Source organism: Dipodomys spectabilis, unplaced genomic scaffold (genome assembly GCF_019054845.1).
Source record: "Dipodomys spectabilis isolate Male_0828 unplaced genomic scaffold, ASM1905484v1 ptg000422l, whole genome shotgun sequence".
Lineage (NCBI taxonomy): Eukaryota > Metazoa > Chordata > Mammalia > Rodentia > Heteromyidae > Dipodomys > Dipodomys spectabilis.
The window spans coordinates 8,190,282-8,324,144 of record NW_024871099.1 but is presented as its reverse complement, the minus strand read 5'-3'; the positions used below and the strand labels follow the sequence as shown (position 1 = coordinate 8,324,144).

The 133,863-nt window shown below is 48.4% G+C and overlaps 6 protein-coding genes across 6 annotated transcripts; 3 read left to right on the top strand and 3 right to left on the bottom strand.

Moving 5' to 3' along the window:
- Positions 1 to 48,922: 48,922 nt before the first annotated feature.
- LOC122097548 (poliovirus receptor homolog) lies at positions 48,923 to 78,235 on the bottom strand. The gene is made up of 9 exons (XM_042668118.1): positions 78,056 to 78,235; positions 59,462 to 59,716; positions 57,136 to 57,489; positions 55,125 to 55,433; positions 54,626 to 54,743; positions 52,588 to 52,736; positions 50,977 to 51,090; positions 50,796 to 50,827; positions 48,923 to 49,642 (listed from the first exon to the last, which is right to left on the bottom strand). Exons 2-9 carry the CDS (start codon positions 59,664 to 59,666, stop codon positions 49,538 to 49,540), a joined length of 1,386 nt encoding a protein of 461 aa, XP_042524052.1. The 5' UTR covers positions 59,667 to 59,716; positions 78,056 to 78,235; the 3' UTR covers positions 48,923 to 49,537.
- Positions 78,236 to 85,477: 7,242 nt separating this feature from the next.
- Znf45 (zinc finger protein 45) lies at positions 85,478 to 91,051 on the top strand. The gene is made up of 4 exons (XM_042667795.1): positions 85,478 to 85,492; positions 86,099 to 86,225; positions 86,362 to 86,460; positions 89,226 to 91,051. Exons 1-4 carry the CDS (start codon positions 85,478 to 85,480, stop codon positions 91,049 to 91,051), a joined length of 2,067 nt encoding a protein of 688 aa, XP_042523729.1.
- LOC122097589 (60S ribosomal protein L36a-like) lies at positions 86,867 to 87,244 on the bottom strand. The gene has a single exon (XM_042668177.1). It carries the CDS (start codon positions 87,225 to 87,227, stop codon positions 86,910 to 86,912), a length of 318 nt encoding a protein of 105 aa, XP_042524111.1. The 5' UTR covers positions 87,228 to 87,244; the 3' UTR covers positions 86,867 to 86,909.
- A 7,720-nt stretch (positions 91,052 to 98,771) lies between the features above and the next one.
- On the bottom strand, positions 98,772 to 99,419 carry LOC122097588 (SH3 domain-binding glutamic acid-rich-like protein). Its single transcript, XM_042668176.1, has one exon. It carries the CDS (start codon positions 99,334 to 99,336, stop codon positions 98,992 to 98,994), a length of 345 nt encoding a protein of 114 aa, XP_042524110.1. The 5' UTR covers positions 99,337 to 99,419; the 3' UTR covers positions 98,772 to 98,991.
- A 12,414-nt stretch (positions 99,420 to 111,833) lies between these two features.
- Positions 111,834 to 116,305, top strand: Lypd5 (LY6/PLAUR domain containing 5). The gene is made up of 5 exons (XM_042667794.1): positions 111,834 to 111,891; positions 113,496 to 113,624; positions 114,459 to 114,635; positions 114,888 to 115,034; positions 115,159 to 116,305. Exons 1-5 carry the CDS (start codon positions 111,834 to 111,836, stop codon positions 115,407 to 115,409), a joined length of 762 nt encoding a protein of 253 aa, XP_042523728.1. The 3' UTR covers positions 115,410 to 116,305.
- A 4,585-nt stretch (positions 116,306 to 120,890) lies between these two features.
- Kcnn4 (potassium calcium-activated channel subfamily N member 4) lies at positions 120,891 to 131,649 on the top strand. The gene is made up of 9 exons (XM_042668132.1): positions 120,891 to 121,179; positions 123,951 to 124,046; positions 126,076 to 126,482; positions 127,767 to 127,902; positions 128,535 to 128,645; positions 128,979 to 129,097; positions 129,183 to 129,252; positions 130,786 to 130,954; positions 131,240 to 131,649. The coding sequence occupies exons 1-8, from the start codon at positions 121,021 to 121,023 to the stop codon at positions 130,948 to 130,950; spliced, it is 1,263 nt and encodes a 420-aa protein (XP_042524066.1). The 5' UTR covers positions 120,891 to 121,020; the 3' UTR covers positions 130,951 to 130,954; positions 131,240 to 131,649.
- The last annotated feature ends 2,214 nt before the right edge of the window (positions 131,650 to 133,863 follow it).

Genomic DNA, 133,863 nt, shown 5'->3' with positions numbered 1-133,863 from the left:
AGAGAAAAATAGCAAAAAAATACGATTTTAAAAGAGACTAAAATACAATGATGAAAAGGAGGGAAAAAATGAGAAAAATACCATTTGAAGAGATATGATTATGAAAACAAGAAAAACCCAAGATAAAACAATTGTAAAAAAGAGAAAAATAGCATTATGCAAGAGAAAAATCCCCGACAAATATGATTTTGAGAGAGACAAATACGATTAGGAAAAAGAAAAAAAATGAGAAAAATACAAGTTTATATGAGAGAGAAATAAGACTTTAAGCAAAGGAAAAATAAGATTTTCAGAGAAAAATACAACTTTGAGAGTGAAAGGTACAATTATGAGAAAGAGATAATACCAGAAAAATATCTATTTAAAAGAGAAAAATACAAGTATAAAAAGAGAAAAATACCAGAAAAACAATTTGTATCAAAAAAGACAAAAATACGATTGAGAGGTTACGATAATGTAAAAGAGAAAAATACCCAGAAAACTATGATGTTATAATAGAGAGAAAAAAAGAACGATTTGCAGACAGAATACTACCATTATGGAAAAGAGAAAAAAAACGATTTGAAAAGAGAGAAAAATACAGTGGTAAGAAAAAAAATACAACGATGCAAAAGAGAAACATACCGGAACATTTTGATTGTAATCAGAGACAGACATGTCTAGAACCCAGCCCCAGTGACATTTGAAACCCGAGGAGGCCCCGCCCCGCCCCGCCCCGCCCCAAAGCCAACTGTATTTAAGGAGAGTCCCAGAAGGTGCAGGCACCGGCTTCCTTCTGGCAGTCGGTGCACACACAGGGCTTGGCCTGAGGCCATCTGACTGGAAATGGAGAAATACACTTCTGATTACCAGAAAAAATATGGTTGTGACAAAGAGAAAATTTCGAGATACATACCATGTTACCAAAGAGACCAATATGATTGTGACAAAGAGAAAAACTCCAGACACATACCATGTAACTAAAGAGAACAATACGATGGAGACCAAGAGAAAAAGTCGAGACAAACACCATGTTACCAAAGAGACCAATAGGATGGAGACCAAGAGAAAAAGTCGAGACAAATACCATGTTACCAAAGAGACCAAAACTCTGGAGTCCAAGAGAAAAAGTCGAGACAAATACCATGTTACCAAAGAGATCAATACGATGGAGACCAAGAGAAAAAGTCGAGACACACACCATGTTACAAAAGCTGCCATCCGCACCTGGAGCTGCCTTCATCCGAGCCTCCTGCGCTAGCCGCTTCCTAGGAAGGAAGCAAATGTTCTGCACCTGCAGCATGAGGGCCTAGGCCCGGGCTGGGCCCAGACACGCCGGTGCTGCATCCTGTTTTCTCTACTGTACATCTGAACGCAGGACGCACTGCTGCCTTTCTCTCTGCTAACTTGCTTGCCTGGCAAGACCACAAGTGATTGTGGTTTTGTGCTTGACACAGCCGTCCTTGTGGCAGAAGGAGGTCCTGGTGGCAGCTGGGTCTGTGCTGGGCCCCTGGCCGCTTAGATGAGCTCCTCTGTAATAAAGCTTCATTTTCATCTTTGAGCATTCTCTGGTGGTCTCTATTCTGTACTGTGTAACACGGTGGGTGTGCATGGTTGCACAGTACCCAGAAATCAAGGGTCCTGAGGGCAGAGCCCGAGCACCCTCCCTTTTCCCCTGCTGGCTGGTGCACCACCTAAGGCTGCTGCACAGGGACATCACCAAAGTCCAAGGCCTCAAGAAACGCCTGGAAGCTGGTGCCTGGCCACCCAGCCACTCAGGAGGCTGAGATGTCAGGATTCTGGTTGCAATCCAGCAGGGAATGGACTCAGTGAGACTCATCTCCACTGAACTGTCCAAAGCCACAAGTGGAGCTGTGCCTCAAGTGGTAGAGTGCCAACCCTGAGTGCGAAAGCTCAGGACCAGAGTCTAGGGCCTGAAATTCTGTCTCTTTCTCCCTCTGTCTCTCTCCCTCCCTACCTTTACTTTGGTCAGGGGACTTGAACTCTGGGCCTGGGTTCTGTCCCTCAGCTCTTCAGCTAGCAAGCAAACACTCTCCCATTGAGCCAAAGCATTACTTCCAGTTTTCGGGTGGTTTTTGGAGATAAGAGTCTCATAGACTTAGAACACAGAAAAATTCGATGATGAAAGAGAAAAACAGCAAAAAATACAATTTTCAGAGACAAATACACAATTATGAAAACAAGGAAAAAATGAGAAAAATACAATTTGAAGAGGTATGATGATTATGCAAACGAGACAAACACCTGAAAAAACAATTGTAAAAGAAAGAAAAATAGCAGTATGAAAGAGAAAAATCCCCGACAAATATGATTTTGAGAGAGACAAATACGATTATCAAAGAGAAAAATACAAGTTTATATGAGAGAGAAATAAGACTGTCAAAAAAGGGAAAAATAAGATTTTCAGAGAAAAAAAGATTTTCAGAGAAAAATACAACTTTGAGAGTGAAAGGTACAATATGAGAAAGAGATAATACCAGAAAAATATCTATTTAAAAGAGAAAAATACAAGTATAAAAAGAGAAAAATACCAGAATAAACAATTTTTTTTTATCAAAAAAGACAAAAATACGATTGTGAGAGGAAAAAGTACGATAATGTAAAAGAGAAAAATACCAGAAAACTATGATTGTTATTAATAGGGAGAAAAATGAAACGATTTGCAGAGAGAATACTACCATTATGGAAAAGAGCAAAAAACAACGATTTGAAAAAGAAAGACAAATACAGTGGTACGAGAAAAATAAGAGATGATGCAAAAGGGAAACATACCGGAACATTTTGATTGTAATAGAGAGGAGGAAAATATCGATCTTAAGAGAGAAAAAAAAAACGACTTTGAGAGAGAAAAATACATGTATGGAAAAGAATACAAGCAGAAAAATATGATTTTAGAAGGGAGAAAAATATAACTATGGAAAAGAAAAAAGCACGACTTGAAAACCAGAAAAAATATCAGAAATATACCATTTTACAAGAGAGAAATACCATTAAGAAAAAGAGAAATGCTAGAAAAATATCACTTGAAAAGATATATGATGTTGACAGAAAATACAACTATGAACAACAGAAAAGTACCAGAAAAATATGATTTATAACACAGAAGAAAATTCAATGATGAAAGAGAAAAATAGCAAAAAAAATACGATTTTAAAAGAGACTAAAATACAATGATGAAAAGGAGGGAAAAAATGAGAAAAAATACCATTTGAAGAGATATGATTATGAAAACAAGAAAAACCAAGATAAAACAATTGTAAAAAAAGAGAAAAATAGCATTATGCAAGAGAAAAATCCCCGACAAATATGATTTTGAGAGAGACAAATACGATTAGGAAAAAGAAAAAATGAGAAAAATACAAGTTTATATGAGAGAGAAATAAGACTTAAGAAAAGGAAAAATAAGATTTTCAGAGAAAAAAAAGATTTTCAGAGAAAAATACAACTTTGAGAGTGAAAGGTACAATTATGAGAAAGAGATAATACCAGAAAAAATATCTATTTAAAAGAGAAAAAATACAAGTATAAAAAGAGAAAAATACCAGAATAACAATTTTTTTTATCAAAAAAGACAAAAATACGATTGTGAGAGGAAAAGTACGATAATGTAAAGAGAAAAATACCAGAAAACTATGATTGTTATTAATAGGGAGAAAAATGAAACGATTTGCAGAGAGAATACTACCATTATGGAAAAGAGCAAAAAACAACGATTTGAAAAGAAAGACAAATACAGTGGTACGAGAAAAATAAGATGATGCAAAAGGGAAACATACCGGAACATTTTGATTGTAATAGAGAGGAGGAAAATACGATCTTAAGAGAGAAAAAAAAACGATTTTGAGAGAGAAAAATACATTTATGGAAAGAAAACAAGCAGAAAAATATGATTTTAGAAGGGAGAAAAAATATAACTATGGAAAAGAAAAAAGCACGACTTGAAAACCAGAAAAATATCAGAAATATACCATTTTTACAAGAGACAAGTACCATTAAGAAAAAGAGAAATGCTAGAAAAATATCACTTGAAAAGATATATGATGTTGACAGAAAATACAACTATGAACAACAGAAAAGTACCAGAAAAATATGATTTTATAACACAGAAAATTCAATGATGAAAGAGAAAAATAGCAAAAAAATACGATATTAAAAGAGAGACTAAAATACAATGATGAAAACGAGAAAAAATGAGAAAAATACCATTTGAAGAGATATGATTTATGAAAACAAGAAAAACCCAAGAAAAAAACAATTGTAAAAAAGAGAAAATAGCATTATGCAAGAGAAAAATCCCCGACAAATATGATTTTGAGAGAGACAAATACGATTAGGAAAAAGAAAAAAATGAGAAAAATACAAGTTTATATGAGAGAGAAATAAGACTTTAAGAAAAGGAAAAATAAGATTTTCAGAGAAAAATACAACTTTGAGAGTGAAAGGTACAATTATGAGAAAGAGATAATACCAGAAAAATATCTATTTAAAAGAGAAAAATACAAGTATAAAAAGAGAAAAATACCAGAAAAAACAATTTGTATCAAAAAAGACAAAAATACGATTGAGAGGTTACGATAATGTAAAAGAGAAAAATACCAGAAAACTATGATTGTTATTAATAGAGAGAAAAAAAGAACGATTTGCAGACAGAATACTACCATTATGGAAAAGAGAAAAAAAAACGATTTGAAAAGAGAGAAAAATACAGTGGTAAGAAAAAAATACAACGATGCAAAAGAGAAACATACCGGAACATTTTGATTGTAATAGAGACAGACTTGTCTAGAACCCAGCCCCAGTGACATTTGGAAACCCGAGGAGGCCCCGCCCCGCCCCGCCCCGCCCCAAAGCCAACTGTATTTAAGGAGAGTCCCAGAAGGTGCAGGCACCGGCTTCCCTTCTGGCAGTCGGTGCACACACAGGGCTTGGCCTGAGGCCATCTGACTGGAAATGGAGAAATACCCTTCTGATTACCAGAAAAATATGGTTGTGACAAAGAGAAAATTTCGAGATACATACCATGTTACCAAAGAGACCAATATGATTGTGACAAAGAGAAAAACTCCAGACACATACCATGTAACTAAAGAGAACAATACGATGGAGACCAAGAGAAAAAGTCGAGACAAACACCATGTTACCAAAGAGGACCAATAGGATGGAGACCAAGAGAAAAAGTCGAGACAAATACCATGTTACCAAAGAGACCAATACTCTGGAGTCCAAGAGAAAAAGTCGAGACAAATACCATGTTACCAAAGAGATCAATACGATGGAGACCAAGAGAAAAAGTCGAGACACACACCATGTTACAAAAGCTGCCATCCGCACCTGGAGCTGCCTTCATCCGAGCCTCCTGCGCTAGCCGCTTCCTAGGAAGGAAGCAAATGTTCTGCACCTGCAGCATGAGGGCCTAGGCCCGGGCTGGGCCCAGACACGCCGGTGCTGCATCCTGTTTTCTCTACTGGACATCTGAACGCAGGACGCACTGCTGCCTTTCTCTCTGCTAACTTGCTTGCCTGGCAAGACCACAAGTGATTGTGGTTTTGTGCTTGACACAGCCGCCTTGTGGCAGAAGGAGGTCCTGGTGGCAGCTGGGTCTGTGCTGGGCCCCTGGCCGCTTAGATGAGCTCCTCTGTAATAAAGCTTCATTTTCATCTTTGAGCATTCTCTGGTGGTCTCTATTCTGTACTGTGTAACACGGTGGGTGTGCATGGTTGCACAGTACCCAGAAATCAAGGGTCCTGAGTGCACAGCCCGAGCACCCTCCCTTTTCCCCCTGCTGGCTGGTGCACCACCTAAGGCTGCTGCACAGGGGACATGCAGCCAAAGTCCAAGGCCTCAAGAAAACGCCTGGAAGCTGGTGCCTGGCCACCCAGCCACTCAGGAGGCTGAGATGTCAGGATTCTGGTTGCAATCCAGCAGGGAATGGACTCCAGTGAGACTCTTATCTCCACTGAACTGTCCAAAGCCACAAGTGGAGCTGTGCCTCAAGTTGGTAGAGTGCCAACCCTGAGTGCGAAAGCTCAGGACCAGAGTCTAGGGCCTGAAATTCTGTCTCTTTCTCCCTCTGTCTCTCTCCCTCCTCTACCCTTTACTTTGGTCAGGGGACTTGAACTCTGGGCCTGGGTTCTGTCCCTCAGCTCTTCAGCTAGCAGCAAACACTCTCCCATTGAGCCAAAGCATTACTTCCAGTTTTCGGGTGGTTTTGGAGATAAGAGTCTCATAGACTTAGAACACAGAAAAATTCGATGATGAAAGAGAAAAACAGCAAAAAATACAATTTTCAGAGACAAATACACAATTATGAAAACAAGGAAAAAATGAGAAAAATACAATTTGAAGAGATATGATGATTATGCAACGAGACAAACACCTGAAAAAAACAATTGTAAAAGAAAGAAAAATAGCAGTATGAAAGAGAAAAAATCCCCGACAAATATGATTTTGAGAGAGACAAATACGATTATCAAAGAGAAAAATACAAGTTTATATGAGAGAAGAAATAAGACTGTCAAAAAAGGGAAAATAAGAGATTTTCAGAGAAAAAAAGATTTTCAGAGAAAAAATACAACTTTGAGAGTGAAAGGTACAATTATGAGAAAGAGATAATACCAGAAAAATATCTATTTAAAAGAGAAAAATACAAGTATAAAAAGAGAAAAATACCAGAATAACAATTTTTTTTTATCAAAAAAGACAAAAATACGATTGTGAGAGGAAAAAGTACGATAATGTAAAAGAGAAAAATACCAGAAAACTATGATTGTTATTAATAGGGAGAAAAATGAAAACGATTTGCAGAGAGAATACTACCATTATGGAAAAGAGCAAAAAACAACGATTTGAAAAGAAAGACAAATACAGTGGTACGAGAAAAATAAGATGATGCAAAAGGGAAACATACCGGAACATTTTGATTGTAATAGAGAGGAGGAAAATACGATCTTAAGAGAGAAAAAAAAACGACTTTGAGAGAGAAAAATACATTTATGGAAAAGAAAACAAGCAGAAAAATATGATTTTAGAAGGGAGAAAAAATAACTATGGAAAAGAAAAAAGCACGACTTGAAAACCAGAAAAATATCAGAAATACACCATTTTACAAGAGAGAAATACCATTAAGAAAAAGAGAAATGCTAGAAAAATATCACTTGAAAAGATATATGATGTTGACAGAAAATACAACTATGAACAACAGAAAAGTACCAGAAAAATATGATTTTATAACACAGAAAAATTCAATGATGAAAGAGAAAAATAGCAAAAAAATACGATTTTAAAAGAGACTAAAATACAATGATGAAAAGGAGGGAAAAAATGAGAAAAATACCATTTGAAGAGATATGATTATGAAAACAAGAAAAACCCAAGATAAAACAATTGTAAAAAAGAGAAAAATAGCATTATGCAAGAGAAAAATCCCCGACAAATATGATTTTGAGAGAGAGACAAATACGATTAGGAAAAAGAAAAAATGAGAAAATACAAGTTTATATGAGAGAGAAATAAGACTTTAAGAAAAGGAAAAATAAGATTTTCAGAGAAAAAAAAGATTTTCAGAGAAAAATACAACTTTGAGAGTGAAAGGTACAATTATGAGAAAGAGATAATACCAGAAAAATATCTATTTAAAAGAGAAAAATACAAGTATAAAAAGAGAAAAATACCAGAATAACAATTTTTTTTATCAAAAAAGACAAAAATACGATTGTGAGAGGAAAAAGTACGATAATGTAAAAGAGAAAAATACCAGAAAACTATGATTGTTATTAATAGGGAGAAAAATGAAACGATTTGCAGAGAGAATACTACCATTATGGAAAAGAGCAAAAAACAACGATTTGAAAAGAAAGACAAATACAGTGGTACGAGAAAAATAAGATGATGCAAAAGGGAAACATACCGGAACATTTTGATTGTAATAGAGAGGAGGAAAATACGATCTTAAGAGAGAAAAAAAACGATTTTGAGAGAGAAAAATTCATTTATGGAAAAGAAAACAAGCAGAAAAATATGATTTTAGAAGGGAGAAAAATATAACTATGGAAAAGAAAAAAGCACGACTTGAAAACCAGAAAAATATCAGAAATATACCATTTTACAAGAGACAAGTACCATTAAGAAAAAGAGAAATGCTAGAAAAATATCACTTGAAAAGATATATGATGTTGACAGAAAATACAACTATGAACAACAGAAAAGTACCAGAAAAATATGATTTTATAACACAGAAAATTCAATGATGAAAGAGAAAAATAGCAAAAAAATACGATATTAAAAGAGACTAAAATACAATGATGAAAACGAGAAAAAATGAGAAAAATACCATTTGAAGAGATATGATTATGAAAACAAGAAAAACCCAAGAAAAAACAATTGTAAAAAAGAGAAAAATAGCATTATGCAAGAGAAAAATCCCCGACAAATATGATTTTGAGAGAGACAAATACGATTAGGAAAAAGAAAAAATGAGAAAAATACAAGTTTATATGAGAGAGAAATAAGACTTTAAGAAAAGGAAAAATAAGATTTTCAGAGAAAAATACAACTTTGAGAGTGAAAGGTACAATTATGAGAAAGAGATAATACCAGAAAAATATCTATTTAAAAGAGAAAAATACAAGTATAAAAAGAGAAAAATACCAGAAAAACAATTTGTATCAAAAAAGACAAAAATACGATTGAGAGGTTACGATAATGTAAAAGAGAAAAATACCAGAAACCTATGATTGTTATTAATAGAGAGAAAAAAAGAACGATTTGCAGACAGAATACTACCATTATGGAAAAGAGAAAAAAAACGATTTGAAAAGAGAGAAAAATACAGTGGTAAGAAAAAAATACAACGATGCAAAAGAGAAACATACCGGAACATTTTGATTGTAATAGAGACAGACATGTCTAGAACCCAGCCCCAGTGACATTTGGAAACCCGAGGAGGCCCCGCCCCGCCCCGCCCCGCCCCAAAGCCAACTGTATTTAAGGAGAGTCCCAGAAGGTGCAGGCACCGGCTTCCTTCTGGCAGTCGGTGCACACACAGGGCTTGGCCTGAGGCCATCTGACTGGAAATGGAGAAATACACTTCTGATTACCAGAAAAATATGGTTGTGACAAAGAGAAAATTTCGAGATACATACCATGTTACCAAAGAGACCAATATGATTGTGACAAAGAGAAAAACTCCAGACACATACCATGTAACTAAAGAGAACAATACGATGGAGACCAAGAGAAAAAGTCGAGACAAACACCATGTTACCAAAGAGACCAATAGGATGGAGACCAAGAGAAAAAGTCGAGACAAATACCATGTTACCAAAGAGACCAATACTCTGGAGTCCAAGAGAAAAAGTCGAGACAAATACCATGTTACCAAAGAGATCAATACGATGGAGACCAAGAGAAAAAGTCGAGACACACACCATGTTACAAAAGCTGCCATCCGCACCTGGAGCTGCCTTCATCCGAGCCTCCTGCGCTAGCCGCTTCCTAGGAAGGAAGCAAATGTTCTGCACCTGCAGCATGAGGGCCTAGGCCCGGGCTGGGCCCAGACACGCCGGTGCTGCATCCTGTTTTCTCTACTGGACATCTGAACGCAGGACGCACTGCTGCCTTTCTCTCTGCTAACTTGCTTGCCTGGCAAGACCACAAGTGATTGTGGTTTTGTGCTTGACACAGCCGCCTTGTGGCAGAAGGAGGTCCTGGTGGCAGCTGGGTCTGTGCTGGGCCCCTGGCCGCTTAGATGAGCTCCTCTGTAATAAAGCTTCATTTTCATCTTTGAGCATTCTCTGGTGGTCTCTATTCTGTACTGTGTAACACGGTGGGTGTGCATGGTTGCACAGTACCCAGAAATCAAGGGTCCTGAGTGCACAGCCCGAGCACCCTCCCTTTTCCCCTGCTGGCTGGTGCACCACCTAAGGCTGCTGCACAGGGACATCACCAAGTCCAAGGCCTCAAGAAACGCCTGGAAGCTGGTGCCTGGCCACCCAGCCACTCAGGAGGCTGAGATGTCAGGATTCTGGTTGCAATCCAGCAGGGAATGGACTCCAGTGAGACTCTTATCTCCACTGAACTGTCCAAAGCCACAAGTGGAGCTGTGCCTCAAGTGGTAGAGTGCCAACCCTGAGTGCGAAAGCTCAGGACCAGAGTCTAGGGCCTGAAATTCTGTCTCTTTCTCCCTCTGTCTCTCTCCCTCCCTACCTTTACTTTGGTCAGGGGACTTGAACTCTGGGCCTGGGTTCTGTCCCTCAGCTCTTCAGCTAGCAGCAAACACTCTCCCATTGAGCCAAAGCATTACTTCCAGTTTTCGGGTGGTTTTGGAGATAAGAGTCTCATAGACTTAGAACACAGAAAAATTCGATGATGAAAGAGAAAAACAGCAAAAAATACAATTTTCAGAGACAAATACACAATTATGAAAACAAGGAAAAAATGAGAAAAATACAATTTGAAGAGATATGATGATTATGCAAACGAGACAAACACCTGAAAAAACAATTGTAAAAGAAAGAAAAATAGCAGTATGAAAGAGAAAAATCCCCGACAAATATGATTTTGAGAGAGACAAATACGATTATCAAAGAGAAAAATACAAGTTTATATGAGAGAGAAATAAGACTGTCAAAAAAGGAAAAATAAGATTTTCAGAGAAAAAAAGATTTTCAGAGAAAAATACAACTTTGAGAGTGAAAGGTACAATTATGAGAAAGAGATAATACCAGAAAAATATCTATTTAAAAGAGAAAAATACAAGTATAAAAAGAGAAAAATACCAGAATAACAATTTTTTTTTATCAAAAAAGACAAAAATACGATTGTGAGAGGAAAAAGTACGATAATGTAAAAGAGAAAAATACCAGAAAACTATGATTGTTATTAATAGGGAGAAAAATGAAACGATTTGCAGAGAGAATACTACCATTATGGAAAAGAGCAAAAAACAACGATTTGAAAAGAAAGACAAATACAGTGGTACGAGAAAAATAAGATGATGCAAAAGGGAAACATACCGGAACATTTTGATTGTAATAGAGAGGAGGAAAATACGATCTTAAGAGAGAAAAAAAAAACGATTTTGAGAGAGAAAAATACATTTATGGAAAAGAAAACAAGCAGAAAAATATGATTTTAGAAGGGAGAAAAATATAACTATGGAAAAGAAAAAAGCACGACTTGAAAACCAGAAAAATATCAGAAATATACCATTTTACAAGAGAGAAATACCATTAAGAAAAAGAGAAATGCTAGAAAAATATCACTTGAAAAGATATATGATGTTGACAGAAAATACAACTATGAACAACAGAAAAGTACCAGAAAAATATGATTTTATAACACAGAAAAATTCAATGATGAAAGAGAAAAATAGCAAAAAAATACGATTTTAAAAGAGACTAAAATAAATGATGAAAAGGAGGGAAAAAATGAGAAAAATACCATTTGAAGAGATATGATTATGAAAACAAGAAAAACCCAAGATAAAACAATTGTAAAAAAGAGAAAAATAGCATTATGCAAGAGAAAAATCCCCGACAAATATGATTTTGAGAGAGACAAATACGATTAGGAAAAAGAAAAAATGAGAAAAATACAAGTTTATATGAGAGAGAAATAAGACTTTAAGAAAAGGAAAAATAAGATTTTCAGAGAAAAAAAAGATTTTCAGAGAAAAATACAACTTTGAGAGTGAAAGGTACAATTATGAGAAAGAGATAATACCAGAAAAATATCTATTTAAAAGAGAAAAATACAAGTATAAAAAGAGAAAAATACCAGAATAACAATTTTTTTTATCAAAAAAGACAAAAATACGATTGTGAGAGGAAAAAGTACGATAATGTAAAAGAGAAAAATACCAGAAAACTATGATTGTTATTAATAGGGAGAAAAATGAAACGATTTGCAGAGAGAATACTACCATTATGGAAAAGAGCAAAAAACAACGATTTGAAAAGAAAGACAAATACAGTGGTACGAGAAAAATAAGATGATGCAAAAGGGAAACATACTGGAACATTTTGATTGTAATAGAGAGGAGGAAAATACGATCTTAAGAGAGAAAAAAAACGATTTTGAGAGAGAAAAATACATTTATGGAAAAGAAAACAAGCAGAAAAATATGATTTTAGAAGGGAGAAAAATATAACTATGGAAAAGAAAAAAGCACGACTTGAAAACCAGAAAAATATCAGAAATATACCATTTTACAAGAGAGAAGTACCATTAAGAAAAAGAGAAATGCTAGAAAAATATCACTTGAAAAGATATATGATGTTGACAGAAAATACAACTATGAACAACAGAAAAGTACCAGAAAAATATGATTTTATAACACAGAAAATTCAATGATGAAAGAGAAAAATAGCAAAAAAATACGATATTAAAAGAGACTAAAATACAATGATGAAAACGAGAAAAAATGAGAAAAATACCATTTGAAGAGATATGATTATGAAAACAAGAAAAACCCAAGAAAAAACAATTGTAAAAAAGAGAAAAATAGCATTATGCAAGAGAAAAATCCCCGACAAATATGATTTTGAGAGAGACAAATACGATTAGGAAAAAGAAAAAATGAGAAAAATACAAGTTTATATGAGAGAGAAATAAGACTTTAAGAAAAGGAAAAATAAGATTTTCAGAGAAAAATACAACTTTGAGAGTGAAAGGTACAATTATGAGAAAGAGATAATACCAGAAAAATATCTATTTAAAAGAGAAAAATACAAGTATAAAAAGAGAAAAATACCAGAAAAACAATTTGTATCAAAAAAGACAAAAATACGATTGAGAGGTTACGATAATGTAAAAGAGAAAAATACCAGAAACCTATGATTGTTATTAATAGAGAGAAAAAAAGAACGATTTGCAGACAGAATACTACCATTATGGAAAAGAGAAAAAAAACGATTTGAAAAGAGAGAAAAATACAGTGGTAAGAAAAAAATACAACGATGCAAAAGAGAAACATACCGGAACATTTTGATTGTAATAGAGACAGACATGTCTAGAACCCAGCCCCAGTGACATTTGGAAACCCGAGGAGGCCCCGCCCCACCCCGCCCCGCCCCGCCCCAAAGCCAACTGTATTTAAGGAGAGTCCCAGAAGGTGCAGGCACCGGCTTCCTTCTGGCAGTCGGTGCACACACAGGGCTTGGCCTGAGGCCATCTGACTGGAAATGGAGAAATACACTTCTGATTACCAGAAAAATATGGTTGTGACAAAGAGAAAAATTCGAGATACATACCATGTTACCAAAGAGACCAATATGATTGTGACAAAGAGAAAAACTCCAGACACATACCATGTAACTAAAGAGAACAATACGATGGAGACCAAGAGAAAAAGTCGAGACAAACACCATGTTACCAAAGAGACCAATAGGATGGAGACCAAGAGAAAAAGTCGAGACAAATACCATGTTACCAAAGAGACCAATACTCTGGAGTCCAAGAGAAAAAGTCGAGACAAATACCATGTTACCAAAGAGATCAATACGATGGAGACCAAGAGAAAAAGTCGAGACACACACCATGTTACAAAAGCTGCCATCCGCACCTGGAGCTGCCTTCATCCGAGCCTCCTGCGCTAGCCGCTTCCTAGGAAGGAAGCAAATGTTCTGCACCTGCAGCATGAGGGCCTAGGCCCGGGCTGGGCCCAGACACGCCGGTGCTGCATCCTGTTTTCTCTACTGGACATCTGAACGCAGGACGCACTGCTGCCTTTCTCTCTGCTAACTTGCTTGCCTGGCAAGACCACAAGTGATTGTGGTTTTGTGCTTGACACAGCCGCCTTGTGGCAGAAGGAGGTCCTGGTGGCAGCTGGGTCTGTGCTGGGCCCCTGGCCGCTTAGATGAGCTCCTCTGTAATAAAGCTTCATTTTCATCTTTGAGCATTCTCTGGTGGTCTCTATTCTGTACTGTGTAACACGGTGGGTGTGCATGGTTGCACAGTACCCAGAAATCAAGGGTCCTGAGTGCACAGCCCGAGCACCCTCCCTTTTCCCCTGCTGGCTGGTGCACCACCTAAGGCTGCTGCACAGGGACATCACCAAGTCCAAGGCCTCAAGAAACGCCTGGAAGCTGGTGCCTGGCCACCCAGCCACTCAGGAGGCTGAGATGTCAGGATTCTGGTTGCAATCCAGCAGGGAATGGACTCCAGTGAGACTCTTATCTCCACTGAACTGTCCAAAGCCACAAGTGGAGCTGTGCCTCAAGTGGTAGAGTGCCAACCCTGAGTGCGAAAGCTCAGGACCAGAGTCTAGGGCCTGAAATTCTGTCTCTTTCTCCCTCTGTCTCTCTCCCTCCCTACCTTTACTTTGGTCAGGGGACTTGAACTCTGGGCCTGGGTTCTGTCCCTCAGCTCTTCAGCTAGCAGCAAACACTCTCCCATTGAGCCAAAGCATTACTTCCAGTTTTCGGGTGGTTTTGGAGATAAGAGTCTCATAGACTTAGAACACAGAAAAATTCGATGATGAAAGAGAAAAACAGCAAAAAATACAATTTTCAGAGACAAATACACAATTATGAAAACAAGGAAAAAATGAGAAAAATACAATTTGAAGAGATATGATGATTATGCAAACGAGACAAACACCTGAAAAAACAATTGTAAAAGAAAGAAAAATAGCAGTATGAAAGAGAAAAATCCCCGACAAATATGATTTTGAGAGAGACAAATACGATTATCAAAGAGAAAAATACAAGTTTATATGAGAGAGAAATAAGACTGTCAAAAAAGGAAAAATAAGATTTTCAGAGAAAAAAAGATTTTCAGAGAAAAATACAACTTTGAGAGTGAAAGGTACAATTATGAGAAAGAGATAATACCAGAAAAATATCTATTTAAAAGAGAAAAATACAAGTATAAAAAGAGAAAAATACCAGAATAACAATTTTTTTTATCAAAAAAGACAAAAATACGATTGTGAGAGGAAAAAGTACGATAATGTAAAAGAGAAAAATACCAGAAAACTATGATTGTTATTAATAGGGAGAAAAATGAAACGATTTGCAGAGAGAATACTACCATTATGGAAAAGAGCAAAAAACAACGATTTGAAAAGAAAGACAAATACAGTGGTACGAGAAAAATAAGATGATGCAAAAGGGAAACATACCGGAACATTTTGATTGTAATAGAGAGGAGGAAAATACGATCTTAAGAGAGAAAAAAAACGATTTTGAGAGAGAAAAATACATTTATGGAAAAGAAAACAAGCAGAAAAATATGATTTTAGAAGGGAGAAAAATATAACTATGGAAAAGAAAAAAGCACGACTTGAAAACCAGAAAAATATCAGAAATATACCATTTTACAAGAGACAAGTACCATTAAGAAAAAGAGAAATGCTAGAAAAATATCACTTGAAAAGATATATGATGTTGACAGAAAATACAACTATGAACAACAGAAAAGTACCAGAAAAATATGATTTTATAACACAGAAAATTCAATGATGAAAGAGAAAAATAGCAAAAAAATACGATATTAAAAGAGACTAAAATACAATGATGAAAACGAGAAAAAATGAGAAAAATACCATTTGAAGAGATATGATTATGAAAATAAGAAAAACCCAAGAAAAAACAATTGTAAAAAAGAGAAAAATAGCATTATGCAAGAGAAAAATCCCCGACAAATATGATTTTGAGAGAGACAAATACGATTAGGAAAAAGAAAAAATGAGAAAAATACAAGTTTATATGAGAGAGAAATAAGACTTTAAGAAAAGGAAAAATAAGATTTTCAGAGAAAAATACAACTTTGAGAGTGAAAGGTACAATTATGAGAAAGAGATAATACCAGAAAAATATCTATTTAAAAGAGAAAAATACAAGTATAAAAAGAGAAAAATACCAGAAAAACAATTTGTATCAAAAAAGACAAAAATACGATTGAGAGGTTACGATAATGTAAAAGAGAAAAATACCAGAAACCTATGATTGTTATTAATAGAGAGAAAAAAAGAACGATTTGCAGACAGAATACTACCATTATGGAAAAGAGAAAAAAAAACGATTTGAAAAGAGAGAAAAATACAGTGGTAAGAAAAAAATACAACGATGCAAAAGAGAAACATACCGGAACATTTTGATTGTAATAGAGACAGACATGTCTAGAACCCAGCCCCAGTGACATTTGGAAACCCGAGGAGGCCCCGCCCCGCCCCGCCCCGCCCCAAAGCCAACTGTATTTAAGGAGAGTCCCAGAAGGTGCAGGCACCGGCTTCCTTCTGGCAGTCGGTGCACACACAGGGCTTGGCCTGAGGCCATCTGACTGGAAATGGAGAAATACACTTCTGATTACCAGAAAAATATGGTTGTGACAAAGAGAAAATTTCGAGATACATACCATGTTACCAAAGAGACCAATATGATTGTGACAAAGAGAAAAACTCCAGACACATACCATGTAACTAAAGAGAACAATACGATGGAGACCAAGAGAAAAAGTCGAGACAAACACCATGTTACCAAAGAGACCAATAGGATGGAGACCAAGAGAAAAAGTCGAGACAAATACCATGTTACCAAAGAGACCAATACTCTGGAGTCCAAGAGAAAAAGTCGAGACAAATACCATGTTACCAAAGAGATCAATACGATGGAGACCAAGAGAAAAAGTCGAGACACACACCATGTTACAAAAGCTGCCATCCGCACCTGGAGCTGCCTTCATCCGAGCCTCCTGCGCTAGCCGCTTCCTAGGAAGGAAGCAAATGTTCTGCACCTGCAGCATGAGGGCCTAGGCCCGGGCTGGGCCCAGACACGCCGGTGCTGCATCCTGTTTTCTCTACTGGACATCTGAACGCAGGACGCACTGCTGCCTTTCTCTCTGCTAACTTGCTTGCCTGGCAAGACCACAAGTGATTGTGGTTTTGTGCTTGACACAGCCGCCTTGTGGCAGAAGGAGGTCCTGGTGGCAGCTGGGTCTGTGCTGGGCCCCTGGCCGCTTAGATGAGCTCCTCTGTAATAAAGCTTCATTTTCATCTTTGAGCATTCTCTGGTGGTCTCTATTCTGTACTGTGTAACACGGTGGGTGTGCATGGTTGCACAGTACCCAGAAATCAAGGGTCCTGAGTGCACAGCCCGAGCACCCTCCCTTTTCCCCTGCTGGCTGGTGCACCACCTAAGGCTGCTGCACAGGGACATCACCAAGTCCAAGGCCTCAAGAAACGCCTGGAAGCTGGTGCCTGGCCACCCAGCCACTCAGGAGGCTGAGATGTCAGGATTCTGGTTGCAATCCAGCAGGGAATGGACTCCAGTGAGACTCTTATCTCCACTGAACTGTCCAAAGCCACAAGTGGAGCTGTGCCTCAAGTGGTAGAGTGCCAACCCTGAGTGCGAAAGCTCAGGACCAGAGTCTAGGGCCTGAAATTCTGTCTCTTTCTCCCTCTGTCTCTCTCCCTCCCTACCTTTACTTTGGTCAGGGGACTTGAACTCTGGGCCTGGGTTCTGTCCCTCAGCTCTTCAGCTAGCAGCAAACACTCTCCCATTGAGCCAAAGCATTACTTCCAGTTTTCGGGTGGTTTTGGAGATAAGAGTCTCATAGACTTAGAACACAGAAAAATTCGATGATGAAAGAGAAAAACAGCAAAAAATACAATTTTCAGAGACAAATACACAATTATGAAAACAAGGAAAAAATGAGAAAAATACAATTTGAAGAGATATGATGATTATGCAAACGAGACAAACACCTGAAAAAACAATTGTAAAAGAAAGAAAAATAGCAGTATGAAAGAGAAAAATCCCCGACAAATATGATTTTGAGAGAGACAAATACGATTATCAAAGAGAAAAATACAAGTTTATATGAGAGAGAAATAAGACTGTCAAAAAAGGAAAAATAAGATTTTCAGAGAAAAAAAGATTTTCAGAGAAAAATACAACTTTGAGAGTGAAAGGTACAATTATGAGAAAGAGATAATACCAGAAAAATATCTATTTAAAAGAGAAAAATACAAGTATAAAAAGAGAAAAATACCAGAATAACAATTTTTTTTTATCAAAAAAGACAAAAATACGATTGTGAGAGGAAAAAGTACGATAATGTAAAAGAGAAAAATACCAGAAAACTATGATTGTTATTAATAGGGAGAAAAATGAAACGATTTGCAGAGAGAATACTACCATTATGGAAAAGAGCAAAAAACAACGATTTGAAAAGAAAGACAAATACAGTGGTACGAGAAAAATAAGATGATGCAAAAGGGAAACATACTGGAACATTTTGATTGTAATAGAGAGGAGGAAAATACGATCTTAAGAGAGAAAAAAAAAACGATTTTGAGAGAGAAAAATACATTTATGGAAAAGAAAACAAGCAGAAAAATATGATTTTAGAAGGGAGAAAAATATAACTATGGAAAAGAAAAAAGCACGACTTGAAAACCAGAAAAATATCAGAAATATACCATTTTACAAGAGAGAAATACCATTAAGAAAAAGAGAAATGCTAGAAAAATATCACTTGAAAAGATATATGATGTTGACAGAAAATACAACTATGAACAACAGAAAAGTACCAGAAAAATATGATTTTATAACACAGAAAAATTCAATGATGAAAGAGAAAAATAGCAAAAAAATACGATTTTAAAAGAGACTAAAATAAATGATGAAAAGGAGGGAAAAAATGAGAAAAATACCATTTGAAGAGATATGATTATGAAAACAAGAAAAACCCAAGATAAAACAATTGTAAAAAAGAGAAAAATAGCATTATGCAAGAGAAAAATCCCCGACAAATATGATTTTGAGAGAGACAAATACGATTAGGAAAAAGAAAAAATGAGAAAAATACAAGTTTATATGAGAGTGAAATAAGACTTTAAGAAAAGGAAAAATAAGATTTTCAGAGAAAAAAAAGATTTTCAGAGAAAAATACAACTTTGAGAGTGAAAGGTACAATTATGAGAAAGAGATAATACCAGAAAAATATCTATTTAAAAGAGAAAAATACAAGTATAAAAAGAGAAAAATACCAGAATAACAATTTTTTTTATCAAAAAAGACAAAAATACGATTGTGAGAGGAAAAAGTACGATAATGTAAAAGAGAAAAATACCAGAAAACTATGATTGTTATTAATAGGGAGAAAAATGAAACGATTTGCAGAGAGAATACTACCATTATGGAAAAGAGCAAAAAACAACGATTTGAAAAGAAAGACAAATACAGTGGTACGAGAAAAATAAGATGATGCAAAAGGGAAACATACTGGAACATTTTGATTGTAATAGAGAGGAGGAAAATACGATCTTAAGAGAGAAAAAAAACGATTTTGAGAGAGAAAAATACATTTATGGAAAAGAAAACAAGCAGAAAAATATGATTTTAGAAGGGAGAAAAATATAACTATGGAAAAGAAAAAAGCACGACTTGAAAACCAGAAAAATATCAGAAATATACCATTTTACAAGAGAGAAGTACCATTAAGAAAAAGAGAAATGCTAGAAAAATATCACTTGAAAAGATATATGATGTTGACAGAAAATACAACTATGAACAACAGAAAAGTACCAGAAAAATATGATTTTATAACACAGAAAATTCAATGATGAAAGAGAAAAATAGCAAAAAAATACGATATTAAAAGAGACTAAAATACAATGATGAAAACGAGAAAAAATGAGAAAAATACCATTTGAAGAGATATGATTATGAAAACAAGAAAAACCCAAGAAAAAACAATTGTAAAAAAGAGAAAAATAGCATTATGCAAGAGAAAAATCCCCGACAAATATGATTTTGAGAGAGACAAATACGATTAGGAAAAAGAAAAAATGAGAAAAATACAAGTTTATATGAGAGAGAAATAAGACTTTAAGAAAAGGAAAAATAAGATTTTCAGAGAAAAATACAACTTTGAGAGTGAAAGGTACAATTATGAGAAAGAGATAATACCAGAAAAATATCTATTTAAAAGAGAAAAATACAAGTATAAAAAGAGAAAAATACCAGAAAAACAATTTGTATCAAAAAAGACAAAAATACGATTGAGAGGTTACGATAATGTAAAAGAGAAAAATACCAGAAACCTATGATTGTTATTAATAGAGAGAAAAAAAGAACGATTTGCAGACAGAATACTACCATTATGGAAAAGAGAAAAAAAACGATTTGAAAAGAGAGAAAAATACAGTGGTAAGAAAAAAATACAACGATGCAAAAGAGAAACATACCGGAACATTTTGATTGTAATAGAGACAGACATGTCTAGAACCCAGCCCCAGTGACATTTGGAAACCCGAGGAGGCCCCGCCCCACCCCGCCCCGCCCCGCCCCAAAGCCAACTGTATTTAAGGAGAGTCCCAGAAGGTGCAGGCACCGGCTTCCTTCTGGCAGTCGGTGCACACACAGGGCTTGGCCTGAGGCCATCTGACTGGAAATGGAGAAATACACTTCTGATTACCAGAAAAATATGGTTGTGACAAAGAGAAAAATTCGAGATACATACCATGTTACCAAAGAGACCAATATGATTGTGACAAAGAGAAAAACTCCAGACACATACCATGTAACTAAAGAGAACAATACGATGGAGACCAAGAGAAAAAGTCGAGACAAACACCATGTTACCAAAGAGACCAATAGGATGGAGACCAAGAGAAAAAGTCGAGACAAATACCATGTTACCAAAGAGACCAATACTCTGGAGTCCAAGAGAAAAAGTCGAGACAAATACCATGTTACCAAAGAGATCAATACGATGGAGACCAAGAGAAAAAGTCGAGACACACACCATGTTACAAAAGCTGCCATCCGCACCTGGAGCTGCCTTCATCCGAACCTCCTGCGCTAGCCGCTTCCTAGGAAGGAAGCAAATGTTCTGCACCTGCAGCATGAGGGCCTAGGCCCGGGCTGGGCCCAGACACGCCGGTGCTGCATCCTGTTTTCTCTACTGGACATCTGAACGCAGGACGCACTGCTGCCTTTCTCTCTGCTAACTTGCTTGCCTGGCAAGACCACAAGTGATTGTGGTTTTGTGCTTGACACAGCCGCCTTGTGGCAGAAGGAGGTCCTGGTGGCAGCTGGGTCTGTGCTGGGCCCCTGGCCGCTTAGATGAGCTCCTCTGTAATAAAGCTTCATTTTCATCTTTGAGCATTCTCTGGTGGTCTCTATTCTGTACTGTGTAACACGGTGGGTGTGCATGGTTGCACAGTACCCAGGAATCAAGGGTCCTGAGTGCACAGCCCGAGCACCCTCCCTTTTCCCCTGCTGGCTGGTGCACCACCTAAGGCTGCTGCACAGGGACATCACCAAGTCCAAGGCCTCAAGAAACGCCTGGAAGCTGGTGCCTGGCCACCCAGCCACTCAGGAGGCTGAGATGTCAGGATTCTGGTTGCAATCCAGCAGGGAATGGACTCCAGTGAGACTCTTATCTCCACTGAACTGTCCAAAGCCACAAGTGGAGCTGTGCCTCAAGTGGTAGAGTGCCAACCCTGAGTGCGAAAGCTCAGGACCAGAGTCTAGGGCCTGAAATTCTGTCTCTTTCTCCCTCTGTCTCTCTCCCTCCCTACCTTTACTTTGGTCAGGGGACTTGAACTCTGGGCCTGGGTTCTGTCCCTCAGCTCTTCAGCTAGCAGCAAACACTCTCCCATTGAGCCAAAGCATTACTTCCAGTTTTCGGGTGGTTTTGGAGATAAGAGTCTCATAGACTTAGAACACAGAAAAATTCGATGATGAAAGAGAAAAACAGCAAAAAATACAATTTTCAGAGACAAATACACAATTATGAAAACAAGGAAAAAATGAGAAAAATACAATTTGAAGAGATATGATGATTATGCAAACGAGACAAACACCTGAAAAAACAATTGTAAAAGAAAGAAAAATAGCAGTATGAAAGAGAAAAATCCCCGACAAATATGATTTTGAGAGAGACAAATACGATTATCAAAGAGAAAAATACAAGTTTATATGAGAGAGAAATAAGACTGTCAAAAAAGGAAAAATAAGATTTTCAGAGAAAAAAAGATTTTCAGAGAAAAATACAACTTTGAGAGTGAAAGGTACAATTATGAGAAAGAGATAATACCAGAAAAATATCTATTTAAAAGAGAAAAATACAAGTATAAAAAGAGAAAAATACCAGAATAACAATTTTTTTTTATCAAAAAAGACAAAAATACGATTGTGAGAGGAAAAAGTACGATAATGTAAAAGAGAAAAATACCAGAAAACTATGATTGTTATTAATAGGGAGAAAAATGAAACGATTTGCAGAGAGAATACTACCATTATGGAAAAGAGCAAAAAACAACGATTTGAAAAGAAAGACAAATACAGTGGTACGAGAAAAATAAGATGATGCAAAAGGGAAACATACCGGAACATTTTGATTGTAATAGAGAGGAGGAAAATACGATCTTAAGAGAGAAAAAAAAACGACTTTGAGAGAGAAAAATACATTTATGGAAAAGAAAACAAGCAGAAAAATATGATTTTAGAAGGGAGAAAAATATAACTATGGAAAAGAAAAAAGCACGACTTGAAAACCAGAAAAATATCAGAAATATACCATTTTACAAGAGAGAAATACCATTAAGAAAAAGAGAAATGCTAGAAAAATATCACTTGAAAAGATATATGATGTTGACAGAAAATACAACTATGAACAACAGAAAAGTACCAGAAAAATATGATTTTATAACACAGAAAAATTCAATGATGAAAGAGAAAAATAGCAAAAAAATACGATTTTAAAAGAGACTAAAATACAATGATGAAAAGGAGGGAAAAAATGAGAAAAATACCATTTGAAGAGATATGATTATGAAAACAAGAAAAACCCAAGATAAAACAATTGTAAAAAAGAGAAAAATAGCATTATGCAAGAGAAAAATCCCCGACAAATATGATTTTGAGAGAGACAAATACGATTAGGAAAAAGAAAAAATGAGAAAAATACAAGTTTATATGAGAGTGAAATAAGACTTTAAGAAAAGGAAAAATAAGATTTTCAGAGAAAAAAAAGATTTTCAGAGAAAAATACAACTTTGAGAGTGAAAGGTACAATTATGAGAAAGAGATAATACCAGAAAAATATCTATTTAAAAGAGAAAAATACAAGTATAAAAAGAGAAAAATACCAGAATAACAATTTTTTTTATCAAAAAAGACAAAAATACGATTGTGAGAGGAAAAAGTACGATAATGTAAAAGAGAAAAATACCAGAAAACTATGATTGTTATTAATAGGGAGAAAAATGAAACGATTTGCAGAGAGAATACTACCATTATGGAAAAGAGCAAAAAACAACGATTTGAAAAGAAAGACAAATACAGTGGTACGAGAAAAATAAGATGATGCAAAAGGGAAACATACCGGAACATTTTGATTGTAATAGAGAGGAGGAAAATACGATCTTAAGAGAGAAAAAAAACGATTTTGAGAGAGAAAAATACATTTATGGAAAAGAAAACAAGCAGAAAAATATGATTTTAGAAGGGAGAAAAATATAACTATGGAAAAGAAAAAAGCACGACTTGAAAACCAGAAAAATATCAGAAATATACCATTTTACAAGAGACAAGTACCATTAAGAAAAAGAGAAATGCTAGAAAAATATCACTTGAAAAGATATATGATGTTGACAGAAAATACAACTATGAACAACAGAAAAGTACCAGAAAAATATGATTTTATAACACAGAAAATTCAATGATGAAAGAGAAAAATAGCAAAAAAATACGATATTAAAAGAGACTAAAATACAATGATGAAAACGAGAAAAAATGAGAAAAATACCATTTGAAGAGATATGATTATGAAAACAAGAAAAACCCAAGAAAAAACAATTGTAAAAAAGAGAAAAATAGCATTATGCAAGAGAAAAATCCCCGACAAATATGATTTTGAGAGAGACAAATACGATTAGGAAAAAGAAAAAATGAGAAAAATACAAGTTTATATGAGAGAGAAATAAGACTTTAAGAAAAGGAAAAATAAGATTTTCAGAGAAAAATACAACTTTGAGAGTGAAAGGTACAATTATGAGAAAGAGATAATACCAGAAAAATATCTATTTAAAAGAGAAAAATACAAGTATAAAAAGAGAAAAATACCAGAAAAACAATTTGTATCAAAAAAGACAAAAATACGATTGAGAGGTTACGATAATGTAAAAGAGAAAAATACCAGAAAACTATGATTGTTATTAATAGAGAGAAAAAAAGAACGATTTGCAGACAGAATACTACCATTATGGAAAAGAGAAAAAAAACGATTTGAAAAGAGAGAAAAATACAGTGGTAAGAAAAAAATACAACGATGCAAAAGAGAAACATACCGGAACATTTTGATTGTAATAGAGACAGACATGTCTAGAACCCAGCCCCAGTGACATTTGGAAACCCGAGGAGGCCCCGCCCCGCCCCGCCCCGCCCCAAAGCCAACTGTATTTAAGGAGAGTCCCAGAAGGTGCAGGCACCGGCTTCCTTCTGGCAGTCGGTGCACACACAGGGCTTGGCCTGAGGCCATCTGACTGGAAATGGAGAAATACACTTCTGATTACCAGAAAAATATGGTTGTGACAAAGAGAAAATTTCGAGATACATACCATGTTACCAAAGAGACCAATATGATTGTGACAAAGAGAAAAACTCCAGACACATACCATGTAACTAAAGAGAACAATACGATGGAGACCAAGAGAAAAAGTCGAGACAAATACCATGTTACCAAAGAGACCAATAGGATGGAGACCAAGAGAAAAAGTCGAGACAAATACCATGTTACCAAAGAGACCAATACTCTGGAGTCCAAGAGAAAAAGTCGAGACAAATACCATGTTACCAAAGAGATCAATACGATGGAGACCAAGAGAAAAAGTCGAGACACACACCATGTTACAAAAGCTGCCATCCGCACCTGGAGCTGCCTTCATCCGAGCCTCCTGCGCTAGCCGCTTCCTAGGAAGGAAGCAAATGTTCTGCACCTGCAGCATGAGGGCCTAGGCCCGGGCTGGGCCCAGACACGCCGGTGCTGCATCCTGTTTTCTCTACTGGACATCTGAACGCAGGACGCACTGCTGCCTTTCTCTCTGCTAACTTGCTTGCCTGGCAAGACCACAAGTGATTGTGGTTTTGTGCTTGACACAGCCGCCTTGTGGCAGAAGGAGGTCCTGGTGGCAGCTGGGTCTGTGCTGGGCCCCTGGCCGCTTAGATGAGCTCCTCTGTAATAAAGCTTCATTTTCATCTTTGAGCATTCTCTGGTGGTCTCTATTCTGTACTGTGTAACACGGTGGGTGTGCATGGTTGCACAGTACCCAGAAATCAAGGGTCCTGAGGGCACAGCCCGAGCACCCTCCCTTTTCCCCTGCTGGCTGGTGCACCACCTAAGGCTGCTGCACAGGGACATCACCAAGTCCAAGGCCTCAAGAAACGCCTGGAAGCTGGTGCCTGGCCACCCAGCCACTCAGGAGGCTGAGATGTCAGGATTCTGGTTGCAATCCAGCAGGGAATGGACTCCAGTGAGACTCTTATCTCCACTGAACTGTCCAAAGCCACAAGTGGAGCTGTGCCTCAAGTGGTAGAGTGCCAACCCTGAGTGCAAAAGCTCAGGACCAGAGTCTAGGGCCTGAAATTCTGTCTCTTTCTCCCTCTGTCTCTCTCCCTCCCTACCTTTACTTTGGTCAGGGGACTTGAACTCTGGGCCTGGGTTCTGTCCCTCAGCTCTTCAGCTAGCAGCAAACACTCTCCCATTGAGCCAAAGCATTACTTCCAGTTTTCGGGTGGTTTTGGAGATGAGAGTCTCATAGACTTAGAACACAGAAAAATTCGATGATGAAAGAGAAAAACAGCAAAAAATACAATTTTCAGAGACAAATACACAATTATGAAAACAAGGAAAAAATGAGAAAAATACAATTTGAAGAGATATGATTATGCAAACGAGACAAACACCTGAAAAAACAATTGTAAAAGAAAGAAAAATAGCAGTATGAAAGAGAAAAATCCCCGACAAATATGATTTTGAGAGAGACAAATACGATTATCAAAGAGAAAAATACAAGTTTATATGAGAGAGAAATAAGACTGTCAAAAAAGGAAAAATAAGATTTTCAGAGAAAAAAAGATTTTCAGAGAAAAATACAACTTTGAGAGTGAAAGGTACAATTATGAGAAAGAGATAATACCAGAAAAATATCTATTTAAAAGAGAAAAATACAAGTATAAAAAGAGAAAAATACCAGAATAACAATTTTTTTATCAAAAAAGACAAAAATACGATTGTGAGAGGAAAAAGTACGATAATGTAAAAGAGAAAAATACCAGAAAACTATGATTGTTATTAATAGGGAGAAAAATAAAACGATTTGCAGAGAGAATACTACCATTATGAAAAAGAGAAAAAAACAACGATTTGAAAAGAAAGACAAATACAGTGGTACGAGAAAAATAAGATGATGCAAAAGGGAAACATACCGGAACATTTTGATTGTAATAGAGAGGTATAAAATACGATCTTAAGAGAGAAAAAAACGATTTTGAGAGAGAAAAATACATTTATGGAAAAGAAAACAAGGAGAAAAATATGATTTTAGAAGGGAGAAAAATATCACTATGGAAAAGAAAAAAGCACGACTTGAAAACCAGAAAAATATCAGAAATATACCATTTTACAAGAGAGAAATACCATTAAGAAAAAGAGAAATGCTAGAAAAATATCACTTGAAAAGATATATGATGTTGACAGAAAATACAACTATGAACAACAGAAAAGTACCAGAAAAATATGATTTTATAACACAGAAAATTCAATGATGAAAGAGAAAAATAGCAAAAAAATACGATTTTAAAAGAGACTAAAATACAATGATGAAAACGAGGAAAAAATGAGAAAAATACCATTTGAAGAGATATGATTATGAAAACAAGAAAAACCCAAGAAAAAACAATTGTAAAAAAGAGGAAAATAGCATTATGCAAGAGAAAAATCCCCGACAAATATGATTTTGAGAGAGACAAATACGATTATGAAAAAGAAAAAATGAGAAAAATACAAGTTTATATGAGAGAGAAATAAGACTTTAAGAAAAGGAAAAATAAGATTTTCAGAGAAAAATACAACTTTGAGAGTGAAAGGTACAATTCTGAGAAAGAGATAATACCAGAAAAATATCTATTTAAAAGAGAAAAATACAAGTATAAAAAGAGAAAAATACCAGAAAAACAATTTGTATCAAAAAAGACAAAAATACGATTGAGAGGTTACGATAATGTAAAAGAGAAAAATACCAGAAAACTATGATTGTTATTAATAGAGAGAAAAAAAGAACGATTTGCAGACAGAATACTACCATTATGGAAAAGAGAAAAAAAACGATTTGAAAAGAGAGAAAAATACAGTGGTAAGAAAAAAATACAACGATGCAAAAGAGAAACATACCGGAACATTTTGATTGTAATAGAGACAGACATGTCTAGAACCCAGCCCCAGTGACATTTGGAAACCCGAGGAGGCCCCGCCCCGCCCCGCCCCGCCCCGCCCCGCCCCAAAGCCAACTGTATTTAAGGAGAGTCCCAGAAGGTGCAGGCACCGGCTTCCTTCTGGCAGTCGGTGCACACACAAGGCTTGGCCTGAGGCCATCTGACTGGAAATGGAGAAATACACTTCTGATTACCAGAAAAATATGGTTGTGACAAAGAGAAAAATTCGAGATACATACCATGTTACCAAAGAGACCAATATGATTGTGACAAAGAGAAAAACTCCAGACACATACCATGTAACTAAAGAGAACAATACGATGGAGACCAAGAGAAAAAGTCGAGACAAATACCATGTTACCAAAGAGACCAATAGGATGGAGACCAAGAGAAAAAGTCGAGACAAATACCATGTTACCAAAGAGACCAATACTCTGGAGTCCAAGAGAAAAAGTCGAGACAAATACCATGTTACCAAAGAGATCAATACGATGGAGACCAAGAGAAAAAGTCGAGACACACACCATGTTACAAAAGCTGCCATCCGCACCTGGAGCTGCCTTCATCCGAGCCTCCTGCGCTAGCCGCTTCCTAGGAAGGAAGCAAATGTTCTGCACCTGCAGCATGAGGGCCTAGGCCCGGGCTGGGCCCAGACACGCCGGTGCTGCATCCTGTTTTCTCTACTGGACATCTGAACGCAGGACGCACTGCTGCCTTTCTCTCTGCTAACTTGCTTGCCTGGCAAGACCACAAGTGATTGTGGTTTTGTGCTTGACACAGCCGCCTTGTGGCAGAAGGAGGTCCTGGTGGCAGCTGGGTCTGTGCTGGGCCCCTGGCCGCTTAGATGAGCTCCTCTGTAATAAAGCTTCATTTTCATCTTTGAGCATTCTCTGGTGGTCTCTATACTGTACTCTGTAACACGGTGGGTGTGCATGGTTGCACAGTACCCAGAAATTAAGGGTCCTGAGGGCACAGCCGGAGCACCCTCCCTTTTCCCCTGCTGGCTGGTGCACCACCTAAGGCTGCTGCACAGGGACATCACCATGTCCAAGTCCTTGTGGGGGCAGGAGGCAAAACTACAGCCAGAAATCGTGAGCTGAAGGAAAGTTTGTTGTGAACTCTCCAACAGGAAGCACATGGGCCCCAGACTTCACTGCTCCGTTCAGTTTCGTCATTGGCCTCGGGGCCTGTCTTCCTGGGTCTGTCTTCCAGCCTGGGTCTTCTCTCAGGCCGCTTAGGGCCTCCCTTCAGGCAGGCCCTGGCCCGGACACTGCTCCACTCAGGGAGGCCCGTCTCTTCCCCAATGTCTATTGCTGCCTTTCTCTGCTCTCTCTTCTCACCAAAAGTCCATCCTCCCTCTCTCTGGGAGCCCATCCCGAAGCTGTACTTTGATCCAAGTCCATCGAGGCCTGGCATGCGTGGTGTTGACTTCAGCGCTGGGCCCGACTTCCTGTCCCACACTACTCCCGAAATTCTCACACCATCCTCAGATAGTGTACCCCATGGCGGAGCCCGGTGGTCTTCAGTGGTCTTGCTCATTGGTGATGCCTCATTCATACCTTCTGTCCCAGTGTAATAAACCAGAAGGGAAAACAATCCATCCTGGAGCACTTTCAAGGTGACCAAGGAGGGGGCCTGCAACCCTATCCTGGGTGACCTCGGAACTGGGAGCAGCTGCAACCTGCACGGGGGCAAGTTTTCCCTAATTACCATGGGCCTGTCTGAACTCCACGGGAAAAATACAAGATTGAGAGAGAAAAGTACGGTGATGAAAAATGGGAAACTAACAGAAAAATATGATTTTAAAGAGAGATAAATACGATTATGAAAAAGCATATGATTGTAAAAGAAATTTAAGATTTTGAGAGAGAAAAATACAATTATGAAAAAGAAAAGCACCAGAAATTACGATTTTAAAGGAGAGGAAAACACTGCGATGAAAAAGAGAAAAGTACCACAAAAATACAATTTTAAAAAGAGAGAAATACCACTATGAAAAAGAAAAATATACGAGAAAAATAGGGTTGTAACATGTTGAAAAATATAATTTTGAAGAGGAGAAAAATATGATCTTAAGAGAGAAAAATAAACGATTCTGAGAGAGAAATATACATGTATGGAAAAGAAAATGAGCAGAAAAATATGATTTTAGAAGAGAGAAAAACATAACTATGGAAAAGAGAAAAGCATGATTTGAAAAACAGAAAAATATCAGAAATATACAATTTTACAAGAGACAAATACTATTATGAAAAAGACAAATGCTAGAAAAATATCACTTTAAAAGAAATATGATGTTGACAGAAAATATAACTATGAAAAAGAGAAAAGTATCAGAAAAATATGATTTTAGAACACACAAAAAATTCGATGATGAAAGAGAAAAACAGCAAAAAATACGATTTTAAGAGACAAATATACAATTATGGAAACGAGGAAAAAATGAGAAGAATACAATTTGAAAAGATATGATTATGAAAATGAGAAAAATACCAGAAAAACCAACTGTAAGAGAGAGAAAAATAGCATTATGAAAGAGAAAAATACCCGACAAATATGATTTTGAGAGAGACCAATACGATTATGAAAGAGAAAAAAACGAGAAAAATACAAGTTTAAATGAGAGACAAATAAGAGTATAAAAAAAGAAAAAATAAGATTTTCAGAGAAAAATACAGCTTTGAGAGTGAAAGGTACAATTATGAGAAAGATAATACCAGAAAAATACGTTTTTAAAAGAGAAAACTGCAAGTATAAAAAGAGAAAAATAACCAAAAAACACTTTGTATCAAAAAAGACAAAAATACGATTGTAAGAGGGAAAAAAGTACGATAATGTAAAAGAGAAAAATACCAGAAAACTATAATTGTTATTAATAGAGAGAAAAAAAACGATTTGCTGAGAGAATACTACCATTATAGAAAAGAGAAAAAATAAAGCAACGATTTGAAAAGAGAGAAAAGTACAGTGGTAAGAGAAAAATACAATGATGCAAAAGAGAAACATACCAGAACATTTTGATTGGAATAGAGGAGAAAAATATGATCTTAAGAGAGAGAAAAACGATTTTGAGAAAGAAAAATACATTTATGGAAAAGAAAAGAAGCAGAAAAATATGATTTTAGAAGAGAGAAAAACCTAACTATGAAAAAGAAAAAAGAGTGATTATGAAAAAACAAAAATATCAGAAATATACAATTTTACAAGAGAGAAAAACCATTAAGAAAAAGACAAATGCTAGAAAAATATCGCTTTAAAAGAAATATGATGTTAACAGAAAATACAATTATGAAAAAGAGAAAATTACCAGAAAAATATGATTTTCGAACACAGAAAAATTTGATGATTAAAGAGAAAAATAGCAAAAAATACGATTTTAAGAGGCAAATATACAATTATGAAAACGAGGAAAAAATGAGAAAACTACAATTTGAAAAGATATGATTATGAAAATGAGAAAACACGAGAAAAAACAATTGTAAAAGAGAGAAAAATAGCATTATGAGAGAAAAATACCCGACAAATATGATTTTGAGAGAGACCAATATGATTACCAAAGAGAAAAAAAACGAGAAAAATACAAGTTTAAATGAGAGACAAATAAGAGTATGAAAAAAGGAAAAATAAGATTTTCAGAGAAAAATACAACTTTGAGAGTGAAAGGTACAATTATGAGAAAGAGATAATACCAGAAAAATACATATTTAAAAGAGAAAAATACAAGTATAAAAAGAGAAAAATACCAGAAAAACAATTTGTATCAAAAAAGACAAAAATGCAATTGTGAGAGGAAAAAGTACGATAATGTAAAAGAGAAAAATACCAGAAAACTATGATTGTTATTAATAGAGAGAAAAAAAGAACGATTTGCAGACAGAATACTACCATTATGGAAAAGAGAAAAAAAACAATTTGAAAAGAGAGAAAAATACAGTGGGAAGAAAAAAATACAACGATGCAAAAGAGAAACATACCGGAACATTTTGATTGTAATAGAGACAGACATGTCTAGAACCCAGCCCCAGTGACATTTGGAAACCCGAGGAGGCCCCGCCCCGCCCCGCCCCGCCCCGCCCCAAAGCCAACTCTATTGAAGGAGAGTCCCAGAAGGTGCAGGCACCGGCTTCCTTCTGGCAGTCGGTGCACACACAGGGCTTGGCCTGAGGCCATCTGACTGGAAATGGAGAAATACACTTCTGATTACCAGAAAAATATGGTTGTGACAAAGAGAAAAATTCGAGATACATACCATGTAACTAAAGAGAACAATACGATGGAGACCAAGAGAAAAAGTCGAGACAAATACCATGTTACCAAAGAGACCAATAGGATGGAGACCAAGAGAAAAAGTCGAGACAAATACCATGTTACCAAAGAGACCAATAGGATGGAGTCCAAGAGAGAAAGTTGAGACACATACCATGTTACAAAAGCCGCCATCCGCACCTGGAGCTGCCTTCATCCGAGCCTCCTGCGCTAGCCGCTTCCTAGGAAGGAAGCAAATGTTCTGCACCCGCAGCATGAGGACCTAGGCCCGGGTTGGGCCCAGACATGCCCATGCTGCATCCTGTTTTCTCTACTTTACATCTGAACGCAGGACGCACTGCTGCCTTTCTCTCTGCTAACTTGCTTGCCTGGCAAGACCACAAGTGATTGTGGTTTTGTGCTTGACACAGCCGCCTTGTGGCAGAAGGAGGTCCTGGTGGCAGCTGGGTCTGTGCTGGGCCCCTGGCCGCTTAGATGAGCTCCTCTGTAATAAAGCTTCATTTTCATCTTTGAGCAATCAATGGTGGTCTCTACTCTGTACTGGTTTACACAGTGGGTGTGCATGGTTGCACAGTACCCAGAAATCAAGGGTCCAGCGTTTGCAGCCCAAGCACCCTCCCTTTTCCCCTGCTGGCTGGTGCACCACCTAAGGCTGCTGCACAGGGACATCACCAAGTCCAAGGCCTCAAGAAAGACCTGGAAGCTGGTGCCTGGCCCCTCAGCCACTCAGGAGGCTGAGATGTGAGGATCCTGGTGTGAATCCTGCTGAGGATGTCTTCCAGTTATACTCTTATCTTCAATGAACTGTCCAAAGCCACACGTGGAAGTCTGTCTCAAGTTGTAGAGGGCTATCCCTGAATGCAAATGTTCAGGAACAGGATTCGGGGCCTGAATTTCTCTCTCTCTCTCTCTCTTTCTCTCTCTCTTTCTCTGTCTCCCTCTGTCTCTCTCTCTCTCTGTCTCCCTCTGTCTCTCTTGCTGTCTCTCTCTACCTACCTATCGTTATGTTGGTCATAGGGTTTGAACTCTGGGCCTGGGTTCTGTGCCTGAGCTTTTCAGCTCAAGGCCAGTGCTCTCCCACTGAGCTGCCGCGGACCAGGTTCTGTCGGGACGAAGGAGGACACCTAAGGGAGGAACCTGGAATAGGATGGGGAGATGGCAAACAGACAACTCACACACAAGAGGAGTGGATGCTGAGTGCGATTTAATGCAGAGGATAACAAACTTTTATAGCAAAAGTCTCCATGAGAAAGGGCAAAAGGTTCCACAATCTTGCTGCAGGGCTTCATTCTTGGGTGGTCACCAGCTGGTCACCTGATAGGCATTTGTCTCCGGCTTATCTCTAAGGAATACAATGAGTTTGGGTTTTGATGTTTGTCACCAATTAACCATTACCTATCTTTATAGAGGCCTTAACTTTCCCATAAGAGCTTTCCTGTTTCTTCTTTAATAGTAAACTTCAAGGAGACCTAGCAAATCTCTTAGTAAATAGCAGGAAATTCTTTCTCCTAAATAGTTATCTTAGTAATTGCCATTCATTCTTTTTGCTCTAACTGATCCCTTACAAACAATTTCTTCTGCTGAAGTGACTTAGTGAAACCCCCAATACTTTTATATTTACTTATAACTTGTCTACTAGCCTCCATAAGAGGGGTTTCAGGGTAGCACTTAACTCTGGTGAGTTAGACATATTTTTAAGACACTCATCAGATATTGGAGTCGTCAACACTCTTAAGAAAGAGCTTTGAATAAGGGAACGTTGACAATGAGCAAGTACAAAGAGCAGTAGAAACAGTAAAAGATTAATAGGCACTCTTATGAGGAAAAGAAAGGCAGAAACACATCTTTCCCCAGGGGTTTGCCAGCCTTTCCAGGAGTAGGCCTCTTAGAAGCCCTATTCTCGGAGGTAGACTTCGGTGAAGTCCCAAAACTTGGAGATAGGTTTCTGTAAAGCCCCATTCTCTGAGGTAGACTTCGGTGAAGTCCCAAAACTCAGAGATAGGTCTCTGAAGCCCCTTTCTTAGGTCTGATAGATGGTTTCCCATGCTAAGCAGACTCCACTGGAGTCGGCGTGGCACTGAGCCAAAGCTTTACTTCCAGTTTTCTGGTGGTTTTGGAGATAAGAGTCTCATGGACTTGCCTGCCCAGACTGGTATTTAACAGTGATCCTCAGAGCTCAGCCTCCTGCATAGCTAGCATTGCAGACCTGGGCCATCAGCGCCTGGCTATCCCCACCCTCTTTCTTTCTGTCACACAAGGGTGCTTGCACACACACACACACACACACACACATACACACAGAACCTTGAAGAAGAGCCCAGCCATATCCTTGTGGGGAGCAGGAAGGAAAACTAAAGCCAGAAATCGATGAGGTGAGGGAAAGTTTGTGGTGAGCTCTCAAACAGGAAGCACAGCTGCCCCAGACTTCACTGCTCTGTTCAGTTTCTTCAGAGGCCCTCCCGGCCTGTCCTCCTGGGTCTCTCCTCTGGCCTGGGTCTTCTCTCAGGCCAGTTGGGGCCTCTCTTCAGTCCTGCCCTGGCCAGGACACTGCTCAGATCCGGGAGGCAGGTCTCTGCTGGCATATCCTCAGCGGAAGCCCCTCCTCCCTCTATCTGGCAGCCACACCCAGGCTGAGGTTTGACTCCTGGCCCCCAGATGCCTGGCATGCTTGTGTTGGTGTCCGCACGGGGGCAAGTGGGGGGCTGTGGGGGGGAGGACTTCCTCTCATACCTCGGCACTGGGAGCAGCTGCAGCCTGCACGGGGCCAAGTTTTCCCTAATTACCACGGGCCTTTGTGAACTCCACGGGCCTCTGCGATCAGCGCAGGCCTCTCCACGGGCCTCTCCGACCTCCATGCGCCTCTCCCATCTCCGCAGGCCTCTTGGGTCTTCACAGGCCTTTCCACCTCTCCGCAGGCTTCTCCTCTCCGCCAGCCTCTCTCAGCCTCTCCGGGCCTCTCCTCGATCCACACACCTTGCTGTAGGCCTCTCGGCCCTGCGCGGACCTCTCCCCTGGATGGGGCTTCCCCGAGCCTCTCTTCCTGGGCCTCTCTTCCGGCCCGGGTCTCCTCTCAGGCTGGTCGGGGTTTACCCTCAGGCCGGGCCTCTGTTTCTTCTCTTCAGGAGAGTCGGGGCGCTGCTCCGCTCCGGGAGGCGAGTCTCTCCCCGCGAGTCTCCTCTCTCCTCCCTCTCTGTCCTCACCTGAAGCCCCTGCTCCCTGTATCCACCGCCAGCCCCGCCAGCCGCCCTTTGACGCCCCGGGCCTCCAGGGGCCTGGCGGGCATGGTGCTGACGTCACCAGGAGGGCGGGACTTCCTGCAGAGCTTCTCACACCATCCAGAGATAGTCCAGCCCTCGTCAGAGCCAGGTGGTCTCCAGTGGTCTTCCTCTTTTCTAGGCCCCCAGCACCAGCCCCCGAGGCATATTCACTGAGCATTTTCCACAGGCCAGGACCGTCCTAAAGAGCGTTGCCTGTGTTCCCATCCCTCCCGGGGATCCCCAGTGCACAACTAAAGAAACTGAGGCACAGGCTTGCTCCAAAGGCCGCCTCCACTCCGCTGGCTGCTCAGAGACACACACGGGATTTGAACTGTCCACTGTCTCCCTCTCAATCCCCCAGCCCGGCCCCAGAGCAGCCTCGTGGTCTCTGGGCCATGGTGCTGCGTATCCACTGTGGGGCGTCCAGCCCGCTCTGTGCCCACGTCTGTCGGGCTGCAAGGCCGAGGACAAGCACCCATCCGCTCTCCTTTCCTGCTCCACTCACCTGTACCAAGCCACCAACACCACGCAGGGGCCGGGATTGCGGCCCGGCACCGTCTCCGTCGTCAGCGTCTTCTCCGCGGTGCCCTCCAGACAGGCGCACAGCCAGGTCCTCACCTGCGTGGTGCAGCACCAGACCTGGGCGGAGCCGCTGCGGCTGCCCGTCCACCTGTCCGTGCTCTGTGAGCGCGTCTGCGCATGCGCGAGGGAAAGAATGCCCGTTTCCCCCATGATGCCATCACCCCCAGTTTATCTACACCCCACTTCCCAGGCCAAGGCCCACAAAGCCTCCAGCATCTGGGTGGCTCCTTTACCCCTCCCCCATTGTAACAATAATAAAAATAAGTGGGGGACAGCACCCCGGCCCTGAGCCAAGGTCCCCAGTACTGGCACCAAGACACAGAAATACCTAGGGGTGAAGTCTGGTCCGCCCTGCCAGGCTCTGTTCTTGGAGGACACACCCTATCATTCAGGACCCATAGATATGTCCATCAGGGCTGCTAGGAGCCTCATTCCCTTAGGATGGGCTTGTGGCTCTGACCCTCCCCACCCCGTGTGTCCCCACCCTCCAGACCCACCGGAAGTCTCCATTGTTGACTATGACCACAATTGGTATCTCGGGGGCCCTGATGACTCCCTGAGCTGCGACATCCATAGCAACCCAGTGCGCACTCACTTCAACTGGGCCTGGTGAGTCCTGTGTCCACAGCCTGCCCTGAGGAGGGAGGCTGGTGTCTGGACCCCTGGGTCTAAAGGAGGAAGCCTATGCCTGGATCCTTGTGTCTGAGGGAGGAGGCTGAGGCTTGGAACCCTGGGTCTGAGGGAAGAGGCTGAGGCTTGGAACCCTGGGTCTAAGCAAATAAGCATCAATGACTCAATCATTTATCACTTGTTTGAAGTGATGGCTAACAAAGTTCGGCATTTTTACAGATGTGAAGGTAGTGAGCAAGTGCTTGCTTGCATTACACCAATTCATCATAGTATTTTTTTTCATTGTTTTTGCAAGTCCCAGGGCTTGTACTCAGAGCCTGGGCACTAGCACTCTACCACTTGAGCCACAGCATCACATTGCCTTTTTCTGTTCATGTGGTACTGAGGAATCAGACTCATGCTAGGCTTGCACTCTACCATGAAGCCACATTCCCAACCCAATTTCTTCTTTGTTTTGGGTTTTTAAAAAACATGTGTGGTGGTGCACCTCTGTAATCCCAACCACTCAAGAGGGGAAAGTGGGAATGTCGGTGTTCAAAGCCAGTAGAGGCAAAAGTACCAGACTCACCTAAGAATTAACCACAGCCCCAAAGCCCGGAGAATAGGAAGAGGGTAAAGTTCAAGAGGCAGCCCCACCTTCCCCAGCAAGCACAAAGTCCCTAGTTGAAGCTGCAGGGCCACCAAAAAAAGCAACAACAAAAAAGTATGGTTGTCTTGACTTATCCTACCTCAAACTGCACAATTTAAAGCTCCCACAGAGCTGGCTATGCTTCCTGCATGGCTGTTTCTCCTCTGTGCCACCTGCCATTAGCCAGCACACCTAGTTAGGACAGAAAGAGCCAGCTGAGGTAGTTAGAGGCAGCAGGTGTCAGGTGTCCTGGGGGCGGGGCCAGCTCTGCCTGAAAGAGTCTGAGATGCCCTGGGCTCTTGCGCCCCCTGCTGGCTACAGAGCTAAATGAATTAGCTGGGTGCCCCCCTGTTGGCCACATTTGTGTGTGTGTGTGTGTGTGTGTGTGTGTGTGTGTGTGTGTGTGTGTGTGTGTGTGTGCCAGTCCTATGGCTTAAACTCAGGACCTGGACACTGTCCCTAAGCTTCTTTTGCTCAAGGCTAGCACTCTACAACTTGAGCCACAGTTTTATGTCCAGCTTTTTCTGTGTATGGGATACTGAGGAATCAAACCTAGGGCTTCACACATACGAGGCAAGCACTCATATTCCCAGCCACAAAGATTGCCGACTAAAGGCTGACTCTCCCCTTCTAGGACGTTGCATATTCATCTGTACACAAGGAGGACGTCCCTCTGAAAGACACACCAGCCAGCAACCATGACAGTAATGCCAGCCCCAACTCCCACCATGTGCCTTGATTGCACAGACAGAGGGCTGGCGGCCTCTCCATCTCTATAGCTCATGATCCATCCAGAGCCTCACGGGCCCAGCGACTCAGAAGACTGACATCCAAGGGAACCAAAAACAGCCCTCAAGACTCTATCTCCAGTTAATTAGCAAAACAAAGCCTTCCTGGAGGCATGGCACAAGTTGTATAGCACCAGCTGAGCCAACAGAAGACCTTGGGCAAAACCTTAAGATCCCTCCAGAGCCCACACTAGTCAGATATGCCCTGGGCCACTTCTGCCATTTGCAAGATAAACTTGAGAGCTCTGAAGACACCTAGGGCATTTCTGAGGGGACCAGGCTGGAGCCAACACTGCCTTTCCCAGAGGACTTGTTGGGACAGTGCTTAGTTTTCTCTGTCGAGTTCCTGACAAGTTGAGTGTGGTAGAACATACCTGTAATCCCAGCTACTGAGGAGTCACCAGTCCCAAGCTGGCCTGTGACCACCTCTCGGCCAGGAGCCTCCACCCCAGAGCAGCAGACAAAGTGAACTTTTGTTTATTTATTTGTTTGTTTGTTGTAGCAAACTTCTTTCTTTCTTTGGTGTTGGGGGGGCGGGGTGAAACTGGGCCTGGGTGCTGTCCCTTAGCTCTTTTGCTCAATGCTAGGGCTCTACTACTTTGAGCCACAGCACCACTTCCAGTTTTCTGGTGGTTCATTGGCGATGACTCTCATGGACTTTCATGCCTGGACTACATTTGAATCCCGATTCTCAGATCTCAGCCTCCTGGGTAACTAGGATTACAGGCCTTCAGTGAGCCATCAGTGCAAGGCTTAAAGTAAACTATTAAAAGATTATTTGTGGTCTTGGGGGCAGCAAGAGGCAAGTAGGGAAGAGAGGGGAGAATTGGCCAGATAGTAGAAGTGAGGGCCCAGAGCAGAAAAAGGAAAGTGGGGTTCCATGGTGTTGGCAGACTTAGAGAAGATGGCTGGTTTTCCTGAATGGTCCCTTTGTCTACCTCTAGCAATTTATTAAAGATAATTTATTTATTTATTTTATTTTGTGAGGGTTTACTTATTTCTTTGGTTTGTGCTGGTCCCGGGGCTTGAACTAGGAGCCTGTGGTCTGTCCTGAGCTTTTTTGCACAAGTCTGGTGCTCTACTGCTTGAGCCACAGCTCCACATCAGCTTTTGGGTGTTTCATTGGAGACAAGAGTCTCACAGAGTGGGTCTCCAGGCTGGCCTCATACTAAGATCCTCAGATTGGATCCTCCTGGTAGAAGCAATGACAGGAGTGTCACCATTGCATAATGGAAAAGGATTCCAACTGTGCTTATAAGACATACAGACAAATTGAATGAATGACTGAATGACAGACCGATTGGAAGAACTGGAAAATCCAGAGCAGCTTAACTTGAAAATAAATCACTGCATCACCTTCCCAAGGGGCAGACAAGAAATCACACAACTGCAGCAAGAAGGACTTTAGGGGAACCCCTCCAGACAGTGGGGTCACCACCATGTTCCCCATGCTCACTGCTCTTGCTTGTTTGGCTGGTGCTTTACTACCTGAACTATGGCTCCATGCATGCTAGAAAAGCACTCTACCATGAAGCCACATTCCCAGCCCAATTTCTTTTTTTTTCTCTTTTCTTTTTCTTTTTTAAGTGCGTGTGGTGGTGCACCTCTGTAATCCCAGCTAACCAAAAGAGGGGAATGGAAAGGTCTGTGTTCAAAGCCAGAAGAGGCAAAAGTGCCAGACCCTACCTAAGAAGTAACCACAGCCCAAAAGCCTGGAGAGCAGGAAAAGGGTAAAGTTCAAGAGGAAACCCCACCTTCCCCAGCAAGCACAGAGCCCCAGGTTCAACCACAGGGCCACCAAAAACAGCAACAACAAAAAAGCCTGGTCATCTTCATTGTCCTACCTCAAACCGCATAAGTTAAAGCTCCCACAGGTCTGGCTCTGCTTTCTGCATGACTGTTTCTTCCCTGTGTCACCTGCCATTAGCCAGGACACCTAGCTAGGACAGAGAGAGATGCTGAGGTAGTTGGAGGCAGCAAGTGCCAGGTGTCCTGGGGGCGGGGCCAGCTCTGCCTGAGGGAATCTGAGATGTCCTGGGTTCCAGCATCTCTTGCTGGCTACAGAGCTAAATGGACTCGTACGCGCCCCTGGTGGCTGTACAGGGAATGACACAGAAAGGTCCAATGAGGAGCAGGAGGGGGAAGAGACTGGAAGAGCAGGGAAGAAGCTAGAAGGATAGAGAAGAGGCTGAGAACAACAACTCCATGAAACCATAGGGTGTCAGATGAGCAGGATCCAGGTGATACACAAGAGCCACGCCCTGTGTCCCACAGAGCCTGAGGCTGTCTGTGTCTTCGCCACCCTACCTGGGGCCTCCAGTGGAGGCCTCCTCTTCCTTACCCATCTATCCTTGGGCCAGGCCCTTGGGGACCCTGCCTGGCTCGGCTCAGGTCCAGGACACCCAGGTCCGGATTGCCACAGTGAACGAGGCCATCAACACGACTTTCATCTACAACGCCACCAACGCAATGGGGACTGGCCAGGGAGAAGTGACCATTGTCCTCAGAGATGAGGGGCTGTTCCCAGGATGCCCTCTGATTCCTGCTTCACACAAGACATCTCATGATGGGACTAGTGTGGTCAGCTGTGCTCCCTGACCGTTCCCCCCCCTTAAAACCTGGGACACTGGTGCCATTGGTCAGCCACTGCCTGGGCACAGACCCAGGCTGAGAAATTGTAATTTGCTTCTTTCCCAGGTACAGGAGGGAAAAGGGGCTCAGAATATCTCTTCTAAATATACTATATAAGAATTTGTTATAATAGAAGCATGGCTAAAAATATTTTTTCAAAGCCTTTATTGAAAATGCACATTCAGCCTGATGCTGGTGGCTCACGCCTGTAATCCAAGCTACTCAGGAGGTTGAGATATGAGGATCAGGGTTCAAAGTCAGCCCAGGCAGGAAAGACTGTGAAACTCTTATCTCCAATAGACCACCAGAAAACCAGAAGTGGGCTGTGGTTCGAGTAGTAGAGTGTTAGCCTTGAGCTGAAGAGGTGAGGCACAGTGCCCAGGCCCAGAATTCAAGCCCCACGGGGCTGGGAAGGTGGCTCAGTGGTAGAGTGCTTGCCTTGCATACATGAGGCCCTGAGTTCGATTCCTCAGCACCACATAAGCAAAAAGAAAAAAATGGAAGTGGTGCTGTGGCTCAAGTGGTAGAGCGCTAGCCTTGAGCTGAAGAGCTGAGGGAGAGAGCCCAGGCCCAGAGTTCAGCTCCCACGACTGGACCCAAAAAAAAAAAAAAAGAATTCAAGTCCCACAACCAAAAAAAAAAAGAAAGGAAGGAAGGGAGGGAGGGAGGGAGGGAGGAAGGAAGGAAGGAAGGAAGGAAAGAAGGAAGGAAGAGGCATATTTAGGTCTGGCTAGATCCTAGTACACTCCAACCATGTCACCCAGGAACTTTTCTTCACATCTCTTATATCTGATTGGTGATTGGTTTCTTTTTTCCATTTTTCCTTTTTTTTTTTTTAACACTAAGGTTGAACTAAAGGACACCACCATTTGAGCCCTGCCCCTTCCAGCCCACTGTTGCTTTAGTTATTGTGTGTGGTAGAGTCTTTCATTTATGGCCACATTATCCTGGCCCATAATCCTCCTGTTTATACTTTCTGTGCCATTGGGATGGCAGGCACGTGCCACCAGGCACAGTTATTGCTGGAGACGGAGAGCTCACTAATTGTTGCCCAGGTTGGATTCAAATCTCAGTCCTCCCCATCTGTCTCCCAAGTAATTAGAATTAGAGGTATGAACCACTGCACCCATCTAGATCTGCTTTCTTTTCTATTTTGTGACAGTCCTGAGGATTGAACTCAGGGCCCGGGCACTTTCCCTGAGGTTTTTCACTCAAGGCTGAAACTCTACCACTAAAGTCACAACTCCACTTCCAGCTTTTGGGTGACTCATTGAAGCTAAGAGTCTCATTGAGTTTCCTGCCCAGGCTGGCTTCAAACCATGATCCTCAAATCTCAGCCTCCTGGGTAGCTGGGATGACAGGCATGAGCCTCCAGCTCCAGCTCATTCCACTTTCTTAGCACCCTCCCTGGGGACAAAGCACATCACTCACTCTCAATAGCTCTAATCAGAGTCCCAAGGCCAGCTCTCATTGGCTCCACTTAAAGCCCTGTGCACCTCTGAACCAATCACAGCAGCCAAGGAAAATAAGAGAGTTCCCAGCACCAAGTCCCATCCTAGGCGTCATTGGGTTTAGTGGACTCCACCAGAACACAGAGAATGAGGGAGGTGATGTTTTCTAAAGGAAATCTGGGGTGCTCATTCAAGGATGAAAGTGATACATGCCAGGCAGGTTTAAAAAAATGCCCAGCATTTCTTCACCTGCCTGTTTCCTTCCTCTCCAGAGAGACCCCCGGCCTCCAGGTCACACGGAGCAATCATTGTCAGTGTCGTGTTCAGGGTGCTCGTGGGGATCACGGTGGTCCGGGTGCTTCTGATCTTTGCGTATTGCACCCTTCACAGTGAGCTCCAGTGCTCTGCTTGCCTCCACTGCATTCCTGCAGTGTACAAGGTTTATCTGAGGAAAGAGGGTACTTGGGTGTACTAGGGGCCCACCCAGGCCTCCGGCCATTTCCCCAGATGACAAATTTTTATCCTGTTTCTCCAGGTCAGTGAAACTTGAACTCCTCTACCAACGGGGTAAGTGAGGAGGAGAAGAGAGGGGAGGGGAGGGCAGGGTGGGGTGATCCCCTTAATGGCTCCTGAGAATGACCTTAGGGGGAGCTCAGGCCTAGCCATCAGAACCTCTCATTTTCCCTGGCTGCTGTAATTGGCTCAGAGGTGGACAGTGATTTAAGTGGAGCCAATGAGAGACTGCTTTGATTACAGCTATTGACAGTGGACTACAAGCCAAGTGCTGAGACTGTGTCTAGGTGAAAGGAGCCCATGCCCTCCTGAGCTCAACTCCCATGACCACTGGCACAAGGAGAAAAAAAGCCAGCATGGGGTTGGGATCCATTAGTAATGTCTGCCCTGGATGCAGGATATCTGGCCTGAGTACCATATCTTGAGTGCTGGGATAGATTAGTGATGTCTGCCCCAGGTACAGGTGTGGGAGAATGGCCTGTGTAAACCACAGAGTCCCCATCCATTCTCCTAGAAGGTTTTTCTGCCATCAGATAGCACAAGTGAATGCCCAGAGCAGAACAAGGAAAGTGGGTTTCCATGGTGTCAGCAGACTTAGGGAACGTGGCTGGTTTTCCTGAATGATCCCATTGTCTTGTCTCTAGCAATTCATTAAAGATAATTTATTTGTTTATTTTACTTTCTGGGGGTTTCGTTATTTGTTTTGCTTTGTGCCAGTCTTGGGGCTTGAACTGGGGGGGGGGGTCTTTGTGCTGTCCTGAGCTTTTTTGCTCAAGGCTGCACTATACCATTTGAGCCCCAGCTCCACTTCATCTTTTGGGTGTGTCATTGGAGGTAAAAGTCTCATGGAGTGGGTCTCCCAGGCTGACCGCAGACTAAGATCCTCAGATCTCAGCCTCCTGCGTAGCTCAAATGACAGGAGTGTCACCATTGAATAATGGAAAAGGATTCAAAATGTGTTTGTGAGAAAGACAGGCAGACTGAATGACTGACTGACTGGCTGAATGGCTAGAGGAACTGGAAAATCCAGAGCATCTTAGCTTCAAAATAAATCATTGCATTGCCTTCCCAAGGGGCAGACAAGAAATTGCACAACTGCAGCAAGGATGACTTTGGGGGAGCCCCTCCCAGACAGTGGGGGTCACCCCCATGTTCCCCAGGGCCTCATGCTTACTGCTGTTGCTTGTTTGGCTGGTGCTTTCCTACCTGAGCCAGAGCTCTAAGCCAGCTTTTTTCTGGTTACTTTGGAGAAAAAGTCTCCGTGACTTCTCTGTCCAGCTGGCTCTTGATCCTCTAGATCGAAGCCTCCTGAGTATATGGGATTACAGGTGTGAGCAAACAGAGCCTGGCTCACGTGAGACTAAATCTGGAGTGATAACCAGGCTTGGGTGACTCATGCTTGTAATTCTAGCTACCCAGGAGGCTGAGATCTAAGAATCGGGGTTCAAATCCAGTCCAGGCACGAAGTCCATGAGAATCATCTCCAATGAACCACCAGAAAACTGGAAGTGGCGCTGTGCCTCAAAGTAGTAGAGCACTAGCTTTGAGCAAAAGAGCTCAGGGACAGTGCCCAGGCCCAGTTTCACAACGCCCCCCACCTACAACAAACAAACAAACAAACAAAAGTTACTTTGCTGCTCTGGGTGGAGGCTCCTGGCCCTAGAGGTGGTCCCAGGCCTCCTTAGGACTGGTGAGTCCTCAGTAGCTGGGATTACAGGTGTGTACTACCACACTCAGCTTGTTGTGAACTTGACATAGAAGACTGAGCACTGTCTGCATGAGTCCAGTGGCAGCTCCAGCCTGGTCCCTCAGAAATACCCTAGGCATCTTCAGGGCTCTCCAGTCTTTCTTGCAAATGGCAGAAGTGGCTGAGGGCATATCTGACTAGTGTGGGCTCTGGAGGGTTCTCAAGGTTGAGCCCAAGGTCTTCTGTTGGCTCAGCTGGTGCTATACAACTTGTGCCATGCCTCCAGGAAGGCTTTTTGCTTATTAACTGGAGATAGAGACTTGAGGGCTGGTTTTGAACCTTTGGTTCCCCTGGATGTCAGTCTTCTGAGTAGCTGGGCCTGTGAAGCTCTGGACGGGTCATGAGCTGTAGAGAAGGAGAGGCTGTCAGCCCTCTGGGCACTCAAGGCACATGGTGGGAGTCGGGGGCCAGCGACACTGTCATCATTGCTGGCTTGTGTGTCTTTCAGTTGCTGGCTTGTGTGTCTTTCAGAGGACGTCCTCTTTGCGTACAGTTGAATACACAACGTCCTAGAAGGGGAGAGTCAGCCTTTAGTCAGCAATCTTTGTGGCTGGGCATGTGGTAGAGTGCTTGCCTAGCATGAGTGAGGCCCTAGGTTTGATTCCTCAGTACCCCATAAACAGAATAAGCTGGAAGTGGCGCTGTGGTTCAAGTGGTAGAGTGCTAGCCTTGAGCAAAAGAATCTCAGGAACAGTGTCCAGGCCCGGAGTTCAGCCCTAGAACTGGCAAAATAAATTGGGGGGCCTTTTCTTTTCTTTATTTTTTTCTTTTTGGTTGTGTATAAGGCTGAAACTGAGGAACTGGGCGCTGTCCCTGAGCTCTTTTGCTCTAGGCACTCTACCATTTGAGAAACAACATCACTTCCAGTTTTCTGGGGGTTAATTGGAGATAAGAGTGTCATGGACTTTCCTGCCTGAGATGGTTTTGAACCATGATCCTCAGATCTCAGCCTCCTGATTAGCTGTGGTTACAGGCATGAGCCACTCATACACAACTGAAACATAGGCAGTTTCAAGTCCTATCCAGTGATATCATTATCTAACGCTTCATAAGCATTTATGTGCTTATAAGTATGGGTTGAATGAATGAGTTCAGAGATTCCGAATGTTTGTGGGATGGGTCACGGAAAATCACATGGCAGAAAATTCTTATGGGAGACCACAATAGGGACTCTGTGGTTTCTCCAGGCCCAGCTTCCCACACCTGTACCCAGTGCAGACATCACTAATACATCCTAGCAAGCAAGCTATGGTGCCAAGGCTAAATATCCCTGCACCCGAGGCAGACATCACTAATCGACCTCAACACACCCCTGCAGCTGGCTTTTTTTTCTCCTTGTGCTGGTGGTCATAGGCTTTGAACTCCGGAGGGCATGGGCTCCTCCCACAGACACAGTCTCAGCACTTGGCTTGTAGTCCACTGTCAATAGCTGTAATCAAAGCAATCTCTCATTGGCTCCACTTAAATCACTGTCCACCTCTGAGCCAATCACAGCAGCTAGGGAAAATGAGAGATCTGATGGGCTAGACATGAGCTCCCCCAAGGCCCTTCTCAAGAGCCATTAGGGGGTCACCTCGCCCTCCCCTCTCCTCTCTTCTCCTCTCCACTTACCAAGTTGGTAGAGGTATTCAACATTCTCCAACCTGGAGAAACAGGAGGAAAATTCGTAATATGGGTGGATGGGAGGGAGGCCTGGGTGGCACCTGGGGCCCCCCCAAGTACCCTCTCCTCTCAGATAAACCTTGTACACAGCAGGAATGCAGTGGTGGCAAGAGGAGTATTGGAGCTCACCATGAAGGTTGTGATACCAGAACAGAAGCCCCAGCACCACCGTGATTTCCCCCCGCCCAGCACAACATGACACAGACAATGGGTCCAGCTGACCTGGAGATTTGGGGTCTTTCTGGAGAGGAAGGAAATAGGCAGGTGAGGAAATGTTGTGCATTTTTTTAAACCTTTCTGGCATGTATCACTCTCATCCTTGAATGAGCACCCCAGATTTCCTTTAGAAAACATCATCTCCCTCATTCTCTGTGTTCTGGTGGACTCCACTGCACCCAATGACCTCTTGGATGGGACTTCCTGAAGGAGCTCAGGTCTGGCCAATCAGAATCTTTTATTTTCCTTGGCTGCTGTGATTGGTTCAGAGGTGCACAGGGCTTTAAGTGGAGCCAATCAGAGCCGGTCCTGGGAATTTGATTAGAGCTACAGCCAGTGAGTGGTGTGCTCTGTCCCTAGGGAGGTTGCTAAGAAAGTGGAATGGGTTGGGAGCAGGTGGTGGCTCAGGCCTATCATCCCAGCCTCTCAGGAAACTGAGATCTGAGGATCTTGGTTTGAAGTCAGCCTGGGCAGGAAACTCAATGAAACTCTTATCATCAATGAGTCACCCGATAGCTGGAAGTGGAGTTGTGGCTCAAGTGGTAGAGTGCCAGCCTTGAGAGAAAAACCTCAGGGGTAGTGCCTGGGCCCTGAGTTCATGTCCCAGGACTGTCAAAAAAAAAAAAAAAAACCAGAAAGGAAAGCAGATATAGATGGGTGCAGTGATTCATATCTCTAATTCTAATTACTTGGGAGGCAGATGGGGAGGACTGTGGTTCCATCAAAGTCCTATTCAGTATATTTAGAAGACCTTTTGTGAGTCCCACTCCCCCTACGGCGACCTGGAAAAGAAGCAAATTACAATTTCCTCAGCATGGGTTGATGGCGGGTCTGTGCCCAGGCAGCAGCTGACCAATGGCACCAGGAACCCAGGTTTTGAGGTGGGGGGGAGGGAGTCAGGGAGCAGAGCTTACTGCACTGGACCCATCATGAGGTGCCTTGTATGAAGCAGGAGTCAGAGGGCATCCTGGGGCAGCCCTTCACCTCTGAGGACAATGGTCACTTCTCCCTGGCCGGTCCCCATGGCGTTGGTGGTGTTGCAGATGAAAGTCATGTTGATGGCCTCATTCACTGCAGCGATCCAGACCTGGGTGCCCTGGACCTGAGCCGAGCCAGGCAGGGTCCCCAGGGTCCTGGCCCAGAGATACATGGGTAAGGAAGAGGAGGCCTCCACTGGAGGCCCCAGGTAGGGTGGCGAAGACACAAAGAGCCTCAGGCTGTGTGAGACACAGGGTGTGGCTCTTGTGTGTCATCCAGATCCTGCTCATCCCAAAACCCTGTGGGCTTCACCACATTGCTGCCCTTCACCACATTGCTGCCCTCCCAGCCTCTTCCCTGCCCTTCCAGCCTCTTCCCCCACCTGTTTCTCACTGGACCTGTCTGTGCCATTCCCTATACGGCCGCCAGGGGTGCATGGGAGTCTATTTAGCTCTGTAGCCAACAGGGGGCGCAGGAGCCCAGGTCATCTCACACTGCCACAGGCAGCGCTGGAGACCTGGCACCTGCTGCTTCCAACTACTTCAGCATCTCTCTCTGTCCTAGGTAGGTGTGCTGGCTAATGGCAGGTGGTGCAGGGAAGAAACAGCCATGCAGGAAGCAGAGCCAGACCTGTGGGAGCTTTAAATTGTGTGGTTTGATAGGAAAAGTCAAGAAGACCAGGCTTTTTTGTTGGTGGTGTTTTTGGTGGCCCTGGGTCTTGAACTCGGGGCCCTGTGCTTGCTGGGGAAGGTAGGGCTTCCTCTTGAACTTTACCCTCCTCCTATTCTCCAGGCTTTGGGGCTGTGGTTAATTCTTAGGTAGAGGCTGGCACTTTTGCCTCTTCTTTGAAGGCAGACCTTCCCACTTCCCCCTCTTGAGTAGCTGGGATTACAGAGGTGCACCACCACATGCATTAAAGAATAAAAAGGAAAGAAAAAATTAAATTGGGCTGGGAAAGTGGCTTCATGGTAGAGTGCATGCCTAGCATGCATGAGGCCCTGGCTCAGGTAGGAAAGCACCAGCCAAAGAAGCAAGAGCAGTGAGCATGAGGCCCTGGGGAGCATGGTGGTGACCCCCACTGTCTGGGAGGGGTTCCCCCAAAGTCTTCCTTACTGCAGTTGTGTGATTTCTTGTCTGTCCCTTGGGAAGGCATTTCAGGGATTTATTTTCTTTCTTTTTTTTTTTTTTTTTTTGTCAGTCGTGGGGCTTGAACTCCAGGCCTGGGCGCTGTCCCTCAGCCCTTCAGCTCAAGGCGAGCGCTCTACCACTTGAGCCACAGCACCACTTCCGGTTTTCTGGTGGTTTATTGGAGATAGGAGTCTCACGGTCTTTCCTGCCCGGGCTGGCTTTGAACCGCGATCCTCAGATCTCAGCCTCCTGAGTAGCGAGGATGACAGGCGTGAGCCACCAGCGCCCGGCTTCAGGGATTTATTTTCAAACTAAGATGCTCTGGATTTTTCAGTTCCTTCAGTCACTCAGTCATTCATTGAATCTGTGTGTTGTCTGTCTGTCTCACAAAAACACTTTGAATCCTTTTCTATTATTCGATGGTGATGCTCCTGTCATCCCAGCTATGCAGGAGGCTGAGATCTGAGGATCTTAGCCTGAGGCCAGCCTGGGAGACCCACTCCATGAGACTCTAATCTCCAATGAACCACCCAAAAGCTGAAGTGGAGCTGTGGCTCAAGCAGTAGAGCACCAGCCTTGAGAAAAAAAAGCTGAGGACAGCACATGGCCCCTAGTTCAAGCCTGAGGACTGACACAAACCAAACAAACCCACAAAGTAAACAAATAGATGATCTTTAATAAAGTGCTCGAGGTAGACAATAGGCCATTCAGGAAAACCAGCCGTCTTCTCTAAGTCCGCCGACACCGGGGACCCCACTTTCCTTGTTCTGCTCTGGGCCCTCACTTCTACTATCTGGCCAATTCTCCCCTCTCTTCCCCATTTGCCTCTCACTGCAGCCAAGACCACAAATAAGCTTTCAATAATTTAAGCCTCAGTGTTTGTCATCCTAGCTACCCAGGAGGCTGAGATCTGAGAATCATGGTTCAAATCCAGTCCAGGCATGAAAGTCCACGCGACTCTTTTCTCCAATGAACCATCAGAAAACCGGAAGTGGCGCTGTGCCTCAAAGTAGTAGAGCCCTAGCATTGGGCAAAAGAGCTCAGGGACAGCACCCAGGCCCAGTTTAACACTCCTCCTCCAGACCCACAACAAATAAATAAACAAACAAAAATTTACTTTGCTGTTCTGAGGTGGAGGCTCCTGGCCTAGAGGTGGTCCCAGGCCAGCTTGGGATGGTGCCTCCTCAGTAGATTACACGTGTGTGCTACCATACTCAGCTTGTCATTAACTCAACAGAGGAGATTGAGCACTTTCCTCACCAGTCCTCTGGGAAAAGCAGTGGAGACCTCAGCCTGGTCCCCTCAGACATGTCCTAGGTGTCTTCAATGCTCTCCAGTCTTTCTTGCAAATGGCAGAAGTGGCTGAGGGCATGTCTGACTAGTGTGGGCTCTGGAGGGATCTCAAGGTTGAGCCCAAGGTCTTCTGTTGGCTCAATTGGTGCTATGCAACTTGTGCCATGCCTCCATGCTTTTTTTGCTAATTAACTGGAGATGGAGACTTGAGGGCTGGTTTTGAACCTTTGGTTTCCCTGGTTGTCAGTCTTCTGAGTAGCTGTAGGCTGTGGATGGGTCATGCGCTGTAGAGAAGGAGAGGCCGCCAGCCCTCTGTCTGTGCATTCAATCCACATGGTGGGAGTCGGGGCTGGCGATGCAGCCACCATTGCTGGCTGGTGTGTCTTTCAGAGGGACGTCCTCCTTGCGTACAGTTGAATACACAACGTTCTAGAAGAGGAGAGTCAGCCTTTAGCAACAATCTTTGTGGCTGAGCATGTGGTAGAGTGCTTGCTTGCCTAGTGTGAGTGAAGCTCTGGATTGGATTCCTCAGGACCCCATAAACAGAAAAAGCTGGAATTGGTGCTGTGGCTGAAGTGGTAGAGGGCTTGCCTTGAGCAAAACAAGCTTAGGGACAGTGCCCAGTCTCTTTCTTTCTCTCTTTTTTTTCTTTCTCTCTCTCTTTTGTTCTTTCCTTCACTCTTTCTTTTTTAAAATTTCTTTCCCTTCCTTCCTTCCTTCCTTTCTTTCCTTTTCTTTTGTTCATTGTAAGGCTCAAACTGAGGGCCTGGGTGCTGTTCCTGAGCTCTTTTGCTCAAGGCTAGCACTCTACCACTTTGAGCCACAACATCACTTCAGTTTTCTGGTGGTTAATTGGAAATAAGAGTGTCATGGACTTTCCTGCCTGGATGGTTTTCAACCACGATACTCAGATCTCAGCCTCCTGATTAGCTGAGGTTACAGGCATGAGCCATTCTTGCCCAGCTGAAACCTAGGCAGTTTTAAGTCCTATCTGGTTGATATCCATCACCTTACACTTCCTATCCATTTATATGCTTTTATGAATAGGTTGAATGAATGAGTTCAGAAATTTCCAATGTTTGTGGGGTGAGTCACAGAACATCACAGGGCAGAAAAACCTTCTGGGAGAATGGGATGGGGACTCTGTGGTTTATCCAGGCCCATCTTCCCATGCCTGTACCCAGGGTAGACATCACTAATCCATCCCAGCACTCAAGCTATGATACCCAGGCCAAATATTCCCATACCCAAGGCAGACATCACTAATGGATCCCAACACCATGCTGGCTTTTTTTTCTCCCTCCTTGTGCTGGTGGTCATGGGATTGGAACTCAGGAGGACATGGGCTCCTCCCACAGACACAGTCTCAGCACTTGGCTTGTAGTCCACTGTCAATAGCTGTAATCAAAGCAATCTCTCATTGGCTCCACTTAAATCACTGTCCACCTCTGAGCCAATCACAGCAGTCAGGGAAAATGAGAGGTTCTGATCAGCTAGGCTTAAGCTCTTCCCAAAGCCCTTCTCAGGAGCCATTAGGGGGTCACCCTCCCCTCCCCTCTCCTTTCTTCTCCTCTCCACTTACCCCATTGGTAGAGATGTTCAACTGGTTCCGACCTGGAGAAACAGGATGAAAATTTGTCAACTTGGGAGATGGGCTGGAGGCCTGGGTGGGCACTGGGGACATCCCAAGTACCCTCTCCCCTCAGATAAACCTTGTACACAGCAGGAATGCAGTGGGAGGCAAGAATAGCATTGGAGCTCACCGTGAAAGTGACGACACAAGAAGATCAGAAGCACTATGACCACCACAATTATCCCGAGTACTCCCAACACGACACCAACTATGGCTCCAGGTGAGCTGGAGGCCGGGGGTCTCTCTGTAGAAGAAGGAAACAGGCAGGTGAGGAAATGTTGAGTTGATTTTTTTTTTACCTGCCTGGCATGCATCACTCTCATCCTTGAATGAGCACCCCAGATTTCCTTTAGAAAACATCGCCTCCCTCATTCTCTGTGTTCTGGTGGACTCCACTGCACCCAATGACACCTAGGATGGGATTGGGTTGGGAGAGCTCAGGCCTGGCCAATGAGAACCTCTCATTTTCCTTGGCTGCTGTGATTGGTTCAAAGGTGGACAGGGGTTTAAATGGAGCTACTCAGAGCCGGCCCTGAGACTTTGATTAGAGCTATTTCAAGTGAGTAGTGTGCTCTGTCCCCAGGGAGGTGGCTAAGAACATGAAATGGGCTAGGAGCTGGTGGCTCATTCCTGTGATCCCAGCCACTCACGAGGCTGAGATCTGAGGATTATGGTTTGAAGTCAGCCTGGGCAGGAAACTCAATGAGACTCTTATCTTCAATGAGTCACCCAAAAGCTGGAAGTGGAGTTGTGACTTTAGTGGTAGAGTTTCAGCCTTGAGTGAAAAACCTCAGGGAAAGTGCCCAGGCCCTGAGTTCAAGCCCCAGGACTGTCACAAAATAGAAAAGAAAGCAGATCTATATAGGTATAGTGGTTCATACCTATAATTCTAATTACTTGCCAGGGAGATGGGGAGGAAGCCAGCCTGGGAAACAATTAGTGAGATCTCCATCTCCAGCAATAAGTGGGCCTGGTGGCACGTGGCTGCCATCCCAACGGCAAAGCATAACAGGAAAGTGTAAACAGGAGGATTATGGGACAGGATAATGTGGCCATAAATGAGAGACTACTCCATACAATAAGTAAAGCAAAAATGGGCCGAAAGGGGCATGGCTCAAATAGCGTTGTGCTTTATTTCAACCTCAATGCCAAAAAAGAAAAGAAAAAATGAAAGAAAAAAAAAAAGAACTGAATGCCATGGTTGGAGTGTGCCTGGATATAATCAGACCTGAAGATGCATTTTCTTTTCTTTTCTTTTCTTTTTTGGTTGTGGAGCTTGAATTCTGGGCCTGGGCGCTGTCCCTCAGCTCTTCAGCTCAAGGCGAGCGCTCTACCACTTGAGTCACAGCCCCACTTCCAGTTTTCTGGAGGTTTATTGGAGATAAGATTCTAGGGGACTTTCCTTCCTGGGCTGGCTTTGAAAGAAAATCCTCAGATCTCAACCTTCTGAGTAGCTGGGATTACAGTCGTGAGCCAGCAGCATCTGGCTGAAAATGCATTTTCAATAGAGTCTTTGGAAAAGATTTTTAGCCATGCTTTAGTCAATTATAACAAAGTCCTATTCAGAGTATTTAGAGGAGCTTTCCTGAGTCCCTCTCCCCTTCTGCCTACCTGGGAAAGAAGCAAATTACAATTTCCTCAGCCTGGGTTGGTGGCGGGTCTGTGCTCAGGCAGCAGATGACCAATGGCACCAGGAACCCCAGGTTTTTAAGGGGTGGGCATCCTGGGAACAGCCCCTCACCTCTGAGGACAATGGTCACTTCTCCCTGGCCGGTCCCCATGGCGTTGGTGGCATTGCAGATGAAAGTTGTGTTGATGGCCTCGTCCACCACGGCGATCTGGAGCTGGGTGCCCTGGACCTGAGCAGAGCTGGGCAGGGTTCCCAAGGTCCTGGCCCAGAGATAGATGGGTAAGGAAGGGGCCTCTGCTGGAGGCTCCAGGTGGGGGAGCAAAGACACAGGCAGCCTCAGGCCCTGTGGGACACAGGGTGTGGCTCTTCTGTTATCACCCGGGTCCTGCGCATCTGAAAACCCTGTGCGGTTCACCACACTGCCACCCTCCCAGCCTCTTCCCTGCCCTCCAGCCTCTTCCCTGCCCTCCCAGCCTCTTCCCTGCCCTTCCAGCCTCTTCCTTGCCCTTTCAGCCTGTTCCCTTCCTGTTTTTTACTGGACCTGTCTGTGCTATTCTCTATACAGCCATCAGGTCCATTTAGCTCTATAGCCAGCAGGGGGCGCAGGAGCCCAGGTCATCTCACATCCCCTCAGGCAGAGCTGGCCCTGCCCCAGCAGACCAGGCACCTGCTGCCCCCAACTACCTCAGTAGGCTCTGTGTCCTAGCTAGGTGTGCTGGCTAATGGCAGGTGGATCAGGGAAGAAAGAGCCATGCAGGAAGCAGAGCCAGCCCTGTGGAAGCCCTCATTTGTGCAGTTTGCGGTTCGACAAGTCAAGAGAACCAGGCTCTTCTGTTGTTGGTGTTTTTGGTGTCCCTGGAACTTGAACTAGGGACATTGTGCTTGCTGCGGAAGTTAGGGCTTCCTCTTGAACTTTACCCTCCTCCTGCTCTCCAGGCCTTTTGGCTGTGGTTAATTCTTAGGTAGAGTCTGGCACTTTTGCCTCTTCTGGCTTTGAACACAGACTCTCCCCACTTCCCCCTCTTGAGTAGCTTGAATTACAGAGGTGCACCACCACACACATTTAAAAAAAGAAAAAAGAGGGCTGGGAAGGTGGCTCAGTGGTAGAGCGCTTGCCTTGCATGCATGAGGCCCTGGGTTCGATTCCTCAGCACCACATAAGCAAAAAGAAAAAAAGCCGGAAGTGGTGCTGTGGCTCAAGTGGTAGAGCGCTAGCCTTGAGCTGAAGAGCTCAGGGACAGCGCCCAGACCCAGAGTTCAAGATCTGCAACCAACAAAAAAATTTTAATTTAATTTAATTTAATTTAATTTAAAAAAAATACCAGGGGTGAATCTGTGTAAGGCAAACAAGCACTTGCTCACTGCCTTCACTCCCAGCTGTAAAGATGCCAAACGTTGATAGCAGTCACTTCTAATAGCTGATTAATGATTGTGTCATTGATGCTTATTTGTTTAGATCCAGGGATCCAGGCCCCAGCCTCCTCCTTTAGACCAGGATTCCAGGCCCCAGCCTCCTCCCTCAGACCCGGGGATCCAGGCCCCAGCCTCCTCCCTCAGACCCGGGGATCCAGGCCCAGCCTCCTCCCTCAGACCCGGGGATCCAGGCCCCAGCCTCCTCCCTCAGACCCGGGGATCCAGGCCCCAGCCTCCTCCCTCGGACCCGGGGGTCCAGGCCCCAGCCTCCTCCCTCGGACCCGGGGGTCCAGGCCCCAGCCTCCTCCCTCGGACCCGGGGGTCCAGGCCCCAGCCTCCTCCCTCGGACCCGGGGGTCCAGGCCCCAGCCTCCTCCCTCGGACCCGGGGGTCCAGGCCCCAGCCTCCTCCCTCGGACCCGGGGGTCCAGGCCCAGCCTCCTCCCTCGGACCCGGGGGTCCAGGCCCAGCCTCCTCCCTCGGACCCGGGGGTCCAGGCCCAGCCTCCTCCCTCGGACCCGGGGGTCCAGGCCCAGCCTCCTCCCTCGGACCCGGGGGTCCAGGCCCAGCCTCCTCCCTCGGACCCGGGGGTCCAGGCCCAGCCTCCTCCCTCGGACCCGGGGGTCCAGGCCCCAGCCTCCTCCCTCGGACCCGGGGGTCCAGGCCCAGCCTCCTCCCTCGGACCCGGGGATCCAGGCCCCCCTCCCTCCTCAGGGCAGGCTGGGGCCCGTGACTCACGTGGTCCAGTTGAAGTGAGTGTGCGCTGGACTGCTCTGGATGGCGCAGCGCAGCGTGACATCACGGCGACCGACATACCAATTGTGGTCATAGCCAACGATGGAGACCTCAGGGGGGTCTAGGGGGTGAGGACACACTGGGGTCAGAGCCACAGGCCCTGAGGGCACGAGGCTCCTCAGCTCCTGGGGTGGGTCCTGAATGACAGGACATGTCCTCTGCGAGCAGAGGCCTGTGCGTCCTCGGCCACAAGGCGCAGACCAGGCCTACTCTGTCCCTAAGTACCTCTGTGTCTTGGTGCCAGTACTGGGGGGGCCTTGAAACTCACTTTTTTTTGTTGTTGGTCTTATAAGGTGGGAGAAGGGGGAGGCAGGCGGACGCTGGAGGCCATGTAGGCCACAGCTTGGGGAAGTGGGGTGTGGGTAACCCCGGGGTGATAGCAGCCCACTGTGTGTTGGGGGGGAAAAAAATCTTTCCCTCGCGCATGCGCGGACGCACTCACAGAGCACGGACAGGTGGACGGGCAGCCGCAGCGGCTCCGCCCAGGTCTGGTGCTGCACCACGCAGGTGACGACCTGGCCGTGCGCCTGTCTGGAGGGCACCGCGGAGAAGACGCTGACGACGGAGACGGTGCCGGGCCGCGATCCCGGCCCCTGCGTGGTGTTGGCGACTCCGGGCAGGTGAGCGGCCCAGGAGAGGCGCGCAGGGGGGTGCCCGTCGGCGGCCTCGCAGTGCGCCACGGGCGCGGGCGCAGAGAGGGCGGTCGGGGGTTGCACAGCCTTCAGGGCGACGGCGCTGCTCTGCGGCCGGGCTGGAAGATTGAAAGGGAGACAGTGGACAGTTCAAATCCCATGTGTGTCTCTGGGCAGCCAGCGGAGTGGAGGCGGCCTTTGGAGCAAGCCTGTGCCTCAGTTTCCCTAGTTGTCCACTGGGGATCCCCGGGAGGGATGGGGACACAGGCAACGCTCTTTAGGACGGTCCTGGCCTGTAGGAAGTGCTCAGTGAATATGCCTCGTGGGCTGGTGCTGGGGGCCTAGAAAAGAGGAAGATCACTGCAGACCACCTGGCTGGGCCAGGGATGGTGTGAGAAAGGGAGGGGGCCGGGGAGACCACGCACGACGCACGCCAGGCCCTGGGGGCGGGGCGTCGAAGGGCCGCTTCCGGGGCGGGCCGCCGAATAGGGAGAGGAGGGGCTTCCGGTGAGGAGAAAGGCAGCCAGAGCCCCAATGGGAGCCGAGCAGTGCCCGGGCTCTCCTCCAGAGCGGAGCCAGAAGCCGCGGGCAGGTGGCTCAGGCCTGTCATCCTAGCAACTCAGGAGGCTGAGATCTGAGGATTGAGGTTCAAAGCCAGCCCAGACAGGAATGTCTGTGAGAGGCCCAGGAAAGTCCCAGCCGGCGGAGAGGCCCAGGCACGGCGGAGAAGCCTGAGGAAAGGCCTGTGGATAGTGGAGAGGCCGGCGGAGGGGCAAAACCCTTGGAGAAAGGCCTGTGACGAGCCAAGTGGCCTGTGGAGATCGGAGAGGCCTGCGGAGTGTTGGAGATCAGAGTGGCCCGTGGGAAGGAGGAAAAAAGAAAAAGAAAAACCTTGGAAGTTGCAGCTACTCTTAGTTCCAAGGTAACCCAGGATAGGGTTGCAGGACAACTCCTTTGTTACCTTTGAAGTGCCTCCAAGATGGATTTTTTTTTTCCCCTCGTGGGTTATTACAATGGGGCAGAAGCATCAGTAGTACATCCTGTGCAGTTCTAAACCATCCATCCTTAGTCATTAGTCATTGCCTCCCCCCCCCCCCCCCCACAGCTGCTTAAGAAAACAAACTTAATTGGTATGGAATTGGGAGGCAGCCTCCTCAACAGGGCATCAGCTGTCTGTCCCCTCCTTCCCTCCTTTCCTGCATGCTGGTTTTGAAGCTTGAACCCACGTCCTGAGTGCTGTCCCAGGGTTTTTTTTGTTCAAGGCTAGTACTCTACAACTTGAGCTCACAGCTCCGTTTCTGGCGATTTTTTTTTTCCTTTTGGCTAATTAGAGATAAGAATCTCATGATTTTTCTTCCCAGTCTAGCTTCTAGCCTTGATCTTCAGAGTCTCTTTGAGTAGCTAGGATTACAGGCATGAGCACCAGTACCCGGCTCTCCTTCTATCTTCACCTTTGAACTTTTCCTTTGTCACCAACCTTGAATGCAGGGGAGCAGCCACTGGCACCTGTAAGGTGTTATTAGGGCCAACCTAGGAGGAACCTGTGTTTAAAGTCCCATAACAGAGATGCCAGGGCCCTGCTATATCCAAGGAAGAAAGCAGAGGCCTAGAGGAAGAAAATCCACTGTCCTCCCCAGCCTCCAGGTTCTCCCCAGCCACCTGTCCAATTCCTGGTCTCCCCAAGACCTTGGCCCCCAGGATCTCTAATCTCTCCAACCGCCCTATGGCACCTGCTAAGTGGAAGGAGGTCCCCTGCTCAGGCCTGGCTCCTCTTGCTTGTGCCCCTCCCACCTCCCCTCACCCTGATTCCCTGTTGCTCACCCAGCACCCGCAGCCAGGTGGTCCCCTTGCTGCTGCCCGTTGGATAGGTCGCATAGTGGCATGTATAATTAGCTTCATCATCAATTTGCAACGCAGACAGTTCCAGAGAGGCATCTGGCAGCTTTGTGCCCTGCCCTACAGCCAAGAACTTCATCCTGCCGGGATCCTGGTAGTAGGGCCCCCTGGTGGGATGGAAGACGGCCAGGCTCCTCTCCTCACCCTGCTTCATCCATGTGATCTGGCTCATCTGGATGCTGACACCAGGAGGAGTCTTTAGCTGGCAGCTCAGGTTCACAGACTCATCCAAGAAGCCGTCCACTTGGGTAGGCACCTCTACGCCAACCATCAGGGTCCCTGTGGGGTGCGTGGAGGGGGGGAACCGAGTGGGCAACTGAGGCATAGAGTGGTTTGACCCAGGACTCCATCCCACACTCCTGTGACCCAGGCCACAGGCCCAGGACACTGGGGACAGTTAGACTACCTCCTCCAAACTGTGAGCCAAAATCATTTCCCCTCTGTAGCCAGGTGCTGGTGGTTCACACCTGTTGTCATCCTAGCTACTCAGGAGGCTGAGATCTGAGGATCCTGGTTTGAAGTCAGCCAGGGCAGAAAAAGTCCATGAGCCTCTTATCTCCAATAAACTACTCAGAAAAAACTGGAAGTGGGGCTGTGGCTCAAGTGATAGAAGCGCTAGCCTTGAGCAAAAGAACTCTGGGACAGCGCCCAGGCCAAGAGTTCAAGCCCCAGAACCAGCAATAAATAAATCTTTCTCCTCCCTTTCTCTCTTCTTCCCCTCTCCTCCCCACCTCAGGCTTCCTACACAAAAGTCATACTCCTCTCTCCCCACCCCAATATTCAATTTATTTTTTGATCTCAGTGGCTTGCATTACAAGCATGCACAGCCACACCCACCATCGGAATCTTTTTCTCCAGAGAAGTTGTTTCATATCAGGTGTCTGTCATGGGAACGGAACCCAGGGTGACACAGAGGGAGTGAAAATGACAGTGCCAGGTAGGATTTAGTTGTGCCTTAGGAAAGAAGAGGCATCCATTGGGCCCAGGAGACTTGGGGGTGGGGGGCAAGCTGCTGTGGGAGCTGGAAAAATGGGTGCATGGTCCCACCTGCAGCCCCCAAGTCCATTTAGCTGCATGCACAGGGCTATGAAGAAACTGAACAGGGCAGTGAAATCTGGGGCACCCTGTGTTTCCTGGTGGAAAGTTCAACACCACCACCCCCCCTTTCATTCAGCCTAGCGATTTCCAGCTTTTGTTCTCCTTCCTGATCCCCACAAGGAGCTGGCTGGAGTCTTCTTCCAGGTGGGGTGTGTGTGTCTGTGTGTGTGAGAGAGAGACAGAGACAGAGCCAGGCACCAGTGTGTCACGCCTGTAATCCTAGCTACTCAGGAGGCTGGGATCTGAGAATGGCTGTTCAAAACGAGCCCAGGCAGGAAAGTCCATTAGACTCTTATCTCCAAAAACTACCAGAAAACTGGAAGTGGCGCTGTGGCTCAAGTGGTAGAGGGCTAGCCTTAAGCTGAAGAGCTGACAGCACCCAGGCTGAGTTCAATCCCCAGGACAGAAAGAAAGGGAGGGGAGGCGGGAGATGGAGGGAGGGGGGGGGGTAGAAAGAGAGAGAGACTTAGTCCTGGGGCTTGAATTCAGGGCCTGGCCACAGCTCCACTTCTGGCTTTTTGACAGTTCACCGGAGGTAAGACTCTCACTGGAATCCATCTCCGGCTGGATTCGAACCAGGATCCTCAGATCTCAGCCTCCTGAGTGGCTGGGGTGCCAGGCTTCGGCTGTGGTCTTGGTGATCTCCCTGCGCAGTGGCCTTCGGCGATGCCCAGGGGATGGGCGGGGGGGGGGGCTCGTGTGCAACTATGCACACGCACCCCGAGTTCCCCGGCACCGCAGCTCCCCCAGCCCGGGCTCCTGAGGGGCTTTGCCCCACCCCGCGTTTACTAAAGGCCGCTGGAGCGAGCTGTCCCGAGTGTGTGCGGGGCGGGCACGGGGGTGAGTGAGGGAATGAATGAGCCAATGAATGAATGAATGGAAGCCCCCTAGGAGGGGTGGGAGTGGGGGGTCCTTGTGCAAGGGGAAGGAGGTGGCTGGAGGCCACCATCTCCCCGGCTCGGCAGGTGCCTGGCCCGGCGGCCCTGGGCACCGGGTGCGTCCCGGCCTGAGTCACCACCGACTTTCCGGGAATCCCGCCAGGGCCGCCAGGGACGGGGAAAGGGCGCGGGGTGGGGGTGGGGGGTGTCCGGGGAGGGAGCCGGGGGAGAGGGGACGCGGGACAGGACAGGGCAGGGCGCGGGGCGGCACTCACCGGCCGCGGGCAGCGCCAGCAGTGTGAGCAGCAGCAGCAGCAGCAGCGCCCGGCTGGGTCCGCAGTCCGCGGGAGCTCCCGCCGACGGGAGACGTTCCCCCAGCCGCCCATGGCCACCCCGGGAACCCCGCTCCGATCTCCTCCCGACATCCGATTTCTCCTCCTCGAAATAGTATTTTTCTCTCTCAGAATCGTATTTCTCCATTCCCGATTCAGATCGTCGCTGCAGTCCGCTGCTCGCCTAACGCCGGCCGGCTGATTCCAGGAGGGAGACACGGCCGCGGGGGCGGACGGCAGGGAGGGCGACGTCACGGGGCGTGGCGGAGGGCGGGGCGGGGGCGTGGCGGAGGGCGTGGCGTGGCGGGGCGGAGGGGCGGGGCGGAGGGCGGGGCGGGGCGGAGGGCGGGGCGGGGCGGAGGGCGGGGCGGAGGCCCCTCCTTGGCTGGTCCAGATGGGGTGATGGGGGGGAGCCCCGAGGGGGCCGGGGAGGAGGAGGAGGCGCCTTGAGAGGGAGGAGGAACAGGGAGGCGGCTGGGAAGGGCGGCCGCTCTGTGCAGCCCGTCCTGCCCAGAGGGGCAGAGGGGAAACTGAGGCCCGGCGGACCTCAAAGGAGACCCGAGCTGTCACCGAGGTTTTTCCACTAAAGGCTGTTGTTCTTCCACTGGAGCCACAGCTCCATATCTGGCTTTTTTTTTTTTCTATTGGAGATCAGAATCTCACAGACTTTCTTCCCCCGGCTGGCTTCGAACCGTGATCCTCAGATCTCAGCCACCTGAGTAGCTACGAGCCCCTCTCTCTGCCTCGCTGTCTGACCCTCCCCGTCCTCCTCCCCCGCCCCCCAGCTGGATGGATGCCCAGGATGAGGAACAACACTACCGCCTAGGGAAATTTGGGGGAGATTCTGAGAATTGGTGATTCTCATCCTAGGGGAGAGAAGGTGGATTTCAGCATGAAATCAGAGGTCAGTCTCAGAAACCTGGATTTTTCTAACATCTTCCTCCTACTGACTAATGTGAGAACTTGTGACCACAGCTCTGTTCTTCCTCTCCTCCTCCTCCTCCTTCCCCTGCCCCCCCAACCTGGGGTTGCCCAGGGCTGCCTCACCTCCCAGGGTTTTTGTGGAGCTATCTCCCTCCTGTGAGACACAAAAAAGTGGGAAGTGGTGCTGTGGCTCAAGTGGAACCAGCCTTGAGTGAAAAAAGGCCAAGGAGAGCCTAGGCCCTGAGTTCAAGCTCCAGCAACTGCCCCCACACACACACACACACAAAGAGAACAAATCATATTCTTCACAGATTTGTTTGCCATAACCAAGATATGGAATCAACCTAGATGCCCTGCAGTGAAGGAATGTATCAAATAAATGTGGTTTATATATACAGCGAATTCTACACATCCATCAGAAAGAATGACACTGTACCACTCATAGGGATGTGGAAAGACTTAGAAAAAAATTATATTAAGCTTAGTAAACCAGACCCAAAGAAATATAGGTTGCATGGTCTCCCTAGAATGTGCCTATAAAGCTACAAGTAAACATACTGGATGAATTATACAGGTCTCCTGGCATTCACACAGCGAGATCAAAGGAAGATAATCTTAGGATCGCAAAGGTGCAATAGCTCTGTGCATCTGATCATATAAGGTAATATTTATTGAAATGAAGTCCAGGAAGTGGAAAGGAGCTGTATGTGTCTGTGTGTTTTTCTTGGTTGCTGCTTTAGCTTTCGTTTCCTTTGGACTGGTTTGTGCATTTATCTGTCTTTGGGAGAGTGAGGGTGAGTCCTGAAATGGAGAGACAAAGGGTAAACAAATGCAGTCAGTGGTACTCACTGGACACTATATTGAAAGTGAACTATAGGGGCTGGAAAGGTGGCTCAGTGTTTGAGTGCTTGCCTGGCATACATGAGGTCCTGGGTTCGATTCCTCAGAACCATATAAACAGAAAAACCCACATGTGGCATTGTGGCTCAAGTGGTAGAGCATTAGCCTTAGCTGAAGACCTGAGGAACAGTGCCCAGGCCCAGAGTTCAAGCCCCATGACCTACCAAAAAAAAAAAAATGTACTCTTTTCTTTTTTCTTTTTTGCTGGTCATGGGGTTTGAACTCTGAGCCTGGGAACTGTCCCTCAGCTCTTCAGCTCAAGGCTAGCACTCTACCACTTGAGCCACAACACCACTTCCGGCTTTTTCTGCTTATGTGGACTTAAGAAATCAAACTCAGGCCTCAAGCATGCAAGACAAGCACTCTACCACTGAGCCACCTTCCCAGCCTCAAGAAATGTACTCTTTACCTGCCTTATGTAACTTATGATGTAACTTATGATAACTCCTCTGTATATCATCTATACCATAACAAATGCAGGGGCTGGGAAGGTGGTTCAGTGGTAGAGCGCTTGCTTTGCATGCTTGAGGCCCTGGGTTCGATTCCCCAGCACCACATAAGCAAAAAGAAAAAAGCCGGAAGAGGTGCTGTGGCTCAGGTGGTAGAGCGCTAGCCTTGAGCTGAAGAACTGAGGGACAGCACCCAAGCCCAGAGTTCAGGCCCAATACCGGACCCCCCCCAAAAAATAACAAATGCAATAAATGAAAAATAACATTCTTAGTGTATAGGAATGGATACATGTGGATACAAACACAATCAGATAATCAGACACAAAAATAAGTGGAAAATAATTTTTTAATGGGTTAAACCAGATACAGCGCAACTACAGAAGATAAGCCACAGAGCTGGGAAGGTGGCTCCGTGGTAGAGTGCTTGCATGAAGCCCTGGGTTCCATTCCTCAGTACCACATGCATAGAAAAAGCCAGTAGTGGTGCTGTGGCTCAAGTGGTAGAGTGCTAGTCTTGAGCAAAGGAGCTCAGGGACAGCACTCAGGCCCTGAGTTCAAGCCCCATGACCGACACCACCCCCCAATGTGTGTGTGTGTGTGTGTGTGTGTATTTAAAAAGGCCGTTTAGTGGGAAGAACTAATGTGAATGTAATGTATGTTGGGTTATCCCCTTGTGTATACCTGGAACACTGTTCTGAAGAATAAAGGGGAAAAATCTAGACACTACATATTTGAACTCAGCACCTATGCCATAAAATTAACTCTGGTTCAGAATCTTGGTGCCTTTCTGTAGTCCCAGCACTCAGAAGGCAAGGAGTGAGTACTAAGTAGTTTGAACCTCTCTCCCCCCCCCTCTCTCTCTCACTCTCTCTCTCTCACACACACACACACACACACACACACATACATATACACAAACACACAAGCAATTCAAGCCAGACTCTAGTGGCTGGGGGGGGGGGGGGGCGGGGGGAGGCTGGGAAGGGATGTGAAGGGTAAACAAAGGAGGAGGCTGCAATGCTTGATAAGAAATGTACTCATTATCTTGCCCATGTAATTGTAACCCCTCTGTACAGTATGTTCACAAAAAATAAAAAAAAAAGACACTAGTGGCTCATTCCTATAATCCTATCCACTCAAGAAGCTGAGATCTGAGGATCACAGTTCAAAGCCAGCTCAAGCAGGACAGTCCACAAGGCTCTTATTTTCAATGAACTACCAAAAGAGCTAGAGGTGGCTCTATGGCTCAAATGGTAGAGAGCTAGCCTTGAGCAAAATAGCTCAGGGACAGCACCTAGTCCTGAGTTTAAACCCAAGAACTGACCCACACAAAATCAAACTTAGCTCTTACAGGTACTCATGTAAAAGAATATTTATTAGTACTACCATCTTAGCACTTTTCCTTTTGGAAAGAACACACCTTGTGGCTGGGAAGGTGGCTCGGTGGTAGAGTGCTTGCCTTGCATTCATGAGGCCCTGGGTTCGATTCCTCAGCACCACATTAGCAGAAAAAAAAAGCCAAAAGTGGCACTGTGACTCAAGTGGTAGAGCACTAGCCTTGAGCTGAAGAGCTGAGGGACAGTGCCCAAGCCTAGAGTTCAGGCTCCACAACTGGCAAAAAAAAAAAAAGAAAGAAAGAACAAACCTTAAATCTCAGCTAATGAGTAAATCTGCTTTTCCCAATAAATTAAGAGAGGTGTTCACACGAGGAGCTTGATGTAGGGGAGAAGGACTGAAGATGGTTATTTTTATTACTTGGGCTTGAAAACAATATTTCAGCATGCCATTTTGCAGATTTCCATACGAGGGGATCTGAAATCTGTTCTGGACAGCACTTTTTGTTACAAGTGAGGATTTCCTAAAGATTAGGAAGATGGGTATGATGGAAAATGGAGGACAAGAAGAAAAGTAATCATTTCTAGAACCATTTTCATCAAAGGCTCGTGTTTGAGTAGGGATTTGAAGGGATTAAAAGTGTTTTTTATTTGATATGTATGTCTGGTTGTCTTCCTTTTAGTGGATGGATGTAGGCTATTTTGCTATAATGAATGATACGAGAAATTAAAACTGGTGGGCAAAGAAAAAGAGACACAAAGATTTCCATTTTAACCATTTAGATTATCCACAGAACTTGCATGCTTCTGAGTTTGCATGCTTCTGAGTTTGCCTTCCCCCCTCCCTGCCTCTCCTCCCCCCCCCCCCCCCCCCAGTCCTGGGGCTTTAACTCATCATCTGGGCACTGTCCCTGAGCTTCTTTTGCTCAAGGCTAGCACTCTACCACTTAAGCTACAACATCACTTCCAGCTCTTTCTGTGGTACTGAGGAATCAAACCCAGGGCTTCAGGCATGCTAGGCAAGCACTCTACCACTGAGCCACATTCCCGGCCCCTGCCATTGGGCTTACAAGGAGCACATTGCTTCTTAGTGTTTAGATATAGGAAATCAATTGTTCTATCACAATGAGTTTGGCAACTAGAATTTTCACCAGAGGGTGTTTTTTTTATTTGTTTTGTTTTTGTTTTTACCTCTTGGTTTCCATTTCTTGGAAACTAGGATGGAATCTTTTCTAGATTTTATTTTTATTGTAAAAGTGATGTAGAGGGGTTTCAGTTAGGTTACAGTCAGATAATGAGTACATTTCTTTTTGAACAGTGTCACCTCTTCCCTCATTTTTTCCCAGTATCTACCCCCCCCCCCGCCATCTCCCTCCCCCTGCAAGTTATATAGTTCGTTTTCAACATAGTATCTAGTGAATGCCACCACTGCACTGGTTCACCCTGTCCTAACATTTCTGTGCTACCCCTTTCACTCCTCCAAACAGACGAACTGATATAGAATACATACATAAAAGACAAAAAGTAGAGCTGTGATCTCCAGTTTGAGAACAGGAAGTCTTGTAAGGTGTGTGGTCCCATCAGTCTTAGCTTTTCTGTTAGTTGTTTTTCTCTGCTTTCTGTTTCTGTTTGCATTCTACATATACTCTTAAGCCCAAGTTACAAGTAGCTCAAGAAAATCAGTATTTGTGCTTGCTGACTACATCCTAAGAAAAGACGTGTGCTGAAATGGAATCTAGAATATCAGATACAGAAGACAAAATGCAGCAATTGCAAAAAAAAAAAAAAAAAAAGTCACAGATTTGAAGGGGAAAAAAAGCCCTTCAATAATGCTAAAGGGAAATCCAAGAACAAGCAGACAGTGCTAAGAAATTTTACCTTCATATAATTGGGGTGGATGAAGGCGAGGAATACCAGAATAAAGGAAAGCAACACTTATTCAACACAACTATTGCTGAAAATTTCCCCATTCTTAAAAGAGAAAACTTAAGCTAGGTGGTGGTGGCTCACACCTGTAATCCTAGCTATTCAGGAAGCTAAGATCTGAGGACCAGGGTTCAAAACCAGCCCAGGCAAGAAAGTCCTTGAGACTCCTATCTCCAATAAACCACCAGAAAACCAGAAGTGGCACTGTGGCTCAAGCGTTAGAGTGCTCACCTTGAGCTGAAGAGCACATGGACAGCACTCAAGCCCAGAGTTCAAGCGCCACAACCAACAAAAACAAAAAGAAAGAAAAAAGAAAAAAAAGAAAACCTTACCTATTTAACAGAAGCATACAGGACACCTGACAAGCAGGATCCCAGGAGGAAAACTTCTAGGCACATTATAGTAAAACTGATAGGTCTGAATAATAAAGAAACAATCCTGCACGCAGCAAAAACAAAGAAGGAGCTATACTACAATGGGAAAAAAAAAATCAGAATCACTGAAGATCTCTCCATACAAACACTGAATGCAAGGAAAGCCTGGGAAAGTACAATCCAAGCCCTGAGAACCAATAACTGCCAACCCAGACTGGTATACCCAGCGAAGCTAGCATTCACATTCAAAGGAGAAACTAAAAATTTTAATAGTAAAGAAAAACTAAATTAATTCATAAACAATAAACAGCACTACAAAGAATATTAAGAGGGAGAATACAACCTGAAGACAACAATCAAGATCAGGAATCCACATCAGACAGACATCACTAGAAGTCCAATTTAGTAAGCACAGGAGGAAAGGAAGAAAAACTTAGGAAAGCAGGAAAATGACAGGAAACGGAATGCAGCTCTCTATAATAACCATAAAGATTAATGGGCTCAATTTACCAATCAAAAGAAAAAGAATTGCAGGTTGGATCAGAAAATAAGATCCATCCAAGCCGGGCGCCGGTGGCTCACGCCTGTAATCCTAGCTACTCAGGAGGCTGAGATCTGAGGTTCAAAGCCAGCCCAGGCAGGAAAGTTCAATGAGACTCTTATCTCCAATAACCCCCCCCACGCCCCCCCCACCCCCACCCCCCACCCCTCCCACCCCCACCCCCACCCCCCCCCCACCCCCCCGCTAGAAAATCGGAAGTGGTGTTGTGGCTCAAGCGGTAGAGCGCTCCCCTTGAGCTGAAGAGCTCAGGGGCAGCGCCCAAGCCCAGAGTTCAAGCCCCACAACCGACAAAAAAGAAAAAAAAAGTACATCCATTTGTTGCCTTCAAGAGGCCCATCTCACAACCAAACATAAAAACAAACTCTGAGTGAAGGGATGGAGGAAGATCTACCATGCAAATGCTCTCAGCAAGAAGGCAGGAGTTGCCATCCTGATATCTGACAAAATAAACTTTTCATTAAAATCAATACAAAAAGATAAAGGACACTACATATTAATACAGGGAACTATCCAAGAAGCCGATATCACCATCATCAATTTATAGTCTCCAAACACTGGTGCACCCAAATATGTTAAACAAATACTCTCAGACTTACAGAATAAAATAGATCCAAACACAATAACACTAGGAGACTTTAATACTGCACTCTCATCAAAGGACAGGTCTACCAACCAGAGGATTGGCAAAGAAGCCTCTGAATTAAATCTCAAGCAGAATTAATTGACATCTACCGAATTTTCCACACTACTACAACCCAGTACACATTCTCCTCAACAGCCCATGGATCTTTCTCCAGAATAGATCATATCTTAGTTCATACAAGGAATTTAAGCAAATACAAGACAGTTGATATAATCCCCTATATTCTATCTGACCACAGTGGAATCAAGCTAGTTCTCAATAACAAAGCATACCATAGAAATTACTCAAATACATGGACATTGAACAGTACACTTCTGATCAACACCTGGGTCATAGAAGAAATTAAAAAGTTCCTACAATTCAATGAAAATGAATACACATCACAAAGAAACCAGGGGGACATGGCCAAAGCAGTCCTGAGGAGCAAATTTATTATTCTCGGCGCCCATATCAAAAAAGATAGAGACAGACCAAGTAAATAATCTCATGCTGCAACTAAAGCGGCTAGAAAAGCTTGACAAAATTGAACCTAAAGTTACTAGATGGAATGAGATAACCAAAATAAGAGCTGAAATCAATGAGATAGAGACTAAAAAACTATAAATAAAATTAGTAAAACAAAAAGTTGGGGTTTTTTTGGAAAAAAAATCAATAAAATTGATGGACCTCTGGCAAGATTAACTTAAAAAAGAAGAGAGGAAACCCAAATCAATAATATCAGGGATGCCACAGGGAAAATTACAACTAATATCCAAGACATCCAAACAATTATAAAGAACTATTTCCAGAATCTATACTCATTAAGGAAGGAAAACCTAGCAGAAATGGATGACTTTTTAGAGAGATACAAATCGCCCAAGCTGAAGAAACTGCCCAAGAAGAAATTAAACAATTAAATAAGCCAATATCTTACAATGAGATAGAGAAAGCAATCAGAAGTCTTCCAACAAAGAAAAGCCCAGGACCAGATGGATTCACTACAGACTTCTACAAAACCTTTAAAGAGGAACTCCTACTCCTACTCCTCAAACTCTTCCGAGGAATAGAAACAGAGGGAGCTATCCCAATCTCATTCTATGAGGCCAATATCACACTTATCCTCAAACCAGGCAAAACCCAACAACAAAAAAGAGAACTACAGACCAATCTCCTTGATGAACACAGATGCAAAGCTCCTCAATAAGATTTTAGCCAACAGAATCCAGAAACATGTCAAAAAAACATACATTACAATCAAGTAGGCTTCATCCCAGAGATGTAGAGATGGTTTAACTTACATAAATCAATAAATGTAATCCATCACATCAACAGATCCAAGGTCAAGAACCACATGATTAGCCAGGTGCCAGTGGCTCACGCCTGTAATCCTAGCTACTCAGGAGGCTGAGATCTGAGGATCACGGTTCAAAGCCAGCCCAGGCAGGAAAGTCTGTGAGACTCTTATCTCCAATAAACCACTAGAAAACTGGAAGTGGTGCTGTGGCTCAAGCGGTAGAGCACTCTCCTTGAGCTGAAGAGCACAGGAACAGCACTCAACCCCAGAGTTCAAGCTCCCAACAACAACAACAAAAAAGAACCACACCGTCATCTCCACTGACACAGAAAAAGCTTTTGATAAAATACAACATTCATTCATGTTTAAAGCTCTGGATAAAATAGGAATAGAAGGAACATTTTAAAACAATAAAAGCCATAAAAAGCAGACCAATAGCCAATATTGTATTTAATGGGGAAAAACCACAACCAATTCTGCTAAAATCAGGAACAAGGCAAGGATGCCCACTGTCTCCACTCCTCTTCAATATAGTTCTGGAAACCTTAGCCAGAGCCATAAGGTAAGAAAAAGATATCAAAGGATCTGTATAGGGAAGGAAGAAATTAAACTATCCCTTTTTGCAAATGACATGATATTATACCTCAGTGATCCCAAAAACTCTACCCCCAAACTCTCAGAACTTATAAACCACTTTGGCAAAGTAGCAGGATACAAAATTAACCCACAAAAATCAGTCGCCTTTCTGTAAATCAACAATGTGCAAGCAGAAAGGGAAATCAAGGAAACAACCCCATTCACAATTACCTCAAAAAAATTAAAATAGGAATCAGCCAAACCAAAGATGTAAAGAATCTATTTAATGTAAACTATAAAAACTTAAGGAAAGAAATAATAGAGGACACCAGGAAACAGAAAGACCTTCCATGCTCTTGGATAAAGCAGACTTAATAGAGTGAAAATGGCCAAACTGCCAAAATTGATATACAAATTCAATGCAATTCCCATTAATATCCCAATGACGTACTTTACTGAATTAGAGAAAACAGTCCAAAAGTTCATATGGAACAACAAAAGACCTAGAATAGCCAAAGCAATTCTAGATAAAAAAGGCAACATGGGAGGGATCTCGATCCCAGACTTCAAACTCTACTATAGAGCCATAATAACAAAGATAGCTTGGTAATGACACAAAAACAGACCCAAAAACCAGTGGAATAGAATGGAAGATCTAGAAATAAAACCACATGCCTACAGCCAGCTGATATTTGACACAGGAGCCAAAGACATACAGTGGAAGAAGCACAGCCTCTTCAACCGCTGGTGCTGGGAAAACTGGGCAGCCACATGCAGAAAACTAAAAGTGGACCCCAGCCTATCACCATGCACCAACATCAACTCAAAATGGATTAAAGACCTTAACATCAAAACTGAAATGCCAAAACTCCTGCAGGAAAGAGTAGAAGAGACACTTGAACTTATAGGCAGAGGAAAGAACTTCCTGAACAGAGTTCCAGGGACATAACAAATTGGAGAGAGATTGGACAAATGGGACTACCTTAAAATAAAAAGTTTCTACACAGCTAAAGACATAGCAACCAAATTATAAAGACATATTGGGAAAAAGTATTTACCAGCAATATAGCAGACAAGGGGTATATATATCCAGTATATACAGGGAACTCAAGAAACTAATCCCTCCCAAACCCCACAAACCAATTCCTAAATGGGCAAGGGAACTAAAGAGGGACTTCTCAGAAGAAGAGATAAAAGGCAAAGAAACACATGAGGAAATGTTCACCATCCCTGGTTGTGATGGAAATACAAATAAAGACAACCCTGAGATACCACCTTACCCCAGTCAGAATGTCCCACATCCTCAAGTCAGCCAACGACAAATGCTGGAGGGGATGTGGAGAAAGAGGAACCCTATTACACTGCTGGTGGGAATGTACACTTAAACAGCCACTTTGGAAAGCAGTCTGGAGGGTCCTCAGAAAGCTAAATATAGACCACCCCTACAACCAAGCCATACCACTCCTAGGCTTCTACCCTGAGCAACAGAAACCAGGATACAAGGACACATGCACCTCCATGTTCATCACAGCACTGTTCACAATAGCCAGGATATGGAAACAACCCAGATGCCCCACTACAGATGAATGGATCCAAAAACTGTGGTACTTATATATAATGGAATATTATGCAGGTATTAGAAAGGACAAAATAATGGCATTCTCAGGGAAATGGATGGAACTAGAAAACATTTTGAGTAAGGTAAGCCAAGAGCAAAGAGGCAGACAGCACATGGTCTCCCTGAGGTGTGGATGTTAAATACAATATGTAAGGAGATACGACAAAGTAAACAGGACTAGAGAAAAAATAAATTATTTAATTAAAAAATAAAAAAGATAATGCTAAGTGAAGTGAACCCCAAGATATGGACACAAGAGGTTTCTCTTCATTGTAGTGGTTTTTAATGTACTGTGTGATTTTGTTTCCTTTGTATGTTTTCCCCTTATGGTATATCCGCTGTTGTCACTGTACTTAATTTTGATACCCTGCATCTTGTATATACATTTGTCTAATTTGGAGAGGGAAAGGGGAATAACAGAACGCTGAAACATGGACACAGACACCCTTTGCAACAATGATACCCACAAGACAGTATAGTGGGAGAACCACAAGGGAAGGGGTAACAATGCTGAACAAGAAAAGTACTCATTGCCTTACTCATGTACATCTTTACAATAAAAAAAGAAAAAGAAAGCATAGGTGTGTGCTTTTCTGTAACCAGGGTAAAGCTATGAGGAGGCAAGTTTATTTAAGCAGTGCTTGGGAATTATACAAAGGATTGTCAGAAGGATGAAGTACTATAAGTTAAGGACAATAGCGGGGAAGTAGCCCATCTAATATTTCCATCATCGTAGTTCTAAATGTTTCAACTTAAAGCAGAACTCAAATCGTGTTCCTATGTGAGGCAATCACCAGAATTTTTTTGTAACTTGATACTTCAGTTGTCACTGATAGAGTTGATTGTATAGGTGTATATATATATATATATATATATATATATATATATATATATATATATATATATATATTAGTGTGTATAGGTACATGTGTATATGCATATATATGTATTTATATATATGCATGTATGTGTGTGTGCATGACATGTGTCCTTAAGAAATTTGGAACACAAGCTGGGCACCGGTGGCTCACGCCTATCATCCTAGCTACTCAGGAGGCTGAGATCTGAGGATCGTGGTTCAAAGCCAGCGCAGGCAGGAAAGTCCGTGAGACTCTTATCTCCAATAAACCACTAGAAAACCGGATGGTGCTGTGGCTCAAGTGGTAGAGCACTTGCCTTGAGCTGAAGAGCTGAGGGACAGCGCCCAGGCCCAGAGTTCAAGCCCCACGACCGACCAAAAGAAAGAAAGAAAGAAAGAAATTTGGCACCCACTGACCCACTTGTCCACGATTCGTGCAACTATCCAAGTGCCCAGCTGTGGATCTTTCATCCAAACCGGAAGTTTGTATGATATTGTGTGTGGCATATTCATTGATAAAAATGGATAAAACGTTTTTTGTACCAGTACTGGAGCTTGAACTCAGGGGATGAGGGCTGTCCCTTGGTTTTTGCTCAAGTCTGGTGCTCTACCATTTGAGTCACACTCCACATTGGGATTTTTTTTCCTGGTTAATTGGAGAGGTAAATCCCTGGATTTCTTTGCCTGAGCCAGCTTTGAACTCTGAGGCTCAGATCTCAGCCTCCAGAGCAACTGCAAGTGTGGGCCACCAGTTCTCCGCCCAACATTTCGTTGGTGGTAGTGGTGGTGGTGATGGTGATGGTCATGGGGCCTGAACTCTGGGCCTGGGTGCTGTCCCTCAGCTCTTCAACTCAAGGCTAGCACTCTACCACTTGAGCCACAGCATCACTTCCAGATTTTTCTGCTTATGTGGTTCTGAGGAATCCAACCAGGGCATCATGCATGCAAGGCAAGCACTCTACCACTGAGCCACCTTCCCAGCCCCCTCAACATTTCTTTTTATGGTCAGTTTGTGGGACTTGAACTCAGGGCCTGGGCGCTGTCCCTGAGCTCTTCAGCTCAAGGCAAGGGCCCTACCACTTGAGCCACAGCACCACTTCTGGCTTTCTGGTGGTTTATTGGAGATAAGAGTTTCATGGACTTTCCTGCCCAGGCTGGCTTTGAACCACGATCCTCAGATCTCAGCCCCCTGAGTAGCTAGAATGACAGGCTAGGATTACATTCTTATTCTTGTAGTTAAATACACTCCATCCCCCCCCCACCCCCCACACACACACACTCTGCTTGTTCCCTGGAGAGTTGAGAGATGTAGCTGGGGTCCTGGGGACCTCTCTGGGCTCCCTTTCAAGGCTATCGATCCTGACTTAAATGCTCTTAGCTAACACTGTCTGTCTCTCTCTGTGTGTCTCTCCTTAAGTACACCCAAACTCTGTCACTGTGTGACTGTCTTTCTGCCTGTCTGTTTGCTGCTTGTTAGCTTGCTTACTTACTTACTTGATAAAGCTTCATCAAGTTTCCTTACCATTCTAATTTGTTTTTTGCTATCTTGGCGACGTGGTGAGTTTTCATGTTCTCCCTCCCAAGTGTTTAAAGTGTTTAAAGGTTAATTTATCTCAAAATTGTTTTAAAGGTTTTCTGATTATTGTCTCTACAGGCCAAAATAAATAGATAAATAGATGGTAATTAAAAAAACAGAGCTTATGAGTAAAGTTAGTAAATTTGGTATGTAATTTAAGTTGACTGTGATTTAAATAAGGTCAAGATTAATACACTGATATAAGATTAGCATCTCATTATGTCCATCTCTAAAAGCACTTGTTTGTGCACTAAAATTGTTGGTCAAGTTTTTTTTTTTTGGTCAAGTTTTTAATATGTGTTTCCCATGTATGTAAGCCACTTTGGATACAGAGCTGATATTCAGGTAAGCAGTTGCTATTTTAAAACCCTTATCATGGGGACTGGGAAGGTGGCTCAGTGGTACAGTGCTTGCCTTGCATGCATGAGGCCCTGGGTTCCATTCCTCAGCACCACATAAGAAGAAAAAGCCGGAAGCAGTGCTGTGGCTCAAGTGGTAGAGTGCTCACCTTGAGCTGAAGAGCTGAGGGACAGCGCCCAGGCCCAGAGTTCAGGCCTCACACCCAACAACAACAGCAACAAAAAAAAAGCCAATCTTGACAATAAGGGACCATGGAGATGATATCACACCCTTTCAGAGCTGGAAGATCAAAAGAAAATACTTATAAGTAGCTTGTCTAATGTTCATACTTGTCTTTAACTGAATAGCAACTTATAGTGAGTCTTATACTCAGGACAGTTAGCCTAGGTGGCTTCCTAGTTCTCCCATACATACTCTATAACCCAGACATCTACCAAGTCCTCCCATGAGGACCTTAACCAGCCCCCTCTTTTGATTGCTTATTCTTTTTGTTGTTGTTGTCAGTCATGGGGCTTGAACTCTGGGCCTGGGCACTGTCCCTAAGCTCTTCAGCTCAAGGAAAATGCTCTACCTCTTGAGCCACAGCACCACTTCCAGTTTTCTGGTGTTTATTTAGAGATTAGAGACTCATGGACTTTCCTCCTCAGGTTGGCTTTGAACCTCAATCCTCAGATCTCAGCCTCCTGAATAGCTAGGATGACAGGCCAATACTGGGCTTGAAATCAGGGCCTAGGCACTGTCCCTGAGATTTTTTTTGCTCAAAGCTAGCTTGAGCCACAGCACCATTTCTGGCTTTTTCTGTGTGTGTGGTACTGAAGAATCAACCCCAGGGCTTCATGCATGCTAGGCAAGCACTCTACCACTAAGCCACATTCCCAGCCCTGACTGCTTATTCTTAACCAGTCTACCGAACACTCCCCTATCGGGTCATCAGATGTCAGAAGCAGAGAGGGACATTTTCCACCAACTCCAAGATCACTTAAAATGCAGGAGATAAAAACTAGCCAAACTAGCCAAGTCATTCAACTTTTAATTTTCTGCCCTGAACCTTTCCTTCGCCCATTTTGTGTGCCCTCTAATATTTTTTCTTATTGCTCATCCCCTGCCTTGTAAGATTTCTTTTAGATTTTATCCAAGGAACAGTTGCCACGCGCTGTCTTCTCCTGGCCAGACAACAGCTCTGCTAACAACTCCCCTGATGTCAACAACCCCTCCTGCTTCCTCTTTGCCAGGCTACCCTTACTTCCTCATCTGTTTCTGCCACTTCTTCAACACTTTTGGGCCCATCTCTGGAACTATGCCAACCAACAAGCTCCTTTGCCCTCCCACACTGTTCTCTACCAGCCTCAGGTTGGAGACTTAGTTTACCCATCAATCTCAGTCCTCCACTCACTCCTTCATCCTCCCTACTAACTAGGGATGGTCTCTACCCAACAGCCTCCAATGGCCAGGGCTGCCCATATTGAATTCACAAGTGTAACACGAAACTCATCAGCCTCCAGGGCCCTCACCTACGGCAGTTCCCAGCAACCTCTGTCTCTGCGGATCACAAAGAAAGTAGAGCCTAGCTGGGGGCCAGTGGCTCACGCCTGTAATCTTAGCTACTCAGAAGGCTGAGATCTGAGGATCACAGTTCAAAATCAGCCCAGGCATGAAAGTCGGTGAGACTCTTAGCTCCAGTGAACCACCAGAAAACAGGAAGTGGCGCTGTGGCTCAAATGGTTGAGCGTTAGCCTTGAGCTGAATTGCTGAGGGACAGTGCCCAGGCCTAGAGTTCAAGCCCCATGACCTGCCCAACATTCCAAATGACTCAACAACATCAAAACATCCCAAGAGCCTGGTCTTCACGGAGGAGTAACCTCTCCTTTTCTCCCCATCCTGCTATTATCAATTTCTCTATATTTTATGGACCAAACTGTTTCTACCCCAGGCCCTCTACCCTTCCTATTCTCCTAGATTTAGTTTAGGATCTACACTTGCAAGGCATGTTATCTGACTTTACCCCTAGAAGATATAGATATCTTCAGTTCCTTTTTCTTTTCTTTCTTTTTTTTTTTTTTTTTTTTTTGTCGGTTGTGGGGCCTGGACTCTGGGCCTGGGCGCTGTCCCTCAGCTCTTCAGCTCAAGGGTAGTGGTCTACCACTTGAGCCACAGCACCACTTCCGGCTTTTTCAGCTGATGTGGTGCTGAGGCATGGAACCCAGGGCCTCATGTATGCAAGGCAAGCGCTCTACCACTGAGCCACCTTCCCAGCCCCTCACTTCCTTTTTCACTCTCTTACCTTCTTCTGTTCTGCATAATATTCCTCTTTGCTCTTGGCATTCTGCGAACTTTACAGCTTGTGGTCCATACTTGAGGGGAGCCCCAGGCACATAACCCATACACCTGGCACTTTTACAACTCCCAGTGGGTACACACCTTGGCCTGGTGCTCCTCTACAGGATGCAATGAACCCATAATCTTTACTTTTGATCTAGAATAGGCCTGTACTTCAAGACGTAATCACTTAAAAAATAACAATTACCACTATGTCTCCAAATACCTGTGCCTCACTTCAGATCAGGACTATTGCAAGTACCACTTACTATGGCTGCCCCTCCTGCAGCTGCAAATAGCATGCCTGTGCCCCCCCTACACTCCCACCCCCACTATAGGCTAGTTATAAATCTGGAAAATAAGTTTTTAAATAAACCATACCCATGATATTACCTTTGCAATAAACAATGCATGGGACCAAAGTGGAAAGTTAGTAGTAATGGGTTCAATTAATGCCAAGATAGCTCAGAAAACAATTAAGATTTATAGGTGTAAGAGCCCATCAACACTAAAGCAGCCCTCAAAATGGTGGTCCATATCATTTTTAAAAAATCTTCTAGGGCTGGGAAGGTGGCTCAGTGGTAGAGCACTTGCCTTGCATGCTCGAGGCCCTGGGTTTGATTCCTCAGCACCACATAAGCAAAAAGAAAAAAGCCGGAAGTGGTGCTGTGGCTCATGTGGTAGAGCGCTAGCCTTGAGCTGAAGAGCTGAGGGACAGCGCCCAGGCCCAGAGTTCAGGCCCCATGACCGGACCCAAAAAAAAAAATCTTCTAACAGCCTTAAAAATTCTCCATCCTGCCGGGAGCCCGTGGCTCAGGCCTGTAATCCTAGCTACTCAGGAGGCTGAGATCTGAGGATCACAGTTCAAAGCCAGCCCAGGCAGGAAAAGTCCATGAGACTCTTATCTCCAATAAAAATCACTAGGAAATCGGAAGTGGCGCTGTGGCTCAAGCGGTAGAGCGCTCACCTTGAGCTGAAGAGCTGAGGGACAGCGCCCAGGCCCTGAGTTCAAGCCCCACAACCGACCAAAAAAAAAAAAAAAAAAAAATCTCCATTCTCCCTGGAGAAACCTGCTAAACCAGTCTCTCCTTCTCCAAGCTTTTATTTTTTATTTTATTTTATTGGGTCCGGTCATGGGGCCTGAACTCTGGGCCTGGGCGCTGTCCCTCAGCTCTTCAGCTCAAGGCTAGCGCTCTACCACTTGAGCCACAGTGCCACTTCCAGCTTTTTTCTTTTTGCTTATGTGGTGCTAAGGAATCGAACCCAGGGCCTCATGCATGGAAGGCAAGCGCTCTACCACTGAGCCACCTTCCCAGGCCTCCAAGCTTTTAATTACAACAAATTGTTTTCTTTCTCCTCAGCTGCAACAATCCCTTGTGGCATCAGTACAACTTAACATTTCTGCTAAAAATAAAACCTGCTCCCTTGGGCTGGGAATGTGGCTTAGTGGTAGAGTGTTTGCCTAGCATGCATGAAGCCCTGGGTTCAATTCCTCAGTACCACATAGACAGAAAAAACCAAAAGTGGTGCTCTGGCTCCAGTGGTAGAATGCTAGCCTTGAGCAAAAGAAGCTCAGGGACAGAGCTGGGAAGGTGGCTCAGTGGTAGAGTGCTTGCCTTGCATGCATGAGGCCCTGGGTTCAATTCCTCACCACCACATAAGCAGCCCGGGGTTCGGTTCCTCACCATCACATACGCAGAAAAAGCCAGAGTGGCACTATGGCTCAAGAGGTAGAGTGCTAGCCTTGAGTTGAAGAGCCCAGAGACAGTGACCAGGCCCAGAGTTCAGGTTTCACAATTGACCAAAAAAGAAGAAGAATAAGAAGCTCAGGGATAGTGCCCAGGCCCTGAGTTCAAGCTCCAGGACTGGCATATGTATATACAAAAAAAAGAAAAACCTGCTCCCTACCCATCATCACACCGTGATCCTCAAATCTCTCCTTATAGTATACTAATTCCCCTGTGCTATACTATATGACTTATAACTCCTTGGGTGGGCCGGGCGCTGGTGGCTCACGCCTGTAATCCTAGCTACTCAGGAGGCTGAGATCTGAGGATCACAGTTCAAAGCCAGCCCGGGCAGGAGAGACCGTGAGACTTCTATCTCCAATAAACCACCAGAAAACCGGAAGTGGTGCTGTAGCTCAAGTGGTAGAGCGCTCGCCTTGAGTTGAAGATCTGAGGGACAGCGCCCAGGCCCAGAGTTCAAGCCGCACGGCCGACAAAAAAAAAAAAAGATAACTCCTTGGGTGTCCTTCAAATCCCAACATGTGTCAAACAAACATCTGCATCACCAAGTCCCTGGCCAGCCCTAATGGCACGACCATTTGGTGCAACCACTCCTTGACCAGATGTATTGGTCCAGGCTCTCTCTCCCCCTGCATGCTGGCCTCTCCAATTCCATAGGATACTTTGTACTCCAACACCGAGCTCCAACCCTTAAGAACCCTTGCTTCAAACCCACATTTAGCCAGATGGAGATGAGCTGTTTTCCTCCCAATTCTGGTGGGGGTGAGCTTGGTGTCCTCTATTGTTTCCATAGGGCTATCTGGTGGGAGTCTACCATTCCATAACATCTAACCAAGAACTCGGCGATCGTCTACTTTCCTCTGTTGAGGGTTCTTCCGAGGCCCTACACCTCTTACAAACTCAGCTTAATTCTTTGACTGATGTCACACTCCAAAATAAGAAAGCTCTAGACCTACTCACTGGGAGAAGAAAAAGAAAGTGAGACATGCATCTTTATAAGGGAAAAGTGATGCTGCTATGTATGTAAACATGTCAGGACAGATATATAACCCCTGCTGGGTTCTCTTACAGCTATCTTTGCTTTACTTTTTAATCTTACCTTGCATTTTTAGGTGCCTGCAAAACATCCTCACAGAAAGAGCAAGAGCCTTCACCAACCAGATGGTCAATCAAATGCTCCTGGGACAATACCACGCTGCTTCTCACCCACAAACATCCATGTAACTTCGGTTACAGGAGACAGACCTTCACCCACACACCCTAACCTTCCTTCTCCATCTTCTTCCGCAGTCTGCCACCTTAGACCTTAGGCAAAAACAAATCTGCCTTTCCCTGAAATCAGGTGACCACCTGTAAACAGGTGACGCAGGCAGGTGCAATCTCAAATGGCAGCTCCTCTCCTAATGCAATTTCCCTCTCCCTTGTGTGTGCAGGTAGAACTGCACATGTTTAACCCCTTCCACGACGCAGTGCCACAGGCACCCAGCCCTATAAACCTGCTTAGAGCCCCGCCCAGCTGCTATTCCGTGTAACCTGACATTAAAAACTCCTTTTCCTTCGTATGGGAACAAGTGTCCGAGTGACTTTCTCGGGGAAGCCTTTCAGGATCTACCGCAGACGTATCTGCTACTGTTTTTGCAGTCACTGCAAACTCCAAGAAACAGAAGGCGATTAGAAAAACTGCAGCCGACTTGGTGGGAAAGTTCAACTTCATTCAGGTCTTCCGGCATTTCCGGGCTAGCCAGGATGCGGGGGGGGGGGGGAGAGGGGGCTGTCTTGTGGAATTTCGGGAAATGTAGTTCGTGAACGCTGGGGACTCGCTCGGCTCACTAGGGTTCACGAGACAATCCGTTCTCGGCTCCCGCCGGGAATTCTGGGACGTGTAGTCCAGCAGGGCGGCGCGTGGATGGCGTCACTTCCGGCGCTGGACTGGGCGGCCGCGGCCTTGGTTCTTTGAGAAAGGTGAGCCCTCCCCCTCGGCCCGTCCCCGGCACCGACTCCCCGCGCTGCCGCCAGGAGGCGGGGGACCACGGGGACCCCGAGAATCTGCCTCGGACGAAGGGTGGGGCTCGTGTTCCTGTGAATGAGCCCTCGCCGGGTGCGCCGGCGCGTTTTGGGTCCCTGGCCTGAACCTTTCCTCCCCTGGGTTGAGGCCTCCCTGCATTGGGGGGCCTCCTGTACCCCAACTCTTTGCTCCTGGATCCTCTTTAACCCCACAGCTCGCTCCACCACTGCCCAGCACTGTCATAATCAGGCAGTATTTTAATCTCTCCCCACTTTCTCTTTAATATCTCCTTTGTCTGTACCCACCTTAAGAAGGTCTTTGAGTTAAATAAAGGCTCTGCACCCAGCCTGGCCGGGATGAAAAGAAGGCACTTATTACTAGTACTTGTTTTTTTGAGAAGCAGTAGAGGCCTTAGCCATCCTGGGATGGGGTCAGAACCCCCGGTGCTGCTGGGCGTTGGGCCCTCCCCTATACCCAAATTGCTAATTATTTATCAACATCATAATGATTAAAAGGGCCGATCCTGCCTGGCACGACTGCTGTATTGATGGGCAAGTTCCATGACCTGATTTCTCCCAGCCGCCTTCCTTTCCTGAGCAGGGAGGAGGAAGCAATGATTCTTGGATACCACTTACAGAGTCTACTACCTGAGTAGAATTGGCCTGCTCAGGGGCCAACATGACTCCTTTGCCCATTGACAAATTCTGCTACTAAGCTAATGTACTCATGTTTGTTGAATAAATTAACAAAGGGCTGGGGAGTACTTGGGCATAAGCAATAAAGGCAGTGTAGAATATGTGTTATCTATGACTGTAGGAGTTTTGTGTGAATAAACATATTTAATTCTTATGGAGCCCATAGGATGAGAAATTTGTGTTTCATTTGGGTCCTGGGGCTTGAACTCAGGGCCTGGGCTCTGTCCCTGAGCCCCTCTGTGCTCAAGGCTAGCACCCTACCACTTGAGCCATAGTGCCACTTTTGGCTTTTTCTGAATAGTTTATTAGAGATAAGAGTCTTACGGACTTTCCTGCCCAGGCTGGCTTTGAACTGTGGTCCTCAGATCTCAGCCTCCTGGGTAGCTAGGATTGCAGGTAGGAGCCACAGATGCCCAGTTTGAGTTCCATCTAAAAGATGAGGGAACTGAAATCACAGAGGAGGAGGCTGAGCTGAGATTTGGACCTGGGTAGTTTCAGTCCATTGTCTCATGTCTCAGTTTTTAAAATTCCATATCTGATCAAGGCCCAAAATTAGATGGTTAGGAAAGCTATGTAAATGAGCTTGGGTTTCTTCTTTTATGATACACTTTCTCTCATCTGTAGTTTAATTGTACTTTACTTGAAATGCAATTGTAAAGGATTAAGAAAATATATAAAGTACTGGACTGGGAATGTGGCTTAGTGGTAGGGTGCTTGCCTAGCATTCATGAAGCTATGGGTTCAATTCCTCAGTACCACATAAGCAAAAAAGCTGGAAATGGTACCTGTGGCTCAAGTGATAAAGTGCTAGCTTTGAGCAAAAGATATTCAAGGACAGTATCTAGGTCCTGAGTTCAACCCAAGGACTGGCAAAAAAAAAAAATCAATCTATCTATATGTCTGTCTTTGTGTCTGTCTATAAAGTACTGGCAACACATCCAAATAGAGATAAATATAGATATGACTGGAGGTGTGGCTCAAGTGGTAGAACAACCTGCCTAGTAAGGTGGAGACTCTGAGTTTAATCTCTAGTACTTAAAAGGAAAGGACAGACATCCCAACAAACACACAGCTCCTGCCAGAAAGCAGCTCCTGGGTTCATCCTAGCATCTAGGGCTGTCCCCTCCCCTCTCACTGTCCACAGCCACAGAACTGATACCCTCTCCCCTCCCCCCATCCCCTGGATTTCTTGGAAAGCTAAGGAGTGTGTTGGAGCACATGATGCAAATGACAAAGTAGAGCACTCAGAAATTGGGGGCCTTAAAACAATATTTACTATCCAGGCATATTTGATCCAGTACCAGTTTATCCCACTTGAGCAGATTCTGAATCTCAGTGTCTTCTCCACTTCCTTGTTGCCATGTGGAGCATCCTCCTGGGCTCACTGGAGTCTGGCCTGGATTCCTGGCATAAACAGCCACCAAGTAACCTCAGTAACATCTTGGGCACATCACAAGACCAATGTGTGTCAAAATCATTTTCATTTCCCTTGTATTTTACTCAGTGTAATAGTCCCATTGTCGGGCTGAGAAGGTGGCTCAGTGGTAGAGCACTTGCCTTGCATGCATGAGGCCCTGGGTTCGATTCCTCAGCACCACATAAGCAAAAAGAAAAAAGCCGGAAGTGGCTCTGTGGCTTAAGTGGTAGAGCGCTAGCCTTGAGCTGAAGAGCTGAGGGACAGCGCCCAGGCCCAGAGTTCAGGCCCCATGACCGGACCAAAAAAAAAAAGAAAATAGTCCCATTGTCCTCGACTCGGAGGGCATTGGTTCTTCTGCACAGTCTTACTAATCGTCCACACACTGATTCTCTCTGCTCATATTTCCTGCCATCCATGAGCCGACCTGATTTAATCTGTTAATCAGCAATGGTTTGGGTCAGAAATAGAAATGAAATATCTCATTGTGTTTTAATGCATATGATTCTGTTTCTGTGAACAAACCTCACTCTGATGAGACATTTCATTTATTTTACATTTTCTCTTTTTCTCTGATGGCTTTGATGCGCATCACACTTACTCTGCCAGTGTGCTGTTGTTTTAGCACAGCTATGACGTCACTGCCTGCCACCTATGTCAGTGAGGCACACATCACCTCCCCCATGCCTCAGAGCATGGCAGCCTGCTTTTCTTTTCTTGCCTAAGTTTGAAATGATTGCCATGTGCTGGTTAAGAAAAGATTAAGAAGCCGGGCACTGGTGGCTCACGCCTGTAATCCTAGCTACTCAGGAGGCTGAGATCAGAGGATTGCGGTTCAAAGCCAGCCTGGGCAGGAAAGTTCGTGAGACTCTTATCTCCAATAAACCGCTAGAAAACCGGAAGTGGTGCTGTGGCTCAAGCGGTAGAGTGCTCGCCTTTAGCTGAAGAGCACAAGGACAGTGCCCAAGCCCAGAGTTCAAGCCCCACGACCGATTAAAAAAAAAAGAAGAAAAGATTAAGATGCTTTTAGACTTGAAATGCTGTTTAGTTAACACTTTTTTTTTTTGCCAGTCCTGGGGTTTGTACTCAGGGCCTGGGCACTGTCCATGAGCTTCTTTTGCTCAAGGCAAGCACTCTACCACTTGAGCCACAGCATCATTTCTGGCTTTTTCTGTGTATGTGGTACTGGGGAATCGAACCCAGGGCTTCATGTGTGCTAGGCAAGCACTCTACCACTAAGCCACATTCCCAGCCCACTTTTTTTTTTTTTGCCAAGTACTAAGATTCTTAACTCAGGACCTCACACTTGCTCAGTTTGCTTACTCAGTTGGCACTCTACCACTTGGGCCATACCTTGCTTTGTTTTGGGGGGGTTTTTTGTTGGTAATTTTGGAGAAACTCTGAGCTAATGATCCTGGCTGTTCACCTAGCTAAATAATTAGGAGCAAGTAACCTTGAAATCATTTCTGTCAGTACTGGAGATTGAATTTAGGGCCTTGAGCTTGCTAAACCACATGCAGTCATTTTGCTTTTATTTTTTTCAAGCTTTTGCCTGAGTTGGCCTTAGACCATGATCCTCCTCCCCCAGCCTCCTGAGTGACTGGGATTTCAGGCGTATCACATTGATCCCTCTTAGAAATCTTGATGTTGGCTGGATGCTGGTGGCTCACTCCTGTAATCCTAGCTATTCAGGAGGCTGAGATCCAAGGATTGTGGTTCAAAGCCAGCCTGGGCAGGAAAGTCATGAGACTCTTATCTCCTAGAAAACTAATCACACTAGAAAACCAGAAGTGGCGCTGTGGCTCAAAGTGGTAGAGCACTAGCCTTGAGCTGAAGGGCTGAGGGACAGTGGCAAGGACCAGAGTTCAAGACCCATAACCACCACCAACAAAAACAAAAAAAAATTTTTTTTTTTGGACCCAGTCGTGGGGCCTGAACTCTGGGCCTGGGGGCTGTCCCTCAGCTTTTCAGCTCAAGGCTAGCGCTCTACCACTTGAGCCACAGCACTACTTCCGGCTTTTTTCTTTGTGCTTATGTGGTGCTGAGAAATCAAACCCAGGGCCTCAGGCATGCAAGGCAAGCGCTCTACCACTGAGCCACCTTCCCAGACCCAAAAACAAAAATTTTGATGTCTCAGTCTTCTCAGCTCTGAAGGGAGGTCCACGTTGTCCCCCTCTTTCTGGGTTCCTGTAAGGGTTAAAGAGACAGCCCCTCTACCACACAGGATTTGACTTGGTCCTCATCATCTTTTCTACTTCTTTTGCTCCAGGCAAAAACCACACCATGTGGCATTCTGTTTTGGTGTTCCGATGAGTCCCTTCCTGGGAGTGATAAATAGAACTCAGCTGTCCTCCAAGGGTAAGATGGAGCAGAATAGAATACTCTCCCCTGAGCCCATCCACCCTCATCCTTCCTCAAGGCTGGGTTTGAAGCCTCCTCCCATGCCCCCAGAGGACACGGGTCCCCTGGGTAATTGGTAAATGTTGTGTCACTGCCGGCTGTGCTGTGGGGTTAATGCCTGTTTCAGGAGTTGCATGACGTCTGTAGACTCCATAGTGGCGGTTGGCATGAGTGGGGTGTGGCAAGGGGTGGAGCAGACCTCAGGGGGAGCTAAAAGGCCTCTGTTCATTCACAACTAGCTAGCCGAACCCCCAAGACAACCGGGCGCTTACCTGTTCCTTCCTTAGCAGACTGGTCAAATGGAGGCCAAGGGGCTCAGGTTTTTAGTGTGAAAAACCAGCAGCCTCACAGGTTTTACCATTTTGGGGGTTGTTGTTGGATCTGAAGGGGCCAGGGAGGCCCTGTGGAGTCTCCTCCGGCCTCAGGACACGTATTCACCCTTGTGGACCTTCCAGACCCTGGGGTGGCTTTTCCTGGCCAGAGCTTGGCCCGGTAGGGACACAGAGTTGTGTCCACTCCCCACAGCCACAGGGACCGGGGCCCTGTGATAGCGACACACACACACACACCACATCACCCCACCCAAAACATACACCAGACACACACACACACCACCCGACATACATACCACCCCCCACCTGACACACACACACACACCACCCAACACACACACCACCCCCCCACCTGACACACACACACACCACCCAACACACATACCACCCCCCACCTGACACACACACACACACACCACCCAACACACATACCACCCCCCACCTGACACACACACACACCACCACATCACCCCACCCAAAACATACACCAGACACACACATACACCACCCGACACACATACCACCCCCTCACACACCCCACGCACCTACTACCCACACAACCTGAAATATTCACCAGACACACACACCACCTGACACACGCACCACCCCCCCACACCACCTGACACATGCACCACCCTCCACACACACACCACCCCCACAACCCAAAACATACACCAGACAGACACATACACTACCCGACACACATACCACCCCCCACACCACCCAACACACACACCACCCAAAACATATACCAGACACACATACCTCCCCACATACGATCCAACACACACACCATCACCCACACAACACACAACCTGAAACATACACTAGACACATATACACCACCCAACACACACACCAACCCCCACATACATCACCCGACACACACGCCACCTGACACACACAACCCAACCTCACACCACCCAAAACATACACCAGACACATACACCACCACACACACACCACCCAACACACACACCATCACCCACACACAACCCAAAACATACACCAGACACACACATATACCACCCGACACACATACCACCCCACCACACCCACCATGTACCACCCCACAAACACACCACCCATACAACCCAAAACATACACGAGACACACACCACCGGACACACAACCTGAAACACACCACACACACACACCACCCAACACACTTACCACGCCACACACACCACCCTCACAACCCAAAACACACACCTCACACACAACCTGAACATATTCCAGACACACACATACACCACCTGACACACACACATACCCCCCCCATACCACCCAACAGCACTGCTGTCAGAGGTTCTGTTGCAGGCCTGCAGGTGACAGAATCGGAGCACTAGAAAGGTTAAGCAGCTCAGCCACAGTCCCTCAGCAGCTGCACAACAAAGCCAGTTCTGGACACGGGGATTTTGTCCCCAAAGCCCACAGAAAACAAGTGCATTGCACTGCTTCTCCATGCCACTTCCCTATCCACTGCCCTATCACCCAGGATGGGAGGAGTGGGTGGGCGGGGTTGTGGGTGGGCGGGGTTGTGGATGGGCGTGGTCAGAAGTGGTGTGTCATTGAGTGGGTGGGGCCTGTGGGACAGCCTCTGGGAGGCCATGGTCCTCTATGTCAGGGCTGCTTTCTGTTTGGCCCTCAGGCCTCTGCCTGTCCCAGGAAGAAGATGACCAAATTCCAGGTGAGTTATTCTCACTTCTGCCTGTAATCTGTTATCCCATTTCTCAGAGGCCACCCGCTGTGGACACATTTTTTTTTTTCCCCCTGAATGTAAAGAATAGCACCACACGTTCGATACTGGTATTTTGTTTTCTTTTGTTTTACACCAATCCTGGGGCTTGACATCAGGGCCTTTGTACTGTTTCTGAGCTTTTTGGGGCTCAAGGCTGGCACTCTATCATTTGAGCCCACAGCTCCACTTCTGGCTTTTTGCTGGTTTACTGGAGGTAAAGAGTCATGGACTTTCCTGCCCAAGCTGGCTTTGAACTGTGATCCTCAGATCTCAGCCACCTGAGGGGCTAAGATGACAAGCATGAGCCACCACACCTGGCTGCAGTTTTCTGTTCAATGAGCTGGGCCTCACTCCCCATGGTCCCCTGTGCTCTGCTGGGGAGGCTAAGGCAGGAATGCAGGAGATCTGGTCTGTGACACTACAGTTAGGTGTTCGAATCACGTTCTGCATCAATGTGGTGAAACTCCATGTGCCCTAAGGCACTGGGAAATGGGGTAGCTCCATGGCCCCACATTCTCAGTGCCCCCTCTTCCCGGGTAGTCTGCGCAGTTGCAGGAGGTGGTGACGTTCACAGATGTGGCTGTGGTCTTCAGCGAAGAGGAGCTGCAGCTGCTAGACCAGGCCCAGAGACTGCTGCACCGCCATGTGATGCTGGAGACCTTCCAGAACCTTCTGGCCGTGGGTGAGGATGGGCCTGTGTGGCCCAACTGCCCCCCATCTCCCCATTGCATCTGTGGCCCAGGTACCACCTCTCAACTCTTCACAAAGTAGACACCATCAAACATAAAAGATTTTTGCTCTCCTCGCCTTTCTGACAGCACACCAGCCCTTCAAACCTGACCTGATTACCCGGCTAGAGAGGGAAGATGCGCTTGTGACCAAAACAGCCACGCAAGGCCACAGCCACACGTGCTCAGGTGAGAGCCACACTGGGACACAACAGCGCAGAGTGGGGGCTTTTTTTCTTTTTATCAGTCATGGGTCTTGAACTCTGGGCCTGGGCGCTGTCCCTCAGCTCTTCAGCTCAAGGCAAGCACTCTACCACTTGAGCCACAGCACCACTTCCAGTTTTTCTGCTGGTTTATTGGAGGTGAGAGTCTCACAGACTTTCTTGCCCAGGCTGGCTTTGAACCACAATCCTAAGATCTCAGCCTCCCGAGTAGCTAGGGTGACAGGTGTGAGCCACCGGTGCCTGGCTTCTTTTTCTTTTTGCTAGTACAGAGGTTTGAACTCATTGCCTTGAGCTTTTGAGGTAAGCACTCTTCCACCTGAACCACACCCCTAGTCCTTTTTTGGCTTTAGTTGTTTGCTTTTTTTTTTGAATTTGACCTCACAATTTAATTGTCTTCATAACAAAAGTTGGAGCTTAAAACTGGATCACTTGCCCCTTTCTCTTTTTATCTCTACCCAATTCAAAATGTTTGCATCTCTTAATAGCTAGCATTCTCTTAGATCTACAGTTGGGCTCAACACATTCAAGTCTCAGCACAATCTTCTTTGTAGTCTTAGCTTTTTTCCGGAAAATTGGCTTAGTCTGACCGCCATAGCCACTCTGCTTCCTGTCATAACGACGCTTTCCCTGGGCATACAGAGAATCCTTGCCCTTCTTGTACTGTGTTACTTTGTGAGGTTGGTGCTTGCCACACTTCTTACAAAAAGTTAACGTTTTAGGAACGTTAACCATGATGGCAGGAAGCCTGCAGCAGCGCCAAAAGTAGTTGTTTTTTTTTTAAATTAGGTTTCTTACTTTTTGTCCAGACTGCAGTCTTCCTCTGTCTGCCTCTCATTGGAGTACCATTGCTAGAACACAAGACAGAATGTGCCAGTTCTCCTTTGAGCTGTCCAGAGGTTCCCCATTCACAGGAAGCAAAACAAGGCTTCCGGGGCTGGGAAGGTGGCTCAGTGGTAGAGCACTTGCCTTGCATGCCTGAGGCCCTGGGTTCCATTCCTTAGCACCACGTAAGAAAAAAGCTGGAAGTGGCGCTGTGGCTCAAGTGGTAGAGCGCTAGCCTTGAGCTGAAGAGCTGAGGGACAACGCCCAGGCCCAGAGTTCAGGCCCCACGACCGGACAAAAAAAAAAAAAGACAAAACAAGGCTTCCGCTGTAACTCTATATTCCCTTTCTCCGTGTCTCTTTCCCTGGGTGCCCCTCCATACTGCTGCCCCTCTCCACTACCAGCGGGCTCTGTCTCAGTTCAATCCCTTGCTCTTCTCTGCCTGAATGAAGTGCTTGATACATGTGTCGCCTTCTCTGTCTTCAGTCCACTTTGGGACAGCTAAGAGGCATAGGATAAATCAGTGCAATTGGAGAATATTCCAGAATGGTAGATGATTCCTTGGCCTAATTGACCATTCTTCCTATGTGAGAGAGAAAGGAGAAATCTCAGAGACAGGCTGCAAGGGAGGCCTGAGGAACCTGGCCGGATTCTGCACAGGGTGGAGCACCCGCACGCAGCGCAAGCGCAGTGGCAGCATTGCTCATCAAAGCAAATTAAATAGGAAATGCTAAAATGACAGGTGAAAGAACAAAGATTATAAGCTGGGCACCTGGCTCACCCCCCATCCTAGCTACTTAGGAAGCTGAGATCTGAAGATCGCAGTTCAAAGCCAGCCCAGACAGGAAAGTCTGTGAGACTGTTATCTCCAATTAATCACAGAAAAAGCTGGAAGTGACTCTGTGGCTCAAGAGGTAGAGCTCTAGCCTTAAGCTGAAGAGCTGAGGGACGGTGCCCAGGCCCAGGCCCAGAGTTCAAGTGCCAGGACTGGCAGGGGGGAGGAAGGGAGGGAGAGAGGGAGGGAAGAAGGAAGCAAGGAAAGAAAGAAAGAAGGAAAGAAAAAGAAAAGAAAGAGAGAGAAAGAAATAAGACCATTTTTCTGGAATCACCATATTTCAGTATATTTTCCAGCTTTTCTTCAACTAATATTAAATGTTGTCCCAAACTTTTTTTCCAATGATGGGAAGAAAGAAAAAGAAAGTCATCACTATTCTTTTTCTTTCTTTCTTTTTTTTGTCAGTCGTGGGGCTTCAACTTTGGGCCTGGGCGCTGTCCCTCAGCTCTTCAGCTCAAGGCTAGCGCTCTACCACTTGAGCCACAGCGCCACTTCCGGCTTTTTTCTTTTTGCTTATGTGGTGCTGAGGAATCAAACCCAGGGCCTCATGTATGCAAGGCAAGTGCTCTACCACTGAGCCACCTTCCCAGCCCCTTTCTTTCTTTTTTGTTGGTTGTGGGGCCTGAACTCTGGGCCTGGGCACTGTCCCTCAGCTCTTCAGCTCAAGGCTAGCGCTCTACCACTTGAGCCACAGCGCCACTTCCGGCTTTTTTCTGCTTTTGTGGTGCTGAGGAATCGAACCCAGGGCCTCATGCATGCGAGGCAAGCGCGCTACCACTGAGCCACCTTCCCAGCCCCAATTGTCACTATTTTTAAAGAACGTTTTTTCCAAAGAAATAAATAAAATGACATGGTGGGATCGTCCTTTAACTCTTCAGCACTGAAACACCCACCCGTCAGAAACTCTCTTACATCCCTGGCTGCTGGCGAATGGTGAATTTGGCCCTAGGGAACGGTGTGCCGACTGCGAGGCTGGGCCTCAGCTCACAGACTTGAAGGAGGCTCCGGGCGGGATCCTGTAGTCTCTGCGAAGCCCTCACTGCGGACTTGTCTGCTTGTCTTTGTCCCCCCAGGAAGCCGGAGTGAAGGTGGCCTGGCGAGGCCCGAGGGCCGGGGATTCCGTCCTCTTTCTCCTGGAGAGATTTCCTTCTACCAAGCCTGGCGACGGGGCCCGGGCGCGCGCGCGGTTACCGCGGGTCTCAGTGCCGGGGAGACCTTGGGGGAGACGCAGGAGCCGCGGCAGCCCCGGGGCGTGGCTCCCCGCCGCCTCTCCGGGCCGCACCCCGCGCCGGGGGACAGCTCTGCGCCCCACTCGGGCCCCGGGGTTGGGAGGGACGAGGACGGCGGGGCGCAGGGGTCCCCGCCGCGCGCGGACCAGGACCCTTGTTCGCGCCAGGGCTGCGGCCGGCGCTGCCCCCCGAGCCCGGGCGTGCGGCCCCCCGCGCCAGCCCCGGCCCACGGCGGCGGCCGTCCCGGTGGTGACTGCCGGGTGCCGGCATCGGAATCCCCGCGCGGCCCCCCGGGGGCGCAGCCGCCCGCGCCCGACCCCTGCAGCACCAGCCCCGGCGGGAACGCCTGCGGCCCAGGCCACCGGCCCACGGCCCACGCCGCGGAAAACCCGCACCCGGAGCGCGGGCGTGGCCTGGACCCCAGCTCGGAGCTGGCCGAGCCCCCGCGCCTGCACGTGGGCCAGGCGCCGCTCCGCTGCGCCGAGTGCGGGCGAGGCTTCCGCCACCGCTCGGCCCTGAGCGCGCACGCGCGTGCGCACGCCGGGGAGAAGCCGCACCGCTGCCCGGAGTGCGGGAAGGGCTTCGCGCGCGGCTCCGACCTCCGGGCCCACCGGCGCGTGCACACCGGGGAGCGGCCGTTCGCGTGCGGGGAGTGCGGGAAGGCCTTCAGCCGCAGCTCCTACCTGAAGGGCCACCAGCGCGTGCACTCGGCCGAGCGGCCGTTCCGGTGCGGGGAGTGCGGGAAGGGCTTCCGGCGGAGCGCGCACCTGCAGGGCCACCGGCGCGTGCACACCGGGGAGCGGCCGTTCACGTGCGGGGAGTGCGGGAAGGGCTTCGGCTGGAGCTTCAACCTGCAGATCCACCGGCGCGTGCACACCGGGGAGCGGCCGTTCGCGTGCGGGGAGTGCGGGAAGGCCTTCAGCAAGGCGGCGGCGCTGCGGGCGCACGCGCGCGTGCACAGCGGGGAGCGCCCGCACCAGTGCGGCCAGTGCGGGCGGCGCTTCGGCCAGCGCGCGCACCTGCGCAGCCACCTGAGCGTGCACGCGGCGCCGCGGCCGCACGTGTGCGCGCTGTGCGGGAAGGGCTTCGGCCAGCGCGCGCACCTGCGGGGCCACCAGCGCGTGCATGCGCGGGCACGGCCGTACGCGTGCGAGCTGTGCGGGCGCGGCTTCAGCCAGGGCGCGCGGCTGGAGGCGCACCGCCGGGCGCACGCGGGGGCCCCGCACCGCTGCCCGCTCTGCGCCAAGGCCTTCGCCGAGCGCGCGCGCCTGCAGGCCCACCTGCGCGGCCCCGCGCACGGCCGCGACCACAGGTGTGCGCAGTGCGGCAAGGCCTTCGCCGGCGGCTCGGGGCTGCGCGCGCACCTGCGCGTGCACACGGGCGAGCGGCCGTTCACCTGCCCCGTGTGCGGCCGGGGCTTCAGCCAGAGGTCCAACCTGCGCGCGCACCAGCGGCTGCACACCGGCGAGACGCCCTACACCTGCGACGCGTGCGGGAAGGGCTTCCGCTGGGGCTCCGGGCTCCTCATCCACCAGCGGGCCCACCGCGGGGACCAGGCCGGCGGGGACCCCCGCCCGCCACCGCCGCTGCCCGCCCCGGACAGCCGGCCCCCAAGCCACGGTCCTCAGGTGCCAACTGAAGTTCACCCATCACCAGCAGAGCCAAAATAAGAAAGATTTTCTCAAAAATCCACGCGTGTCCGCAGGGCCAGCCCAGGCACAATGCCATGGAGACCCCATCTCAACGAGCCGGCCGTGGAGGCACGCATTAACGTTCAGGCAGGAGGCAACAAGACGTGAGGATCATAGTCAGAGGCCGGCCCATGCGAAAACAGGAGACTGTATTTGAAAAAAAGAAAAAAGCAAAAAAGGGGGGGCTGAGAGCGTGGCTGGGGAGGCGCAGCGCCTGCCTGGCAAGTCGGAGGCCACGAGTTCACTCTCAACCATAGCCAAGAAACAAGCAAACGGGGTGTTCTCATCCAACGTTTTAACAGCGGGACGCCAGGAGAGGGCGCCCGGACAGAGGCCGCAAAGCCAGGGCAGAGAGCCAGGATGCAAAACCCCAGCAGGAAGGACCCGCTCTGCCTACGGCTGGGGCTGGGCTGGGCCTGGGCGCATGGCCACGCCTGAGCTCCACGGGCTTCCCCTGCTCACAGCACCTGCCTGTACTTCCTGCCACGTGAGCGAAGGTGTGTAAGGGGACAGTGGAAAACTTTCTGGAGCAAAAATAGGGTTTTGTGTGTGTGTGTGTGTGTGTTGATGCCAGTCCTGGCTTGAACTCAGGGCCTGGGCACTGTCCCTCAGCTCTTCACCTCAAAGCTTGCTCTCTACTACTTAAGCCATAGCGCCACTTCCGGTTTTCTGGTGGTTCATTGGAGAGAAGTCTCACGGACTTTCCTGCTCAGGCTGGCTTTGAACCACAATCCTTAGATCTCAGCCTCCTGAGTAGCTAGGATTATAGGCATTAGCCATACCCAGCAAAACGAGTGTGTGTGTGTGTGTGTGTGTGTGTGTGTGTGTGAGAGAGAGAGAGAGAGAGAGAGAGAGAGAGAGAGAGAGAGAGCTGGGGCTTGAACCTAGGGCCTGAGTGCTGTCCATGAGTTTTCTGCTCAAGGCTAGCGCTCTACCACTTTTATTTTTTTTGCCAGTTCTGGGTCTTGAACTCAGGGCCTGGGCACTGTCCCTGAGCCTCTCTGTGCTCAAAGCTAGCACTCTACCACTTAAGCCACAGTGCCACTTTCAGCTTTTTCTGTGTATGTGGTGCTGAGGAATCGAACCCAGGGCTTCATGCATGCTGGGCAAGCATTTACCACTAAGCCACTTTCCCAGCCCCAAGCACTCTACCACTTTGAGCCACAGCTCCACTTCCTTTTGCTGGCTAACTGGAGAAAAGAGCCTCACAGACTTTCCTGCCCAGGCTCATTTCAAACTGGAATCCTCATAGCTCAGCTGGGGGTACAGGTTTGAGCCACCAGTACCTGGTTCTGTGTGTGTGTGTGTGTGTGTGTGTGTGTTCATTGCACCACAGGGTTTCACTGCATATGTTATGTTTTACTTGCAACATTTTTCATTGCTGCTTTCCTTCATTTCATCAGCTTTCATGAACACCCTTTATGCTGCATCCTATAGTTGCAGTGAATTTCAAATTATTCACCATCTTCCTTTTCTTCTCCTTTCCTTTATCTTTCTGGATATAATTCCACAGTTAGAATCATGTTCTGTAAGCCAGGCGCCGGTGGCTGTAATCCTAGCTACTCAGGAGGTTGAGATCTGAGGATTGAGGTTCAAAGCCAGTCCAGGCAGGAAAGTCCTTAAGACTCTTTATCTCCAATAAACCACCAGAAAACTGGAAGTGATGCTGTGGCTCAAGTGGTAGAGTACTAGTCTTGAGCTGAAGAGCTGAGGGACAGCACTCAGGTCCAGAGGTCAAGCCTCACGACCCACCCAAAAAAATCATGTTTTGTAAAAAATATATATTATATATGCAAATGTGTATACACAAATTGATGCATATAGGGACATATATAGGTACGTACTTATCCATGAATTTGTCTATTCATCTAGCTTCCACATGTGAGCAGAAGCAGGCATTTTCTTTTCTGAGCTCAGCTTGTCTCAATATGTTCAGAGTCCATGCACGCTTGCACTTTGTATAGCTGTGTGACAGTCCACGGCACTCGCGTATGAACAAAGTGGTGTCTGTGCAGCTATGCCCTTCCCCCCACCCCCACCCCCACTGTCGACTCTCGGATGTGGAATGGCGGGGTTATGGGTCAGGTCTGGGGAGAGCATTTCTGTTTAGCTGTGACTGCTCATTGTGGGTTGGTTTATTTCCATTCTCATGTTCTCACGAGGGGCTGGGAAGATGGCTCAGTGGTAGAGTGCTTGCCTTGCATGCATGAGGCCCTGGGTTTGATTCCTCAGCACCATCTAAGCAGAAAAAGCTGGAAGTGGCGCTGTAGCTCAAGTGGTAGAGCGCTCGCCTTGAGCTGAAGAGCTGAGGGACAGTGCCCGGGCCCAGAGTTCAGGCCCCACTACGGACAAAAAAAGAAGAAGAAAAAAAGGAAAAAGAGTCTCATGGACTTTCTTGCCCGGGCTGGCTTTGAACCTTGATCCTCAGATCTCAGCCTCCTGAGTAACTAGGATTACAGGTGTGAGCCACCTGCACTGTCTTTTTTTTTTTTTTTTCCTTCCAGTGTGGGCTCTCTAAGCTAGAAACTATCTCAGCTGCAGCCCAGCCCTACCTGACAGGTCCCGTTGTGTTGTGTTCTCATTTAAACTTCAAATTTTCCTCCCTGGCTAACTGATTGAAAGCTGTTGGGAAGCCGTGTGTCTGTGTGATTTCTCTGGTTTCTTTTGCTCTTGTTCCACTTTTTTCCATTGGGCCCTGAGAGCGCCCGGGGAATTATTTATGACTTGTCTCCTGGCCAACAATGTGACGTCCGGGACCGTGCCAGGGCCCGGAGGGAGCGCCTGCGCACACTGCACGGATGGACATGGCGTCCATCCAGCATCCCTGAGCTTCTGCACTCAAGGCTGGCACTGTACCACTTGAGCCACGGTTCCATTTCTGCCTTTTTGCTGACTAATTAGAGATAAGACACTCATGGACTTTCCTGCCCATACTAGCTTCCAACTGCGATCCTCAGATCTCAGCCTGAGCTGCTAGGATGGCAGGCAGAGGCCGCCAGCGTGGGGCTCGTGTGTTTATTTGCTGTGTGACTCCTGCGATATGGAATGCAGGCCTGGGCCTCACTGTGGGTGTGGGCAGGTGGTGAGACTGGAGCTCTGGTTGAAGCCTTTCCTGCACTCTGCATGCCCCGCTGTGGCTCATCTGATAAGCCTGCGGGTGAGACCCCACGCAGAACCCTGCCCATCCGGGGCACGTGTGAGGCTGCTTTTCACTGTGGATCCCTCTGGTGGGTGTGGAAGCCTGAGTCCGGCAGAGGAGCTGCAGCTTCGGATGTATACGGTCTCTCCCGGGATGTCCCTGTGCCCCCCAGTCATGCTCGTGTGCATTCTCTATAGTGGGAACTCGCTGAAGGCCACCAGAGCCCACTCACATCATAGGGTCTGTGGGACCCCATCGCCGTGGACCCACTGGTGGGCATGATGACTAGAGAAACCACGGAATGGGTTGTCGCATCTCTCACGTCTGTGGGCTTCCTCTCCCACCAGGGCTCCCTCCGGGGAACCTAGCTGAACACGAGGGGCCCATGTGGCGCACACTGCCCAGCTCCGTGGGGTCTCCTACCACATGTGACCTGGAGGCTGGGGGGGCCCATTGTCATTTCTCAGTGGAAAGCCAGCCACGAGAGTCTTTCCCACAGAACTGCAGAACCCAGCTAGCTCCCGTATCACCTGTTGCCAGCCTGGGGAGCAGAAAAGATCTTCATGTGGTAGGGGCCTTCATCCCACCTCCTGGACAACCTCCATCTCCCTGAGGTGCTCGTCTCCTAAAATAAGGAGAATTTGGAGATTGCAGCAGAGCTGGGGCTCAAGTGGTAGCACTCTAGCCGTGAGGCCCCAAAAGCTCAGGGACAACATCCAGGCCCTGAATTCAAATACTAGGTCCAGTACATAGGAAAAAACTCATTTCAAACCAAATCTCTCAAGCTGGGCACTGGTGGCTCACAACTGTCATCCTAGCACCTTGGGAGGCTGAGCCAGAGAACTCTGCTGAAAGCCAGCTGGAAAAGGATAACTTGTGACACATTTATTTTTTTTTGAGGGGGGGATCCGGTCATGGGGCCTGAACTCTGGGCCTGGGCGCTGTCCCTCAGCTCTTCAGCTCAAGGCTAGCGTTCTACCACTTGAGCCACAGCACCACTTCTGCTTTTTCTTTTTACTTATGTGGTGCTGAGGAATTGAACCCAGGGCCTCAGGCATGCAAGGCAAGCGCTCTACCACTGAGCCACCTTCCCAGCCCCCGTGTGAGACTTTTAATTCCAATTAACCATCAAAAAGCCAGAAGTGGAGCTGTGGCTAAAATGGTAGAGTGCTAGCCTTGGGCCAAGAAGCTTAGGGACAGAACTTAGGCCCTGAGTTCAAGCCCTAGGACAGGCACCAAAAAAAAAAAATTCTTTTTTTTTTTTTTTTGTCCTTCATGGGGCTTGAACTCTGGGCCTGGGCGCTGTCCCTCAGCTCTTTAGCTCAAGGCGAGCGCTCTACCACTTGAGCCACAGCACCACTTCCAGTTTTCTAGTGGTTTATTGGAGATAGGAGTCTCATGGTCTTTCCTGCCCGGGCTGGCTTTGAACCGTGATCCTCAGATCTCAGCCTCCTGAGTAGCGAGGATGACAGGCGTGAGCCACCGGCGCCCGGCTTGTACTTTTATTTTTTAACCCCAGTGCTGGGGATGAAACTCAAGGCCTTAACACCTGCTAGGAATGTGCTCTGCCTCGGAGCCACGCCCCTACACCAAGGTCACGCCCCCAAGGAAGCCACGCCCCTCAGACCACATCCAGGTAACACCAGGCTCCCCACACCAAAGCCTTGTCCCATGTGACACCACGCCCCTCGAAGCCACGCCCCCAGCCCTTCCCCACAGAAATCCCTGAAAGAGTTCTAGCCACACCCTCCTCACAGGTGCTGCTGTCCAGCCATAGGCCCTGCCTCACCCAGACAGAACCTTCCAGAAGGTCTCCACCATCACATCTTCATAAGACTTTCTCCAGGCAGCAGCCAGCCACCACAGCTCCTCTTTGCTGAAGACCACATCTATGTCCCTGATGTCATCACCTCCTGCCACGGCAAACACATGCCTGGGTCACATGCAGTGGCCACTGGGAAAGAATGTGTGGTCAGCCCTTCCTGGTGCTGAGAGAGGACACTCAACTTTCCTGTCACCTGCTACACAGGTGACTCCACTTATCTAACAACTGTCCACTTAGACAATGAAAATTGCAATGGTAATGAGTATGCAACCTCAAAATGATGCACATTAGCAGGGCACCAGTGGCTCACGCCTGTAATCCTTGCTACTCAGAAGGCTGAGCTCTGGGAATCACAGTGCATAGCCAGCTCGGGCAGGAAAGTCCAGGAGACTTCAAATAACCACCAAAAAAGCAGGAATTGGAGGTGTGGTTCAAGTGGTAGAGAACCAGCCATGAGCAGAAAAGGCTAAGGGACAGGACTCAGGCCCTGAGTTCAAACCCATGTAGCAGCACAAAGCAAAAAGAATAAAAAGAGATGTATGGTGTAAGGTAGGCATGGTGACACATACCTATAATCCAGGCTATCTTCCCCACAATGGCTACAAATAGATCATTAGGATGGCATATGAAAAGGGGACAAAAGAAAATGGTTTTTCATAGGAGAAATGGCAAAACTCGAGACTTTCTTCTTAAGTGTTTTTATTTATTATTTTTTGTCAGTCGTGGGACCTGAACTCTGGGCCTGGGCGCTGTCCCTCAGCTCTTCAGCTCAAGGCTAGCACTCTACCACTTGAGCCACGGCACCACTTCCGGCTTTTTCTGAGTAGTTTATTGGCGATAAGATTCTCACAGACTTTCCTGCCTAGGCTGGCTTCAAACCGTCATCCTCAGATCTCAGCCTCCTGAGTAACTAGGATGATAGGCATGAGCCACTGGTACCTGGACCTCCACTTCTTCCTTATATCACCTGATGCAGGTAAGGGTTTGTGAAGTTTCCCTTTAAGTGTAGGAACTCTTCGCTTAGGGTCCTTGACTTTGACCGCAGAATAAGAATTTCTGGACTAGTCGCGATGGTTAAGACAATTTGGCAGTGCTTTATTGAGTAAATATGCAAGGAGGCAAGCAGACAGATAAGCAGAAGGGCAGGGCCACACTCTTAATGAGTGTGGGTGCTCTCACAGGGAGATAGACCCACAGCTCTTTGGCTGTTAGGGTATTCATATGGAAAGGGTAGGAGGTCTGACAGGGGTTTCAGCTTTGCTCTGATCACTCCTGGTGTACTTTCTGAGTTTCTGGACGGTTGGGTCATCTCTTCCAGGTAAGAATGCATCTTATAAAACAGATCCTATCCTTGAGATAAGGCACCCTGCATTTCAAGTGGGAGATGGCTTGAGTTTGGGGGAAGCATACATCCTGTTAGGAAACAATGTATCCTGTTGTCTCTCTTAGAAGCAAAGATGGCACTTCTATGTTTCTAAATACCATGTTCTTGAGTTGCCTTCACCAGGCCTCATTTTCCTCAAATTATACTGCCTTGTTTCCCCCTAAATGACTTCAGTCCCTTAATCTTTTTTTCTTTCTTTCTTTTTTCTTTTGCCAGTCTTGGGGCTTGAATTCAGGGCCTCGGCACTGTCCCTGTGCTTCTTTTGCTCAAGTCTAGCACTCTACCACTTGAGCCACAACACCACTTCCAGTTTTTTCTGTAGTACTGAGGAATCAAACCCAGGACTTGATGCATGTTAGGCAAGCACTCTATCACTAAGCCACCTTCCCAGCCTCTGGTCATCTTAAGGCAATGAATACCTCCTGTATTTGCTGTAAGCTTACCATTCCTCAATTTTCCCTAGCCTAGCCTAGCCTACCCAGCCTCACTTCTTTCCCCTCCTTCCTTCCAACCCTTCCCTCATTCATTCCCTCTTTTCCTTTCTTCCTTCCTCTTTCCCCCTCCTTCTTTCCTTCTCTCTCACTCCTCTTCTTTTTAAAGGCACTATGTAGCCCAGGCCAGCCTCAAACTCAGGACTCACTTGCCTCAGTGCCCCCTCCCCCAAGACTCAATACTTTCAACCACAAAAATGGAGAGCTGACAGGGCATGAGAAAGATGGGGGGGGGCAACAGGCTGGGTATCAGGGAGCCACAGAGACCCTCGAATACTGTGAGGTCCCCTTGGGGACTCACCAGACAACCTCCCCCATGTTAGGACCAGTTTAGCCAAAGTAACTCCATTTGGTACAAGCAGTCATTTATTTTGTAAAGCATAAGTATGAGCTGACCTTGCCTGCATCTGTTGTTTGTGCAGTAAGGGCAAGCCAACCATGTCTGTAAGAAAAAAAGGAAAAAAAAATTTCCAAAAATCAGCCAGTTCCCAGAGACTAAGCCAAACATCAAGGTCGGGACAGGCCAGGTGGAGGCATCCAATCAGTAGAAAGCACACATGTAACCCTTCTGATTTAACCAATAAGAGTAAGACTAGCTACATGCTTACAGTTAGGTTTTTTTTTTTTTTTGCAAGTACACTTTATTCACCGTAATATCAAATTTAAAACATACATGTTTTGTTCACTAAAGTTAACAGGATAATTTGGGAAGCAGAGCCTTTCTCCTTTAAATTCAGCAATGTCTAGCTGTAGAAGTATTTTAGCTGCAATAAGATACCAAAAAAGGTGTTTTCTTTGTAAATCACTGAAGTATTACATAAAATGCCTTGGCAGGTAACAATACCACTCCTATTCTATTCTATTTTATTCTATGATATCTACTTAAGATGTTATGTTCATCATCCAATCATCTCACCAGAGCATTCACATTTTAATTATGTATTCATTTTGATTGTTTGCATGCGAGAAACCAACTAACAACATTAAGCCTGTTTCTTTTGAAGCCAAGATACTTTTGCTATTTTATAAAAAGCAAAGGAGACTCATTTTTCAAGATGCTGACAGCAGAATGCTGAAGATTCATGCTTGCTGCTTCGCCTGGGCTTCTGCCTCCTTTGAACCAGGTGGAGCTGTCAATCCTAAAAAAGCATACACTGCATTATTTTCTCGGGCTTCGAAGAAGGCATCATAATCCCCACGGTACTGGCTTTCATTGAAAATCTGAGGTGGCAGGGGATGCCCTGTGGCTGGTCGACTGTTTTCAGGTACATTTTCTCTCATCCACTTCCTGTTCTCTTCATTGGCTGCAATATCTTTCTCTTCAAATCCAATTTTGTTCGCTTCTAAGAAGCCAAGCACATCCTGTTGTTTCTTCTTAATCGCCGTAGAGCCGGAGGAGGATGCAATGTACACACGGATCACCATCCTGGAAACAGCAGTAGGCAATTGACTGTTGGGGTGTTGGAGCAGCTACAGCGACGGCTGGAATCTTACAGTTAGTTTATGATTTGTGGTTTTGCCCTATAAAAGCTAGCCTGTAAGACTAGGTGGGGTGGCTTTCTCCATAGAGATGGCCCTGACTGGTCAATTTGATTCTCGACGCTTGGCTCAAAATAAAAGCTTTGCTTAACTTTTGCTTTGTGTCAGCCTCGTTCCTTTGATCTTGGACTTTATCAGATGGGGGCTCGTCCGGGATCAAATGAGGAGGACTGAGCCAGTTTGAGTGGCCCACTTTCTTTACAGGATGACCACCAGAAGGAACATTTGTCTTGGCCCAAATCTACTCTACCCAGAGTTTACTCTGGAAGTCTTTGACTTCCATTGGGACCAGATACCATACATCGTGGCCTGGCAATATCTTGTGGAAAAGCCACCATCATGGTTAAACCCTCACCTTCCCCCCTGCTAACGAGACCATTTCTCTCCCTCTGAAGCAGATCAGATCTCCAAAATCAGAACAAGAGGGGCTGGGAAGGTGGCTCAGTGGTAGAGTGCTTGCCTTGCATGCCTGAGGCCCTGGGTTCGATTCTTCAGCACCACATAAGCAGAAAAGGCTGCAAGTGGTGTTGTCTCTCAAGTGGTAAAGTGCTAGCCTTATGCTGAATAGCTAAGGGACAGCACCTAGGCCCAAAGTTCAGGCCCCATGACCAAAAGAAAGAAAGAAAGAAAAGAAAAGGAAACAAAATCAGGACAAGAAGAAAAATCTAAAAAGACTGTTCTGCCCCTATCAACATAGAGGATCTGGACCCCCCACCTTACTCTTCCTCTAGACTCAACCCCCAACCCTGTCCTCCTCTTACTATCTCACGCCATACTCGCTCAGGATCTGCACATGGGGCTGCCGATCGCGGGGATTCCCCTTGCCCCGGTCTCTCACCCTCTCCTTTTCCTACCCCACACCCCGGTCCCTCTCCTTCCCCTTCTTCCCTCTATCCTCCTCTGCCACCTTGTTCCCCTTCGTTTCCAACGGCGCTGATTGCTGCCTCTTTGCGAGGTTGCTCCACCGGACAGCAGAGGGCACCCTCACCTGATCATATTCCTTTCTCTTCTTCTGACATCTATAATTGGAAAGCTCAGCATTAAGTCTTTCTCTGCCCACCCCCAGGACTTGATTAGTCTCTTGGAAACTGTCTTCCTTACCCAGCAGCCTGCCGGGGTGGACATCCAGCAGCTTCTTATGGCCCTCTTTAACGCGGAGGAGAGGGATCACATTATGAGGGAAACACATAAGGTGATAGCTGAGAGGTTAGGACGAGTCCCCCAGAGAATGGAAGTCTACTGCCCCAAAGAACCCCCTGACTGGGGCCCAAACACCAATGAAGGTAAGGAGAGCCTCCATGTCTACCGCCAGACTCTGTTGGGGGGACTCCGTGAGGCTGCAAGGAGGCCCATAAATCTATCTAAGATTAGCACAGTGACTCAAGGTAAGGATGAGTCCCCCGGCGGGGGAAGGGGGGAAGTGAGGGGGGAGTTTTTCTGGAGAGGCTCCTGGAGGCCTATAAAATGTATAGCCTGATCGACCCTGAGGCCCCCGAAAATCTGAGAACCATTAACCTTGCCTTAACTAGCCAGTCGGCCCCAGACATAAGGAAGAAGCTTCAGAAGATTGAGGGGTTTGAAGGGAAAAAAAAAACTGAGTTAGTGGGCATAGCAAAATAGGTGTTCAACAACAGGAATGTACAAGAGGATAAGAGACAGTATAAAAGGCTTGAAAAGGCTCTGGCATTACATGAGGTGGAAAAGAATCAGGGAAAAAGAGGTCAGTCTAAAGGAAAAAGGCAGGTAGGAGATGGATAGTGGAGGGAAAAGCCTAAGGGCAGGAAGAACACTCGGGAGGACTTAGATTCAGATCAGTGTGCTTTCTGCAAGGAAAAGGGACCCTGGGCCAAGGAGTGCCCTAAAAAGGAAATGACAATACTGGCCAACAGAGACTAAGGGGGCCATGGTTCGGAGCCCCTCCCCAAACCTCGGGTTAAGATTGAGGTGGAGGGGGGGCTGGGAAGGTGGCTCAGTGGTAGAGCGCTTGCTTTGCATGCTTGAGGCCCCGGGTTTGACTCCTCAGCACCACATAAGCAGAAAAAAAAAAGCCAGAAGTGGCGCTGTGGCTCGAGTGGTAGAGCACTAGCCTTGAAGTGAAGAACCAAGGGACAGCGCCCAGGCCCAGAGTTCAGGCCCACGACCAGACCCCCCCCAAAAAAAAAAAAAAGATTGAGGTGGAGGGAAAATCAATTGACTTTTTGGTGGACACGGGAGCCCAATTTTCATCATTACTAAAGCCTATAACAAAACTATCTGGAGAAAAGATCTGAGTACGAGGGGCAAATGACACAGAAAGACATCAATGGACAACTGAAAGGACTTTAAATTTAGCCTCGGGAATCAGGTTGTAAAACAATGGCTACTGTCGGGACCTCATCCCACGCTGACCTCCATATTTGGGTAACCCAAGGGCCATGCCAAACTTCTGCTTGGAGGGTAAGGCCGGACACCTCTTGTACTAAATTAAACATTGTAATAACAAATCCCAGAGACCTGCTTTGGAAATATGGCATAAAACTTGTGGTCTCAGATACTATAAAGGTGGCAAAGACAGTGGTGGGATGTTCACGATCCAAACGTTAAAACTATAAAACCACCCTGACCTATAGGGCCAAATCCGGTCCCAAATTCCCCAAGGTCATCAGAACCAACACAGGCTCCCACCACCTCGCCCCACATAAGTCCAGTATTGGTGATAATCACACCGCTGAAGTTCTACTTCCGTTGGTAAAGTCAATGTTAGCTTTGTAAATGCTTCAGACCCCAACATTACTCGAGGCTGTGGTTATGCTTAAATCCTCAGCCTCTATATTATATTAAAATAGAAACTAACCTGACCATAGAGACTCAAAAAGGCCAAATTAAAAATGAGAGTTCTTATGACTCATGTAAATGGGAAAAGGTGCCCAGGCTAACCTTAGGGGATCTAAAAGAAAAGGGACTCTGCCTGACAACAAAGACGGGGAAAATGAGCCTCCCCATAGCGAGACCTATGTCACACCATAATAGTCCCTACTGTTCCAACTAACTTCCTTAAGGCCCACACAGGGACTTGGTTTACTTGCAACTCGGGAATTGCACCATGTCTTAACCTTGCTTTGTTTAAAAACTCTTCCTGGAATGAGCTCTGTATAACTGCCCACATTCTTCCCCAAGTAGACTATTAGGGAGGACCCAAAGGATTCCAACATCTTACTGCTGGGATGGGACGGACACAAAGTGCAATTCCCATCCTGATTCCCGCGCTAGTTGTGGTGGGGATAGCAGGGTCCATGGCAGTAGATACAGCAGCTTTTTTTTTTTTTTTTTTTTGGTCCAGTCGTGGGGCCTGAACTCTGGGCCTGGGCGCTGTCCCTCAGCTCTTCAGCTCAAGGCTAGTGCTCTACCACTTCAGCCATAGCGCCACTTCCAGCTTTTTTCTTTTTGCTTATGTGGTGCTGAGGAATCGAACCCAGGGCCTCAAGCATGCAAGGCAAGCGCTCTACCACTGAGCCACCTTCCCAGCCCCAACAGCAGCTTTAATAAAGGAAACAGTAGATTTTGAGACCCTTGGATCTCAGGTAGATGCTGACTTACACCACAGGCATGAAAATTTAGACAAGGTAACTGATTCTTTGAGCTCTTTAGCTGGAGTAGTATTACAATTCAGAAGAGGACTTGACATATTGTTTCTAGAAAAGGGGGGACTTGCAGGGCCTTGGTGGCTCACGCCTGTAATCCTAACTACTCAGGAGGCTGAGCCCGGGGAAGGAAACTCCGTGAGACTCTTATCTCCAATAAACCACTCAGAAAACCAGAAGTGGCGCTCAAGTGGTAGAGCGCTAGCCTTGAGCTGAAGAGTGGAGGGACAGTGCCCAGGCCCAGAGTTCAAGCCCCATAACTGACAAAAAAAAAAGAAAAAGAAAAAGGGGGGCTCTGTGTAGGCCTGGGGGGAAATTTGGGGGGGGTTACATGGGGGTCATCAAAAACAGTTTGGCAGCTATCAAAAAAAGACTAGATAAATGCAAACAATGGCACAAAAACTCTCAAGGATGGTATAAAAGCTTATTCAGCTGGTCCCCATGATGACATCCCTAATATCAGCAATAGCTGGACTCCTGGTCGTATTAATACTAATATTGCTTTATGACCTCTGTATTATAAATACCTTAATGTCATTTGTATAAAAGAAACTTGGAGTGGTAAAAATGTTAGTCCTACAGGCCCAGTATAACCCCTTACAACAGGACATAAAATTGGCTGAAGAAGCCGGGCGCTGGTGGCTCACACCTGTAATCCTAGCTACTCAGGAGGCTGAGATCTGAGGATCGCGGTTCAAAGCCAGCCCGGGCAGGAGAGACCGTGAGACTCCTATCTCCAATAAACCACCAAAAAACCGGAAGTGGCGCTGTAGCTCAAGTGGTAGAGCACTCGCCTTGAGCTGAAGAGCTGAGGGGCAGCGCCCAGGCCCAGAGTTCAAGCCCCACGACCGACAAAAAAAAAAAAAATTGGCTGAAGAGTCAAGGCATTGACTCAGTTTCAAAGATAAGGGTGGAAAGTTAGGACCAGTTTAGTCAAAATAACTCCATTTTGTACAAGCAGCCATTTAGTTTGTAAAGCATAAGTATGAGCTGGCCTTGCCTGCATCTGTTGTTTGTGCAGTAAGGGCAAGCAAACCCTGTCTGTAAGAAAAAAAAAAGGGGGGGGGAGGGAATTCCCAAAAATGGCTAGTTCCCAGAGATAAAGCCATAAAGCAAGATCGGGATAGGCCAGGTGGTGGTGAAGGGTTAAAGTTTTGAGGCAGTGATTACTTGTTGCTTGTTCTAGCAGAGCAACAGGTGGTGGTAATCCAAACACCTGGTTGGTTGTGTGCCTTTATAAACCCTGAAAATCTTTAGCTCGGGGCTCTCCTCCTAGGCTCCTCTGTGTCGGAGTGTAGGACGAGGCCCGAGCTTCAGTCTGTTTAAATAAAACCTTAAAACAGCGGTAGAGTCTGACTCTGGGTGGTCTTCTTGGTGGGGATCCTGCGACCTGGGCACAACAGAGGCATCCAATCAGGAGAAAGCACATATGTAACCCTTCTGTTTTAACCAATAAGAGTAAGATTAGCTACATGCTTACAGTTAGTTTATGATTTGTGGTTTTGCCCTATAAAAGCTAGCCTGTAAGACTAGGCAGGTGGCTCTCTCCATAGAGATGGCCCTGACTGGTCAGTTTGATTCTCCATGCTTGGCGCGGAATAAAAGCTTTGCTTAACTTTGGCTTTGTGTCAGCCTCGTTCCTTGGATCACCGACCTCATCACACACCTCCCCACCCCACCCCCCAAAAAAGAGCTTCCTTCTGTGAGAGGGCTGGCGACTGCCCCCTTGCCCTTCCACCCCACACACCACGGCTGGCCAGGTCATCGCCTACCGGTGACCCCGACTGCGAGAGCCTTGCTGACCCCACGACCGGGTCCTAAATATTCAAAGAAACTGCGAGCTCCCCGAGGCTGCTCACCCCTCAGAAAGGATCCCAGGAAGTGCCTGGGCGGCGAGGGGAGGAAGGAACTACAGTTCCCAGAATTCCACACGCCACCACCCGTTGTCCCGCCCACCCCCCCTTCGGGCGGGAGTGCAAACAACGGCAGGTTTCCCAGAAGCCCCTAGGAGAGCAGGCTTTGGATTCTTGTCCTCACACTGCTGATGCCAATATTTTATTAATATAATATAATAATAGCTATACTGTATAATTATAATATATTATATTATATGCAAATATATTATATTAATTCTTCCAGCCAATATATTTTATTAATATAATATAATAATAGCTATATTGTAAAATTATAATATATTATATTATATGCAAATATATTATATTAATTCTTCCAGTGTAGCAAGTACCCAAACCGAGCTTTTCCGGGGGCGGAAGTGCTCCAAGCCACCGGAAGAGGCGGGACTACGGTTCCCAGGACCCTCTGTAAGGCCTTCCCTCCAGCCTGCTCTTCTTTTCTGTAGCATTAGCAGGTGCAATCTAAAGGCTTGTTTTCTCACTTTGCATTTTTTTTGTTTATTTTTACACAAGTCAGAAGTTGGAAATATGGAAGTAAAACACTGTTATGAAGAGAGATAATGAAAGAACGCCGCATTCGCCAGAGTAATGAAGGACAGCGTAAATTGTGGGTTTAGTATGTGGGCCTAGATTTGCCTATGGTTAAGAACAAGTGAAAAGGAGGTGCAACCCCAGCAGAATGTGAAACAAACAGCAAAATTCTCATTTCTTTTCTTTCTTTTGTTTTGGTTTGTCTTGGTTCTTTGTTGTTGTTGTTGTCAGTCGTGGGGTCTGAACTTTGGGCCTGGGCGCTGTCCCTCAGCCCTTTAGCTCAAGGCTAGCACCCTACCACTTGAGCCATAGGACCATTCCCGGCTTTTTCTGTTTATGTGGTGCTGAGGAATCGAACACAGGGTCTCATGTATGTAAGGCAAGCACTCTACCACTGAGCCACCTTCCCAGCCCATCCTCATTTCTTTTCTTTTTTTTTTTTTCAGGTGTGCTGGACACTGGTGGATCACAATTGTGCTTCTAGCTACTCAGGAAGCTGAGATCTGAGGATCAAGGTTGGAAGATTCAAGGTTTCCAGCCCTGGCAGGAAAATCTATGAGATGCTTATCTCCAGTAAACTACCAAAAAAGCTGGAAGTGGAGCTGTGACTTAGTGGTAGAGTATTAGTCTTGAGCAAAAATGCTGAGGGACAGCACCCAAACCCTAAATTCAAACCTTAGTATTGGTAGATACACAAATATCTCTGTTAGTGTCTTCCCATTGGCTGCTTTTGGTATTTCATATTTTGGTTCACCCTTTCAGACAGTAGTTTACAGTGTCAGACTGGGTTTGCTGCATTCCAAATCTAAATCATCTACACCTCTTTTCATTACAGGTTAACTAACACCAATGACCATGAATAATGCCCATGGAATTTGAGTGGGCAGAAATTAAGGAGTATTATGCAATCATCAGTTTGTTATAATATTATCATGGTTGTTTGTTCTTGCTTTAGAAACTTTATCAGTGTAAAAATAAACTTCTAGGGCTGGAGGTGTGGCTCACATGGTACAGTGCTTGCCTAGCATGCACAAGGCTATAGGTTTAATTCTTAGTACTGAAAAGAAAAACGGTTATTAAGATCTAATGGCTTTGTGACCTACGTGTGTTAAGATGCTAAAATAATAAAATAAAGTACTAACCCTATTAGACATCTATCAAGTAGGAAAAACAGGGGCTGGAGGTGTGATTCAGATGACAGAGTGCATGCCTAGCAAGCATGAGGCCCTGAGTTCAACCCCCAATGTGGAGGAAGAAGAAGAAGAGGAAGGAAGAATGAGAAGGAGGAGCAGGAAGAAGAGGAATGGAAGGAAGGAAGGAAAGAAAGAAAGAGGGGCTGGGAAGGTGGCTCAGTGGTAGAGCGCTTGCCTTGCATGCCTGAGGTCCTGGGTTTAATTCCTCAGCACCAATAAGAAAAAAGAAAAAAAGCCGGAAGTGGCGCTGTGGCTCAAGTGGTAGAGCGCTAGCCTTGAGCTGAAGAGCTGAGGGACAGCACTCAGGCTCAGAGTTCAGGCCCCACAACCAGACCAAAAAAAAAAAGAAAAGAAAGAAAGAAAGAGGGGGGGGGGAGGATGGGAAGGGATGGGAAGGGGAAACAAAGGAGGAGGCTACAATGCTTGATAAGAAATGTACTCATTGGGCTGGGAAGTTGGCTCAGTGGTAGAGCGCTTGCGTTGCATGCCTGAGGCCCTGGGTCCTATTCCTCGGCACCATATAAGCAAAAAGAAAAAAGCCGGAAGTGCCGCTGTGGCTCAAGTGGTAGAGTGCTAGCCTTGAGCTGAAGAGCTGAGGGACAGCGCCCAGGCCCAGAGTTCAGGCCCCAAGACCGGACCCAAAAAAAAAAGAAAAGAAAAGAAAAAAGAAAGCTGGAAGTGGTGCTGTGGCTCACGAGGTAGAGCACTAGCCTTGAGCTGAAGAGCTGAGGGACAGTGCCCAGGCTCAGAGTTCAGGCCCCACGACTGGCAAAAAAAAAAATGTACTCATTATCTTGCCCATGTAATTATAACCCCTCTGTACAGTATTTTCACAATAAAAAAAAAGAAAGAGAGAAAGAAAGAAAGAAAAGATGACAACTGAACCTCCATTCTTCAGAGGCCCTGAGCTGAAACTATGGAAGCAGGAAGAGTAATTTGGATCATAACATGTTCTGGGATTATTCCAGGAAGTGAGAGCTGATGGGAGGGGCAGAGATTTGGGCCAGATGATAGAACAGAGGGTGAGGATGCCTCTTGTCTAAGAACCATTGCACCAGACGAGGTTAAGCAAGTAAGGTAGATTCTATTCAGGATTATTGTCATAAGACAGGGAGACTAAACTCAACTCCCTGGTAACCACCATTAGGAGGGTCTTTCACTAGTGGAAAGTATGGGGCGGGGGGTGGGTAATAGGAAAGGGTGGCCCACAAAACATATCCTGAGAGGCCAAAGTTTATCTCTCTGATAAGGCCACTGTGTCAGTTCCTGCTTGCTTATCCAAGTTAAGCTGTTACCTCCCACCATGTCTGGCGATTCTATCACCAAAGACTTGGCTCCCCAGTCTTGGAGAAAAGTTGAAAAGAAAGCTAGCTAGAGGACTGCAGATAAGTCTCTCCATTTCCAAGGGGTGGAGAAAGAAAGGACAAAGTCAAGTTTTCTCAAATGAGGGTTGTATGGGTCTGTGTTCTGTGATGGTGACTGAATCTATAGTCATTATATAGATCATTTATAAAGAATAAATGTATCCGGGTGCCAGTGGCTCATGCCTGTCATCCTAGCTACTCAGGAGGCTGAGATCTGAGGATCATGGTAAAGTCAGCCAAGGCAAGAAAGTCCATGAGACTCTTTATCTCCAATGAACCACCACAAAACTAGAAGTGGTGCTGTGGCTCAAGTGGTAGAGCGCTAGCCTTGAGCTGAAGAACTCAGGGACAGTGCCCAGGCCCAGGGTTCAAGCCCCACAACCAACAAAAACAAAAAACCCGAAGTGGTACTATGGTTCAAGTGGTAGAGCATTAACCTTGAGCACAGAGAGATTCAGAGACAGTGCCCAGGCCCTGAGTTCAAGCCCCACCACTGGGGGGAAAAAAAGTCTCATGGACTTTTCTGCCTTCAAACTTCAGTCCTCAGAACTCAGCCTCCTGAGTAGCTAGGTGTGAGACACTGGTGTTGACAACTAGCCTTCCTTTGACTGGTTAATTTTGAGATAGGTTCTCACTTCCTAGTGCATGCCTAGACTGTGATACACCTATATTTTAGGCTTCCTGCTAAGATGGCAGGAGAGGGGAATGGCACTCACATGTAAGCTCAGGCTGGCCTCAAACCACGATCCCACCAATCTCAGCCTCCCAATTAGTGAAGATTACTGGTGTGAGCCACTGGCACCGACTTTGCTGTATCTTTTCTGTGTTCATTCTGCCTCAGCCTCCCAAGTGCTGGGATCACAGGCATGCGCCACTGTGCCTAGCTTCCGGCGGCGCCTTAAGATGACAGAGGGTAGCCAGGCATCGGCGGCTCACACCTGTCATCCTAGCTACTCAGGAAGCTGCGATCTGAGGATGGCAGTTCGAAGCCAGCCAGGGCAGGAAAGTCTGTGAGACTCTTATCTCCAGTGAACCACCAGAAAACCAGAAGTGGCACTGTGGCTCAAATGATAGAGCACTAGCCTTGAGCTGAAAAGCTCAGGGACCAGGGACAGCGCCCAGGCCCAGAGTTCAAGCCCCACAACTGATCAAAAAAAAAGATGGTGGAGTTCATCAGGGGTGAGACAAAGCAAGTACTCTAGCTCAGCTTTCTTCTCCTAAAGCCACTAATTCCATGCTGCCGGCCCCATCCTGAGGACCTCATCTCATCCTAATTACCCTCCCAAGGTGTCACCTCTAAAGACCAGCCACATATTGATGGGGGGGGGGGGGGGAGTCATGTTTCCAAATTAAGAACTTGGGGGGAGAGGGAGACATGTTCAAACCCTAGCAGTCCTCTAAGAAATTGGAGGCCAAGAGGCCTGCAATCAAGGAGAAAACTGTGCAAAACACATTCCACTTCAGAGGACCCTTAGTTCGGCTGATATGATGACTACATCCTGCCCAGGTGTGTGGGTCATGACCCCCAGATCTCGGCACGTGCTCAGGGCTCTTCCTGCCCGGTAATAGGAGAGTGAGTCTGACTCCAAGCAGCAGATGACCCAGCTCAAGAGTCTGAGCCTCCCCGATCTACCTGCGTGTGTCAGGGAGGGTTAGGGCGATTCCTCTAGCTGCCTGTCCTGTCTCCTACCTCTCCTCCACATTTGCTTCCATTCTCTTTGCATCCCATGTGTACGACACAATGTTTTGTTTATTCTATTGCACACAGGGGTGGGGTGGGGTGGCTCGGTGGTAGAGCAGAGGGTTCCCGGCATTCCATCCCTACTACCACAAAATAATGATAATAATAATTTCACATATGACTGCTTGCCTACACGTAAGCAGTCTATAAAATGTTTTAAAGATTTTCTTTGTGTGTGAGCTGGGTGCTTGTGGCTCACAGCAGTCATCCTAGCTACTCAAGAGGCTGAGATCTGGGCTGGACAGGTAGCTCAGTGGTAGAGTGCTTGCCTTGCATGCATGAGGCCCTGGGTTCAATTCCTCAGCACCACATAAGCAGAAAAGGCTGGAAGTGGTGCTGTGGCTCAAATGGTAGAGCGCCAGCCTTGAGCTGAAGAGCTGAGGGACAGTGCCCAGGCCCAGAGTTCAGACCCCATGACCAGCAAAAAAGAAAAAAAAGAGGCTGAGATCTGAGTATCACCGATCAAAGCCAGCCCTGGCAGGAAAGGGCACGAGACTCTTATCTCCTATGAACCACCAGAAAACCAGAAGTGGCGCTGTGGCTCAAATGGTAGAGCGCTCGCCTTGAGCTGAAGAGCTGAGGGACAGCGCCCAGGCCCAGAGTTCAAGCCCCACAACAACCAACAAAATACATTGATAAATAAATGAATGAAAGATCTTTTGTATAAGCAAGGATGGCTCCAACCTCATCCCAAGCCGCCATCTCAACCTCATCCCAAGCCGCCATCTCAACCTTGTCAGAGTAGAACCAGAAGAGGCAGCGCTGTGCACCCTACCACCCTTGGCTCTGTCTCAAGCACCCGTGAAGGGCTGGGAGTGCCTAGAAGCCCCACTGTAGCTGTCAGCCATCCTCCTCTGCCTCAGACAGCAACCACCGGGCCTTTACTTTATCAAATCCTTATCAGTGTTAAGTCTATGCACAGATACAGCAAGCAATAGTTTGTTTACTTAATAAATACTTAGGAACTTTCACAAGATGTGTGGGCATCCCCTGTCTACCATAGGACCCCCTTCCCCTCTTGGTTTGTACAAATCCAATCACGTGTACTCCCCCCCCCCCCTCTTTCTCTCTTTTCTTGCTGGTCCTGAGATTGAACTTAGGGCCTAGCCACTGTCCCTAAGCCTCTCTGTGCTCAAGGCTAGCGCTCTTACCACTTGAGCCACAGCACCACTTCTGGATTTTTCTGAGTAGTTTATTGGAGATAGTCTCATGGACTATTCTGCCAAGGCTGGCTTTGAACCATGATCCTCAGATCTCAGCTTCCTGAGTAGTTAAGATTACAGGTGTGAGCCACCAGCATCCATCCTTCTCTCTCTCTCTGTTAACTTATTCATTCATCTATCTATTCAGGCATTCATTCACCCACCCATCTACCCATCCATTCATCTATTCATCTACCCATTCATTCATCCATCTACCCATTCATTCGTGTATCCATCCACCACCCATCCATTTATCCATTTACCCATGGCTCATTTGTTCATCCATTCATTGGGGACATTCTAGGATGTCCCCCAGAGGACACAGGCGGGGTCTCTGAGGCTATAGATGAGTTGCAGAGTGAGGAGTCCTTGGTCCTGGAAGGCTGTGGGGATGGGAGGGGGTTGATGGATGGCTCAGTCTAGAGATATGGCCCCAAGATTGGGAGCTGTGTGTGTGTGTGTTAATGTGGGTGCTGTATGTTGGGGTGAAGAAGGTGAAGACACACAGACAAGCCCACCTGACACCAGAACAGAAAGGGGGGGGGCGAAGGGCAGGGGCCAGGAAACACAATGTCACCAAGATGAAGGGTTACAGGTCTGCACCCCGGGAGGGCAGGCCCCCACACCCTCCTCCTTCCAGGCCCAAAACTCACGGGGCCCCATCCCAATTACCTAGGAGGGGACCAACCCACCTGGGCCAGGGCGGGGCGGAGGAATCCGGATGCCTAGGGATCTTCAGGGAGAACCAGCCAGACAGCAAGCCAGAGCTTCAGGGGCTGCCGACAGAGAGGGAGTTGCAGCTCAGTGCTACTCATCGCCATGGGGCTCCCCGGACACATCCTGCTCTTCCTTTTAGGAACTGTCTTCTGCCTGCCAGGTACCTGACCTTCTAGTCTGACAGGAAGAGGATGAGGGGCCTAGACCCCTGGGTCTGAGGGAGGAGGCTGGTGTCTGGACCCCTGGGTCTGAGGGAGGAGGCTGGGGTCTGGAATTCTGGGTCTGAGGGAGGAGGTCTGGGACCTGGAGTTCTAGGTCTGAGGGAGGAAGTCTGGGGCCTGATATTCTGGATCTGAGGGAGGAGGTCTGGGGCCTGGACCCCTGGGTCTGAGGGAGGAAATCTGGAGCCTGGAGTTCTGGGTCTGAGGGAGGAGGTTGTGGAGACAGTCCTCCTTTCTCTTCCCCTGCTCCGTTCTTCTATCATCAGTCACTCTTTCTGGCCACTGCCTTCTCCTTCCTCTTGCCTGAAGATATTTCTGGGAGCCATCGGGGGCCATTTTCCAAGCTGGCAGTGTTTGCCTTCCTCCCAGCTCCCCCCAACCCCCATGGTCTCAGTGGAAGAGGCCTCAGGGCCCTGGAGCCATGGCAAGGTGGCTGCTCCTGAGTGAGAACTGTGCGCATGCGCTCACCTGTGGCCGGCTTGGGCTCTGTGGGCCCCTGGGCCATGTTTCTATATCAGGGCCCTTTCAAAAGTGAATTTGAGGGTCTGTTCATCTTGAAACTCTAAATGAATGGGTGCATAGTTCCACCGGTCTATGTTTCATGAGATGGAGACCTGTATTTAAGTCTGTGTGTGTTTTCATGGTGTGTGTGTGTGTGTGTGTGTGTGTGTGTGTGTGTGTGTGTGTGTGTGTGTATACCAGTACTGGGGCTCGAACTCAGGGCCTGGGCACTGTCCCATAGTTGTTGGTTTTTTTCTTTCTCTCAATGTTGGTGCTCTACCACTTGAGCATGACCTCTACTTCTGGTTTTTCAGTGGTTCATTGGAAATTAGTCTCATGGACTTTCCTACCCAGACTGGCTTTGAACCTCAATCTTCACATCTCAGCCTCCTGAGTAGCGAGGATGACAGGCATGAGCCACCCATGCCTGGCTGTCCTCTATGATTTGAAACTGAACTGTCATGGCTTGGATTTTGGTGATTTTGTAACAATGATGTGTTCTCGCTAAACTGTGATGCATGTGGTTCACGAGTGATTCATGTGTATCGTTTCTCTGGGTTTCCTGTGTTTCAGATCCCTCTGTGTGTCACTGCTGTCACCCATGTCAAATCGCAGTGGCAGCCACACACCTGGGTGTCCACAGCACAGCCATGTGGGTTCACAAGGCTCAGTTGTGTCCTTCCACGTGGGATGTGCTTGGCCCTGTGTTCAAGCGTGGTGCGCATGTGTGGCCAGCCCGGCTGTGTGTGCAGGCTGTGGTGGGATGTCTGTCTCCCACAGGTGTGCCTACTCCGTGGAGCTGGGGAGGGGTGGGAAGCTCACTCGTGAGTCACTTCTTTATCTAAATCACCTGGACGAGGAGGAGTTTGGGAACAGTCAGGAGGGAAAAACTGGACAAGCAGCCCCACCATGACACAGCCCCTGGCTCAGCTGGGATGGGCCACAGTCACAGGCCCTGGGCACAGGATCCAGTCACGTGGTACCCTGAAGTCCTCGGCCAGGCTCTCCCCTGCTCCCCTGACCCAGCCCTTCTCCTTCCTAGGGTCCAAAGCTTTGCAATGCTACAGCTTTGAGCACACCTACTTTGGGCCCTTCGACCTCAGCGCCAAGCGTCTTCCCAACGTGTCCTGTGCCCAGGGCTGCTCCGAGGTGCTGCTGTCGCTGGACACTGGTGAGGAGTTGGGAGAGTGAGAAGAGGGAGGGGAGGGGAGGAGAGGGAAGGGGAGGAGAGAGCCAGGGCTGAGAAATTGGGGAGGAGCTGGGCACTGATGGCTCACGCCTGTCATCCTAGCTACTCAGGAGGCTGAGATCTGAGGATCATGGTTCCAAGCCAGCCCAAGCAAGGAAAGTCTGTGAGACTCTTACCTCAAATGAACCACCAGGAAACTGGAAGTGGCGCTGTGGCTCAAGTGGTAGAGCGCTCGCCTTGAGCTGAAGAGCTGAGGGATAGCGCCCAGGCCCAGAGTTCAAGACCCATGCCTGACAAAAAAGAAAAGAAATTGGGGATGAGAGGAACGGTAGGGAAGGATAGAGAGAATGGGAGGAGCATTTGCTACAAGAGGACAGAAGGGATAAGGGAGGAGAGAGGGAAGGGGGAAGAGAAAGGAAAGAGGAGAGAGGGAAAGAGGAAGAGGATGAAAGACAGAAAAGCCGATGGGAGGGAGACAGGCCTGGAGCTGAGGGCTGGAGGAGGAGGGAGGGAGAAGAGGTGGGTGACAGCAGAGGGGAGGAGAAAAGAGAGGTGACAACAGAGGCTCCCCCTCCTCCCCTCTTCTCTTCCTGCCCTCTTTCTCTCCTCCTCCTCTCTTCCTCTCCTCCCCCTTCCCTCCTCCTCTTCTCCTCCCATCCTCCCCTTCCTCTCCTCTCCCCCTCCCCTCTTCCTCTCCACCCCTCCTCTCTCCTCCGCCCCTCCTCCCCTCGTCCTCTCTTCCCTCCCCTCTGCCTGTCCTCCCCTTCCTCCCACCTCCTCCTCCTCCTCCCCTCCACTCCTCCCTTCTTACCGCAGGGTACCGGGCGACGGTGACCATGGTGAGGAAAGGCTGCTGGACGGGCCCCACCACAGGCGCCATGCAGACCAACCAGAACGCGCTGCCGCCGGACTACGCGGTGGTTCGCGGCTGCGCCACCGACTTCTGCAACGTGGACCTTAGGACCCACGACAGCCTCCCCAACCTGAGCCACGGTGGGCGTGGCCGGCGGGGGCGTGGCCGGCGGGGCAGGAGGGGCGGGGCGGGGCGGCAGAGGCGGGGCCTAGTGATAGGTGAATGGGCCCGCGGGGCGCGAGTGACGGGCGGGGCCTGTTGTGGGCGGAGCGTGCCTCACGTCGTGTGGGCGTGGTCTCGCGGTGGGCGGAGCCTCGCCAGCACCTCCGGGCCGGGCCCGGGCGTTCAGTGCGCGCCTCCAGGGCCTGACGCGGCCTCTGCCCTCTGGCCAGCGCCGGACCCGCCCCGGCTCAGCGGCTCCGAGTGCTACGCCTGCGTGGGGGTGAACCCCGAGGACTGCTCCCCCGAAAAGTCCCGACGAGTCCAGTGTCACCAGGACCAGAGCGCCTGCTTCCAGGGCAGCGGCCGGATGAACATCGGTGAGGGACTGGAAGGGTGGACGGGGCGGGCAGGGCAGGCGGAGGGCGGAGCACCACCTGCGGGCGGGGGGGGGGGGGCGGGCCCTGGTCCTGGCCCGACCCCTCCCGCCCCTGCCCACTGCAGGCAACTTCTCGGTGCCCGTGTACATCCGGACGTGCCACCGGCCCGCCTGCACCACCATGGGCACCACCAGCCCCTGGACGTCCATCGACCTCCAGGGCTCCTGCTGCCAGGGGCGTCTGTGCAACGCGGGCTCCGTGGCCCAGCCCTTCCACTCCGCCGCCCCGCCGCGGGCGCCCCACGGCCTGGCCCTGCTCCTCGCCGCCCCCCTGCTGGCCCTCGCCATGGCGGGACCCCTGCGGCTCATGGTTTAGACGGCTCCCCCACACACACACCAGGGTGCTGGGGGCAGAGTCCCCCGCACCCCCTTTCTCCTCGCTGCGATCATCTGCTCACTGGGGAGGGGGGATGGTCCAGGAGTGGCCATGACCCCCACCCCTCCCCCTCCTTCCCCACTGTCCCCTGCTTAAGCCGGGGAGAGGGAGAAAGGGCCACGCCCTGCCCCCCCTCCCCAGCTCCCCAGCTGGGGAGCAAGAGAAAAGAGCTTCAGGGTGGGGACGCTTCTTTCTTATCCAAACCACAACAGCCACAGTGAACACCTCAGTTTCAGTATCAGCCTGCAGCAGAGCCTGCACCCATCCTAAGAGCCAACAATTCCACACGCTACCGGTACTAACTCACCATTCCCCCAAAACACATGGACTATACAGGGTCCCTAGCAGGACCGTCCATAACAGTCATCAAGTAGAAACAACCCTATATCTATCCCCATAAGCAATCAAACACTCAAAGTGATTGTGGCCCACGCACCTGATGGAATAGTATACAGAGACCAAAAATGAGCCATCCACAGCAACATGCAACAGCACAGACAAATCTCAGCACAGAGGGTTGAGGATAATAACAGGCACCCACGAGAACACGTTACACTAATCCATTTGAGCAAAGTATGAAAGGTTTTTTGTACAAAAATGACAGAAATGTGGGGCCAGGTGAGGAGGTGCACACCTATAATCCCAGCTATTCAGAAGGCAGAAACATAGGTGGACAATGGGCCAAAGCCAGCAAAGAAAGAAAGAAGGAAAGAAAGAAAGAGAGAGAGAGAGAGATAATGAGACCCTAACTCAAAGAATAAGCCCGGTTGGGTTGGCACAATTACCTGGTGGGTGGAAGTAGGAAGACTGAGGTCTGATGCTGGTCCCTGTTTGAAAAAAAAAAAAAGTATGAAAAATAAACTAAAGCAAAAAGGACTGGTGACATGGCTCAAATGGTAGAACGCCCACCTGGCTGGTGGAAAGATCTAAGTTCAAGTCCTAGTACCACAAAAAAATAATGTAGAGGCTGGGAAGGTGGCTCAGTGGTAGAGCGCTTGCCTTGCATGCCTGAGGCCCTGGGTTCAATTCCTCAGCACCACATAAGCAAAAAGAAAAAAGCCGGAAGTGGCGCTGTGGCTCAAGTGGTAGACCATTAACCTTGAGCTGAAGAGCTGAGGGACAGCGCCCAGGCCCAGAGTTCAGGCCCCACGACCGGACCCAAAAAAAAAAAAAGAGGAGATGGGGAATACATGTGTATGTGTGTGGAAGTGTCACAATGATCCCCCTCTTTACAACTAAAGTATGAAGAAGGGAGGGAGGGAGGGAGGAAAAGGAGATGAATCTAGTCTGAGAGAAGAGGCATGGAGGCTTGGTCTGTGGGAAGAGGCATGGGTCATCTCGATAGAAATGATCCTTGAGAACTGATGGCTGGAAGCGGGAAGGGGGTTCTGGGGATTCACACACAGTTACTTGGTCTGAGAACTTGGTGATGTTTACTTATGACTGTCGCCGTTTTTCACACACACGTTCAGTGTTTTCAATCAAAGAGATTTTTTAAAGTTTTCTTGGTGCCACCAGGCACCGGTGGCTCACGCCTGTCATCCTAGCTACTCAGAAGACTGAGATCTGAGATTCGTGGTTTAAAGCCAGCCCAGGTAGGAAAGTTCATGAGACACTTATCTCCAATAAACCACTCTAAACCACTCAAAACCACAGAAGTCGTGCTGTGGCTCAAGTGGTAGTGTTAGCCGTGAGCTGAAGAGCTGAGGGACAGCGCCCAGGCCCAAAGTTCAAGCCCCAAAACTGACCAAAAAAAACTGGGAGTGGAGGTGTGCTTCAAATGGTAGAGTGTCAGCCTTGAAGGAAAAAGCTCAGGATCAGCACCCAGGCCCCAAGTTCAAACCCACATACTAGCATACACACACACGTGCACACACACAGAGTATGTGTGTGTATATGGAAATTGACAGGCCAGATACCCACTGAGCTCACAGAGGTTCCACCCCCCCTTGGGCACACAGGTGCCATCTTTCCTCAGCAGTGACCACAACCCACTGCCTGTACCCAACACCAGACGCTGTCCATCCACAGGATCCTCAGGCCCTCCCTAGACCAACAGAGTGGAAGCCTCGGTCAGCACCAAGGACAGGTCTCAAAACAGAGCCAGGCCTCCTGCAGTGGGGAAGGGGAAAGGAGGGGGGAGGGGGGAGACAGGGAAGGAGAGGGAGGAGGAAGAGGAGAGCGAGTAGGAGAAAAGAGATCTGCACAGATTAACTGAGAAAGACTCAGAGGCAAATCGAAGCAAAATGACAGACTGCAATTTACAGAGCAACATTTCCATGATTGATTCACATACCTGAGTACATCTGATTGTGGAAAACCTGAAGCCTACAAAAGATTGCAGGAGTATAATAGCAGCAGCTGCTGCTGCAGCTTCTTCTTCTTCTTCTTCTTCTTCTTCTTCTTCTTCTTCTTCTTCTTCTTCTTCTTCTTCTTCTTCTTCTTCTTCTTCTTCTTCTTCTTCTTCTTCTTCCTCCTCCTCCTCCTCCTCCTCCTCCTCCTCCTCCTCCTCCTCCTCCTTCTCCTCCCCCAAAGTATACTATCTGAAAAAGATTTGAGTACATATTTTTTCTCAAAATTCTCATAGCTGGTCAGCCTTTGAGTGACTCACACCTGTAATCCTAGCTACTCAGGAGAATGAGATCTAAGGATCATGGTTCAAAGCTAGCCCAGGCAGAGAAAATCCGTGAGACTCTTATCTCCAATAAACCACCAGAAAACTGGAAGTGGAGCTGTGGCTCAAAGGGGTAGAGTGCAAAAGCTCAGGGACGGCGCCCAGGCCCTGAGTTCAGGCCCCACGACTGATAAGAAAATAAAGATGAAAATAAATTTTAAAAAAAAAGAGAGAGGAAAAGGAGAAGGGAATGAGGCCCACAGTGGGAAATGAAGACCAGGAGACATAAAGGCTGAGATAGTGACTTCGAAACAGACTGAAAACGAGATCTTCAGGTTGACAAAAGCACACGGTCTGTGTCCCTTGGTCTGGAAGTGACAGGACACATAGACAAGAGATGTTCCCTCTGTTCATTGCTCTGTCCCCAGTTCTCAGATCAGGGGTCTGGCACCACCCAGAGCTTGTTCCCATGGGGAGAGCCCAGGGAAGCAGAGAGCCTGCAGTTCTCCACAGTGGCCACGAGGTGGCAGTGTCCTCCCGAGCGACTCCCAGGCTTGGCCACCAGGAGACCTTGGTTGCTGGCTTTGCCCTGATTTTCAGGATTTCCCAGCGCCCAGGCCCCGGGGCGACAAGTGACCTTTCCGCCAGAGACACCCTCTTCTTCCTTCCCTTCGCCACCAGGCCCAGTTCAACAACCCTTTGTCCTTGGCCCTTTCCGGCTGTGCCCTCCTTGGGTACCTGGGTCCCTTCCAGGCCCGGAGACAGGGCCTGGGACTAGGCCAAGGGAAAGGTTTGGAACCTTCTTCCCTGTTCCCAGGGCTGAAGCAGAATGGCAGGATCCAGTGCTACCTGCACCCAGGAATCCAGACCCCAGTTCCTCCTCCCTCAGACCCAGGGGGAACAGTCCCAGCCTCCTCCCTCAGACCTCCATCTCCTGGCCTCTCTTCTGCACCAAGACTACCCACCCTTCTGACAGAGACCCCCTCTCTCTCTCCACTCCATGTTCCAGGGTTGAGGCTAAGGCTGAGTCACAGCTCAGCCCCTCCCTGCACTGGGGGGAGTGGGCAGTGGAGAGGTTTCCTACTAGCCAACCCCAGTGTCAGAGTTTCAGACTAGAGGTAAGAGCTAGTCACAGGTGGCCTCATGGCTGTAATCCCAGCTACTCAGGAGGCTGAGATCTGAGGATCACAGTTCAAAGCCAGCCCGGGCAGGAAAATCCTTGAGACTCTAATTCCAATGAACCAGCAAAAAGCTGGAAGTGGGGCTATGGCTCAAGTGGTAGAGTGCCACCTTAAGCACAAAAGCTCAGGGATAAGCCAGACACCGGTGGCTCATACCCGCCCTCCTAGCTACTCAGGAGGCTGAAATTTGAGGACTGAAGTTCGAAGCCAGCCTGGGCAGGAAAGTCCATGAGACTCTGATCTCCAATGAGTCATCAGAAAACTGGAAGTGGCGCTGGCGCTCAAAGCGGTAGAGTGCTCGCCTTGAGCAAGAAGAGCTCAAGAGACAGCGCCCCAGGCCCCGAGTTCAAGTCCTAGTAACAGCTCAGAGAAGGTGGAGACAATCAAAGAGACACAGAGGCTCAGAGGCAGAGACGAGGGGTGGGGAGAGAGAGAAAAAACAGAGAGAGAGAGAGAGAGGAGGGAAAGAAGTGGAGACAGAGATGGAGACAAAACCCGCAGGCCTCAGGGCTGGGCACGGAGGAGGAGGAGGAGGAGGAAGGGGAGGAGGAAGAGGAGGGGGAGGAGGGGAGGCAGCGGCCCACAGTGCCTGGGGCAGCACTTTCTCTGGGGTGACCCACGTGTGGTGTGGGCGCGCCAGGGCGTGTCCCCATGTGGGGATGACGGGTCGGGACACCCCCTCCCCACACGGGCTGTGTTTCTGTCACTGGGCGTGTCTGCGTGTGGTTTGGTGTCTCTGGGTGTTGCCAGGACTGCCTCTCCCGGAGTGTGTCACGTCCTGTGGCTGGCATGTGCGGGGCTGTCTGCGTCTCTCGCGGTGTCTCACAGTGGCCGCGTGGCTGCTTGAGGGGTCACGGCCACCAGTGGCCACCTGCGCAGGTCTGCGTGTCCCCTCCGGGCGCGTTCCCTTCTTTCCTGGGTCACAGTCACCAAATGCAGGGCTTGAACTCGGGGCCTGGGTGCTGTCCCTGAGCTTTTTCACTGGAGGCTGGCGCTCTGCCCACGTGAGCCTCAGCCCCACTTCTGGCTTTTTACTGGTTCATCAGAGTCCCACAGACTTCCCTGTCCAGGCTGGCTTTGAACGTCGATCCTCAGATCTCAGCCTCCTGAGGAGCTGGGAGTCCAGGCGTCGGCTCAGGGTGTGTTTGAATGAGGATACTCCCACTGTGTGGGGACCACAGTTGCCCCCATGGAGAGGGAGGGGTGCGGAGGCTGTGACCCTGGTGTGTGTGTCACTGGTGTGTGTGTCTGATCGCGCGTGTGACACACGGTTGGCGTGGCCTCCCGGTCAGCGCTGTGAGGGAAGAGGTGCTTGTGTGTGGCCGGGTCGGGGTGGGCGCGTGTGTCCTGCAGCCTGCCGGGTCCTATAGACGTGTGTCTCACGTGTGCGTGTCCGGATGTGGCATGGGGGGGGGTGAGTCACCGTGGGCCCCCGCGTGTCCCCTCCGCTGGGACCCTGTGACTGCCACCACCACGTGTGTGAGTGGCCGGCTCTTCCCTGCTCTGCCCCGGACACGCCCAGCGCTTCCTTGGCCTGGGGTGGGGAGGTTTGGGGGAGCCTCCCCTCACTGCCCTCCCTCTGCCCTCCCCGCCCCTCCTCCCCGCCCTCCCCGCGGGCCGCCACCCCTCCTCCCCGGAGGGCACCGGCCTGGGAGCGCTCGCCCGGCTGCCTGCTACCAAACTGGCTGCTATTTGCGTGCTGAGAGGTGGGGGGCCCTGGGCAGGAAGCTGGCTGAGCCCCAAGACCTCGGGGGCCATGGGCGGGGAGCCGATGGCCGGCCTGGGGGCCCTGCGGCGTCGCAAGTGGCTTCTGGAGCAGGAGAAGCTGCTGGCGGGCTGGGCGCTGGCGCTGGCCGCGCTGGGAGTGGCGCTCATGGTGCTGCACGCCGAGATGCTGTGGTTCGGGGGCTGCCTGGTGAGTGGGGGGCAGGGGCTGGGGGGGGTCGCACCCCGGGGCTGAGGGAGGAGGCTAAGGTGTGGACCCCTGAGCCTGAGGGAAGAGGCTGAGGTCTGAACCCTTGGGTCTGAGGGAGGAGGCTGAGTTCTGAACCCTGGGTCTGAGGGAGGAGGCTGAGTTCTGAACCCCTGGGTCTGAGGGAGGAGGCTGTGCTTGGATCCCTGTGTCTGAGGGAAGAGGCTGAGTTCTGAACCCTGGGTCTAAGGGAAGAGGCTGAGTTCTGAACCCCGGGGACTGAGGGAAGAGGCTGTTGTCTGGACCCCTGGGTCTGAGGGAGGAGGCAGTGCTTGGACCTCTGTGTCTGAGGGAGGAGGCTGAGGTCTGAACCTCTGTGTCTGAGGGAAGAGGCTGTGCTTGGACCCCTGTGTCTGAGGGAGGAGGCTGTTGTCTGGATCCCTGGGTCTGAGGGAGGAGGCTGTGCTGTGCTTGGACCCCTGTGTCTGAGGGAGGAGGCTGGGCCTGGCCCGGGCATGGTAGTGGTGGCAGCGGGAGTTTGGGGCCGGGCTGCACCTGTGCGTCGGCTGGCGGGTGTGGCAGAGCCAAGGGGGGAGAACCCCGTTGTATTCAAAGAGGGTGAGAGATGGGGGGACCTGGTGCCCCTCACTTCCTCCCTGTGGAGCCTCAGTTTCCCCTGGAGTGCAGCTGTGGCAGTGGTGTCTGGGTCTCAGGGGCGGGGGTGGGAGGGGAGGCCTGGACTCCGAGGTGGATGGAGGAGGAGGCTGGTGGGGGGAGATGGCCAACTTGGAGGCCAGTGGGGTGGGTGGGGCAGGGACAGGTCCCCGCAGGCCTCTGGAACATTCCAGCCCCTGGTAAGGGCAGTGAGGGAGGAGGGCAGAGGACTTGGGATCCCTTGGGTGGGTTGAGGGGGAACAGGGGAGGGAGGGGCTTGTAGGCCTGGAGGGGGATGGGCACGGGTCCCCCCGTGGGGCGCGGGGGTCAGCGCAGGGCAGCGGGCGGGCTGGCACGGGGGCGGGGCCGCGGGGCCGCGTGGCGCTGCCAACAGGAAGCGTGGCCGGGCCGGCCTGCCGCTCCCATGCCCGCCCCCCTCCGTCCCCCTCCCTCTGCCAGCTTGTGAAGGGGGGGAGCTATGGTCATTCTCTCGGAGCCTCAGTTTCCCCAGTGGTAAGACCGGGTTCTCAGTGCGCTGGCTCCTCCCTCTTCGTCTTCTAGAACAAAAGTTTCTGTGGTTAGTTTTTGTAGTCCCGGGGATTGAACCCAGGGCCTCCCGGCTTGAGGCCCCTCCCCCCTCCCCCTCCCCCGTCAGCATCTGCCCCGTATGCCCACACCCCTCTCTATCTGAACAACCCCCCTCCAGGTGGAGGAGGGGGGAGGGGGAGGGAACCCCTGGGGAGTGAAAGAGAGCGAGGTGAGGCTGGGGGAGGGAGGGAGGCAGACACCAGCACCACTGAGGAAATTCACCAGTGGAAGCAACACACACAGAGAGATAGAAAGGCCCACATGAGAGCTTCCCAGCCGGGCTCCGGGGTTCACGCCTGTAATCCCGGCCCTGAGAAGCCAGGATTACAGTCACTGAACTCCAGGCCAGCCAAGGGCTGTGCAGAGCGCTCACAAGTCAGAGCCTGGACTCTACTGCCAGAGCCTGTGTGAGAGACAGACAGAGACAGAGAGGTCAGTTGGCAAGGGGCAAGGAGAGGGAAGGGAGGGGGGAGAGAAGGAGAGGGAAGGGAGGGGGGAGAGAAGGAGAGGGAAGGGAGGGGGGAGAGAAGGAGAGGAGGGAGAGAGGGGGAGAGGAGGGGGCCAGGGGAGAGGAGGGAGAAGACCAAGGACACCCCCTAGACGCACATTGCATTATGGGTAGAAGGCCATGGAGGTGGAAGCGGGAATAGGGAGCCCTTGAAGGGTGCAGGAGTGGGGGAGGGCACGGGACAAGGGTGCCATTGTTCGGGGAGGGGTGGGGGCAGCCCCCCGAGGCAGGAAATTGCCCTCACCCCCGCTTTCCCCAACTCTGGGGCACAGCCCTGACTGGGGTGCAGCAGGGAAGCTGGCCTTTGGTCCCAGGAGAAGCAGGTGCATGGGGGGGGGGGCAGACGCCGCCCTCCTGTCTCTGACAGCTTCCTCCCCCAAAACAGGGCCCCCCCCCAGCCCATCTCAGGGGACTCAGCAGTCCCAGGGCCCTCAAAACCCTCCCTCCCAAATTCTACCTTCCTGCAAGGTAGCGCTACACAAAGAGAGGAAAAAGAAAACTTCTGGTAGTTTCTGGAGGCCCCATGCTTCCGGCCAGATCTGGGCTTCCAGCCCAGAGAGGGTGCAGGAGAAAACAAGGCGGGGGGGGGGGGGGGCGGCGGGACGGGAAATCCCCCCTTCTCAGAAATAGGGCTGAGATCTTGGGGATCCAGTCCTCAGGATAGAGACGGTGTCATTCATTTGTTCTTGGGGAGTTTGATGGAAGTTTCTAGACTGTTCTGGAATAGGGGTGGGGATGGTGGGTGATTTCAGGGGCAGGGAAACTGCTGGGTGGTCAGGCAAGGGGGTGGGGTGCTTTTTAGAGGTCAGGTGACTTTTTCTAGCTGTCCCTCCACCCACCTAACTGAGGGTGGGGGAGGGGAGGAAGGAGGGATGTGAGTTTCAAGGCTCCCCCTGCAAGGAGCAGGGTGGGTGGTGTGGGCATAGGGCTGTCCAGTGGGGTTGCAGAGATCAGGCAGCGTGGGGGGGTGGTGGCTTGAGGCTAGACGGGAGGTGGGACTGGCTGAGCGTGCTCTCCTCCACAGTGGGCTTTCTACCTGCTCCTGGTTAAGTGGCTCATCAGCCTGTCCACTGCGCTGCTACTCGGCCTCATCGTGGCCTTCCACGCCAGGGAGGTCCAGGTAGGAGCCGCCCCCACCCACAGCCCACGCCCTGCGTGACACCAGGAGGGGGCCCCACTTCCCCCCCTTCTCCACCCCCCCCCCCCCCCCGCCAGACACCCCGGCAAACAGACACAAAAACACACAGACAGAGCCAGCCACCGTGGGTCACACCTGTAATCCTAGCTACTCAGGAGGCTGAGATCTGAGGATCGCGGTTCAAAGCCAGCCTGGGCAGGAGAGACCGTGAGACTCTTATCTCCAATAAACCACCAGAAAACCGGAAGTGGCGCTGTGGCTCAAGTGGTAGAGCGCTCGCCTTGAGCTGAAGAGCTGAGGGACAGCGCCCAGGCCCAGAGTTCAAGCCCCACGACCGACCAAAAAAAGAAAGAAAACAAAAAACAGACAGGCACACGGACACACTGACAGACAGACAGGCAGATTGACAGACACACAGGTTGACAGACACCCAGAGGCACAGACTGACAGACACACAGGACACTCAGACATGTGGACACACCGACAGCCATACAGACTGACAGACACAGACAGAGATGCAGACACACAGACGCACACAGATTGAGAGAAACACAGAGACCCATATAGATAGACACACAGACAGACCGACAGATGGACAGACACACAAGACATTCCAACATGTGGATACACCGACAGCCTACAGCCTGACAGACACAGACAGACCAACACAGTGACACACGGAGACGCAGACACGCATACAGACAGACAGGCAGACAGACACAGTTCCCCTCCCCAGGACAGTGGGGCCTGCTGGGCTTGGGCACATAGTAGTTGCTGCGTTCATGTTCACGTCTGTTTGTGCCAGGCATGTTCTGGGCTGGGCAGAAAGGCAGAGGGTGTGGGGCAGGGGGTGTGGGGCAGGGGCAGGGGCAGGGGGTGTGGGGCAGGGAGCGTGGGGCAGGGGCGTGGGGCAGGGGGCGTGGGGCAGGGGCAGGGGGCAGGGGGCGTGGGGCAGGGGGTGTGGGGCAGGGGGCGTGGGGCAGGGGGTGTGGGGCAGGGGCAGGGGCAGGGGCAGGGGGCGTGGGGCAGGGGCAGGGGGCAGGGGCAGGGGCAGGGGGCGTGGGGCAGGGGGCGTGGGGCAGGGGGCGTGGGGCAGGGGCAGGGGGCGTGGGGCAGGGGGCGTGGGGCAGGGGCAGGGGGCGTGGGGCAGGGGCTGGGGCAGGGGGCGTGGGGCAGGGGCAGGGGCAGGGGGCGTGGGGCAGGGGCAGGGGGCGTGGGGCAGGGGCAGGGGGCGTGGGGCAGGGGCTGGGGGCAGGGGGCGTGGGGCAGGGGCAGGGGCAGGGGCAGGGGCAGGGGGCGTGGGGCAGGGGCAGGGGGCAGGGGCGTGGGGCAGGGGCAGGGGCGTGGGGCAGGGGGCGTGGGGCAGGGGGCGTGGGGCAGGGGCAGGGGGCGTGGGCGTGGGGCAGGGGGCGTGGGGCAGGGGGCGTGGGGCAGGGGGATGTGGGGCAGGGGCAGGGGGTGTGGGGCAGGGGGTGTGGGGCAGGGGGCGTGGGGCAGGGGCAGGGGGCAGGGGGCGTGGGGCAGGGGCAGGGGCGTGGGGCAGGGGGCGTGGGGCAGGGGGCGTGGGGCAGGGGCAGGGGGCGTGGGCGTGGGGCAGGGGGCGTGGGGCAGGGGGCGTGGGGCAGGGGGTGTGGGGCAGGGGGCGTGGGGCAGGGGGTGTGGGGCAGGGGGCGTGGGGCAGGGGGTGTGGGGCAGGGGGCGTGGGGCAGGGGGGCGTGGGGCAGGGGGCGTGGGGCAGGGGCAGGGGGCGTGGGGCAGGGGCAGGGGGCGTGGGGCAGGGGCAGGGGGCAGGGGCGTGGGGCAGGGGGCAGGGGGCGTGGGGCAGGGGGCGTGGGGCGTGGGGCAGGGGGCGTGGGGAGGAGGCTGGCAGGCTGGGGGTGCCCCCCCCCTTCCTCAGTCTCCCCCCCTCCGCATGCTATCTCTCCCTCTTGCAGGCTGGGTGGACGCCCCGTGTTATCTGGGGGTGCAGGCCGGGCGCGCCCCTGACCCTCACCCTTTCCCCCGTCTGCAGCTGTTCATGACGGACAACGGGCTGCGGGACTGGCGCGTGGCGCTGACCCGCCGCCAGGCGCTGCAGGTGGCGCTGGAGCTGGCGGTGTGCGGGCTGCACCCGGTGCCGGCGCGGGGCGCGGCGTGCGGGCCGGGGCCGGGCGCGCGGCCCGGCTTCCTGGGCCAGGCCGAGGCGCTGCTGTCGCTGGCCATGCTGCTGCGCCTCTACCTGGTGCCCCGCGCGCTGCTGCTGCGCAGCGGCGTCCTGCTCAACGCCTCCTACCGCAGCATCGGCGCGCTCAACCAGGTCCGCTTCCGACACTGGTTCGTGGCCAAGCTGTACATGAACACGCACCCCGGCCGCCTGCTGCTCGGCCTCACGCTCGGCCTGTGGCTCACCACCGCCTGGGTGCTGTCCGTGGCCGAGAGGTGAGGGCGCTGCCGGGGGAGGGAGCGGAGGCCGGGGGAGGGAGGCTTCCCGGTGGAGGCTCACATTTTCCATCCTCTTTCATCCGGCCCCCGGGGCTGGCAGTTTGGACGCCTGCCCTCATCCTGGGAGGAACCAGCCCTCCGGCTCCCGCCTTTAGTCTCTGCACCCCCAGGAAGCCCCACCCCGCCTGGGGGCCTCACAGGCAGGATCGCAAGCATCTGCTCCTCCTGGAGGGGCCTCCCCAATCTTGACTTGAGGATTGGGGCTGGAGGGGTCTCCCCTTCCCCGGGCAGGGAGGGAAGGGGGAAGAGGAGCTAGCCCAGGCACACTGAGGCCCTGGGTTCAAATCTCAGCCCTGCCTGATTTGTATCCATGCTTGCTGGGGGTGGGGGCGGGGATATGGGATGGACTTAGATTCCTGGGTGGGGGAGAGAGAGAGACAGAGACAGATAGACAGAGACAGAGAGACAGACAGAGACAGAGAGAGACAGAGACAGACAGAGACAGAGAGAGACAGAGAGAGACAGAGACAGACAGACAGAGACAGACAGAGAGACAGACAGAGACAGAGACAGAGAGGGAGGAGAGAAGAGGGAGGGGGAGAGAGAGGAAGAGGGAGGGAGAGAGGGAGGGAGAGAAGGAGGAGGAAGGAGAGGGAGAGGGAGGGAGAGAGAAGGGATCTACCATAATTCTTTTTACATCTGTCTGTCTATCTTTTTTGGTGCCAGTCCTGGACTTGAACTCAGGGCCTGGGCGCTATCCCTGAGCTGCTTTTGCTCAAAGCCAGCACTCTACTACTTGAGCCACAGCGCCACTTCCAGCTTTCTTCTGAGAAGTGTATTGGCCTATTGGCCGTGAGCGTCTGACGCTGTGCTCTGTGAGCCTCTGCCCAGGCTGGCCTCCAACTGTGATCCTCCAGATCTCAGCCTCCTCATAGCTTAGATTACAGCAGGAGCCTCCCCACCTCATTCCCTCCCCCCCCCCCCAACCTAACTAGGAGCCTTTCTGGAAGTTCTGTCTGCTCCTGGGAGATCCCCCCATAGGTGGTACCCTCTTTAGCCTCCCTCTGCCCCGCCCCAGGGACTGTCCCACCAAACTCAACCACAGAACCAGACAGGCTTTGGAATCAGAGCCAGGTTCGAATCCCACGGGGACGTGGCTGGCTGGGCACCCCTCCGGGGCCACCCACGCTCAGACGGAGGAGGCAGCTGGGAGGGGAGAGGAGAAAGGAACAGGGTGACACCCAGGGTGGGGTCCCAGAACTCACCTCTCCCTGCCCGTAGGCAGGCTGTGAACGCCACCGGCCACCTCACGGACACGCTGTGGCTCATCCCCATCACGTTCCTGACCATCGGTTACGGTGATGTGGTGCCGGGCACCATGTGGGGCAAGATCGTCTGCCTCTGCACCGGCGTCATGGTGAGTCCCGCTCCTCAGAGAGACCCCATCCACAGGGCAAGGTCTGAGCTCACCAGAGCCTCACTTATTCCCTCCTCAGAACCCACATACTCCAAGCCTCTACATTCCTTTTTTCTTCTTCTTCTTCTTTTTGTTGGTCACGTGGCTTGAACTCTGGGCCTGGGCGCTGTCCCTCAGCTCTTCAACTCAAGGCGAGCGCTCTACCACTTGAGCCACAACGCCACTTCTGGCTTTTTCTGCTTATGTGGTGCTGAGGAATCGAACCCAGGGCCTCATGCATGCGAGGCAAGCATTGTACCACTGAGCCACCTTCCCAGCCCCACATCCCTATTTTTTCCCCCTTTTTTCTGACTTGCATGGAATTGAACCTAGAGGCTCCCTCTTGCTGATCAAGTATGCTATCATCTGAGCCACGCCTCCAGCCACTTTTGGAGTTGATTTTGAAGCCTGTGTTAACTTTGAACCGTGATTCTCAGTTCTCAGCCTCCTGAGTGGCCGGGATTACGGGCATGAAGCAAATGATTTCTGCCCTGCATCTCTGACAGTCTCTGGTTCTGTCCACTGGGGAGAGCTGGTAGCCCCCCCTCAGCCCCCCAGCCCCCCAATCCACCCTTCCTGCTCTGTTCCCACAGGGGGTGTGCTGCACCGCCCTGCTGGTGGCCGTGGTAGCCCGCAAGCTGGAGTTCAACAAGGCCGAGAAGCATGTGCACAACTTCATGATGGACATTCACTACACCAAAGAGGTGAGCGCCGCCCAGCCTCCTCTCCGGGCCTCAGCCGGGTGGGGCAGCGCATGCCTGTAGCCCCTGCTATTGGAGAGTGGAGGGGGAGGAAGGAGGCTCCTGAACCAAAGCAGACCCAATCTGAAAAAATAGGCTGGGGAAATGCGTGGCTCAAGTGGTAGTGCCGGGGAGGCCCTGAGTTCGAATCCCAGCTTTGTCTAATAATAATTATAGTAGTAGTCATAACAGTAACAGGAGCCAGGATCCCCGTGCTCCGCCTGCCCCTGCCCTCCCCCCCCCCCCCCCGCGGCCCCCTCCCCCAGCCCATTCCCACCCCCGTGCCCCCTCCCCCAGATGAGGGAGTCGGCGGCCCGGCTGCTGCAGGAGGCGTGGATGTATTACAAACACACGCGCAGGAAGGACACGCGTGCAGCCCGCAGGCACCAGCGCCGGCTGCTGGCCACCATCCACACGTGAGGGCCCCGGGGTGTCTGGCGCGGGGTGGGGGACGCATGGGGGATGCATGGGGACGTGACCACAGCTCCCCCCCATCCCCAGGTTCCGCCAGGTACGGCTGAAACACCGCAAACTGCGGGAGCAAGTCAACTCCATGGTGGACATCTCCAAGGTACGGGAGCGCCCGCCGGCTGGCAGGGAACGCTAGGAAACGTGCCGAATGAGCCTTTAGAGCTGGGGGAGGAGGGAAGCGTTGCGCTGGGCATCATGGTACACGCCTGTAATCCCAGCCACATAGGAGGCTGAGATCTGAGGATCCTGGTTTGAAGCCAGGCCAGTCCTGGAGCTTGAACACAGGGCCTGTCCCTGAGCTTCTTTTGCTCAAGGAAACTCTACCACTTGAGCCACAGCGCCACTCCTGGCTTTTTCCGTGTAATGTGGTACTGAGGAATCGAATCCAGGGCTTCCTGCATGCTAGGCAAGCGCTCTACCACTGAGCCACCTTCCCAGCCCCTATGAGACTCTGATCTCCAGTGAACTAGCAAAAAAGCTAGAAGTGGAGCTGTGGCTCAAAGTGGTAGAGCAGCAGCCTTGAGTGGCAAAACTCAGGAACAACATCCAGGCCTCGAGTTCAAGCCCCAAGACTGGCACCAAACAAAACAAGCCCCCCAAAACAAACAAAAAACATGGTAGAAAGAACTCCAAACTTTAGTATCAAACTCCCCTGTTTTCTTGTTCGTTTCCATTTCCTGGAGTTCACTTTGATACATATTGTTTTACGTGACCCACAGCAAGTTATCTTTATTGCTTACCTGCGGGGCGGATCTAGAATTCCTTCAGACTCTTTTATGTATTTATTTTTTTGGTCCGAGACCGCAGGCGCTCATTGGCTGGCGCTCTACCAACTGAGCCACGCCCCCAGCCCCCAGCCCGAAGCAAATAAAACCCAACTGAAGATACAAAGCAAACTCAAACCTCCATGGCAAAACCAATCCCGTTCAACCGAGCCAGGCTGGCACAAAGAAGACAGGTTCCTTGGTTGCCAAAAACTCCATCTCTGCAGCAGCTGTGACCAGGGCCTGTCTGGGCCGAGCTGGGTCTTGGCCAGTGACGGAGATGTCACACCTTTGGCCTGCCTGGTCCAACCTTTCCTTTCCCCAATGGGACTTTGCTTTCTCTCATTCGTGCGTGACGATTCAAACAGAGGCCTTGGGTCCCAATGCCAGGGTGACAGCCACAGGTCCCCACACTGATAGGAAAAACATCCGGCCAAGTGGCTGAGATTCAGGTGGCGGGCTGGTATAGTAGCATATGCCTATAATCCCGGCACTTGGAAGGTTGAGGCAGAAGGGCTTCGCAGCAAAGTCCCATCTCAAGAAAGGAATCAGAAGCCGGGTGGCTCACGCCTGTCATCCTAGCTAGTCAGGAGGCTGAGACCTGAGGATTGAGGTTCAAAGCCAGCCAGGGCAGGAAAGTCCGTGAGACTCTGATCTCCAATAAAGCACCAGAAAACCGGAAGTGGCGCTGTGGCTCAAGTGGTAGAGCGCTTGTGTTGAGCTGAAGAGCTGAGGGACAGAGCCCAGGCCCAGAGTTCAAGTCCCACGACCGACCAAAAAAAAAAAAAAATGGTACCAAGGAAGGTGACTGCTCCTGCCCCCCCCCCCCTCGGCCCCCCTGACGCCCCCCACCCCGTGTCTCTGCCCAGATGCACATGATCCTGTGTGACCTCCAGCTGGGGCTCAGCAGCTCACAGCAGGCTCTGGAGAAGCGGATGGACGTGCTGGCCGGGAAGCTGGACGCCCTGAGCGAGCTGCTCTCCACTGCCCTGAGAACCCAGCAGCCCCCAGAACCCAGCCAGGAGGCCCTATAGCTTGGTGAGGAGGAGGCTGCCAGAGGAAATGGGGTCTCCCTTCCCCAAGGCCTGGGCCCTAAAGACAGAGGCCACCTCTTCTGACAGTTGTCAGCTGAGCCAGGCGAGAGGGGAGGATATATCACACCGGGGCTGCCAGGCTCCAGCCCTCAGCACTGTGTCCCTCTGGTCTGCTCCTCTCTCCACGCAGCCCAAGGCTGGGTGCTGATGTCCCCCTATGCCTGGCGCAGACCCCCCCCCTCCCCCGTTCCTAGTGCCCCTGCTCACTCTGGTACTGCCTCCTCCCCAGGGACCCCCATCTCTACGTGTCCAGGATCCGGGCTCCAGTTTCTGGGGGTGAAGAACCCCCTTCCAGTGCCTCCCGACCAGCCCCAGGGATGAGGTGCCCCTAGGTGCAAAGACCCTTGGGGGACCAGCTGCAAGGGAGGGGGGACCAGCCAAAGTGGGGGGGGGCAAGGCCACAAGGTCACTACGACCCCGCCCCCCAACCCCCTCTTCTCAAACCTCACTGTGCTGCTACTGATGGCCGTGCCTCCAGGTAGAAGTGGAGGCGCTGGGGGTCGGGGGTGGACTCAGGAGTCCCGGTCACCCTGGATCGGCAAACTGGAAGGAGCCTGGCCGGCGCCCCCTGGTGGTCATCCCGGAGGACGCCGCGCGTCCACAGCCGCTTTCTACTTTGTTAATAAACGTTGCACACGGCGCGCTTTCTTCTCTTTTTCATACCAGTCCTGGGGCTTGAACTCAGGACCTGGGCACTGTCCCTGAGTTCTTTTACTCAAGTCTGGCGCTCTATCCCCTTGAGCCACAGCTCCGCTTCTGGCTTTTTCGTTGGTTCATTAGAGGTAAGAGTCCCATGGACTTTCCTGCCTAGCTGCCTTTGAACCGCGATCCTCAGAGCTCAGCCTCCTGAGTAGCTAGGATGACAGGCGTGAGCCACCATTGGTGACAGGCTCAAGAGACCTTCTGCCCTTTCCCCCCATTGTAGTCCCCAGAAACCTCATTTCCAGGCCTTGAATTCAGACCCAGTGGGGACCAAAGCCTTGCTGTGTGACCTGGAGCCGGTGGCCGTACCTCTCTGAAATGGCAGCGGAGGGACTCCTTGTTATACCGGGAGCCCCTTCTAGTCAGGCCCTGGGGTGCCACCATTAGAGACTAGCAGGACCCCATGCTGGCCTTCATACCCATTCCCAATTCTGGTCACAAGGCATCTGCTGGCCTTGGAGAGGAAAAGAATGGGTCGCAGATGCCAGGCTCTGCGCTTCCTGCCCGCAGTTCCCCCCCCACACACACAGAGAAACTGAGGTTTGAAGAGCAGTAGGGCCTGACCCAAGCCCCCCCCCCACCCCTGCCCTGCCCAAGGTGAGTCACAGCCCAGCGGCCTTGGGCCTCGAACCCCCGGCCTGCCTTCCCACAGGGGCTGTGTTCCTGGAGGGGCTGAGTCACCTGCCCCTGCCCGGCTATCTTAGGATTTGACTCAAAGGCCTCAGCCAACCTCAGCTCCAAGAGCTAAATCCAGCCTTGGCCAGCCTCTGCCACCACAGCCCTTCCTCTGGACAGTAGCCCAGGAAAGAATCATTCCCCTGCCCACCTCATCCCCCCCCGCCCCTCCGCCGACAGAGGCCACAGCCCCTGCTTGAACTCCCAGAAAGTAGAGGTGGGGAGATCGGGGGTTGAAGTCAACTCAGACAGAGTTACTCCAGACCCTATCTCAAAAACAAGCACAAGTCAGACAGTGGTGGCTCCCGCCTGTAATCTTAGCTACTCAGGAAGCTGAGATCTGAGAACTGTGGTTCGCGAAGCCAGCCTGGGCAGGAAAGTCTATGAGACTCATCTCTAATGAACCACCAGAAAACCGGAAGTGGCACTGTGGCTCCAAGTGGTAGAGTGCTAAAAAGAGCTCAGAGACAGTGCCCAGGGCCCCGAGTTCAAGCCCCACAGCTGGAAACGAATAAAATAAAAATAAAATAAAGGTGGCAGGGTGTTTGGCTGGCCCGTGTACCTTCACCTGTCCCCGCCACCAATCAAGTTTCTTGGGTCAGGAATGATGCTCCATCATCATATAAATGATCTCACAAAAGGAGGGGGGGAAAATGGGCACTGGGGATCCTGTTTTACAGCTGAGGAAACTGAGTGGCGGGAATGGGAGGAAGGCCCCCACCCAAAGCCGGACCAAAGAGGGAGAAGAAAACTGAGCACAGTAGCTCATGCCTGTAATCCCAGCACTCAGGAAGCTGAGGTAGGAACAAGGTAAAGTCAAGGTCAGCCTGGGCTACATAAGAGGACAAGGAAGTCCCTCCACCCAGCTAACTACCGTGTTGTCATTTTTGGTCACTATGGCTTCGTTTTGGTTGGATGGCTTGACAGAGTCTAGCCTCGTCTGGCCTTGGATTCCGGTCCTCCTGTCTCAGCCTCCGGGGTGCTAGGATTTATAGAAGTGCTCAAGGCCAAAGGCCCGGCAGACATCAGGCATCCGTGAATGTCACTACATGGACATGTTGACTCTCTGGGGTGGCCCCACATTCCAGAACCTTCTCTGCTGGTTTCAGCTGGTCAGGATGAGTTAGAGGATGCACAGTGTTCTGGAATATTCTGGGCTTGCTGGAGGCCCGGTGCCAGGCACCGGCTGCACATAGATGAGTCACGGCCGCCAGTTCCTTCTCCTATTTCTGGGTCTCCCTCACACCCACGAGAGGCGTGAGAGGCCCGGGGGGCTCACACAGGGTGGGTGCGGCCCCCCAGGGCGGCAGGGCGGGGGGCCTGGCCTCTGTTCTCTCCATGTTCCGAAGACCTCAGGCGGGGGCCCCTTCCCACCCCAGACCCCTGTGCAGGGCCCAAGCCAGGGACCAGCAACTCACTACAAGGCTGAGCTGGCTCTGTGGATTCGTGTGTGTGTGTGTGTGTGTGTGTGTGTGT

Bases quoted from the DNA above. Each gene is read 5' to 3' on its own strand.
- Lypd5 (XM_042667794.1), top strand. From the start codon at position 111,834: ATGGGGCTCCCCGGACACATCCTGCTCTTCCTTTTAGGAACTGTCTTC. The intron at 113,625-114,458 runs GTGAGGAGTTGG...TTCTTACCGCAG, and splicing joins GCTGCTGTCGCTGGACACTG to GGTACCGGGCGACGGTGACC. The intron at 114,636-114,887 runs GTGGGCGTGGCC...CCCTCTGGCCAG, and splicing joins CCTCCCCAACCTGAGCCACG to CGCCGGACCCGCCCCGGCTC.
- LOC122097589 (XM_042668177.1), bottom strand. From the start codon at position 87,227: ATGGTTAACGTTCCTAAAACGTTAACTTTTTGTAAGAAGTGTGGCAAG.
- Kcnn4 (XM_042668132.1), top strand. From the start codon at position 121,021: ATGGGCGGGGAGCCGATGGCCGGCCTGGGGGCCCTGCGGCGTCGCAAG. The intron at 124,047-126,075 runs GTAGGAGCCGCC...CCCCGTCTGCAG, and splicing joins TCCACGCCAGGGAGGTCCAG to CTGTTCATGACGGACAACGG. The intron at 127,903-128,534 runs GTGAGTCCCGCT...CTGTTCCCACAG, and splicing joins GCCTCTGCACCGGCGTCATG to GGGGTGTGCTGCACCGCCCT.
- LOC122097588 (XM_042668176.1), bottom strand. From the start codon at position 99,336: ATGGTGATCCGTGTGTACATTGCATCCTCCTCCGGCTCTACGGCGATT.
- LOC122097548 (XM_042668118.1), bottom strand. From the start codon at position 59,666: ATGGAGAAATACGATTCTGAGAGAGAAAAATACTATTTCGAGGAGGAG. The intron at 55,434-57,135 runs GTGAGCAACAGG...TCAATCTTCCAG, and splicing joins CACCTGGCTGCGGGTGCTGG to CCCGGCCGCAGAGCAGCGCC. The intron at 54,744-55,124 runs GTGAGTGCGTCC...CTCACCCCCTAG, and splicing joins CGTCCACCTGTCCGTGCTCT to ACCCCCCTGAGGTCTCCATC.
- Znf45 (XM_042667795.1), top strand. The intron at 86,226-86,361 runs GTGAGGATGGGC...CCTTTCTGACAG, and splicing joins CCAGAACCTTCTGGCCGTGG to CACACCAGCCCTTCAAACCT. The intron at 86,461-89,225 runs GTGAGAGCCACA...TTGTCCCCCCAG, and splicing joins CCACAGCCACACGTGCTCAG to GAAGCCGGAGTGAAGGTGGC.